The sequence below is a fragment of the Larus michahellis genome, chromosome 2, assembly GCF_964199755.1.
Source record: "Larus michahellis chromosome 2, bLarMic1.1, whole genome shotgun sequence".
Classification (NCBI taxonomy): Eukaryota; Metazoa; Chordata; class Aves; order Charadriiformes; family Laridae; genus Larus; species Larus michahellis.
In genome coordinates this window covers 127,297,897-127,408,985 of record NC_133897.1, presented here as the reverse complement: position 1 = coordinate 127,408,985, position 111,089 = coordinate 127,297,897, and the positions used below count along the sequence as shown (strand labels likewise).

At 41.3% G+C, this 111,089-nt stretch overlaps 3 protein-coding genes and 1 non-coding gene across 8 annotated transcripts; 3 read left to right on the top strand and 1 right to left on the bottom strand.

Annotated features, from left to right (window-relative positions):
• The first annotated feature begins 9,315 nt into the window (after positions 1–9,315).
• RPS20 (ribosomal protein S20) lies at positions 9,316–12,151 on the top strand. The gene is made up of 4 exons (XM_074577054.1): positions 9,316–9,474; positions 10,557–10,656; positions 11,413–11,486; positions 11,928–12,151. The coding sequence occupies exons 1-4, from the start codon at positions 9,472–9,474 to the stop codon at positions 12,108–12,110; spliced, it is 360 nt and encodes a 119-aa protein (XP_074433155.1). The 5' UTR covers positions 9,316–9,471; the 3' UTR covers positions 12,111–12,151.
• Positions 11,269–11,333, top strand: LOC141739928 (small nucleolar RNA U54). The gene has a single exon (XR_012585843.1). It is a non-coding gene; the product is annotated as a small nucleolar RNA U54 (small nucleolar RNA).
• Positions 12,152–14,755: 2,604 nt separating the features above from the next.
• Positions 14,756–39,339, top strand: LOC141738423 (kinesin-like protein KIF20A). 2 transcript variants are annotated; one of them, XM_074573622.1, is made up of 19 exons: positions 14,756–14,763; positions 15,267–15,415; positions 16,582–16,656; positions 19,373–19,492; positions 20,397–20,535; positions 20,633–20,817; positions 24,264–24,360; positions 24,823–25,020; positions 25,104–25,215; positions 26,764–26,835; positions 28,892–29,038; positions 29,672–29,837; positions 31,129–31,299; positions 31,840–31,979; positions 33,156–33,321; positions 34,968–35,085; positions 35,170–35,237; positions 37,116–37,235; positions 38,477–39,339. In XM_074573622.1, the coding sequence occupies exons 2-19, from the start codon at positions 15,284–15,286 to the stop codon at positions 38,750–38,752; spliced, it is 2,502 nt and encodes an 833-aa protein (XP_074429723.1). In that variant the 5' UTR covers positions 14,756–14,763; positions 15,267–15,283; the 3' UTR covers positions 38,753–39,339. The 2 variants fall into 2 exon arrangements, with proteins under 2 accessions (XP_074429723.1, XP_074429724.1); XM_074573623.1 differs by lacking the exon at positions 14,756–14,763 and having other exon boundaries at positions 14,899–15,415; positions 24,826–25,020.
• Positions 39,340–40,811: 1,472 nt separating this feature from the next.
• On the bottom strand, positions 40,812–95,228 carry LYN (LYN proto-oncogene, Src family tyrosine kinase). Of its 4 annotated transcripts, none has more exons than XM_074577053.1 (13): positions 95,085–95,228; positions 73,563–73,699; positions 72,333–72,381; positions 72,134–72,239; positions 71,685–71,783; positions 71,476–71,579; positions 69,823–69,972; positions 68,365–68,517; positions 60,411–60,593; positions 59,402–59,478; positions 49,593–49,746; positions 47,575–47,706; positions 40,812–42,470 (listed from the first exon to the last, which is right to left on the bottom strand). In XM_074577053.1, exons 2-13 carry the CDS (start codon positions 73,692–73,694, stop codon positions 42,268–42,270), a joined length of 1,542 nt encoding a protein of 513 aa, XP_074433154.1. In that variant the 5' UTR covers positions 73,695–73,699; positions 95,085–95,228; the 3' UTR covers positions 40,812–42,267. The 4 variants fall into 4 exon arrangements, with proteins under 4 accessions (XP_074433154.1, XP_074433151.1, XP_074433150.1 ...); XM_074577050.1 differs by having other exon boundaries at positions 73,626–73,699; positions 95,085–95,218; XM_074577049.1 differs by lacking the exon at positions 95,085–95,228 and adding an exon at positions 88,372–88,559.
• Between the last annotated feature and the right edge of the window lie 15,861 nt (positions 95,229–111,089).

The window sequence follows — 111,089 nt, the reverse complement described above, 5'->3', positions numbered from 1 at the left end:
AGTTTAGAGAGGTATCATATACTTCGTCCACATCCTTGTTACTCTCTTATCTAACAGTTCCATTAAAATGGTTTGCAGATAATGCAAAAGCCACACACAAAGCTTTTGAAGGAACATATTGTTGGACTGGCATGACAGTAGACGAATGTCAACCAGATTTCTCTTTGTAGTGACAAAGTGAAGTGACAGAACTTCTCCAGATCTCTCCTAAAGTTGTCAATCCTTATATATCTTTTGGGAGTGAAATTATTGCTATTATATGTTTTCTAATTTAAAGGGGAGAAAAAGGATATTCTTAAAATTTATTTAATCATTCCTGTCAACAGCTGACTTTCAGAGGAAATAAATTTCTTTAAATTTTTTAAAATGTTTTTACGCTTGCATAGTTCATTTAAAAAGTTGTGTATTGAATTGCAAATAGCATTTGAAAAAGCACCCTAACCACAAAAATTAGCACTACCTGACCAGTCATAGCAAGGGTGGTACGGAAGAGCCATTCGCACAGGGAGACAAGGGAGGTGGCTGCGGGAGGCAGGGAGACAAGCCAGAAACAGGCAGAGGGGAGACGCCCCCCAAAATGAACCTATTTTCTACAAGCCTTTAAATCAGTGAAGCTCTCATTGAAAAATAAGTTTATGGTGGCACGTGAACTCCCGCTAGAGCTACTTGCCCACTGGTCCACTGTCAGGACCCCGAGTGACTTAAACTAAGGGTCTTGAACTAGTGCTTAAAATGAGACAAAGCCACTGATCCAGTTCAGAGCCATCACCCATTACCACCAGGTCGTAGCAGTCTCTTGTTTAGTAAAAAGAAGCGTAGCCTTCCCCCTCGCTCCCAGCCCCCCCCCAAACCCAACTGTCCTGGCCCATCAAAATGAAAAACTGGCTCATTTTAAATGCTCTGTAAACCATCACCAGCCCCCAAACTGCCTGCGAGTTTTTTTCTTTCTTTTCTTGATGATTGCACTGTGTGCTAATTATGATGATGATTAGTTAGATTAGTTAGAAATCATTTAGCAATGTATGCTAGTACACAAGTAATGGGGAATTCATCGTTGGAATAGCGATTTCTTTCACATAGAGAAGATTTTAAGAGCAAAAAGCTCAGTTTTCTATATCAAAGATGTGTTGGGGTTTTTTTTCAGGAGGGAGGAGAATCAATCTCTAGGTATTAGCATAAGCATTTGTGCCTGCCAGAACAAAGTGATTGGCTCCACCTCCCACCAGGAACATTTCAGAGGAGCGTATGAGAAGCATTTCTTCCTCTGAACATGTAAGGGAGGACAAAAAGGAAATATACCTGCTGCAAGGGTGCGGGAAGGGGGCCGTTGATAGAACAAAGTACCTGCTGGGTGCTCTCAGAAACACCTTCTAGCAGTCATAATTATTGAAAAATTATTTTGTAATATACATATTGTGTACTTAAAATAAAAACATGAGATCATAATGCTGAAAAAATTCAAAGTATTAATATTTCTTGTCATTTTTTTCAGGGGACGTGGCTACCATACTCAAAACCACCTTCTGTGTATACCACAATAATTAATTTTATGTGCCTAAAAATTGAATGCTTGACCACAACGCTCTTAAGAGCTAATTCTATCTTTTCCTCAGTTTTAGACCAGCAGACAATACTGCTCCCCTTGATCTGCATCTGGAAAACCTGTTGCTAGAGTTTTCCCTGTGCACGGAGGTAGGAATGTCGGAAGTGCGATCGCGTGCATCTGCATATAGTTGCTCTTACAACATTTAAGTCATTATTGCAGGGGAGAAAGACTTTTCTAGTTTATATTATTTCCTGGGAGACTAACCAAACCATATTCCATATTTGTAACAATGATGTTTTACAGACTGGTGTGAAAGCTCATTTACAAGCCCCATTTTTGTTACAAGTGAAGTAGGGACTTCTGCTGTATATTTAGGTGAAAGACAAATTTAATAGAGTAGCTGTACTCTCCTGTAAGCTGTTCTCTGAAACAGAACTGCTGGGTCTTCTATGAAATGACATTACAGCCTCTACGGTTGTTGTTCCTGCCCCCCTACCGCAACCTCATAATTTCTACGTAGTAAGCTGCAGCTGCCACTTTGCCACATTAGCTTTTTTGAGAAGTTAGCAAGCCCTTTGAAACCAAAACTTCTTAATATTTGATGCTTCTTGGATCACTTTCATGTTACATTGTGGATCTGACCAGCTGTTCCGAACAATCACAGTGTAATGATTTCCTCGGTGGCTAATATTTCCTTTTTCTAAACACATCTTTAACACCACGGTATCTCCTTTAGTTCCAGGTCCTAAGTTTTATGTTATTGTTCCTGTTTCTGTCAGGTTTTGAGTAATTTAACTTGGCTAGTTCACAGAGGGTCAGGTCACAACAGGAGAAGCATTACTGAATTGGCTTCAGTCTTTCTTTACAGGTGCCAGGGTTGGGAAGGGCACCTCTTCGCAAGTCCCACAGAAGTCAATCTGACACCTGGATGTAATCTAGATAAAACTGCGAGATGCAACTAATATCCTGGTCTAATAGTCGTGTACCATCAAGATGGTGATTCCCCCTTGCTTTAAATCTCATCACCATCTGCAGCAAGCATTTGCTAAATTTTGTGCTTGTTCATCATCTGAAAACCAGTTGGATGAAGGATATAACAAAGAAGAAACTAATCTTAAAGGGATGAGGAAAAACTTCTCAAGTTAAAAAAACCACATGATGCAGTGATGCATTCTATATGAAGAGAAGTTTTTCCTCTAGTTGTAAGGCAGTGTGAGGTCAGGATCATTCCTGGAATTATCCCTGCTCCATGATAGAGAGGCAGCACAAGCACCGTGAAACAATCCCCTCCTCCTCTGTCTCGCCAAAGAATTAGTTTAGATTAAACTGCGCTTTGGAAGAAAAAAATGTCATCAGTGACTTCATAACTGGGCTCTAAAACAGTAGACAAAAATATACGTGAACTACATATATTGGTAAACATAATTGCTGAAAAATTAATCAATGTTTTCTTCCTCAAGACAGACACCCAACCATGCAGACGCCCTGCTGCTGGTAGCTTCCTACAAAGTCTGTGCCGGAGGCAGACATAAGGAGAGAAGACAACTCCGAAATCTTTATTAGCACAGTGGTGCAAGAGTTCGTACGTACAAGCATGTACCGCTAGTTCCTAAACACTCCGAGTACAAAGCGTCCATAGAGAAGCCAGTGAGTGAATGTAGCAAACCAGCCTGCGTCCTGCAAGCTATTTCCAATTCAGTTGTTAGAAGAGCTCGCTATGTTCAAAGAGTCCCATGGATATTATTTGAGCAGATGCCACTTTTCAGCATGTGCTACAAACTATTGCAGTCTTCTTGAACTGTCTGTTATTTCAAAATAAAACAGATCGTGACCAACAGTGCTGAGCGGTGCTGCCTCAAGTGGCCAAATCTGGATTGGAGAGATTTGCGTAGTTTGGGATACATCTTTTAAACTTCATTAACCTTTCCACACATGAAGTCTTCCAAGGTGATTTCCAAAATGAAATGAAAACTGGATGCAAAAATACCAGTTTTGTTTGTGTGCCCACTAGTTCTGCTTTCACTGCACTGATGCTGGGGATTTTTTGCACAGGAGTTGCGTGTCGTCCCCCCCCCGGCCTTGGTAACATGGTTTGGATAACAACAGATGATACGGTAGGAATGTGAGTGTAAATAGTGTGTGAGAATAGAATACCCAAATCGGCATGTTCTGAGAGGATGTTTGCCCAAAACTTGATAACACTGAGGAAATTAACAGTAACAAAGCTTGCTTAAAACAATGACCACCCAGATTAAACAGTAACCAGGGGATTAGATACCCTGAGAAAAGAAGTTAGCTTGAGAAGCAGCATGAGAATTTGTGATTGTTGGCAGAAACCTTGGGGTGGGAAAGCAGTACCAGAGGAGCGGGCATCATCGCTTCTAAGGCCGGACTGCATCCTCCATGTCTCACACGGTAAGTAGCTGCCACCCCACTCCCAGCATAGGCTGGGGGACTGACAGGATGCAGCGCAGCAGCAGGAACAGCCCTCTCAGGATTGCGTGTGGGAGCTCACGGGGTACGCTTTCACTGGCACATGGATTAGCTGCACGGGTACGCCTGCCCACATCTCCAACAAGAGGGATTAAGAGACAGGGGAATCTACGTTCCCAAAAGTGTGAGTCTGCATTTGTCGTCACGCTTCTTGCAAGAGAGGGGATGCGCATATAGAACCGTGTGAATACATAAGTGGGCTCAGTTGTAGAAAGGTACATAAGAAATTTGTAGGTGCTTAAGAACACTCTGTAAGCATCTAATGTTGTGATTTCTGTTGTATTGCTGACATGGATCCACAATATATAGTTCACTGATTGCTGGCAAATTACACGTGGCTAATCAATAAACCGCCTTGGTGCTGTCAAGACAATGCAAGTTGCACAGTTATTCTCTGCAAAAAGTCGTTTCACTATTACAAATTTTACAGAAGCATCACATCCACAGAGCAAGGAGTGGAGAGGCAACAAACATTCTTCTGGACAAGCAGAGAAGACATAATTAATCCATTTGAAAAAAATCATAAGATTGAACTAGAGGAGGACAAATTCAAACAATATCCTCCTGAAAGCAGCCCAGATGTACAATCCCTGTTTCAGTCCTGAGTGTTCAAAGACATACTGCAGTGATCTATCACAGATTCAGTGTCACTCTAACGTATTGGCAACTATGGATTTTTTTGTCACTGTGATTTGTGTCAGAAGAACAAGGCAAAACAGGCTGACACAGGAGAAGTTTTGCTCTGTCCAGGTCACTGATATCAGAAGCCAAGTGTATTATCTCTCAGGCGTAAAGTACATATTTAGAAGGAAAGAGCTCATAGTGATAAGTATGAAGTTCATGCTGCCCACTTGAAAAAGTCTCTTAACAATCAATATTTGCAGCAACATTTGTCAACAGTAAAGGACTCCATCAAAGCACAATTGCTCCAAGTCATGGATCTAGTTCATGTTTTCCATGCTTGCATGAGGAACTTTTAAGGTAAAGAGAGCCTAGTATTTTGAGGGGGGGGGGGTGTTGCATTTTTATATGAAGGTTTAGAAAATTTAAAATGGACAAGCCAGGTGCAATCTGAGAACTCCAGCTGCAGACTGGTGCTGATGCACTGTCCGTTCTGTCCGTCTGCCACCTGCAGAGAACATTAGTTGCCAGTTAGCAACTGCCCACCTACCCAAACCCATCTTTAAGAAGGGGATATCTTCAGTTCCAGTGGGCTTGCTGGAAGTTTCAATAGCCAAGGCACCTGGAGACATAGTAAATACAGATGTTCGAAACCTAGAGAAAACAAAGGGATTGTAACAGGTAACAGCTAACTGCTGAGCAAAGAAGTTGGAGGAGCGTTCTGAGACATGATACCACTGAGCAACTTCAAGTTAACACAAGAGGACCAGCAGATACCTAGAATTAAGACCAAGCAGATGCTGAAGTCTTTCTTAAAAGGCTTGAAAATAGCTTTTATTGGATTGCTGCTGACTGGTTTAGATACTCCAGCACCTACTGATGATTTCCTGAGAGGCCACAAGTATGATCCTGCTTCACGGGTATTTTATGACCAGAAGTTCAAACAAAATCTTTAGAACCGTGTTCAGATCTCAAAGCCCTTGGAGAAGGAAGTGATTTGCAAGTAAATAGGAATATATTTTGGCAATGTTAATCACCATTGAAAGCAAAGACCAGAGGCATCAGGCTGGCATAACCCAGGTAGCTTCCAGGGAGCTGCCCATGTCAAATAATCACTATGAAAAATGACAAAGCAGATTTAAGGAAGCTACTGCGAGCCCTGCCAAAACCATCCACAGGCCACCTGTGTGAAATAAATAGAATAAATCTACTCAAATGAATAAATGGTGTTCACAAGCCAATTTGCAAAGCCTGGGGAGTATGTCTGTCCTTTCAACCACCCAAAGGTGCATCACCAGAAGACAGAAGCAGCCTTCATTTTGAGAAGTTATTACAATATTTTAGAAGATGCTGAGTGACAGCAGGCACACGCTCATTCAGTTAACTCTTCAGTCACATAGGCAGACTCATACCAGGATCTACTCTTGAATTATGACCGCTGTGATCCTACAAGAACATTTAAGAGATCTCCTCAAAGACCCTTTTTGTCACATGAAAAAATGAAGACAGACGGTTAATTGACATCTAGACTAAATGGATTTAGATTTATAGAACATTGGGACATCTTTTCTGGATAAAAAAAACCCCTGTATAATTTAGCCTGTCACAGATGAGAAAAAAAAACAACAAACCTTCCCAGGCAAAACTTAACAAGATTAAATGCAATGGCATTAAGTAGCTAAAGAATTGGGTGACCATGCATTTAGCACAAAGTAAAGATGATCATGCTAAAATTAAACAAACGACCACAAACCTGATGAGAATCTAACTCCCTAGACATACATATTTAATTAATAGGAACCGAATTACTAATTTGGAAGCATAAATTGAATCTAACTGGTTTCACTGTAAGCTAATGGAAAAATATATGGAAGCAAAATATTCAGTTAGTTACTCAGGACTGTTTCTGAAGGACAAACTGATCAAAGAGAGGGAGGAAAAAAACCCTAGTAATCTATAAAAAACAAAATAAAGTCAGAAAGTGTCATGAATGCACATGGAACAATATTCTGTGTGATAAATAAGGAAATTAGGTATTAAGTTGTTTCTCCTACAGGCTACTACTAAGTCATGTTAAAAGCATGTCTTGCTTCTTAATCATTTATCTTTCAATTACGTGACATGAGGAAAACACTCCTGGAAACTTCATCTAAAAAGCATATGCCAACAGTGTATTAAAAGTCTGAACTCACAATCTCATAACTAAAGTTAGTAGTAGCTGGGGAGAAAAACCTACATTAAAACCAATATGTAACCACAGAAAAAGCAGGCATTGTGCAAAATACAAATCAGAAGCTAAGAATGGTAAAATATTCAGAAGGTAAGCAAAAAGTTGTATTTACAATGGATGTGAAGAACACTCATGTGAATAACACGAAAGAGTTTGTTGGGGGTTTTTTACAGCGTATTTCACAGAAAGCAGGACGTTCAGATAAATTTCTGTTCTACATTTGTGGAGAAAACCAACATATATCAGAAAATTCTAACAATAGCTAAGGAAAGCCTTAAACATAGGAACAGAAGTAAGGCGGTTTTTAAAGCAGCAGCTCCAGATAGCCTGCATCCAAGAATTTTAAGAGCTGGCAAAGGAGACTTGTGTGCTATTAATGTGGATTTTCCATAAGCTTTGAGAAATCTGGGGAAGCTCAGGAAAAAAAAAAAACCTCAAAGAAAGCTGAGGTGGTGCCAATACTAGAAAAAAAAAAGTAAGAAAGGAACAAATTCAGGAACTTAGTGTCAACCTTGCATTAATCCCAGGGGAAAAAATAACTGTATTCTTGATATAGGAACAAGAAATAAATGAGGAAATTCTACTTAAATTGCACAGCTTAAATGTAGGGAAAACGTATCTCTTCAAGATTGACCTTTTTTCCTCACACGTTCACAGCATATATTTGGTAGACAACAGGAACAGTATTGATAGAACACATTTATACATTGACTTGTTCAGTAGGACACAGATAAACTGGCATAACTGTGCACATATAGTTCATAATAAGTAAATTAAAACTAAGGTTACAGGTCTGAGTCATCAAGGAGGAGTCAGTCAGACATATTTCTAATTGAATCCCACCAGAATTAGTTCTTGGCAGCAATCTACTCAATATTTTATCTGGAAATAAAGTTCACTAAGGACATTCATAAGAGCTCTAAGTAAATAACGTAGCAAGATTGCTGATTGGGAACAATCATGATCAATGGGAGGTCATATATTTAAGAGTGATAAATATAAACCACTTATAGATGGAAAGTTTCCTCAGTAAGTAGCTGGAATAGCTGATAACAGAGTAAACATGGGTTCCTTATGCATAAGTGAGTTCAAAATTGTTAATGTAATTGTTAAATGGCTCAGAAAACAAACGACCAGAACTAAATGCTGCTTTCATTGCAGGGAGAGAGAGGCCAGAGAAACAGGACTATCATCAAAACAGATTTTTCTGTTCATCAAAACTGATCTCCACTGGCAAAAGACATTGCTGCATTTCAGGAAGCAGGAACAGGATGATAACTTCTGTATCCATGTTTGTTGGAACTGCTTTATCAGAATATAGCATCTAGTCCAAAAAAGTTATTAGTAAACCAGAGATTTCAAAGAGCAAGTGCAAACAATCCAAGTGCAAAACACATCTAAAATTGATGGAGTAACAGAATAATTGGCATAGAAAAGTTTAAGTCCATTACATGAGGCTTAAGGACTATATGAAGACCTATAAAGCCTTTGGTAGGGGAAAAGTGCAGTGTGATAGCTGAAAGTAAGTTCATATTGAAACACCAAGCGGGCTTTTTTGAATAACTGTAGTAATTACTAAGCTTTCAAAGGTGACTGTAGCTTTGCTAACATTATACGTATCTACAATTACTGTACGAAACTCCAAACTAGAATTAAAATATCTTTTTAAAAAGATAATCGCAGTGACCTTACTATAGGCCATCATTTCATAACATCATCTTCTCCAGTTCCATAAATCTGTCAAGTAGTGATGAAACTAGAGACAAGCACACTCTCAGCAAAATGCTTGTTTTGGGACTGGCAGTTATCAGCGTCCCAGCCGAATCAATGACTGTTCTCCTTAAAAAGACAAACCTCCAATGCCCAATCTCAATAAGTAAAGGGACTTCAATAAGCAAAATGAGTTTAGGTTCTTAAATTAAAAAAAATGAACTAAACCAGCATTTTTACTTCAAGTTTCTGCTCTTGCACCTCCACTTTCAGCAATGACGAAAAAGGGAAAAAAAAGGGGGGGGGGGGGGGAATAAAGGAAAAAAGGCTTAGAAGGGAACGGGCTCGCTATCCCTGATAGCCACAAGGGCTCGTTCGTACGCCAAACCCCGGCACTGCCCCCAGCAGAAAGCCGCAGCCGCCGGTGAAGGCACCGAGAGCCGAAGTGCGCTGTCCCACTGCCGGGGACGGCAGCCCCACCGACCACCCTCACCACGGAGACCGGCCCGCTCGCCACAAACCGCGGCAGACCCCGGAGCTCAGCCCTGCCGCCCCTACCCCTCACTGCCCGGGCCGGGCCACTCCCGGCCCCTTTCTCCCCGCTGTCGGGACCGCCACCACCGCCCGCCGCGCGGGAGGCCCGACCGACCCGACTTCCCCACCCCGGCACTTCCGGGCCCCGCCTCGGCGGGTGAAAGGTCCCGCAGCGCCCGGATGGAGGCGGTGCCGCCGCTCGCCGTATATAAGAGCCCCGCCACCACGCTGCCCTCCTCTACGCCGCCGCCGTCGCCTCCTGGCTCACCGCTGTTCGCTGGGCCCCGCGCCGCCCCTCGCCCGGGAATAAGTCGGTCAGGAAGGCTCCGCTGCCGCCATGGTGAGGCGGGAGGCGCCGGGGAGGGAAGGCGGGGGGGAGAGGGGCCGCTGCCGCCTCAGTGCTGGCAGGGTGGCATGGCTGCAGGCTTGGGCGGCGTGGCTGCAGGCCCGGGCGGCCGCGTGTGCCCCGCCGGTGCCGGCCGTCGCCTGGGCCTTGGCGCCGGGGAGGGAGGCTCCTGAACGATCCCCTACTGCCGGGGCTGCTCCCGGAGCCGCCGACAGCCGGGGTGCCGCAGACCGGGGCCTTGCGTCGGCTTCCCCCCACTCCCTCGCCGGCCGGCCCGCAGCAGGCCGCGGCGGTTCCTGCGCGTAGGGCGCCCCGTGGGGAGCGGAGCCTGCGGGGGGGGAGGCGAGCCCAGCCCGGCGTGAGGGGTGGCGGCGGGGCCCCCTGCCTCGTTTGCCCTAAAAATCGGCTTTTATGAGAGGAACGTGCGGCCCTTCGTACGGCAGGTGGTACCTCGTCAGTGTGAGAAACGCCGTATTTCATCCACGGCCTTTCTTTAAGGTTTTTCTGCCTCCGTATTTTCGCTTTTATCTTCTTTCGTCAGTTCACTTGGTCCATATTAACGCCCAATTTTTTGCCAGCGTTTAATTGCAAAAGCTCTTCTAATCAGTCTCCTGAGTGGCCGAATTACTCTTTCTGGCCAGATGCCTCTTGTTCTCCCCGTTTAGGTTGTTGCTGTTTTGTCGATATCTTTGTAATTTGATTCATTAAGCTGAAAGATATGTGAAATCTGAAATGTGTTTAATTTTGAGGACAAGGAGTGTTTGTGGCTGGACAGCCTGCTCTGTATAAGCAAACCAGGGAGGGATGTTCTTGCAGCTTCCCACTGTGAGATGCAGCTAGACACTAAAAAATTGCTTTTCCGCAGAGCAGTTAGGGCCTTTTGCCCTTCCTTTCTGTGCCCACCATTTCTTCGATGCCACTGTACCCTTTGGATATGTCATCCGGTCAATAAAATAAAACAGTCCCATAGCTAACTTGTTCTTTACTCTGTGGAAGTCTGTTTTTAAGAGGCTGCAGATTGCGTTAGTTGGTGTGGACTTGTAGTGTCTGATATTTGCAACTTCAACGTTTTTTAGGCGTTTAAAGATACTGGCAAAGCACCTGTGGAACAAGAGGTAGCAATTCATCGCATTAGAATTACTTTGACAAGTCGCAATGTAAAATCACTTGAGAAGGGTGAGTGATGCTTTTTTCTTTTTTAACTGGGGTAGCTTATTAAGTAATGAATGATATATATGATATAATGTATTGCAAAACCAAATGTATTGAAACCAGTTGTAATTAAAGATGTTAGCGTTTGCCGGTTTGTGACTTGGCTAACAAAGTCAACCTAAAGTGCTTCGTACACTGATGACTAGATTCTAATTTATTTTTTAATTGGAAGCTAGTGTTTGGGGTTTTTCATCATACTGAAAACTTCATGTTGTAGTGACTAACTTAAGAGAATGCAGCCTCATCCCTTTAGTTCTTGGGGGTGTTTTAGTTGTCACTATTTGAGTGTACAAGAACTGAAAGGCACCGGTTTCTTGGTTGCTATTTTGTCACTCTTTTTTTCAAGAGTTTAGTTTAGACAGTTAATATTCTCTAAGAAACTATTTAATCTTGTTTAGGAACTGGCTTTGCCAGTGTTTTAATCATATAATGTAAATGTTGTGGGATCACTGTTGGATGCAGGATCTTCAGGCTGATAACAGCTTAAATACAGCTTAAACTTGGAATAATGGATTTTGTCTACTGTTGTTACATGATTTTGCTCACCATGGCGTAACGCTTCCACTTGTATATGGTTGGCTATGAGGATAACCCATAAAATGAATGGCAATGATCACTTCATACGCTATTCTGAGCCAACATCTTGTTTCACTTGAGAAAACAAGTAAAAAAAAAAAAATACTCACAAACCTGAGCTGTTTTGTATTTTTTTTTTTTCAGTCTGTGCTGACTTGATCAGAGGTGCTAAGGAAAAAAACCTAAAGGTGAAAGGACCTGTTCGCATGCCCACCAAGGTACTTAGTGCTGTTTTCCTGTCTTAAAAATTTGTTTTTCTGCAGGTGTGCAAGTAAAACATCTCTTTAAAAAAAAAAAGTTGAGATGAAAAGCACTACTACTAAATTGAGGATGACCCAGTGTAAACAGATAATGACTTCACAAATTGCTTTGACACTTGAGGCAACTGTTCAGTGCAAAACACGTTGGACACAGAAGGGGGGGTTTGTCCTTCAATTTATTTTAATCATAATTTTTTTTTCAAATTAAATATAGGGAAGAGATACTAACATCTCAAGATGTAATACATCATAATAATAAAACAAGATGAGAATACATCTCAAGAAGTAACTTTCCAATGACATAGATGCCATACAGTATTTGTAGGTGGACTGATTTGATTGTAGATTAGTCTTCTGCGGGCATCAACTAAATACCCTGTGTTGATGATTTTTCTTCAGACTCTGCGAATCACGACCAGGAAGACGCCTTGTGGGGAAGGTTCCAAGACCTGGGATCGTTTCCAAATGCGTATCCATAAGCGGCTCATTGACTTACACAGCCCTTCTGAGATCGTGAAGCAGATCACTTCTATCAGCATTGAACCAGGTGTAGAAGTTGAAGTTACTATTGCCGATGCCTAAATGATGGTCATCGTTGAATAAAGTTGATTTACAAATTTTCATCACTGCTTGTTTTTATATGCGTGTCAAGAGTCTTGAGTAGCCCTGTGATGATTTTCATGAAGAAGGACAACAGAGATCATAATCAAAAAGCTGTGCGAGAGGATTGTATGATATTTAAGGAAGAATATGCCAGTTGTAAACGTCAGGAAGATGAAACTTGGGCTTTATGGTTTCATTGGAGGTTGGTGACTGTTTGGGTGTGCAGCACTTAAATTATTAAAAATACATTTTCTGAAAAGGATTTAACTTTCGCTGAAATCTTAGTCTATACCCAGACAAAGCAGTAGCATTAAAATGGACGTTTAGGTAAATTACCAAGTTTTCAACTCTGGCTGTGCAAGGCTGAGCTAACACTTAGCTTATTTGGCTTCCCCCACCCGTGCTTTTCACAAAGGATACTGAGGATGTTAGTTACATAATTCATAATTTGTGGTGAATATGTCGAATTTGGCAAGTTCGTTCTTTAGACTTGCATGTAGAGTCACAAAACTAAGCTGTGGAACTCTCTAGTTGTCTTTCTAGGTTTAGATTTTCATAGATTTGAATATGAAAGGCAATATTTAAGGTAAGCTTCATAGATAAAGCAATAAAACAGCCATTTTCATTGCTGCTACTTAGGCCTCTCAAGTTCGGTGGTGGCTTTTTTTTTTCTTCTGCAAACTCATGCTTAAAGGAACTATGATCAATTCTTAAACCTACAAGACATAAAGTCCTGAGTTAAATGAAAGAATACTGTTTTGTTGCATAGAATCATAGAATAGTTTGGGTTGGAAGGGACCTTTAAAGGTCATCTGCAATTCATCCATTTAAGACTGGGTTGCTGCTTCTGCTTCAAGCATAGGAGAGAACTTTAATTGGTTGTGTGGACCTTGAGGTCCCATTTGTATTTGTTAAGACCTTAAAACGGTGGCCAAAGCTTGAGCTTACTCAGGGGATTCAAGAGTTCCTCATCTGCCCACTTCTCTCAATGTCATTCAATGTAAAGCCTTAGAGGGATTCTGTCCCTCTAGTTAGCAGGCTTGAGAGCTTTGGTTGAAGGGAGAGATTGCAGAATCACAGAACTGTAGGAGTTGTGAGGGACCTTTGGAGATCATCTAGTCCAGTCCCCCTGCCAGAGAAGGTTCACCAAGAGCAGGCTGGACAGGAAAGCATCCAGGCGGGTTTTGAGTATCTCCAGAGAAGGGAGACTCCACAACCAAGATGAGAAACTTACTTGCATTTACACACATGGATTGCAACAAGCCCACTTCCTTGAGAAACGTTTCAAACTATGAGAAGGGAAAAAAAACACCCTATGTCTTCCTGAAGGTCAGTTTCTGCTACTACATTATAAGTAGGACCTGCCTGACAAATACTTCTAGCCTTAGTTCTAAAATTATTTGCATCCTATGGGGTGCTCTGAAAAGCTTGGTAAGAACTTGGCTGCGTGATGTGAGTTGGATTAAAAGGGGGTCAATGGGAGAACAAGTAACAGACTGGAAGTGTTACCAGCTGAGGACGACTGACCTTTGTATGCCATCAGCTATGAACTTTCACCCAAGGAGTCTTCCCTATGCTTAATCCAACAGCCCTCTGACCGAAAGCACTTGGGGGGACCGAGGGCAGGCTGGTGGGCTTTAGCATCACTTCTGCCTTTGGTCTTCCCTCTTGGTCAAAACCCATCGCTATGAAACAGCCTTTTACCAGCTCACAGCTGGTGGTACCCCTGGCTTAACACCCTTAAATGTACCTAAATGACCTGAAGGCCCATCTATGTTCTCTGGGCAGATGTGTCTCTTTGAAAACAAGTTTTCATTGGTCTCTTGAGCGTGTTTCTCTTTTCTGTGAGCTTTTGAGCGCGCTTCTCCCTTGTCACCTGCCTCCGACTTCAACTCCTCGGGACAAAGGCAACTTTGCCTCCGCGCCTGGGTCTTGTCCCATGCGGACACGAAGCCGCCTCCCTGCTCTGTTAAGAGACGGTTTTTCCCTCCCGGAGAGCGGATCGTTTCCTCGGCGCGGGTGTCGGACCGCAGGCTCCCGGCGTCCCGTTCCGCCACCGCCCGCCCTCCCGCCAACCCCCGGGGCACGGCGCCCGCTCCGCCCGCGTGTAACCCGCACGCTTCGTGTTGCGTTTGTTTACCACAACCCCGCCTGCTCTCGCGGCGGTTACGTAACACCCATAATAACTTTATATAACTGCTTCGATGGAAAATATTTAGGTATCCGCGTCTCCCCTTCTCCCCCCCCCCTCGCCCCAGTCAGGCAAGACACCCCTCCTCTGGCCGCTAAGCCGCCGCTGTCGGCGCCGCTGTACTTCGCCGCTCAAGCCCCTTCCTTATTAGTATTGCCTAATTAAAAACGATAAATAAATCTGCGTCACGAGCACGCGCTGCAGGCGGCCCCCCCACCAACCCCGGCCCGCTCCCCCCGTTCCCGGCCCCCCCCTACCCGGTCCCGCCGGCGGCGGCGGCGCCGCTGCCTTGCGCAGTGTGACGGCGCCCCCTGCCGGCCGGCGGGAGATACGCCACCCCACCCCCGCTCCCTCCCCTTCGGCCAATCAGCGCCCGCCTCCCCTCGCCCAAATGCCCGCGGCGGGCGGGGGGATGTTTGGCGGGCTCCCGCGCGCGGCAAGGTAGCGGCCGTTGGCGCGCGGCTGGCAGCCGCCGTTGCGCTGAGGCGGCCTTGCCCGCCCGGTTCCCCCTGCGCCGTCCCTGCCCTGTGTGCGAACGGGGCCTTGCCTGGCCGGCGGTTCGTCGAGGCAGGGCACGCTGGCCTAGGGGGCTGAGGGCGGGGAGTGCGGGCCTGGGCTTGGTGGCCGAGGCCCTGGCGCCTGGGGAGTGTTGAGCCCTTCGTGGTGGGGGCGAGGGAGGTGTTACAGGTAGTGGCCCAGTGCTTGCAGGTGGAGAGTAATGCCCAAAAGAGGCAGTTAGTATGCTTTCACTGGCACGTTTCTTAATATAACCCAACTGTCAGTGGTTTATTTCAGGTCCTTTCATACTCCCAAGCTTCTTTAGAAGCCTGTATTTTCTTCAGAACTGCATGTTTATATGCAAGCTACCCCAATCTCTATTTTGCTTTTGCCTGTTCTGTGAGAAAATGATGGATTTTTCTTTTTTTTTCTTTCCTCCTTACAAGTTCCTTTGCACACAACAATGGATGATGAGGGGAAAAGCTATGTTTCTGCAGAAGTATCTGATACGTTGGAATCAGTTTCTTTTCTGAATGTAGTGGGTAAACCCTCACCTATGGAGTCAACAGTATTGGCTAATACAGAGGAACAGGAGGTGTGAATTGGTTTTGTAATATGTTTTCTGATTATACTTTTTTTTAAGCTTTAATTCTAGCAGATATTTCTTTGGTAAGAACTGCTGTATTCCTGTGTTCCCAAAATGCATTTGATTCTTCTGCTTACTTCTCATTGCTTACAAATACATCATAGCCAGTAGCAAATGCAGATGGTCAGTGCTACATGATGCATTGTGCTAAATTTCTGAGACGTTTGGGACTTCTTTACTTTTGAGAAGTAGAGGACTTCACTAATTGCACTTTGAATGTAATCTGACTCTAGCCTTCTTTAGTAAGCTAAAAAAGGGTATAGATCCTTATGGAAAGCTTGGTAGGTGCTTGGAAGTAAAAATCTATAATCCTGTGCTGCAGTATGCTTTTGAAGATAGTGTAGCCATCTCTGCTTTTTTAGAATGCTAGGTCTCCTTACTGACTTCCCTCAGGTGACTTGATTTTGTATGATTAGTGGAGTGCTGGTCATGGGAGGGCTGTGGAAACCTAGTAAATCCATCTGCTGGATGAACAAGTTGTCAAAACAGGGACTTTGAAGCTCTGTGAGAAAGGAAGGAATGCTGGGATCCCTCTAAAAATCTCCCTGCTACTATTGCTTCACCTGGATGGGGAGACCTTTGTGTAATGGTATGGGCTGGAAAAGCCTACTGTAGCAACTGAGAACTGTTTCATGATTGTTGCTGTGAGGAAGATGAGGGGCTGGTGCTTGGATGGTGATAATGAAGCGGTCTCTTGAGGGCAAGGATGTGTCAATCTATTAACTGACCATGCTCTGTACAAAATGGAAGTGCAGTACTGCAGAGCAGCTGTTAAAAAATACAGCTTAAATTCAATACAGAGGGAGACCAGAAGGTGGAAGCAGTGCAGTTTATGCCTCCGATAGTGTGCTCTTTTAAAATCAAAATCTTGGCTTTGTCATAAAAGAACAGTAAGGGGGGGGGGGGCGGAACGGGACAAAAAAGGGGTTACTTAAGGACATTAGGAGGTAAAGAAGCAAATTAAACCTTAGGATCTGAACTTCACAAGGAAGGAGAAAGTGAGGCAGTAAGATAAAATAGGGAATATTGCATCAGGGATGTATGTTGATATGATTTGGGGGTGTTCTGTTTAAAAAGTATCCATTGTAATGCTGTATATTTTTTTTAATGAATAGGCATATCAACCTTTGAAAGTCTTCTTGAGAGTGAGGCCCTTTTCTGTAACAGATCTTGAAAACCGTGAATCTCAGGTTAGTTATAAAATTAAGAAATAAATTTTTCTTCTCCCCCAAAGGACACTAGTTTTGTAAGCTGGAACTTTATTTTTATAAAAGCCATGTGCTGCCTTCAAATAGAATTAGTGTATACCTGGATAAAGGTGATTTATTTTTTTTTCATGACAATAGTTACTGATTTGCGTAGTACACCTGTAGCTCTGCAAAATTCCACGGGGTATGTTATTTAAGAGTTGGTGTCACTCTGGACCCTACAGTGTTCAAGAAACAAAGGAGGTTCATGGCAGAGATTATACCAGCTCTAGGAGGAATTCAGGTGTCTGACCCTTGAGTTTCTTTGGAATGCCTGAATAGTCTGCCACCTGTCTTGGTGACTTGCTGCTCATCCTGTCAAACTTTTTTATAACCTTTACAGTTTATACTGTCAGATTCAGAATGCTTCACTGTTTTACACACATGTACACATGCAAAAGCACAGAAATATTCATCCTCACCCCTGCCCCCATATATTGCGAATACTGATGCAAAGAATTCATTTAGCTGTCCTTGGAGGACAAGGTCTCTGCAGTGTATCGCTCAGCCCTCACGTTTGTGGAGTCTCAAAGGCGGTCTGATAGACCTCTTGTTCCCGACCTGTTTGAAGAAGAATTCAATATTAGTTTTGGTTTGCTTCTTGCAATTTGCTTTTTTAAAACATATCCTTGCATTTAATCTTCCAGAGTTGGAACCTTTTGTATTTTTTTCACTTGGGTTATTTTTTTTTCCCCTCAACTTACATTCATCTTTCCCTAGGCAGTTCTTGTTGAGTAGTATGCACTGCCATAGTTCTAGTTTGGTATTATTCATCAATCTGAGCTGGCTGTAAGGGTAAATGGATTTACAAAATCAATTTGTTTTACAAGTTGGTTATGTTATTTCTCTTTGGAATGGGAAATTTCTGACTACCTGACCATTAGTGAAACTACTTATTTTTAAAAGCAGGGAGGGAGGAAAAAAGTTAGTGTTGAAGTTCGTACTAGATTTTTTAAAGTTCTTGTATTTATGTAGTTCATGATGAAATAGTTGATCTTCCAACTGTTAGCTGTATAACCTGTTTTACATGATATGAAGGCTTTTTCCTCAGCTTCCAACGACTATGAATGCTTGAAAGATCTTCAACTTCGATGATTTCTCTTAACTATCACCTCAATCTGTGAGGAAGATGCTTGGTAAAAAATGAAAAAAAACCCCACAAACCCAAAAAGCAAGCAACAAAAAACCCCCTTACTATCTCTGTAATCAATGAGAGATCAATTTAATTTTTAGGTCCTTTTTCCTCCCTGCCATGCATAATTTTCAGGAAAGCATCTTTGTTCCAAATATGCAACAGGAAAAGAAAAAAAAAGTGGAACCCAAGCCCTATTTCCTGTAGCTGCAAACTGATGCTTTAAACATAGACAGTCAACAGCTTAACTGATCTGTTGTTGCTTATAGAGATAATGATTTTTGCAAATAAAGCGTAAGAGCTTTGGATGAAATTCTGTACTTCTCATACAACTGCCAGTGGTTCTCAAGAGTCACCTGTGAGAGAACAGGAATTTGTGTTCTTTGGATATAAACAATGCGTACAGAGCCAGAAATGGTCCAACGCCTGCCAGCTTACCTGCGGGGTTAGTTGAGGGGAGACAACAAGAGTGACATGTTACTAGCTGGATTCCAGCTCTGCAGATCTGACTACTAGAAGGCCTCCACTCATGAGCATCTATGGGGCTGCAGATGTTGTATTCTTCTGTAGCTCTCTAGGATTTAGTATGTCTGACTTGCATTTCTGTTCCTGGCAGTGTGGGAGGAATGTTAAAGAGTATATGGGTTGAAAGCCTGGCACACTGAGCAAGTGATTGGTCTAAATTCAGTACCCAGCTTCTTAGAGCCTCTATACCAGTTGATAAACACTTGTTAATTGAGACTCCTAGAAAGAGCAGTACTTCCTATGTACATATTACACATGGATTATTAGTCTTACTGGCTCTGGCCAGTCTCTGAACACAAATGTCAGATTTATTTACAATCAATCCCTGTGGCTGATGCTTCAAGACACTGTTAAGCTATACTGGTAGTTCAGTTTGTATTTTTGGTAGCGTGTCTGGTGTAAAACAAATTTTCCTGAAACTGCATTCTACATTTATCTAGTTAGTGAGTGCTAGGTAACTGCATCTCACATCTACTTAAATGAGAAGTGGCAGTTAAAGCTAATTCCATTTTCTTCGTTACTGGTAACACCATCTATTAATCAAAGGATAGTGCTTCAAGCTTATTTTACTTGACTTACGCTGGTCATAGTTTTTTTCACACTGAAAATAATTGAAGTGGAAAATCAGTAGATAGCTTTGTTGTCATAGCTGGGATTGTGCAAGCCACAATCACAAAATACCAGGGTTTAGAAAGCGTTAAGAAAAAAAACAATGTTGCTGAAAGGAATCCTAGAAAAATTTTTTACCTCTTAAAAAGCTCCAGATAATTGCCTTAACTTTGTCTACACTCTGTCTGTCTTGTGAAGTGGGTATCTCTGTAGTTGTTACATGTGTCAAGAGTGATTGTTTGTAAACTTTGCAACTCTCTAACTCTGGTAAATAGATGAAAACACTAGGGGTTTTGGTGGTGGTGTTTGGGTTTGGTTTTTTTTTCAGATAGTTTTCTTCCGAAATTTTATGTGGTGTTTTGATTTACCTTGTCGTCTTTTTTTTTTTTTAAGAGTTGTGTAACTATTGAAGATCCCCAGACAGTAATTCTTAATGCACCCAAAGAATCTTCTACAATGAAAAACAGTGAAAGAGGGATTGGTCATTCTGTGCACAGGTTCACATTTTCTCAGGTAGGCAAGCTTTTTTCCTAATTTTTAGTTATAGTTTGTTGTTTTCCACTCTAATGGTAAAATTGAATTTTCTACTATATCATGCAATGTGATTCCTCTTCTTTGAAATACATGTGGTGGTAGTTGCCTTAAAAATGACAGACTGCTTATTATTTACTGTTAGGCTGTCAAGAAAGCTGAATTACAAGGGAGGTCCCTATTAGGTGAGACTAGGTGAAGCTTCCTTGGTAGCTCTTTTTTATTTGCTTATATGCTACAGAAGCTTCTCATAGGTGCAGACTTACAGTGGTTTGGCTGCTCCTGCAGATGCCCTCATCTGGGAAGCGTTATGGGAAATCACCTGTTTAAAGGGACTTATGTAAGCCTGTGTTTAGGGACTTAATTTTGAAAGAATAGCAGCTTAACTGCTTAAACCTTCTATACTGGAAGTAAGTTTCTTAACTCTATTACCTACTGCAAGAACTTCCATTCTTACAGTATCAAAACATAAACAGCTCCATGCATTGGGTCACTTACATAAACTGTTGTAATGCTGATCTTCTCATCTGTTATGGATGACCAGTACAGAGTGAGGAGGGAGTCACCAGCAGAGCTCTTGAAAGTGTCCACTAAGTAGTATGTTCTCAGTGGCATTCTGAGTAGTTTATTTTAAGAATAGGAAAATATTCAAAACCAAGTGCAAGCCTGAGTGCCTCTCAGAATTAAGCAGGCATCCTGTGAGAACCCAAAGGAAAACATTGACTTAGAAGGGGTTCAGTCAAGACAGAAAACTAAGCTCCCTCTGAAAAACTAGTCGCTCTTAATCAGTGCTTAATATTTTGATATATTAAACTTCTTTGTGCTGCTTATCATTCTTCTTTTTTTCTTTCCTTTCTCTTCTTCCAACCCCCACCCCTTCTCCAAGGTCTTTGGACCAGAAACTACTCAGAGTGAATTTTTTGAAGGCTCAATGAAAGACATAGTAAGAGCATACGTTAATGGAGTGAATGGACTGGTGTTTACTTACGGGGTTACAAATGCAGGCAAGACATTCACTATCCAAGGTATAAAATGTTTGCCAAAAATCATATATAACAACCAAGTCAAAATCCAATGAGAAGTTAGTATGAATGTCTACAATTATGTTTTGTTATTTTTAAGGGACTTCAAAAGATTTTGGTATTTTACCTCGCTCACTTGATGTGATTTTTAACCACATAAGGGGAAGACATTACCTGAAGATGAACTTCAAACCATATTTGAGCAATGATATTAAGAAACTAGAAGATGCACAAGTTAAGCAAGAAGAAGCCATAAAAACTGCTATTCTTGCATCACTGAAAGAGGTCAGTGACCAAATACTTCCTTGTTACTGAATGAAGCTTCTTAAAAACTTCCTAACAGACTATCTTTAATAAAATCTCTGTTTCACTATTGATTCTTTAGATTTATATAAATCTACAGTATGGATACTTGGTGAACCTTGGAATAATAAGGCAACTGGCTGTTTTTGGAGCTCAGGGTAAACTGGAAGAACTTTCTGCATCAGGCAGCACACAGTTCAAACCAAAAACCATTGCAAAGCCTGTATTTCCATAGAGGAGCAATTCTGATACTGTGGTGACACTAGCCCTTGAAAAGTCTCTGAGAGCTGACCTATCTAAAACTCGCTTCTTGTTAAGTGACTCTTCTTTTGGGTCAGGTTTCCAGGCTGGATCTCTGGGCAGTTGCTCAAATTTCAGTACTAGCTCAGGAGAGTTGATGGCAATGTCTTAGCAGGGGCATCAAAGAAGGCAGAAGAGTCCCTTTTGGTGGAAGACAGTCTTGAAGCAGATTATAAAATTGGTAAACCTGTGATTCGTGTAACTTCATAAAAAAACTTTTCTGATACAGCAAGTGAAGTGAGATGCCACAAAATGAGTTTGCTAAAAGGATTACAGCCTGCTTTAGAGGATTGTATGTATCTTTTACTTTGGTCTCTGAAGATTGTAGTTAGAATAGAGGAGTGTTTACGGTGGCAGCCTCCTGTTCTCATTATCTAGTCTTTTCTGTTTCCATTGCAAGAAATGGATCTTGCCAGAAAATGGGCACCCTTGTGTGTGTGTGACTGTTTTATACTTCTAAGCCCAGTTGCAAATTGTCACAAGATGTCTGGCTGTTTTTCCTGATGTTCAGAACACCTTTAAACTGAACTGTGAGTGTACTGCATTTTGGGATTATCATACAAAGCAGCACTGAACGAATTCTGGGAGGTATAGAAGCAATGATTAACTGGGTTTTCTTTTTTCCATGGTCTTTAATACCAATGTTGTTGAAGCTGAAATGTTGTAGCACTGAAAGAATATCCTTCTGTGAATCATATTCATATATAAAGTTCCACTCTAAATTCTATTGCTTAATTTAAACTCTGCAAATGGAACTTTGTTTAGTCTGAGTCTGGTTAACTTTTGAGGAAAGACCTCGGATGAAAAATCTAAAAGATGCTAAAGATCGCATATTTATTTTGAGAGTGTCTTAAAAAGGTCATTTGCACTGTGTGTGTGTATGCATAGGGGGTGAGGGTCTTAAAGGAAAAAGACAGGTAGATAGTAGGTAAATATTTTTAAAAACTTTATGGAACTTACAAGCTTGCAAGAAGGAACAAGCAGGAGCTCAAGGTCTAGAAAAGGAGGTCAATATCTTGTTTTGAAGATAACTCTATACTTTACAAATATTCCTTTCTGTTATATCAGTCTGACTTTATTAATAGTTTAGTTACTGAATGTTGCAGTAGGTGATCTAGATGCTGCTGCTGCACTCCACTGAAGGGCAAGCAAGACTCCACCATCAGGAAAGAAAGGCAAAAACGTATCTAGAAAATAATACATGGCAAAACCTTGCTTATGTGTTATGGTGCTTCCATAGTGATAGCTCAGCTATCACCAGTACTAGAGCTGTGCTTCGTGATAGCTTGTGAATAGCCTCACTGTTTGGATGTTCACTCAAGCTTGTAATCTGAGAGCAGATATGTTTTGGTGGGCTTGGTTTTGGTTTACACGGATTTCTGTAGGCACTTTTCCCAGGCTCAGTTTACATGTCATGCAGAAAGAGCCTGCTGTTCCTTTCATTCTGTCAGTTTAAACTGCTCTGAGTTACTGCAGTACTCTAGCGTTTAATGTTCTACTGTTTGTTTTCTATACGGTACTGCTGCAAAAACTCTTGCTTGGCATGGTTCACACCCTCTCTTTCCTTCCCTTTATTTGTTCTATTCACTGGATGAAATACTGGGTTTTACTGGATTAAAAGTAAATACTGCTTTACTTGCATTCCTATTCCCACCTGTCCTCATATTTCCTACTAAATGTCAGCTTCTGTCGCTGGCAAACAATGTCAGTTCCTGTTCCCACTTGTTTTCAGGCAGTCGTCTTCATGTTCTTTACTGTATTTGGTCTTATGATTTGAAGAACAGCATAGCAACATAGCTAATTAACTCAGTTTTGTTGAAATACCTTTACAAAAACTTACCACGTGCAAAAGTAGTGGTACTGGGTTTTTTACATTCTTTTACATTTTTGACATGCATAGATATGCCATGCACATCAGTCCCTTATTCTTCTTTGTATGTTACAAACAGAATGAACAGAAGCCATACTTGTGGTTATACTTGTAACTTCTCAAGCAACATAAATGTGTAGACAGGGCAGTCTTTGCAAAATAGTAATTTATAAAATAAATGACAACAAAATCATATGCTATTTGTCTTTAAAATGGAAGATTGGAAAGTATGGCTTCATACTTTTCTGTTAGTAAAAAATACGGTTTGGATATATCAAGTGAGTAACATAAACATCAGTAGACAATCCATGACAAACTTAGCCCTGCATTCTAATAGTTAGCATTAAGGTTTACTTCTTTGAATCTGGTTCCCTCTTCTACTCTAGGATAACCCTTCATCAGGATTGTGTTTTGGGAAATCAGAGTGAATGTTCTAATGTATAAAATATGGAGAGGGAGGTAGTATGTGGAGGTGTTGGAGTCTCTGAATAATGGGTGTTGCTACTTGATTACAACAGTTTTCCTAGCAGTAATTTGAAGCCTATGTTTTGACAAGTCTTGTCAGGTTTATAAATAATTTTGTTGATGTAAAGAAATTCAGCAAGTGTGTGTACTTAAAGAAACTGAGCTGTTATCTATACAGGATTTTTAATGGCCTTTTAATTCAGTCTGAATTAAACCAAGACAGACTGTTGGTTTATCAGATCTTTAAGTCCTTTATGAAGCTATTATTTCGCTCTGCCTGAAGTCTTAAAGTAAGTTTGACTCAAACTCTCACAGACCTGGTGCTTTGCAAAAGTGATCAGCAACAAGCAAGCAAATTAGGAATCTCTGATGCTTTAGTGTCTCTGCTGCCCACCACCCTGCCATCTGACCCTGAAAGAAACTTACTTCTCCAGTTCTTTTGGTTGACTGAAATACCATTCAGTGGTTCATAAAAACATTTTGAGCTGTCGCAATCTGACATTGTCAGTCTGATCTTGGTTCTCCCAGAACTGTAAAGTCAGTCTACTTTGTTAGCAGCAGCTGGCCTCTAAAACAGGTTGGTGGGAGTAGCAGAGAGCAATAATTCTTGTGAGGGAAGACCTTTATTGATTCTAGCTTTGTATTGTTAAAAACATTTCATTTGCAGCCAGGCTTAACACTTAATACTACTGTAATATTTAAATCTTAAATAGTGGAATTACTGTCATTTTTTTTACTTCTGCTATTCTCATAGTCTGTTCGTGTGGATGTAACGGTCTCTTATTTTCTCAAGGAGACAGAAAGCATCTCAAATACTGTTACAAATACGTGTGATGTGGAGTCGGCTGGTTCCAACTGTACTTCAAAAAGTGTTCCTTCTGATTCACTAGGTAAAATAAAGTGGAAAAATTCTGTGGGGAAAAAAATAACAGAAATTTTGGAACATAAGTGGGTAATTATTGGTGGATTAAAAAGTATCTGTACTACAAAGTAAAGGTACATAGTTTGTAACCAAATTTTAATGGTTCACCTTGGGAGACAGAGTAACAATGTAAACATATTTTGACAGCTTTTCTCCTTTTGTGGGAAGAGGGAGGGTTAGTTCTGCAAAGTTAACACAGAAGCGGCTGGAAACTTGCGGTAGAGGGGGCAATACCTTAGAACTTGGGCATGTTCTGGTTACATGTGACTGCTGAGAGGTTTGAATGTTCTTGGGTAAACTCAGAGTACTGTGTATCTCATTGTACAACACAGATATCTACAAGCCTTCTCCTTTTAGTAGGTTCTATATACTGCAATTAAAATTTATCAATGAGTTGTTTGGTCATTGAACTCTCTCTGTTTTGGGTTAGCAGAGAGCAACTTTGTTCCGCTTGATGTATATAGGACTAATATACACCAAAGAACACAAGCGTCTGTGTGGATTTCTTTTTGTGAAATTTATAATGAATATGTGTATGACCTATTAAATGTATTATCTACATCAAAAACTCAGAAGCGCAGAGTCTTAAGAATTTGTGAGGATCAAGGAGGAAATTCCTATATTAAAGGTAATAATACTGTTTTATGACCTTGGCAGTTTCACAGAATTTCTTTGACGATCAGATGTGTATGTAAAAGTTTCTTTTCACAGACTTAAAGTGGATTAACATTCAGAGCACTGAAGAAGCCTGCAAAATACTAAAAATAGGAAACAAGAACCGAAGCTTTGCTTGTACTAGAATGAATGAGCAATCAAGTAGGAGGTTTGTTCCTCTAATTATAAGCATACGCTGTCTCTTTCCTTTTAAGGGGAGGGGAAGGGAGAAGAAGACTTTAGAATATGTTTGAAATGAGCCACTCTTTTAATAATGGCTTAAGACTTTCCTTGATTATTCTGGTTTTATTATAAAATTCTTTCTGGAAGAAAGCTAGGAGAGGGTCTATGACTTTAATAGTAGCTGGACTTGGGTTGCTATTCATGGCTTTGGACAACCAAAAAGCTCAAATCCCATTAATTTTTGAGTGTCAACAGGGCACTTGACAAATGCTAATGGTGCTGAGTGGGAATGGCTGTGTGAGGATGTTGAAGGAAAAGCTGGACAGTTCTTCATCACTAGCAGTATAATTCTTGGAAACCTGGAGTCTGTCAGTAGGGGATGTAGGAAGGAGCAAGTTGTGCAGTACCTTTCAGTGCTGCTTGATTATCTAGATGCTTTTAGATTGCTGTGTTCTATCTGAGCTTACTTGGTATCTTAAGAATTAAGCCCCCATGTCTGGGAGACAGAACAGGGAGAATCTGTTGGGAGGAAATAAAGAGAAGGTGGTATACTTTCTGTTGAAAATGCCTTCTTACTTGATTTTAATGCTATCAGTAACTTGTCCTTTAAGTGTGGAAGGGCCATGTTGTATATTTAGCTAGTATAATCATAGTGTTGCTAAGCCTGCTTTTTCCTCTAAAAAGCAAGAGTTACACTGTTCTGTGTTGGCGCTAAAGACAGATGCTATTAAATTTCACACTATGATTCCACCTGAATTTCACTCAAACCTAAAGAAGTGCAGAAAAGAACTGTGTTTTTCTGGTGGAGTTTTGTGCCTAGAATGTTGTCTTTTTGCTCCAGAGAACATGCTAACTTCCACTTAGCTTGTTTCTAAATTGTGTTTTTGATTTGTTTTTCTCTTTAGAAACTTCATTCTTAACTTACGCTTCCTCATTTACTGGATAAACTGGGGACAGGGCACTCCTGGTTCTGGGATTTTCTGTTTTGTTTCAGACAGCATATGTCCACTGCCTTTGTAGCTTGATGCTACAGTAACTGGATTTTTAAGTGTTACAAATTCAGCCTTTCTAGAAAACAGAGTAATTTGAAAACTAAACAAATAACCGTGTATGTTGAGGTAGGCAATATTACAGGACCGTCAAACCTTAACTTACTCTCCTCCTCCATCGCCTCTAAGAAGTTAATTCCTCAGATTTACAGAGTTCAAATACTGTCCAAAGTTTGTATACTATGAGTACTCATCTTTTGATCAGTAGACTTAAGTGAACTGGCTTGTTCATTCTCCAAGACAGCTTGTAGGCTTCATGTGATATTTTTCCTTCTCCTGTATTGAAATAAGTGGAAAGTCACAACATGCAACTTTTATTGCTGCTTTTTGTTGCTGAATGCAAAGGTAACTAATGTAAATTAGTGAATGAATTCTTGTTCTTTCTTCAGCACTGCACTTTCTGTAGCATACAAATTTTAATTTGCTTCAGTGACTGCTTAATTTTCGTAGCTGTGGTTATTAAAAAGGACTTCTTTCTATTCCAGTCACAGTATATTTTCGATAAGGCTGCTAAGGCTAACTGATGAGCATCAGCCGTGTGTTCTTGGAGTTTCAGAGTAAGTGAATGCTTCATCTCATTACCATAATGTAAATATTTTAGAAAAGTTGATAAAGTGTAAGCATGCTAAACTGGTGAACTTTCTTTTAATAAACAAATCCTCTGAGAACTGAGGAGGAAATCAAAACTTCACTGGCTGCATAAAACTGACTGGAAACCTGATCGGGACAGGCATCGAAGCGTTTCCTTATCTCTTTTATTCTGTTAAGGTTTCACTGAAGGAACCTGTTACAACTCTGTCAGTCGTATGTAAATTGAGGGAAATATATGTATATTGTCTTAAATAAAGGGGAGGTGGGGCCAGAATAGTACTAGGTAATACCACACTGTATATTCTGGTAAGCAGAATTCAAATGGCTGGCTGATAGAAGCCAGTGTCTAAAGTTGGAGTGCTGTAGTTAGTGCTGAAGACCCAAGGTGCAAGCTATGCCAAGTGTATCTTTCTGCTTTGGGACCAGACTAGAGTTTATGGGTTGAACGTTTGTGGTACTATGTTTGATGTGCTCCTGGAATAGAAGTTTTAGTCTGTCATCAAAAAACAATGCAGGTGACATGCTCTGGGACTGCTCCATAGTACAATCTACAGTAAGAGAGGATCATCAGGTGATATGCTTAAAAAAATCTTCTTGTGATCTAAAATGCTAATGTAGGTGTACCCAGTGAAAGCAGTGCTAAGTCCTTACACCTCTCTGTTCTTTTGTGATTTAGAGGAAGTGGCTTAATCTTTTGTCTTCAAGCCATTTAGATAGCTTTTTTTAGTTTGTTTTTTTTTCCCTGATTAATTGCCTGTTTAGTTTGATATGGAAAAATGAGGACAGTCCTGTAACAGTGTTTTAATTCAGTCCTAGCTCCTACTGATTTGTTTCTTGTCTCTGCTAAGCAGAGATGGTAATAACTATACCTCATTGAGATAACACCTTTTAATATCAGATGTTATGGTGATAAATACTCTAAGGAGAGATAACTTGAGGAAATGACTGCATCTGTATTCCTTACTGTTCCCTGTCTTGGTGTATTCCCTGAGCAAAGCTTGCAGCAGCTGTTAGATGAATGAGAGAGTTTGTATGTTGCTTAAGGAAGAAAAAAAGCTCTTTGTCTTGTACTGAAAAGGATGAAGATCATAAGATCATAGCCTTTCACACAGTTGAAATATGTGCCTTTTTAATATGTATAGTGTTAATATGTACTTATTTCAGCTGTGTGAAAGGCTATAATCTTACAGAGGTGTTATTTTATGTAAATAAATGTATGTATAAGTGAGTAATAGTTGGGTTACATAAATTATATAACTTCTAGAGCTTCCTGTACTTCAAGGGTTTTCTTAATAAAAAGTCAAAGTGATTAAATTCCTTGATTATTGAGGATAGTTGTCTCTGATTGTGACCTATTGTACTACGAGGGGCAACTCGGTGACCTGAGTTTAGTAGTACATAATTGCTGTAGCCAAAGAAAGAGCTCTAAGGTGATCTGTGAAGGACTTCTGGTCTCTTATTTGCCATAGTGAACAAATGGTTCTGCATTCAAAAGGGGCAGACTGCAGTGTATTAAGCGTACTACTATCCTGCAATCCTCTGTGCTGGAACTGGTGAAGGTGACAGTCAAAGTGCTTCTGTAGCAAAGCCCCACTTATGCAAAACTGTTTCAGAAATTCCTTGTACCTTGTCTGGAAGTACTTACTTTAGGATTGCAACAAAATTTGGGTTCCTAAGCTGAATTCTTTATGTAAGAATGCCTGCAAAGCTTAAATGAATGCTACAAGCAGACTTCTTTGAATGTGCTGAATAGACTATCTTAGGAGCAGCAATCTTACTCAAGTATCTTTATATACAATGGGAAGATAGAGAGGTTAGTGCTGGTATCCTAAATACCTTGTGTAGTGCCTTTGGGACAAAACATTGATATTAAAGTAGAACTTATTCTGTGATCTAGGTAGGCTGAAATGAGTCACTCGTTTACACTTTGGACACGTAAAGAAATAAAAAGACATGCAGTTCTATTTTCATACTGTTTAGAAACAAGTTTATATGTGTGCTCTGGATAATTCTTTCCTGCAGGTTGTCTTTCTGTGACTTGGCTGGATCGGAGAGGTGTAATAAAACACAAGCCTTTGGAGACAGACTAAAAGAAGCAGGAAATATTAATAATTCTCTTCATATCCTTGGAAAATGCATTGCAGCACTGAAGCAAAATCAAAATCCAAAGTAAGTGACAACTTGTAAAAAACATGCTGAGTTTTGGGTTGAAAACCTAAGTATCCCTTTATGTTTCTGCAAGGGACTTGTGTGGTCAGAGGAAAATGGAAACCAACAAAATCTTGTAAGCCTTCTTTATTACAGATGTCACTGGAATACTCGAAATGAACATTCTTTCTCTAAAACTGTCGTTTGTGCAGAATAAAAAGGGACAATTTGCCTGAAACTACCAAGCATTTTTATTGTGTGTGTGAGCAATACTCTATGTGTACAAAGCTCCTGTTTTGTCCTCTTCCCTTCCACCTCCAAGTTATACTACTACCTCCAAGGTAGAGTCATCAGACAGGACAGGACAGATGTCCTGTACTTTAGCTTTTGGCTTGTTCCAGTATCTGCTTTGTAACACTAGGGAACTGTGAAGCAGACACTATACTACTTTTACTTTAATTACTTCAGTTTCTTGGAGAGTGTATGAGATCCAGGAAAGACCTTACTCTTTAATGTGAAATAGTGTAGGCTTAAATATGAGCATCCTACTGCATCTGTTTCCTGAAAGACAGAAACATAATTAAGCTGAGTTACAGTATCACACAATCTTACAATTTTTTTATTTCACAATTTTATTATTTTTTTCTCAATAAGGATGAAGCCAAGCTACATTCCATTCAGAGAGAGCAAATTGACTCGTCTGTTTCAGCCATTCTTTTGTGGAAAAGGCAAAGCTTGTATGATTGTAAACATTAATCAGCATGCTTCCACATATGATGAAACACTACATGTAATGAAATTTTCAGCTATAGCCAAACAGGTAAGAGTGCATCTACTTTCTCTGCTATTCTGCATTCTTTTTTACTATTGACTTGTGAAATGATTGGGTTGTATTGACTTGAGTGTGACTAGGACTTTTGATGCATCATATTAATTCTTCTGCATGTGGCTTCCTCTAAAAGGCTTACAGTAGTCTTGCCCATCCTCAAACCTGTCTTCTGTGGTAAGAAGTTAGGACAGCTGCATTTGTCTGTGGCTTGTTCAGTTTTACGCTATGGACATTCTGCATGGTAAAAAAAAAAAAAAAAAAAAAAAAAACCCAAAGTAGTCAGGGCACTTCCAGATATGACTGGTTATACCATCTGAGCAAATGCAAGATTTCGATTCAAGATTTTGAGGAATTGTTTAACCTCTGTGCAGTTAAGCATCTGTTGCACAAAATGACAATTGTTTAAAACTTCTTGGACAGCCAGTGGTGATAGACAAAGTAGCAGCCTCTTACTTTGTAGTCTGAATGAGATCTCTTGTGCCTGCATTACTCCTATTTGGCTAAGTGCAAGTAATTAATAACAGACAAAAAGGGAAGACTTTTTTTGTATGTTAATGCTTGACAGGAGTGTATTCCTCTCCTTTGAAAGCAAAACCCCTCTGCTAAATCTACCTGCTTTCATGTTTCCTGCGAGCTCTGCTTGTCAGCCTCCCTTTACATTGAGGACTTGGGGCTGATGGTACTGTGTTTCATGGCAGAAATGAAGTTCATTTCTAGTCTGGAACCATGGATTAGTTCTGACGTGTTCCAAGTCTGTAATGGCATGTCTAATATGATCTTAGAGAAAGACTCTTCTAATTCTGGTCAGATGCAACTTTCATCAGAAGATAAGAGTGTGCACTGAGGAGACAGGCTTCTATGATATGTTGTCCTATGACATACATACTTAAAAACTTTAAATAGCATGAATTGCTGAATCCTGGTCACAGTATTTCAGGAAGGAGCAAATGTTTTAGGGATTTGCTGCTTTTCATTAACTTTCCAGGAAATTACACCAAAACCCTATATTTTAGGGGGACAGAAAGCACCTTTCTAGACAAGTATACTAAGTTTGTTAGTAGATAATTTTTCCCATTTTAACTTTGTTAGAGTACTGAAGTCTTATATTTGTATTGATAGATGTTTTTGTCTATTAAGACAAGTAAAATTTTGTTAATGTTCTTGTAATCATTAAATATACTGTAAATACAACAATGCATTCATGCCACTTCTTCCTAATATTCTGATACCTGCAATATTGACAGCATTGATAAATCAGTGTGTTTAACTCTGGATTTTCCAGGTAATCCAGACAATCCTACCCAAAAGTTTTGGTTATTTTCCACCCAAGCTAGTTGGAGGTGATGGCAAACCTATCGTGTGCTTTGATGCTAACACATCTGTAGATGACTTTCCTGACAGTACTGAAACCTCCATGGAAGAGGAAGTGGACATCACCATTCTGAGTCATGAGGTAGATACACATCTACTCAAGTGGTCTAGTTCTGAGGGAACAAGTGTAGTTGTGGAAGTCTGCCTGTGGCTTTCTGGGTAGGTCAAGTGCTAAATTTGGAGTTCAACCAATTGCTCAACAAGTAGAGTAAGGAAGCAGTATGTGTGTTTAAAACAATATTATTTAGTCATTTGTGTGTGCTTTTGAGACCAGCAGGAACACGTTAAGATGCAGCATTTTAAAAACAATGCTATACAATCTAATAGCAATAAGCTGTAAAAATCAAGTAGGCTTTATGCCAGACAGTTGTACAAATTAATATTTAAATGCTAAAACATTAGTACAATTTTTGATAGCAGAAACCATCAAGATGAAGAAAGGCTGTCTTTGCTGTAGAAATTCATGTTTGAAAGTGCTTAACCCTTGGTGCAGCCCTCCCTGAAAATATAGGCTTGTAGAAATTCCCCCCGTGGATGGCTGTCTGTATCCGTATGTCATTTGACATGCATTATCAATGTGTGTTTCTAGCTTGTTTTCTGAACCGAAATATGTTAAATTTAGGATCTCTTGAAAACTGCTGAGAACTTAAAGGAGAAACTTGTTGCAGAAAGGCAAAGTAAACTGCTTCTGGAGGCGAAGATACGTAAAGAGATGGCAGAAGCAATGTTCCGACAGCTGTTGGAAACAGAGGAAGCCTGGAGGCAAGTCCTCTTCGAGACTGAAAGGATTCCACACATATAAATGCATACATATATACACACATATATGCAAGACGTGTATTCATATTATTTAAAGAAGTGAGGGCTGGACAGTTTCTGATGAAAAGGGAAGAAAAAAACATTAAAATAAACTTGTACAGATCAGCTTCTTCCTGTGTACAATGAAAAAGTAATGCTGCTTTCTTGTTGAACTTCTCTCTATTTAATTTATAAATACTGGAGGTTGTCCTGACTCATTATTAGTATTTAGCAAAGGTAGAAGACACTTACAGGTGCCCCACTGAGGCTTGTGATTGTTCCAAAACTTGAACTTGCTCATGTTAACATGCATGCATGTGCTTAAGATAGTTTGAGTTGTATCTCTGAGCTCTCCCTCTGGATTCTTGCTTCTGGATGACTTCTGAACCTTTGTCAGTTCACTGTCTTATAAATGACTATGTATGCCTGCACCGATGTTACTAACTTGGGGATTTTTTTCAAGCTAAAGCTGAATTTACTTCCTCTTAATTCTCCTCTTCTTGAAATTAGTTTCCTGATGTTTGAATTGCTAGCAGAGACTAACTCCAAGTTAAGTTGCCGGCTGAACATGCTATAGTTTAACACCTGCACTGATGTTTAAAATTGTTTGGGTACCTTTGACCAAACACATGAAACAGCAGTGATACTTTTTATCTTTTGAGGTGATGTTCTGTGTCGCTGCTGGGTCATTTTTTTTAAATTGTGACAAGAGTAATGTGTAATGTATTGAAATAATAAGGCAAATTTGGCATATATCTTTAATGGAAAAAAAAAAACCCAACAATATGAAAGACACCCCTCAGAAACATGCTTCAAATATCAGGTCTAATTTGCTGTAGTAATATCTATCACTACATGTTGGTGGATTTTTTTTAATAAAGCTTTTGTTTGCAAATCTTAAGTATGCGTTCTTCTGAAGCACCTTTCTTGGTATATGCCAAATAGAAGTTATGCCGTGTTGCAAGTCTGTAGGATCATTGAGAATAAAAAGGAGAAAAGGGAGAAAAGTAATTCTTGGTCTCTCAACTTCACAATTTATGATTAGATGAATAATTTTGATACTGCCACTTGAACACATGTAGTCAAATTGTAATAGCTGGAATGATAATATACTAAATAACACTAACGTGTTCTCCTCAGCAACCGCTTGGAAGATATGAAAGACAGTTACGAAGAAAAACTGGAGAGCAAATTTGACATGTATAAAGAGGCCCTCAAGAAACATGCATATGTGTGTGCAATGGAACAGATTGAAGACCATTATGTTCCCATAGAAGAATTTCTAGCTGAACAACAGAAAGTTGAGGTATGACTTGACTGCTGTTAAAAAAAATGTGTGCTAGTCTTTTAACTGTAAATTTTGCTTTTCCTTAACAGAACCATTCAGGAATCTTAAACGTAACACTAAACAGTCAAAATAACTAGGAATTCAGCCTAGCTTTTCTGGTTTTCCAATGCTAACCGTAAGGATAGAGATGTCTTCTGTCTAACACTACCTGTACTGTATACCTGAACTTTCTGATCTTTGAGGGGACAGTTCAGTTAAATCCAAGTCATCTTTATCTCTGTAGTGCAATGATTGGAACACCTAGAGGAACGTTGTAGACAGCAGTCTGGCTTTGTGGAGATCCTTGGGATTGTAGAGTGTCTAGTAAAAATTTAGTCTGAAAGGGCTGGTGGGGAATTCAGTACAGGGTAGTTATTTTAATTATAATGGATCTGTGCTCTGAAGGTCTAGAGGGAGGACTGTGGGATAAGAAACTGTGATAAGAAATCAAACTTTATATAGGAGATAACTTAATCTCTTGAATGTACTTATACCTACAACTGCTCAGAGTTGGCATCAGTAAGTTGCTATTCCTTTTGAAACTGAGCCATGTTAGCCATGTGCAACTCTCAGTCTTTACTTGTAGCTTCTACTTAGATAGCTAAGTGTATCCAGGCAACAAATGAGACCTGTGAGTCTGTATTTTCAGAAGGTCTTTAGTGGAAGAGTAAAACAACTGTGGTGTACACCAGAGGTGCTTTCTCACCACACTGTCCTGTCCAGGAACTGATAAGACATCTCACTCCACTGGTAGGCAGGTTTCTATCAAGACATGAGGGAAGTGGGGTTTCTGTTGTAAATTGGGATATGTAAACATTTCTGCTTTTAGAGCTCTCCATTCAGGTGCTGACAAGCAACACCGTATCGTGTCACGGCCTCTGTTTTTACAGCTCCTTTGCGCTTGTCTCTTTTCTCCCCTTAGACACTGGTTTTATGTTCGCTTAACCCCTAGCTGTAGACTATGTTGGCAAGAGGAAAAGTTTTAATAGTGCTCTCTGTATTTATAGCTGCCTCTTACACTGGCCACAAAGCTGCATAAGGGAAAATTCAAAGAACAAGATAGTCTTGGTAGCAAGTCAGATAAGAAACTGATGAAATACCTAAGGTGTAAAATTCTTAATTGACAAATGAAAGCACAACATGAAATTGAAGCGAGCAGCTTGAGAGAACCAGAATTAGATTAATAACTTTTCTTAATGGTGACACGCGTTTGCTTTCTCACTCTGAAATACCATCCTAGCAGTCTGACAGGTACTGAAAAAGAGATTGAAATTAAAATTTAGGTCTATGAAATATATTCTTCCTTATTTATCAGGCTAACTGGCAACAGTGTTTAACAGATGCACTAAAGTTTCCTTTCTGCCCTATGGTTACTTTTAATACAGTTTGGAAATTCGGAAGATTGGAAGAGTTGACTCCTGTGTAAAGGAACTTCTTCCTACAAGGTCTCATGATATGAGTGTTGCTCCTTACTGTGGTTTCTCAACCATAACCATCACAACTTCCATCTGGAATGATTTTAAAACTGCATATCTATATGTAGTATAATTGAAGGACGTGCAGTAGTGCATCAGGTTAAGCAGAAATTTAGACAAATTATACCATGTGCCCTTCTTTTTTTTCAGGATAGGGAGAGTAAAATACTGCAATTGGAAAGGCAACTTGATGAACAGTCAAGGAGGCTGTTGGCTCTGGGAAGTCCAAATTCAGATATACTGACTACTGACAATAACATGGAACTAGGTAGGAATCTAATCTGGATATTCAAAGTTCATTTTACCTTTGGTAATGCGTATAATCCCAAGCAAACCCTTCTTTTGCCTGTAGATCTTATGAACAAGACGATGAAGAGAGCCAATGAAGGACTGCAGAAACAATGCAAGGAGAAAGAAGAGGTAGCTCTTGCTTAATATTTAACAAATCTGGAGATAACGGTCCTAAACTCTGTTATGGTTCAAAGTTTAAAGATTGGCACTGTAGGCAAAAGCATGAAGATTCCTGCAAATTGGCATCAAGTTTACAAAAAAGCCCTTGCCCAATTGTGGATGACTTTTGCTAGAGATTAGCTGTGTTCTGGCTTTATTCTTTACTGAAAGAGTGGTCAGGCACTGGAACAGCCTGCCCAGGGAGGTGGTTGAGTCACCATCCCTAGAGGTATTTGAGAAACCTCTAGATTTGGCACTTCAGGGCATGTTCTAGTGGCAGAGATTGCAGGGGTTTTTTTATGTGTGTGTATGGTTGGACTCAATGATCTCAAAGGTCCTTTCCAACCATGAAGATTCAATGATTCTAGTTTGTAAAGGCATCTACTACTATAACAAGTCACATGGTGAACATGACGTGAGTTGGGAGAAGGGAAGTATAAAGCCTTGTATTGGAATTTGCTGTAAACATTGCTGTCACGGCCTCGGTGCTTTCCTTCCTGAAATGCTGCCTGCTCATGCACAGGGGAACAGTTACAGAATCTGGTAACAGTTTCGATCTAGAGCCAAAATAGTGCCTTAAACCACTCCTTTCTGTAAGGACTGAACTCCACTATCCCCTTTAAACTTAAGTAAAGGGTAATGTCTCTGTTCTTCAAACCAGCAAGATCCCTGTGCTCTGAATAGCGTGTAGAGGTGGAAATTACGAGCTTCATGCTCTGTTATGGAAAACAAATACTAATTGTTTTTAGGTATGCACTTTAGCCTATACCTTGAATAAACTTCTTGTAAGGCTGCTGTTTGTCTCTCACGTTTTAAGAGGATGGGGAGGAGGAAAGAGACAAGCCTTGCTCCTTTCGCTAATAACAAATAGGAGTAGGGGTTGGAGAAATACTTCCAGATGGTTCTAATACACCATGTAAATGGAAAGTGAACTTAAATCCTTTCTATTGAGAAAATGTAGTCCAAAAATAACTGTTTTGTTACCAAGTCTAAAGTCTCATGTTATGGCCCCTGGTGTTTGTTTTCCACTCCTGTTGTTGAGAGGTCTACATAATTTTTCATTTCCTATGTAAATTTTGATTTTTTGATGCTAGAAATTTTGGGGTTTATACGTGATATGGGGATACAGTATTGATTGTTTTGTGTGGCTAGAAAGTGTTAGAATGATGGGACTGCTGCCTGGCAATAACTGAAGTGAGTGAAGTTTAACTCAGTTGGTTCCATCAGTGCCTTTCTGTGGCTTTGCCTTGCATATCTGTACGTGTGTGATGAGTAATTCAATACTTCTTGTTTTTCCTCCCATTCAGCCATTACATATGGGCAAAGGGGTTTTTTGGCAAACTAGATATTTTCCCTCCAACCTCATATCATTAGGTTGCTTCTACAACACTAATTTTGCTGGTTCAGAGTTTCTTTTCCCTGTTAGGACTCGATCCATCAATATTCCCATCAGAAAGGTGAGGTTTTCTGTTGTAACTCTGCTCCAGTTCATTATATAAATACTGTTAATGAGATGACAGCATTCTTTTAACTACACTTACTTTAAAGGAGCAGACCGTTCCACTTAGTCTGTGCTGCAGTTCTTTGACTGACTGGTCTGTGTAAATCTGTTAGCTTCAGCACAATGGTACATTACTACTCCAGCTGTATTTTATGACCAGAAATGATGGGTTGGGACACAAGGGGTTGAGAGAAGCAGGGTTTATCTTCATTGCTTTGATCTGGGGAGTTTGCACTGTTCAATATTAATCAGAAATGCTTATAGTTTCTCTGTGAGTTCTGTTCATAAACAAAATTCATGTAAAATATGCTGTCTGGAGCTCCAGTGTCTATGGGTTTTATTTTCAGCTTATAAAATCTCTGAAGTTTAAAATACAGAAATTAAATGAGACCCTGCTAGAAGCTAATGAAGGCTACAGAAAAATGGCAGAAGAGAACAGTCAACTGAAGCATACAATTGTGCTCAAGGTTTGTCAACAATTTAAAAGCAAATTTAATATGGCTTGTATCTATAGTTGTATTGGAAGTTTCTGTGTCATTGTACATGTAAAAACACCATTCAGTCTTATTAATTTATTTTGAAGTTAGCATAATGTTTTTACTTAAGTTGGTTTTTTTGCATTCTTTTTTTCTGTCCCTAACTTCCTGAATTATGAGCTCAGAGCCCCTGTGTTTCACTCCTTCACTTTGTGTCTTGTCAGACAAGACTCATTTTTCAATTTAAATGATAGACTTGGTCAATAGAGTAACTTTGTGCTGACAATTCTTGCTAATCTAAAGATGCCACAAATTACTGTCAAGCAAAGAAAACACTACTCAGAACACTAGTCATGAAGTGTTTTGCTGAGGGCAAGCAGTCAGTACACAAATGTTACTGCAACAAGACCTAAGGATCTATGGCTTTAAAGCTATGCTGACAGTCCTGCAGAGGTGGCCATGCTGGATAAGAGATACAGGCAGGTAAACTACTTAATACTGAAACAGAAGGAAATCTTCCTTCAAAAGCAGGGACTTCATAAAGATGATAGCATCTGATCTCAGGCATCAACTAGGATCCTACATAAAAAAAGAGGGAATTTTGAACACTTGACACTTTGCATCTATGTCTCATTTGTGACCTGCAAACGAAGCAAGGCAGATATAAGACTGCTTAGTGATGTTTTCTTTGGGTAATTTAATTACCTTCTGCATGCTTTTTAGTCTAAGGCTGAGAATGAAAATTATTAATCTTGAATTTTGTTTCTTAATTGGTTCTGAGACATAGGAAGGTGACTTTTTGTTAACCACAGGGATTAGAGAGCATCTTTATGACACTGTATTCTGCCCACTCAAAGCATTTTTTCAGTCCTGGTTAGCAGACTTCAGACTATGGTAAGAGTTTAGATTTGACCAGTTTTGCTTTCAGTAATCGCAGCTTAAGACAGGGAAGCCTTCCTTATTTGGTTCCTAGAACACCAGCAATTCTTTGCAAAGTATGGCTGTGTTTTAGCATCAACTTCTTCTGTCAGACTTGGTCTCTAACTAGATCTGATAGCCCCATAGCTTGCTGTTCTCTAAATTACATAGCAGTAATTCAGAAGAAATGGGTACTAAATAGCCATTTGGCATAGTAATAACAGGGGTGTTTACTGGTATAGTAAAATAAACTGAAACAGAAAATGAACTACATGAAAAAGGCTTTGGAGTGTTCACATTCCTTATCCTCATAGGAACAAGAAATGAATAGTCTTCAGAACTGGGCTAAACGTGTTCTTGAGCTTGAAGAAACAGTCTCTTCCCTGCAAAAAGAACTTGACGAAAAGAAAAAGCATTTCTCTATAGAGGAGGCAAAACAGCCAAAACCTAAGAGAGGTTTGTTGTCTAACCTGAAATCCACAGTAGCAGCTACTGCTAGTACACCTCTTGGTAAAGGCTGGGGGAAGTATGAAGATGCTTCATCCTCTTCAAGAAAACAAGTACTGTTTGCTCATAAAGCAAAAGAATAATATTTGATGAATGAAAGTATGCAATTACTGGAGTTCTTTATCAATCTCAAACTGCTGGTATCTTTTTCTCAGTCTAGATGCCATCTTGACTGTCATGTTAACTAACAAAAATGATTAATACAGAACTCTTAATTGAATCAGGGTTGAATATAGAACTAAACCTGTGCTTTTACTGTTGGTATAGGGATGTGATTTGATATATATATATATAAAAATATATATATATAAAAACACTTTTAATTCTTGAGTAACTGCTATCATGGTCTTCTATACTGATAAATGTGTGATTCATGTGGGATGGCATGCTTGTCATTTGCTGCTCTTGTTACCTTTTTAAATTAAGTATTTTCGTTGCTGGTTCCTGGAAATCAGATGGCTTTTAGGATTAATCTCAAGTAGTTAAAATAGCTTGGTTCTTCAGTTAATATTCTGGCTTTGATCTGGAAAGTGCTATATTGGTACCAAACTGAGCAAATTGCTAAACATAAGGTCTCACAAAAGAGGCAATAAAATGAGGTCTTATCTGCCTCCTTGCTATTTTTCAGCTAACTTGGCTTTGTAAAGGAACTTGTTTTGATATCATTTGAATTTCCACTAAGATTGTGCATTGAACTTTAAAAAATCTATTTATAATAAAATTTTCCATTGCTAAATTAAGCTCTGACTGTTCATTTTATAAAGGTGAGAAAATCAGTGAAATCAAGATAAGGAAAGATCATAAACCTAGAGGCCAAATGATCATAGTAATTGACACATGACGGTCTTGAGTTGAATCTAGTAACTCAATGAAGGAAGACTGGAGCATGATAAAATTTGAAATAGCTTTCTTAGAGCCATTTCAGTCAATGAGGGTGAGAGTTTATTCTAACTACTGTGGAAGTACCATGCCTGTAAGTGCTGGAGGATTGCTTTAGAACAAGGCAGAATCCATAAGTAAATTGGATTGTTCAGTCCCTGTAATGCTGTTTCTTGTAGTGGAAGGGGACCCAGTTCAGAGCAAGAACCTCACCCTCCCTGTGGAGACACTAGGTGGTGCAGCATTCCTGTGCGCCACCAAGAGCAGACCTTCTCTGGTGTGAATGTTCTTGCCAGGTCTCTTGAGTTTTGCCTTGGTGCATGCAAATGCAGTGATAAATAATCAATCTGACATGTCTTTAACCAGGCTGGAGATGTAGCACCTGAGCCAGTGCTGGTCTCACGTTGTTTCTGTTAAATATAGGTTATCTGACTGCAGTAGTTCTACAGGCCTATAATCCCTGCAGTGCAGAATTTCTAAAATTTTATTCTACTCCCACACAAATTATTCCAGCTATTAAGAACACTTTGGGGTGTAGTGATACAATACACTGAGTGTTGATTCCTTGAATAAGAAAGCTGTTACATACAAATTGCTCTAAGAACAGCAATGCTTAAACAGAAGTTAAAAAAAATAATCTCAACAGGCTAATGCTGGAAACTTTCTATAATACCATTTCAAATGATCTAGCGCTACACCTTGACAGTCTGTCATGTGTCTGAGCGTGTATGTTAGTAATTTTATGTAACTAACTATAACCTTTTATTCTGTGAGCAACTGCTCTTTCCATGTTCCCTCCTACTTCCCAGAGCTCTGTGATTGGCTACAGAAAATGGTTTGAAAGACAAGTTTATGTTATCTTAAGCTATTTTTTTTTTTAACTTAAAATAAAATGAAGCCTGTAGTGAAGTACTGACCATTCTTAACTGTAATGTTTTCCAAAGAGTGGCAATGGACTGTGTTGCTATTACACTAAAGACTTCTGAGAAGCTGTTTTAAAGGACAGCTGAGGGCTGACTTCCTTTCCTCCTGCCCTCCAGACCACAAAGAAATGCTAACAAGGATGCAGAAAGGGCTAGTTTGGTCCTTTTCAGCTTCCTAAAGCTGAATGGATGTAGGGAAAGCAGAACCATTAATATTTACCATTGCAAAATAATCTTGTTACTGGTGATGAACAGATGTTCCCCTGTTCCACTTGAAGCTATCGCTCTGCATAGAACATCAGCCATTTGTTTTATCTCAAATTACTGCCATACGACTTGCTTCAGATTAAGTGTTTATTAAAATTAAAAATCACATTACAATAGAAACTATTTACATATTTAACTGATAGTCTGCTTAAACTGCACAGTTTGACTGAAGGAAGCCAATCGAAAAGACAAGCAATTAATATTTATGCTGCTGAACTTCAACTGCAGGCACACTGAAGCTTTATCAAAAGGGTTTTAAGCTTCTGCAAAGTACCATTTGCCTAAATAACTGGTCTGAGGGGTGGCAAAGATTTACTGGGTTTCAGTTGTAAGAACCAGTGTCACCTTGGAAAAAAAAAAAAGTAATCTATGCTGTAGTTACATTGCAAATGCACTAGCCCAGCTGTTTTGTTAAGTAATTTGATAGAACAATTCAATATGTAGATCTGAGCAAACTGCATTCACTTTTATGAATTAGATTTATATACTGAGCAACAAACCTATAGTGTCACTGCAATGTAACTTGATATCTTATTGCGTATTTCCACAAATTGTTTTTGATAGTGCTAGAGCTAGTTTTAGCTTTAAAACAGATTTGAGGTTAGTTGATTAAAGCAGCAAAAATTTAAGGAATATTCTTGAATAATCACAGAGGATTAAAAATTAAGATTAAAATATTTTCACTGGTAACAGTCTCAGGGACGGCAATGAAAGTATTAACTTCCTTCAACATCCTGTGCTTTCCCGTGGTCTTCAGATGATGACTTTGGCCTTGTGGGAAACTGAAGGTTGAATAGAGCTAGGTGTGCTGCCGCTTCTGTCATTGTGTGTGCTCATATTGCACTTTGGCATCTGTGATGGCTGTGTGATGCTTGGAAAATGATTTTAAATTCAATATGAGTAATACAGCGGTAGAACAGAATCGTCTTCAGTGTAAAGAATTACATACATAACCCTTCCTTAAAGGAAACCATGGCACCATTTAGAAAGCCTTACAAGAGGTGACAGTACTCCAGCTACTACTGTGAAATAACAAGGATATAAAAATAATTTTCACAATATGCTGTATTTGAAAAAAGATGATTTAAGAACACCACCATGTCTTAAATCTTTAAGTTCTTCATGACTTTTTCTTTTGGAAACAGCTGTTCACGCATCTTCTCGCCCCTTTTGTAAAGGTCTCCTTGTAATGTATTCCGTGACTTAGGTCCTAAGAAGGCTTTGTCAGGCTGTACCAGTGCATGATCCCTTTCCTTCCTTTTTTCCTCCCCACCCCAAAAAGCCTGTTTGGTTTGGGATGTTTCTGCAGATGCAAAACGGAACACGTAAGGAGAACTTCAATCTTTAGAGGAACTGTTTTAACCAAATAAAAACATTATTATTTCTTTGCAGAATTACTCTTTCCTTTAGCATTTCAGCTTCCACACTCGGTTAAGACATCCAAACTTGTGAAGGAATTGGTTTGAGCAGTCTGTCCAAATAATAGTCTGTGCCAATGATGCATGTCAATAGAAAAATCGTTCTTTGTTCTATGGCTGTTGTTGATACTGCCCTTCTGTTGCTGTGTAGAAATCATCAAGCACACTCTGTAGATAATCAAATGTTGGCCTCTCTTCTGCTTTGTCTTTCCAGCATGTTTTCATGATATCGTAAAGCTCGGCTGGACAAGTTTCCATGCGTGGCATTCGGTACCCACGCTGAAGAGCAACCATCACATCTGAATTGCTCATACCTTCAATAGAAAAAGAAAGTTTTGATGAAATTATTTCAATTCCTGAAGAAACGATTCTTTCTTTTTTATTTACTTCACTCTAAAGCTCTTCACCCAATAATACAAGGCTATTATGACTTATTAAAGGGAGCTACTAATATGAGTTCGATAAACAAGGCTGAGGTGTGCACCGGCACCAAGGGACTTGCTTTGAAAATCCTGGAGGAAGATTTCTGTTTCCTAAGTTGAGTGTAGCAACCTCTTTAGTGCCAAATCTAATGAGACTGTGGAAGAGATCATAATTCTTGTCTCCAGAACCAGCTTCGTCCTGTTCCTCTGACCAGTCCTGCCACCGTTTATTCTGCTTCCAGCTGGGGTGAGATTCACAGCAAAAACCCACCCTGGCATCTGCCTTTGTCTCCAGCTGCAGAGCTTTTAGCCTGCTCACTGTAGACCCTATCCATAGTGAGACAAAGGGCAGCCTACCTGTTTGACCCTGCTCTCAATCACCCTGCACAATGTAGTAACGCACTTTCAGATTTTCTTCTACATCAGCTTTTCTGTAAGTGCTGCTGATTGCGAGATACTGGACATGGTCACTCGTGATGTCATTACTTGTAACAGGCAATTTCCCCTCCTTTCTTCCTCATCCTATTCCTATTGCGCAAACCCATCTTGCCAGCTGTGCTGAGCGTTACTTTGTTTCCCCATTCCAGTTTTCTTTCAGAGGATAAGAACTCTTAACTACCAGCAGTGCATCCTGAGCCTCGTGTGCCAACTAATGTCATGTGAGACAGGCCTGCCCTGGACTCCATCCTCTGCCTCTCTTTTTTTCCCCCACCCTTACCCTCCATTTTTACATCCTTGAGAGATTGGTTCACAGATCGATTTCAACACCTGCTCTCAGAAGGTCAGCTACAGCAAGGCCAACAAAAAGGCTCAACACTTTCTACACAGAAAGCTGCCTTCCAGCTTGTCCCATCCTCTGCAAATCTTATGCAACCCAGTGGAGTAATTGTGCCAGGATTACCTTCTCCAGGACACAGATGCTAAGCTTTCTGTACTCCAGTGAACGCTATTTCTTCTGATGACTGAGCATGCAGGAAGCACCTGTGCTTCAGCCTAGATATTTGCTACCACCAGTGAAGCCTTTCCCTGTATCGAGAAGGGTATTCCAGACCCCGCAGCCGCTGGCCGCTCCTCAGGCCAAATGTTCCACATGGTGCAGTTCTGCCTAAGACTACAGTTTCTCATGGTTTTTCTCAGGGAACTCGGCCTCCGGTGGGGTGCGTGCATGGCATTCACTGCTCCCGCTTGCACCAGTTCCCTATAGGTGCAGGGAGAGCAGCTACACTCTGCCAAGAGGAGGCAGGATGGGTCCTGCCTGAAGAAAAGTCAGCAGCGGAGATGCAGATGTGCATCCAAGTACTGGGTGACCATACAGCTCTGTTGCTGCAGACGGTGCGGACCTTTGTACGTGTTACCTGACTACTAAAGCTATGACTTAAGCCACTTGGCAGGTAAGGACACCTTTGAATTACAGCCAAATGACAACTTTATCCAATATAACTACTTTGATTATCCAAGATGACTAAAGTTCATATAGTTGAGTTCAGTTCAAGCCTTTTGGCTTTAACCTATTCTGGAAATATTGTCAGCCATGAAATCTGTGTCTGGCTCAGAGTGCTTACTTTGAGTACATCTTTTGTATTTTCAGTTCCGCTTTGGAAGGAAGAGTGACATTTTCCTGAGCTAATACTGCACACGTGTGTAGAAAAACAGTATTTTGAAGGTAGCAGTGGAATGGCGTGTTGTCACAGAATAAGGAATTACTGCTATATAAAGACAAAATAAACACAGGAAGAAAGGCAATAAAGCTTTTTATAGGGAAGAGCAATCTGACTCCTTGAGCTTAAGGAAATGGATTGTATATAACGTATGCAGTAAAATAGTTATTCACATTATGCAAAGTCTTAGCTGACTGCGTGCTGCTACATGAGAACTGCTGCTACTGGAATTTTGTGCAGAACAGGACCGATTCTGTGGGTTTAAGTACTTTATAGGATTGTGCTTAGATCTAGCGTCTGCAGGACTGATTGATTGTCACATTCTGAATGCCAAGGACAAAGCCTGTGTTTCAGCTAGCCTGCAGGAAAAACTGTTAAATAATCATTTAAGTTCACAGGGCAAAAATGAAGAGACTTTTCTCAAGATTTCATAGTAAATACGTCATGAACATACTTGCATATGTTTGGGGGTTTATTTAAAACAAAAAGGCTTACCTGTCTACTACAGTCCAGGTAGTATTCTCAAAATAGCTACTTGTTTAACTTTTTTTTTGGTTATCACTTTTTTTCTTTTTTTCTGTCTAGGGAATTACCTGTCTCATCAAAACTACGTCCTAATCAGTAAAAGAAATGTATCCCACGTGCAGATTTGTGACACTTACACCCTCTTAAATGCTAGCAAAGGACATTGGCTCTAAAGGGTTGGTACATGTCTCTTAATTTACGTTGTGGTACCTCTTAAGCTTCACAGATAAAGACATATTTCCTTATGTTAGAGACCGGGAAATGATGTGACCACAATGGTATGGAGGAAGAATCCCACTGCACAGAAAATGGCATATCTTGTGAAGAGCAGCGGACGTAATTGCAATGCAAGTATAGATGTTGCCCGTATTTGACATACTATATAATGACCTGGAAATTAGTTTTAACAGCCAATTCAACTTATTTTCCCAGAGATTCAGATACTTGTTTCATATTTCTGAGGTAGTTCCTTAAACTATAGTCCCACTAATTGCTTTGAGTTTCTCAGGAAGAGAAACAGCTGTTGTAATTTAAGAACAAAGATCACAAAAGACCCAAGTTTCTTGGCTGGAAATGCTTCCTACCAAGTTGCCTGCCTAGATTTTCTTTACGGGTATTAACTACTTGCCAGTTTCAACTCAAACTGTTTCATATGCAGCTTTATGTTGAATACTGGCTAGTTGCTGGTTAATAATTGAGAACAATTATTTAATTTAAACAAGCATTCCTGTTAGAATTGAATAATCAATTTACTGTTTCTCTCCAGTGGCTGTTGGTTACAACCTACCACTAAGTTACTCTTGCCATGCTGGGGTAATTTGCCCAAACCTGTCACATCTCTTCGTGTAAAGTAAATTGGGCACTTATTTATTTTGCTGTCCTTCTGATTCCTCAGTATCAACTTTCAGTCTAATAGGCTATTTCAATGTAAACTTCTATTTAAAATAGACATATATCCCTCTTCCAGTTTAATCCAAGCAATGCCTGCAAACTATTAAAACCTTCCAGTATGCAATCAAGAGGCTTCCGTTTCTAATTGCTGGTTGACAAATGAATCCATAGTGTATGGCCTATTTATGGTGCTCATAAAAATGCTCCCACGCTTAAAAAAAACATTGCCCAGACTTCCACTAGAAGGGACATTTTCCCACAGTCTGCTCTACAGATTGGTTTTGTTTTTAAAATAAAAATATGATATGCTTTATGGAGGTGAAGAGAGAGCAGACTTAGCTGCAGAATTAAGTATTGGATTGGGGTTTGTATTTTTGTACTGCTGGTTTCCAGGTGAGCTTGTAGGTTTGCTCAGCGAAGGACAATTTTCAAGGCATCCAGAAATAACTTGGTGAGCCCAGCTCAACGTAGGCAACTGTCTGGATACATAGACATGTACTAACAGGAAAAAAAAAAGATATCCCAACTGTGGGAAGAGCCATGCATTACTCGGCAGCGTAGAACTCCCATCTGATCCTTCCTGGGAACATGAGCAGTGTTCAGAATAGCTTTGGGAGGACCTGCTACTCAGTCACATATTTTATAGCCCTTACCTAAAAACCAACCCGGAGCACATGTTTAAACGCTTAGCTGTGCAAGCAGCCCTATCACCTCTTGAAGTTTAAGGGGGTTACCCTTGAGCTTAAGTGCTTTCTTGGACTGGAACCTTACCGAGCAATGAGAGTGTCTGGTTTTGCTCTACCTCTTTTACGGGAAGTTGATATGTTCTTCCATAACGTAGCGTAAAGTTGGCTGCCCTCACCCCTTCCCTGCTACCTGTCTCCCTGTGCCCAGAGGTGTTGAGCCTACTGTCATTTCAGGTCCTGGGACTCGGGTCTCGCAGGTCTGCCCCTGTGAACATCTCCAGCAGTTCAGGATGCAGAGCTGAACTGAATTCCAGCAGCTCAGGAAGTGGTGGTGAGAATGTTTTCACTGTTTAAATAGCAAGAGCTGCTGCACTGGATGCGTTGGGAAAGCTTTGCTGGGATGAAATATCTGTCTCCCTTTACTGCCTGTAAACTGCAGGATCCTACGGGTTCTTCTCATGAGTCACTCCGTCTACGAGGTGTGCAGTACAGGTGAATACAGCTGTACTTTCCCCATTTGCCCACAAGATAAGAGAATTTAGGTTAATTTTCCATAACCTCAGTAAGCTTAAATGAATGCCGTCTGCTGCCCCGAGTTAATCAGCTATGCCTGAGATGTGACAATTTTGCGTGCGAAAATACCCTTCATACAAGTTGTTTCTGTGCGCTGGAAACATTAGTATGTATTTTGTTTAACAGAAAGTAAAATGAAACATAAAGCACGTAACCCTTTCACAGCTACTTAATGCAGCTGTGATTGATGTACTCCTATGTGGTCGTGTACCTGAGCTGTATGGAACAATGAAGAGTAAATATTCCTAGTGGTACATCAACACTGTTTTAGGGTCTGCTTTCGTATTTGTTTAGATTAGCCAACACTGACAAATTATTACAGCCTATTTGCTCGTGAAGACACACTTAGTACTTTCACATATTACGATACTAAAAAACCCCAGCAGCTTACACAGCACCATTAGAGACTGTGCTGCTGACTGTAAAGCTGGGATCTGTGACAGTTCAGCATTTGAATTCACCTTTTGAATATATACAAATGACTACATGTTTATGGTGCTTTTAGTCTGTTTGCTAAAATTCACCCCAGAGAGGTTTCAAAGCAATAACATTCCTGTAAGATGTTTTCCAAATCACTGCTGTCACTACTGTCAGATGGTATTGTCTTTGCTTTTTAACACCAAAGTATAAATACAGACTAACAGCATAAACGCACGCCCGTACCTGGATAAGGAATCTTTCCATATGTAACGATTTCATACAGGAGAATCCCAAATGACCACACATCAGATTTAATAGTGAAAGATCCATAGTTTATTGCCTCCGGTGCTGTCCATTTAATAGGGAATTTTGCACCTACAAAAAAAGTACAGTCTCAATCAGTCAAAGGCAAATTTAAACACTCGATACCAAGTCACTAAAAGGTCTCAAACAACTTGGCTACGATACCCCAAAATTAGCAAAGTTACCAGGAACTCCTTCTGTCAGAGTGTTATCAGCAGAGATGTGCTGCAAGACGCACGTTGCCACACTGCATGTCCTGTGTCAGAGGTGCAGATAAGATGCCGAAAGTTACGTAGCCCCTTTTGACTCTTACGTATAGTTAATTTTTGCTAAAATTACAGTCACCATTTTCCCTTCTGCCCAGTGTTCGGGCAACAATCTTACAATTCCCATCAGCTGGAACTTCGCACAACTTAAGCTTTTCCTATCTCAAAGAAAGTCAGTCCGGCTGCAACACACACTTTAACTCATTTCACATTCAGCCATAGATACAAAAGCAGTAGCAAGTCATATCTTAAAAAGTCATATCTTCAAATACTGTCTTTCATGTCTAATTAACTGATTCCAGAAAATCCCAGTTAAATAAGAAAAGTTCAAGTAGCCCTTGTTGGGGAATATTACATTAGCTCTTCAGACAACGAAGCGAAACACAAGCATGTATTTCTCTCTGTGCCCTTTTTAGCCTGCTCTATCATTCTGGCACAAAACACCTGGGAAGCTAGGAAACTTTTCTGAATGGCAGAAAACACATCAAAGAAACTCGGCATAAAGAATTTATAACCTGAAATGTTCGTTTAATCAACATACAATGTCCAGAGCTAGCTAAGAAACACAGATATGGGTTCTGCACCTCTGAAAACAGCTTAAGCAGGCCCTTCCCTCGGATCTATTGAATTACTGTTACCCAGTGGCTTCTGAATAGCTCATCTTCCTTTCATCTCAGCCGTAGTGCATTGTTCTCTTTCTTCTTCACACCTTAGTTCTTCCCCTCTCGTCCTACATTACCCCCGTTTCCACCCAGACTGTGTGAAAATGTGAGGTAGCGTCTTTTAAAACGAGAAGGGGAAACCCAGCCAACAAACCTGCTCCAAAAAGTCACCCTAATGCCATCTGTGCGTGGAAGCAGAAATGAAAAAAACTTTCCACTACAACGAATTGACTAGGCGCTGCCTGAAAGGAGCCTTGACAACATTAGCAAAACTCAAACAAATAGCTTCAATAGTGTCATGTCCCCTCTTGCCAGTCCTGACCCTGCTGCGACGTTACCTGCCATCCGTGTGCGGAGCCCGCCAGCGTCCCCACACCTAGCAGCAACGCTGCTGAACGCGCAAATCAACGCTGCAGCTCCTAAAGCAGCTTCAAAAGACAGCGAGTTCTTCTAAAGGTTTCCTTGTTATCAGCAACTACACCTGCTAGGGCCCCTTCCTTTCCCTAAGTGAAAGGAGGTGGATGAGGCACTTAAGGACGTGAAGGGAAAATGAGATCATATTTTCTTGGCGTTTAATTCAGTGGGATGGAAGCTGTCGGTGTGCAATTAATTTGTCCAATTTAGAAAAATTCGTGTGCAGTTCAGTCCTTTCAATTTTCTTTGTTTTTCAAATTTATTTAAAATAAATATATTTATTTAAATAAATACATTTATTTAAAATAAATACATTTATTTAAAATAAATAAAAAGCCTGGGGAGCACAGAAATTTTTTTATTTTTTATTTATAATAAATAAAATTTATTTATATTTTTATATTTATATTTTATATTTAAATATAAATTAAAAAATAATAATAAAAATAATTTTATTATTATTTTCCTTATTTATTTTAAAAGTTGTTGACATCGGAACGCTGCCTCTAGGAAGTTGTTACGGCATTTTCTGTCCTTGGTGACCATGTTATTGTTAGGTACAGCCTCGCTGCCTCCCAGAAGCTGAAGTTTTAAGGACAAAAATAAAAATACATACCTTCCCTTGCTGTATATTCGTTGTCTTCGATGACTCTCGCTAGTCCAAAATCAGCGATTTTGCACATCAGTAAGTCTGAAACCAGAACATTCGCTGCTCTCAAATCTCGATGGATATAATTTTTTCTTTCTATGTATGCCATCCCTTCTGCGATCTGTAACCAAAGAAACAACTGCTTTGATATTTCAACACCTCACACCACCATCTTTCAAGGTATCAGCAAAGCCGCATGCATTTATTCATTACCGGTATCTTCGGAGCACTTTTATAGATGGAAGCAAGGAAAGAGTGACTGCCGTGAAAAACCTATACGTAGATCCAGTCCTGCCAAGCAATACTTACAGTAGCCGCTTCAAAAGAATTGTTTGGGTGAATAACAGCTGGCAGGATTAGAGAGACGTGTATTAGAGACGTTTCCTGTACCAAAATCAAAACCTTCCTCAGATTTCTACTAAAATAGTCTCTTCCCCAAATTACTAACCAGTTTATTTTCCAAATACTAAGGAAATGGAAGGAATTAATAACTTAAACAAGATATGGATGTTCTTTAAAAGGCTGATAAAGCAACAGTGCAGAGAGAGTTAAAAAAAAACCCAACAATTTTCTGTTTACTCAGTATGGGCCTGGACAATCAGGAAACAATTACTAAGATACGGCAAACAATTTTATCTTTATTTTCTTCTACAGCACCGTGTACCTGTTCACACACGAGGAGTGTTTGGCAACAGCCAGCTCTCAGATACTATCATAAGTAAACTTAATTTGTATTTCAGCAGCCCAAATTAATTTCCAAGCCAAATTAAAGATGATTAATGTCCTCAAAATATGCACTGGGAATGATTTTTTCAGTATTTGCCCAGACTAAAGGTTTCTTTTTTTTCCCCCCCTGTAGAAAAACATTTTGCTTTTCAGTAAAAAAGAAACTGAAATAATAGTTTCTAAACTCAGAGCTTATTGCTCATTTCAACTGATGTCGAAAAGATTGAGAGGATCTAGGAAAAAAAGAGAAATAAAGCCAGTGCTGGTGAGCTGGCAGTTTTTCTCTCTGTTGTAAGACTCTGGGTCATTCCCGGGCCAGGCCCACGGTCCGACCTGTGCCGCAGGTACCTCTCCCGGCTGCCTGTGGGTGGGTGACAGGCAGCTCACTCTCGGCCGCGCACTTTGGGGAACGCACCAGCTCCCAGATTGGCTGGTGAAGCAGCAGTAAAGCAGTAGGTCTCCAGTGCCAGTCCCCAGCACACCCATAGCCGGGATCTTCCCCCTCCACCTCGGGAGAAGACAAGCGCACGCACCCCTTCTCGGCGCCAGAGGTGCTCGTTTCAGCCGTGCAGCAAAGCGGGCAGGAGCACCTGACCCAATTTTAAGACAACTTTAACATAACTTCTGCTTATCCATTTTTAAAAAGTCCCCGAGGGGTACCGCGAAGGCACACACTGCCACCGCTTACAACACAAAACCACACGGTCTTCGTTCCTCTTTTTCGGTTTAGGCAATGGAAAAATAGAGCCACTTGCCCTCCCACCTCCTCCCACTGCAAACCTCTTCTTACAAACCCATATAGTCTGCAGATGGGGCGTTACATTGCCCTTGTGTGATGCAGGGGGGTTCTCACACTAGCCCAGAAAGAAACTCGGATGATGAAGAGAATGAAGAACACCTGCATTTCACATTTTCTAGAAATAAGTAAGATGTTTCATAATGAAGGAAGCAGCTACTAGTGAATGATTGCCACAGAGAGTCTTACTAGAGACTGACAGACAAAACAGAGGAGTATTTGATTAGATCCTGCTCTGCCTCTCTCTTCAGAGAGAGAGAGAGGTTACTTCGGGGAGGACCGAGAGATGAAAGGGAAGGTTTTGCTGTAAAATCAATGCTGAGATTGGACTGGCCAGCTTGGCAGATAGGACCAAAATGCAGACAGGTCCACTAACGTCACCAAAAATACATCAACCATCACGAAGGAATCGATCTTCCTCCTAATTCCCTGCACGGATCTAATATTTGGGCAAACTGCTGGCTGAGGAATGAAGAACGACTTCATGAAAGAGACATTCGTTTACAAGCCCATCCAAGCAAAGCCATCGGAAAGACCATTTTATTTCCTTGTGTTTGTGCCAGATTCAGTGAAGTCATCATCTGAGTAGTCACAAACGAAGAATGTGACCTCAAACGATCCATTAAGTTTTCAGCAAATACAAACTGCATTTCCATGAAATTCCACAACAATAGTTTTAACTGCAGTAAACCAGAGAAATTGAAAGAAGCCAGGTATGTGCAAGCATTTGGGCACGCGAAAAATTCCCAAGTAGGAAAAGAATAATGGGCAAGGAATTTTGAATGGGAGAAGGAGGGGAAACACAGCAACTGGACAACTGAACTCACACATCTGGTCACTTTAAGCCTTTGCTTTGGAAAAGAAAAAGAAAAAAAAAAGGATTTTTTAAATCAAGGGAATGGGTGCCAAAGCCCATGTAATAATTCTTTATGATAATTGTTGGGTTTCATTGCCAAATGATATGTTAAAAGTAGAGAAATTCACAGGAACAAAAGAAGATTAAAGCCCTCTTCCCCTTCTTTTAATGATCGTTGGTACCTGCCAAGACTGTTCGGCTAGACATAACTACTACTCGGGAGCAGGATGGGAAAGCTAATTTGGGCTTCTGGAATATGTTTTGTGGCCTTTAAGAGAGGATTCTGCCTACACTGCATAAGTGTTAGTACCAAGGAGGCATCAAGTTTCCCCTTTGCCTTTAATGAACTACTGACATGCTTCTTGAATCCTTTTACAATCAACCAACAAATCTCTAAATACTAGGAACTAGGCACCCAGGGTCAGAATGGAAGAAAAGTTTTCTGGAAGGAATAAGCCACTCCACAAGACGGCCTCCGTACTGTAAAGCTTCAGCTGAAAGCCACGCCATAACTGAATGATTGGGAGCCGCGGTTCTGCAGACAGCTCTGTCACCCATTTGGGGCGTGATTTCAACTGGCGCTGCTCTTTGCTCTCTCTTTCTGCTCTTTCTACCTGTAAAGCAGGGTAATTACTTAACTTTCCAGAACACTCGTGGGTCATTTCACAGATAGGTATAAAACCCTTTCAAAATCCTGATAGAAAATGGTAGCAAAACCACGGCGCATAGGAGGATGCTTTGAAAACATTGCATTCCCTACTTTCTGACCCATTCTTTTAGCTTCTGAAGGTGTTCCGGGAAAGAGGCAAAAGCAGCAGAGGACTTTGAAGTAGGGAGGGGAGAACCTACTGTCACAGAAGAGCTACACCACCTGAAAAGCAGTCTTCCCTGGTGCAACATCACAGCTGACATTAAACGGCACAGAGAGGGATGGGCAGTTCTGTGCTTTTTTTTTTTTCCTCAAAAGGTGAAACTCCGTATTATAATTTATTATCTTTTTTTCTGCAAAACCAGAGAACTTCTGAATTCGTTCATAGCTCCGTTTTTTCAACTCAAAGACACGCTTGATTTCAACTTCCATTCCGAAGCTGTGTGACCCTCTTTTGCAAGACTAATTTCAAACCGGGTGTGTTTTACACATAGGTTGCGATGCTGTTTCTTCATGCAGAGAGCGGGTTACGGCAACGCGCGTAAGGGATTCCGCTTGCACATTTCTAGGCCGTATGTAAAAATGTGGAATACTGAAGAGGCCAGATGGGTTTGTTTAGGGCCAGCCCGATAGGATGTTTTCACATCGTGCTGAGAATGCATTATATCATGCTGAGGAGGAAAACTAAGTGACAGGGGTCGAGAAATAGAGTGGAATAAAAATGAACGGGAATGAAAGAATGGCCAAAGATTTATATTTTTTTCAGGAAAGCAAATTTTAAACCAACTGGAGGGCTGACAGGTACAGCCTCATGGGAAAAAAGTCTCAGGAGCAACTACACCATCAAAAAAACCCAGCAATTACAAGTGCAAGGGCAAATCACGCTTATTGTAAAGACAGTGCCTGATGAGAAAAATTTGGCCAAATCTTGTGTGGTCAGAAACACACAAAAATTATAAAGTCAAATTACAAAATATAAAAAATTCCCCAATACAATAAAAATCAGAAGAGACCACCCACACAAACTGGTACAAACAGTAAGTATAAGCAAGGAAACTACAGGTGCATTACTAATAGAACAAGACCAAGGAAAACACTCACATTAAATGAATGATTAAATTAAATGATGCAGAAGACTACACGCAAATGGTACAGAGAACTTTTTACATGCCCGCCTTTGCCCCATTCTCCACTGAAAGGGCCAAGGGTGCGCACATGGTTAACATGAATGACAAAGGGGTAAATAAGAAGACAGGATGGAAAAGGGAAAGAGTCGGGTTAGGACAGTTTTCATGGATACATGTGGTTTATGAGACACCTGAAAACTGTCAGTAAATCCAAACTCACACATCATCACTCAGAGAAAAAAATATAAGTGATGGATCAGTATATCAGTGATGGATCAGCTTATATTTGTTAGAAATTAAGTCAACTCCGGGAAAAAAGAAAAGCTGTGACCTACAGTTTCCAAAATATTGAGAACACTAGGCTAAGAACCTCCCCAATCCTCTCCAGTCCTATTTTAAACCAAACTTATGTAGAAATGATTACTTAGAGATGGTTTAGGTGTACTTTTAACAGATTTTGTGTTGGCAGATGTGCTTCTTACTCTTTTCAGGATCCGAACTATAAAACTACATATGAAACCGCAGGCAGTAGAAGGCAGGGATTTGTGAATAAAGGCAGCTTCGAAATTCCCTCTGTATCGCTGCTGCCTGCGAGACAAGCGGGGCTGAACTGCTGCGCTCGCTCCCTGGGGCTGGGATGCTGCCCCTGAGGGCCCAGCCGCGAACAGGACATCCCGGCAGCATCCCTCCTCCTTTGCTCGGCGGGTGAGGGATGGTGGCCTCAGAGCTGCTCTTGGCTGCCCACCAGCTCAGGTGCAGGGATGCAGGATGCTCCTGCCAAAGCAGGTAAAACAGCCCGAAAACCAGGTTGGAAATGAGTCCAAAGCCCTTAGGGTGGGAGGGAGCATCCTGCTGGTGAAGTTTAAGCAGAGGAAATAACGGAGCATGTCCTGAGGTTCACACTGCCTTAAATTTGGTAATTCTCAGCTCCTAGGGAAAGAGCCTCACTAAAAACAGTCTGCAGTTTTGAAAGGTTTGAAGCAAACAGGTGTTATTGATCTGGACAAGATTGTCTTTGGGATTAACCAAACCCAGGTTCCTTTCATAGAATAGAATCACAGAATTGCCTAGGTTGGAAGGGACCTTTCAGATCATCTAGTCCAACCATCAACCTAACTCTGACAAAAACCATCACTAAACCATATCTCCAAGCACTATGTCTTTCAATAACGTCCAGACACATAAAAAAATAAAATGTACTTCTTGATCTCAGAGTTTTCAAAAAGAGAGTTCACCTTCACGTGACTCTGTCTATGAAGGGGTGTAGACCCTTTGTATGTGGCAGTGCTAACCTAGCACCTAGTTTGGACTCGATGATCTTAAAGGTCTCTTCCAACCAAAACGATTCTATGATTCTATCCGGCAACTGAAAACTGTTGCAAAATAGTCACATTTTAATCTTCAAGTGACATATCAGTGTAACACCAATTTTCAGTTTGCAGCAGTGCTTATGCTAAAGGTGAATTCAGGAAAGGCTGCAAAAATGTATTTCACTTGCTCCATCCAGTCAAGAGCTATGCAGTCAAAGCAGACTCAGGGAAACAAAGGATTACTAAAGTAACATATATAATTATACACTGGTACATTAGAGGATATCATTAAAAATGACAGAAACCTGAAAAGGAATATAGCAAGACTGCAGCAGAAATCTCCCAATGCCAAATAAGAGTTAAATTCATTCTGATTTAGGACTTCCCCTTTTCCCCTTAAAAAAGAAAGCAGAGAGAGAGAGATTAAAGCACTGCATCAAAAATCTCTATTAATTTTATTCTAAGTGTATCATAATTTTAATTTGTAGCCTTAGAAAGCAGAAAGAAAAGGATAAGAGTTGCCAATGAAGTTGTAGATCATCAAAGAATTAATGGAAATATCAGCACTGCATGGGAAAGAGGACGGACTGTTTTTACGACAAAGCTTTGACCAGTTTGAAAGTGATGATGTGAGTATGTTCAGTAACAACTGATATCATTTTCCTGACCACAGCCACCATACATGTGTGTGCTACACGGTAGATAACGGATTTGCGTAAGAAGCAGGAAGAGCCTACACATGCAAAAGGTTCACTGAATTTGCATTGTACGTTTTTGGCAGCTCTCATCAAACAGAAGCACGTACGATGTCAAGAACCGTGAAACAAAGAATCGGGAGCTTTTTGGGTTAATTACCTCTAGGGCACGATGAAAACCAACTAGTAAGATCTAGAGTTTGCCAGTCGCTTTAGCGCTGAAGGAGCTAGGCGGTTGCCTGTAGTCAACCAAAAGGAATATGGGCAATGTCCACTCGGATTGTCTTGGCCTGCTGCGTTAGCAAGATGTGGCCGTATAGCTTGTGGACAAAGCGATGAAATTCGCTTACCCTCCAACTCGTAACTGGGAGCCACCAGCACCTTTGGGTTCCCTGAGCCCGCCGGCTGAGCTGATGGGCGGGAAGGGGAACGAAAGGAACCGCTTGCCAACCGCCTTGCCAAACGTACGGCAGTTGCGAGACCAGCCGGTGAGGTTGCCGTGCTGCTGATCCAGGCACCAGCAGTGGTCACGCAGGAAGGGAAACAGGCTCAGATTTTGCCTTCTCCGTATTCCTGGCTGTTTCTGGCATGTCTGACATATGGACAATTCTGCCAACTTCTACGGGAGATGCCGAAGCTCTGCTCGGTACTAAAGCAGGCAGTATGTGCTTGAAGATATGTTTGCAAAACTCAGCTTCCTGTAAAACACACTCCTTTCAGAGACTTCTAGCATTCATCTCTAGTGGCCAAAATCATCCTTGCCAGGGATAGTTAAGACTAGGTCTCTCCAGCCCCTACTCATACGCACTAATTAAAACACAAAAGAGAAACTTCAGCTCTTTCAGAGGGCAGACTGCTTTTAGAAACTGAGCTGGACCACCTGCCTAGCAAGCATTTTCTTGCCATGTTTTCCACAAGCCTAATTTCACAAATTGTGATTGTGAAAAAATAAGCCAATCCTCAGCTACCATTTGTTGCGTTTTCAGTCTTTCTGAGAAGCTGCGACAATCTGGTAAAGTGCCTTGCCAGAATGCTGTGGTTAGACAGTCATGAAGGGCTCAAGTGTGGGTCCACCAAGGCAAAAAAATATGCCTGATCTTATTTAAGTAGTTCACCATCAGGTTCCTACCATGCTTTTTTTTTTTTTAACCTCTTCTGAGACATAGCTCTCCAAATTTCTTTCCCCTCAGGCTGTACAGAGAGGTTTACACCACTGTTGTAAGAATAAATTAGTGTTCCATTTGTACAAACCAGAGCCATACCAAAAATACTAGGCACACTTTATGTTCTCCTTCATATACCGCCTACATTCTGGAAAAGCATGATCCACGGGTCTGCAGTAAAATTGCCATTACCTTATCAGTAGGCCAACAGAATTTGAAAATATTTTTGTCTCTCTTTTGCCCTAAAGACCATCAATTAATGTTCAGACTGTCAGAGTTGGAGAAGACCAGTGGAACATCTGCGTTGGTCAGAGGGAAATCTCCGGTCTGAGAACTACACGCAGCCTGCAAGTCTATTCCACACAGTCGTGTTACTACCCAGTGGCATTAAGGACTTTTTACAAATGTGCTCAAAACCCCTATGCATTCTTTCCATAAGAAAAATCCCGGTATCTCCGTTCCAAAGTTTTGTTTGGGCTGTGGCTAGACACCCTCAGAGAAGCCTTCCTGAACATCCCTTTAAGATCGCTCTGCAACCCAATGCATGGCTCGCGCTCAGGAATTTCTGTTGATAGTCTACGTCTCACGTGAAGAGAGGGACTTCTCATATCACCCGTGCTGCACAAGGTCCTGACCTCTGAGGCCAAGTGCAAGAACCAGCTCTGAGAGGTTGTTGTCAGGTCAGGGTGACAAGCGATCCCCATTTCAAGTGACCCGACCTTCAAAGCTTTGTAAACGACAATCACTGAGCCCTGTCATCTTAGAAGTGATTTACCCAAGTTGTACACAGAGTTGCTTTCTAGTTCATTAAGCTTTTTCAGCCTTAAATTTCTGAAAACACAATATCCCTAACTCCAATAAAAGGGTCTGCTATAAAACCACATGTGCTTTCCTCTCCGCATCCTAGGTCTCTTTTCATGCCACTGGTCATAGATGTTCTTCTCTCCCTTGAGTTTTAAACACTATTTTCAAAGCTATGTTTTGGGGTTTTTTCCCTGCCCACTGTTATTCATCTCTCCAGACAACGACCTGGGATCCAGCAGGTTTTCCACATCTACAAAGCTTTTGCCCCACTAAATTCTCAAGGACAAGTTACCCAAAGAGTTCAGAAAACTTAGAAAGCCTATAGCTACACTGGACCGATAATTATAGCAAAATCGGCTCCTGCGTTGAATCTATGTTACATAAAAATTTATATTTGATATATTGAACATCTATTTTATAATACGTGATATATAATACACCATAGAATAGAATAGTTCCAGCTGGAAAAGACCTCCAGTGATCATGTAGTCCAATTGCTTGACCACTTCATGGTCAAGCAATTAAATAACTTAAATCAAAAGTTAAAGCATGTTGTCAAGGGCATTGTCCAAATGCCTCTCAAACACTGACAGGCTTGGGGCATTGCCCACCTCTCTAGGAAGCCTGTACCGGTGTTTGACCACCCTCTCAGTAAAGAAATGATTCCTAATATCTAAACTTATATTTTAGATACCACCACTATTTATATAGTAATAGCTATATGAAACAGTTATATAATTACCTTATAGGGAATTTTTTATATAAATCACTAATGTTTTATTACATCTTTTTAAAGCTTTCTTGCCTTTCCTTCTGAATTGTAACAAATTAGTTTAACAGAGTAAAACAGTCCGCAAACTCTAATGTATCTTGAAAAGCCTGAAAGGCTGGTGAAACAATAACCTATTAGAAATGCCTTCATTGCCTATTAGTAACATCAGTTACAACTTGTGAAAGCACAATCTTTACTAATTTTCTATATGCCTCCCTGGACATCAAACGCTGGCAACTGTCCGAGGCGAAACAGTGGGCCCCAGACACCTTTGGTTCAGGCTTTGACACACAAATCACTCTGGGGTCTCTCTCAACAAATTTCGTTTATGACATGGGATAACTTGTATATTTTGAAACACTCATCTCAGTTCATCAATCAGATACTAGTACCCGAAACATCATTTGAATAGATTTCATTTATTTCTCAGTAATTTACGTAAGAATTTGAAACCAGCGATAGTCCCTTGAGGTTAAGAGAAGTCTGACCAACTGACCTAACTTGACAAGTAAAAATGACACATTTAACGCTGAAGGAATCTCGCAAGCACAAAATCACAAACCTGTAGTTATGCTTTCAACTCACAGCCGCCCGAACTGAAAGCGGCCTTTCCACAAAGGAAAGCGGCTGCGTACCGCTGCCATCTAAGCAGGCCACCAGCGGTATCGAAGAGGTAAGCCTAACTTCACATACTCCCTTTGAAACCTCTTTTATCTATTCCCTCCTTTCAAGTAACCTTATTTACTCTGACCAAAACTTATTTGAAAATTAATTTTTTTTTTTTTTTTTTTCAAAAACACCACCTTAGGATAAAGCTGCCCGGCATGAGTTTCAGACCACAAATGCCATTAATTTTCAGCATATTTCTTAAAATTTACCTGAGCAGAGAAGTCAATTAGCTTTGGAAGCAACAATTTACTTCCTTCATCGCTCTTCAGAAAATCCAGCAAGCTTCCTGTGACAACAGAGAAAACATTAAGTCAGTGCAGTTTATTACCAAAATAAAGGTCGCGCCAGATCCCCACTTTTCTGGACCACAAAATTTTTGCAGTGAAGTGTTTTGATGTATTTTCAAGTTGACTAAAGTAAGGCAGTCTCTTTACATGATTTAACAGTAACATCCAAATCAGCATGTTGGGCATCCGAGTTTTGACGTTTTCCTGGGCGTAGAAAACTCCCATCAGACCATACCTTAGGTCAGTGGTGGTGAGTTTGGTAAACACCCTAATCTACAGAATATCAGGAAAGCTGCCTTAGGAGAACCACACATATCAATCCTTTCCAAGTCATAAAGAATAAGTGGCTCAACACTTGTTTACGAAGTCATCAGCAGAATTGCTTGAAAAGAGAACAAACCAAGAAAAAATACCACCCAAGACAACCTGAGAAGGAAACCTCACCTATTTTTGTAGTAACGCTCTAATAAAGGTTGTCCTTTTCTAGGAGGGCAGCCGTCCTTGCAGGACCACTCATCGCTCACCTTATTACGCACGTATTTATCAATTCAAGGGCCACATAAGGCCATTTCTAAGGTTTGTTTTAATTGCCTTGCTATTACACCAGACACAAAAGTTAGGTAGGGACCCCAAAGGAACCAAAGCTATTTGGGGGGTTATGCTCTGCATCTTTAACAATTAAAAATGCTGCATTTAAGACAACTGTAAAAATAGCTTATTTCCCAAATGCAGCAATGAATCATAAAATTAAAGCTTCAGCCCTCCTCTAGGATAGGGGCTCCTTCACTTTATATCAGAGCATTCAAAAGAAGAACACCAAAATCCCAAGTCTGCCTTTTTTTATTCCTTCCTTTATAAAGAAAGGGGACTGATTTATGAGGAGCAGAAAAGTTCACTAAAACATTGCTTGCAGATCCAATGTTATTCTCACCTTTAGCCATGAATTCTGTTATAATATAAATAGGCTCTTCTTTGGTCACTACAGCATAAAGCCTAACGAGCTTATCATGCTGAAGTGTTTTCATGAGGTTGGCTTCCTCCAGGAAGGCTTGCACAGACATCGTTCCAGGCTTCAGAGTCTTCACAGCCACTTTCGTACTATTATGATAGTAACCTAAAAGGAGGGAATACGATCAGTGCCCTTGAAGTCACCGTGCCACACAGTGCCCCAACTAGTAGGCATTTGTAAAGCAGGTGAGGGTGGATTCCAGTAATAGCTGAGAGTCTGAGAGCAAGTGCCAGATGTAGCGCAAATATTTACACTAAAATTCCTTTTTGTTTTGCAACTGATACAACACTGCGGCGAACAACAATCCATTCCCTATTTTCAGAAATCAGATATCTGAAAAGAAATATAAAGCAAGCAAACTATCTTCCTTCATACTGAGTTTTCATTTACAAGTAGTGCATAAAACATTCAAACAGTCAGAAGATGTTTTAATGAATGTCCACATAAATTGTCGCAGAATCTAATGGATTGCTTTCAAGATTCTGGAGCATCTTTAAATACGATGATTATAACCATTTTATGCATGCCAGTCTCGTGCTTATAATCCTTTCTGTAACCTTCAGTACTCAGAGCATTACGGGAAAGCGCAGTCGAATGAGCGCTCCCATGACCAACAAACATACGCCGCCAGGACTGCAGTCCTGCAGTCTTCAGAGCAAGACTTAAAATGTGATAACTCCTTATGGCATAGCCCATGCCCAGAGTGGAAGAGACTGTAGCTGTTTCACTTCTCTGTTTATCAAACCTTCTAAAGGTAATATTCTCATTCTATAAAAAGCAACCATCAGTGAAGAGAAAAGCAGTGAATTATTACCTGCTTTAATGGTTTGCAAACATTAAATAAATGTTAAAATAGCATTAAAAAACCAATAGAGTAGCAAGCACTGTTCCTAAAGTTTATCTTGTGAAGTCATTTAATTTGAAAAAGAAAGGAGGGAGGGAGAGAGAGAGAGAAAGAAGGATATAAGCACACCTTCTTCATATCATTTCAGGTTTACAGAATGCGTCAGTAATATCAATCCCCAGCCTTTTGTCCCCAACCGTACCCATGTCAACATTGCAAAAATATTTCTCGGAAGAGGTAAGACTTCAATGACTCAAGGAAATAGCCTCACTTCCTTATTCAGCAACAATCCAGACAGTATTACCACGACGGCTACACCGTTAAATTGGAGTCCACAATTTCCTTGTACCTAAGATTTATCATCTAAACTTAAGAAATCAGTGGCAAAGCAAGAAACTAATTTCTGGATCGTAAGTGATTGCTCTAACCACTGCGTCTTCCATCACCTGTCTTAAAGAAGGATCATTGCCTGAGAAAAGCCACTGTATCTATCACAAATTATTCACCTCCATGATTATTAAATATATTTTTCCAACGACAGTCAGGTCAAAACATAACAACGATATGCTTCTGGATGATCTAATAATAAGAAATGACAACTACGGGTCAAATTCTGCTGTTATAGCTCAGGTATACAATTTATATCCACCAGAAAAGATGTTAAATACATGTCTTTCTGCTTAAGAAGAAGACAGCTTATTTGCACCGTTTCTACTATTCCATCACATACCATAAAGCAGGGCACTAGTACCACTAACAATTTGTTGAATACTCTACTGAACATACTAATTAATATCACTATTTCTGTGAAGCAATCGTGACCAACACGCTTAACATGAACTATGTAACAGCACTTCACATTCACTGAAGTGATCCATCAAACTAGGGTTCTACTTGCAGAAAGTTTATGTTACTACGACACCTGAGCGATACTGATATTTTCTGCCAAAAGAGTCTCCCCTGACCTTCTGGTGGTAACACACAAAGCAAATTAGCTGATGAGAGCAGTAGAGAGATTTGATCCTGATCTCTCTCAAGTTCACTTATTTCATCAGGTATTGGGAAGGATGGGACACCAAAACAGTGAGGAAAGGTTGTCGTGAACTCTATGAGCACACACAATGGTGCCTGTAAGAAATGGACAGTCTGGCAAAACTGGAATTTGTTACCTCATTCCCTCACCCATTACAAGAAAAACCAGTGTTAGCTTGATATGGGCTGAGGACCACACCAGACCTGAACCCTCACAGAACACAAGTCCCTGTCTTGCAGCTAAGCAGGTGCCACCTTGCCATTTGGGAGAAAGCTCCTGTCATCTGTGAGTCCAAAGTAGCAGAGTAAGAACATGGGGGAGGATTATATTAGGATAGGAGGCTAGACAGACCTGGAGGAGGCAGCAACTTTTTAGTATGCATCTGTACCACCCCATTTTAACAAAGTCTCAGTCCTCATGGCAGGGCACTTAACATTACCATGAGAACCTCCATGCTAGTTTCCGTAAAGATTGTCTGCTTTTGCAGGCGCACTCTTACTGTACAGGTAAGAAACCGCAGCCCTTGTGCAGGCGGAGGGAAAACTGGTGACGTCCAAGTGTTTCAGCGAGTGACAGCAAATTTAATGTTCAATCTGCATCACAGAAGTATTCCAGTGACACGCAGGGAGCTGTGGGAAGGGGTGGCTACAGCACTGCATCGCCCCTGCTTCGAACAGTGCCTGGGGCTCCGAACCCTTCACCAACGTCTGCCTTGGCTGAACTGAACCTGACTCCAGGTGTAAACCCACCACTTGCTGTGTCATGGTGTTCCTTGCCATGTGATATGAATGGACTTATGGTCAGTTTGCTGCCTAAACATTAATTAAAAAAGATAGGTAAGCAATGAAGTTCTTGCCTACATCTAGAACACCTGACATAACGTTCAGAGTCTTTGCAACTGACATTCAGGTCATGGATGTGCTGTAAAAAAGTATTTGCCATACCGATGAGATGAGTTTTCTTGGTTCATTTTAGATGTCTCTGATTTTTCTAACAGCTGCATAAGAAAATACACCTCCAAAACGGGCATTATGTATATTCTAATTTGGGAGTTACCGAATGAGAGAGTCTTTTACACCTGAGATGCAAGCAAAATGTGCCTCATTAATAAAATACACCATAATGGCTCCATTTGGCTTGTTAACTTTTCTCTTAGCCCTGCTTGAGAATTCCTTTCATGGATTATTAATGCCCCAGAGCATTATGGTTCACATCGTATCAGTGCACACTAGAAACAAAAATGCATAAAACATAGACCCTGCTCTGGCAGTGCTACGCTGGTTCATCACATCACTAAAGAAGCTGCCCAGATGCACTGAACTCCACGGTCAAGAACCCTTTCGTACCACCACAGGAAGCAAATCTCTCTGCAGTTTAAGCTTCTGTTAAAATTTGAACATGCTGCAAGCAATAATATATGCAAGTCTGAGGAATGTCGTGATGTCTTACACAGAGAGATGTCTTACACAGTTCTTCCCTATATCACAGAATCACACAATGGTAGGGGTTGGAAGGGACCTCTGGAGATCATCTGGTCCAACCCCCCTGCCAGAGCAGGGTCACCTACAGCAGGTTGCACAGGAACGCGTCCAGGTGGGTTTTGAATGTCTCCAGAGTTGGAGACTCCACCACCTCTCTGGGCAGCCTGTTCCAGTGCCCTGCCACCCTCAGGGTAAAGAAGTTCCTCCTCATGTTTAGGTGGAACTTCCCATGTTCAAGTTTGTGCCCGTTAGAATCCTCAAAAAATTGCTGGTGTTTCAGGTATTTATTTTGGAGTTGATTGTGATTATTTTGACAGAGTAGTAACCTGGACAGCCAGGTTGCCACTAAACTCGCATTGGCTTAATCAGGTCAAGCTGTGACATGAATTTATAACAGACAATAATGAGGATGAGCATACCATTCCAAGTCCTATGAGGAGAGGCTGAGGGAGCTGGGCATGTTTAGCTTGGAGAAGAGGAGGCTGAGGGGAGACCTCATTGCCCTCTGCAACTACCTGAAAGGAGGTCATAGAGAGGTGGGTGTTGGCCTCTTCTCCCAGGTGAATAATGACAGGACCAGAGGAAATGGTCTGAAGTTGCGGCAGGGGAGGTTTAGATTAGACATTAGGAAGAATTACTTTACTGAAAGAGTGGTCAGGCACTGGAACAGCCTGCCCAGGGAGGTGGTTGAGTCACCATCCCTAGAGGTGTTAAAGAAACGTCTAGATTTGGCACTTTAGGGCATGCTCTAGTGGCAGAGATTGTAGGGTTTGGGTTTTTGTGTGTGTGTATGGTTGGACTCGATGATCTCAAAGGTCCTTTCCAACCATGAAGATTCTAGGATTCTATGATTTCTGACCACAGCTCCAGGCCTGAAGATGAAACAACTTTGTGAACAAGCCTACAAGAGGCAGCTTTCTACTTCCTCTGCTTTCACAGTATTTCCCTGCAAGGTTATACTGGGAACAACCTGTTTGAGCTACAGAGGTATGGCACTGTTAGAAGCCAGATAATGTCTCAGGCTGTTATGACTGCAGGAGGTACAGTATTTCCGAGATGCTCACTGGGGAAGAGACTGAGGAACAGCAGCTTCTCCGCATCCTATTGTATGTCAGCACATCACTCCTCCTTCACCAACTACAGCTGTCACTCAGCTGAAGAGCAGAGGAATGCAACAGTAGCTCCACCTCTAGCTCATCTCCATACAGCCCATTAAATGTGAAGGCAAAAAAGCACAGGCTGCAGCTTTCTAACTGCTTCCGTGGTGCAGGGCATAAAATGTGAACACCACTCTGCCATGCTGGTTTTTTTTCATCTATCATGTCAGCACAGCTGATGCCCAAAACACACACATAAACACTGACTTGGTATACTAAAACCAGAAAGTCTTTATAAAATGTATAAAATTACACATTGCTGTAACGAAGAGAGAAATGAAATGCACTTGGAAGCGATACACAAAACACACAAAACTGAGAAATCGATGATCCTTCATAGCAAGTTTTCTCTCTGTAGAAGAAACTCTTCACAGAGCTGGAGGAGAGTCACCTGCCCACTTTGTAAGTAAGTGACACAGATTCTCTGCATAGGTCACACAGGAGCACAGCCGAGAGCTTGGGGGACATGGGGGTCTGCTTTTTGTTCCTTAGTCCTCCCATAATATAAGCTGACTCCCTCCAAAATGTGCAAGAGGAAGATGTCAACTTGGAAACCCAAAGGGTACTTATGGACAAACCGGAAAGAAAAGACCATAAAAGATATGCTGGCATATCTTCATGATGCAGTAACAGTATTCTCTCTGTCTTCCCATATATCACAGAATCACAGAAGGGTTGAGGTTGAAAGGGGCCTCTGCAGGGCATCTGGTCCAACCCCCCTGATCAAGCAGGGCCACCTAGAGCTGGTTGTCCAGGACTGTGTCCAGTTGGCTTTTGAATATCTCCAAGGATGTTCCAAGGATATCCAAGACTCCACAACCTCTCTGGGCAATCTCTGCCAGCACTTGGTCACTCACACAGTGAAAATGGTTTTCCTGATCTTCAGAGGGAACCTCATGTGCTTCAGTTTGTGCCCATTGCCTCTGGTCCCATCACTGGGCACCACTAAAAAGAGCCGGGCTCCATCCTCTTTGCACCCTCCCTTCAGGTATTTACATACATTGATAAGACCCCCCTGAGCCTTCTCTCCAGGCTGAACAGTCCCAGGTCTCTCGGCCTTTCTTCACAGGAGAGGTGCTCCTCCCTTCATCGTCTTTGTGGCCCTTCACTGGACTCTCTCCAGTAGCTGTTTCTCTACTGGGGAGCCCAGTTCCTCCAAATGGGACAATGTTCCCTCTGAAACCACAATTCCAAGTACCCTTTATCAAGAAGAAACGTAGGTAGTAATTAAACCATGGAACGCTATTTCTCTCTAATTCACACTATGGCTGAAAAATCATTTTGCTCTGTATGAGGAGAGACGTTAACAACCCGCTCTCTAATCAGGAGAGAAACGACGAGGTTATTTCTCCGTACCCCTACACAGCTCCTGATGCCCCTGGTTGATCATTACAACACACAGTGTTTGCTGACGCCCGCCGCTGCACAGCTGACCTAATACGTCTTTTCCAGCTTCAGCTTCCTTGGTTCTAAGATTAACCAGGCTCCTGATTCGAGAGGGCCCGCGCCATGCAAATCAGCCTCTCTCGCTTCAGAAAGAAAGCGGAGAAGAGGAAACACAGCCATCGCTTTCACAGTACATTAATTTTTCTCACAGTGCGGCAATTCAGATGCAGGGGTTAGGCCCAATTTAGATGTTAAAAGAATGACACAAACAAGAGGAAACATCTTGAACCAGAAACACCCTTTTAAAGTTTTACGCCTCTGTGTGGGCATGTGCAGAAGTAGTCACTTCCCAAAATGATTTACATTTTTCAAGCAGGCAATAAACTTCTGCCACTAAGTCTTTCATAGTGTTTCAGTGTCAGTTAAACATTTCTTGGCCTGTTTTATTAGACAGAAAAAACCTGCACAGTGGCTGACGCTTGTCTTAACTAGTATGTAAATTGTCACTCGTGTATCATAGCTAGAAGGTTTCTTAAACCTTTTCTTGTGAAGGCAGATAAAAGGTTGAATTTGGCTATATTATATTACAGAGATGCGTTGCTTGCATTTTTAACATGATTTATGTCAAAAGATTGCACCTATGACTGGAGTAGAGCTTTCTGATTGACGCTATAGCTGTGTGTGGAATTTGCTACTCAAACAACACTCCTCTGTGCTCTGCTTTTCTAAAGGAGAGCGTCTCTCCAACGCAATGACATTCCTGTTAGCCTGCTGCACTCCCGAGCATCATCAGAGACCCCTTCATAATTTTACATCTTCTAGTAAGTTTTGGGATATGCTATTAAGTTGCTCAGAAATGTCTTGCCTATAGCATCTTGTTTAAAAAATAAAGCAAAACAAAACAAAAAAAGCAACTAAAAAACCCCATTCCATTAATAATTTTATAACTATTTTAATATAACCTCCAAAAAGGAGTTCAGGGAAGGGTTGAGACAACCATCTAGCCTGAAAAAAACACCATCATGAAGACTCTGGGAGAAAGGTATAGTTTACCTCAAATAAGATGGTAACCATTAACAAGCGTGTAAGTAATGAATAGCACACAAAACCTGCAATATGGAACCCAAAAGAATACTCAGATCCCTGAATAGACAGCATTTCAAAAGCAAGAGGATTAAATATCTTTGCAGACATGTGATTAGAAAGCGGTCATAGCCCCTTGCCGCAGGAGCTCACTGAGGCTGAGAAAATAAGATTGTTTATAAGCAAAGCTAATTATGGTTATAATAATCAGTGCTATCGTTGTTTGCTGGGTATATATCAACATTTTCAACTTGTAAGTCTTACAACACTTTCATTACTGGGGACCTGCATGATAGTTCAAGGCAGAGGGTGATCAATTTCTAATCTTCTTACTACATAAGTCGCCTACTTTCTCAGCAGCATTCTGGCGGGTAATAATCTTGGATTAAGTGTCCCCGTTTTTCACCCAGTGTGGCAGTCCCATGCATTATATTGCAGCCTCTTCTTTACCAAGAGACAACGAAAACTCTATACATAATTCACCAAAAGACATGATTTCTTTCTATTTCCAGTTCTTTTCCACTTTCTGATTTGAAACAAAGTTCTGAGATGCCCACTGATTTTGAGAGTCAGGAGTCACATCTTAATATAACCTTCTACTTCCCCCACAAAACACAACCAAAAAAAACCCTGTTGTCTTCAACCCTCTAAATTACAGTGCTTACTCAGTCATTATTTTTTCCTTTAAAAGACACCAAAGGATTTCTTCCATGACGTCAGATATCTTCCCCCTCCCAAACCCCCTCTCCTCACAAGAAGGTATATTCTGGCCTTGACTTTGCGGATTTACAAGGTTATCGGACCAAGTTCACATCCACTCCTATTGTGAATGACTCCGAAATGACACTTCTTTCAGCAGATTTAAATGCTCTTTCCAAAGGAACGAACTTACCCATCCAGACTTCTCCAAACTGACCAGCTCCCAGTTTCTTCACTAATTTAATTGATTCCCGTGGAATTTCCCATGCATCTTTATCCCATGGTTTTTGAGGCTTGGGACTAATACAAGCTTTCTCCAACTTTCTGCATAAGCCATCTGATTGCTCTGTTTTTCAAAGGAAAAACAAAATAGGAAGTCTGTTACACTTCTGTTCCTCGTGACTTGAGACAAACATTACTTAATTGCAGGTGTGCACTGCACAAAATAATTTTCAAAATAATCAGGTGTTTTGATGAAAATGTAACCTTTCTGGTGCTCTCACTTAACTTTAAGCATCTCTGAACTGAAATTTGGTATTCCGATACAAATTTAATAAAGAAGTGTCACGTGCATCTGGTTACTATCAGATTATTAAGGGTTTTTTAGTACAATTCGTACCAACTAAATAAAATATAAGATACGTTTACTGTCAGTATGTTGATGATGATGTACACTGGAGTCAGGCTTGGAACCTGTATTCTGAATTTGTCATTAAATTTTCGTACAGCATTGTTTCAGACGCATGTGCATGCAAGCATAAGTAGGTCACAATTAGTTTTTCTCTCCAGACACAGAGCAGCTACAACTTTAATACAAATGTAGAATAATTCTCAGGTTTTCCAGCTGTGCCAAAGAATTACCACACATGTCTGACAATTCAGAGAAATCTCATAGCCAAGTCTCAATGCGGCTTTGAAAAATCACTACGTGATTTTCTGTCCTACATTTTTCATCTCTGTCTTCCCAGTTACAAGACTAAAACCACATATTTTGGAGCTACCCAACAGGAGGTTTTGCAGAATGAAAAGTCACTTTCGTAGCTAAAACATAGGTAGAAACTTGTCCCTTCCTCCCCCGGGCCTTTTTTTTTTTTTTTTTTTTTTTAAAATAATGAATGTATACATTCTATGTGGGTACAATTTTCTTTCTTTGAAGTCAATGGACTTTTACTTCCTTCAAAATGCCTTTCACAATAAATAAACAAACAAACAAATAAAAAAAATACAGGAAAAATAAAAACAATTCCACATCCAACACCGCAAGAAGATATTCACAAGTCTATGCATATTTCTGCTAATTGTGAATGCTAATTTACTTTCAAATACAGAATTTATTTATTTACAATGCAGTCAATTCTTACTGTAGTTTCACATCATCATAACTTTGATGAAGTGTTTTAAAAAGCTATTCTTTACTTCACAGTGGTATGCTGCAGAGCAAGCAGTGTTAGGTCTGATTATGATAACAACGTTACTTGGGTTCCAAGCAGTTTTACTTTATCTTTGATAATATGCATGCCTGCGTTATTTAGGAAAAAAAAAAAAAAAAAAAGATGAAAAGCTTTGAAACAAAACAAGAAAGCATTTCTTTTCCTTTACAGGAAATAATGGCTGTATTCTATTAAGTAATCCACAAACTCATTCAACTTACTTTGATAATGTTTGATCATATCGTTGATGTTGGGAAAAGTTATTCTAGGAGAGATGTAAAATCCTCCATTGTCTAGACTCCTAATTTTGTAGTGCTTAATAACGTCGCCGTGCTGTGGGTCATAGTCTCTTATGGAGAGAGAATAGCTGCCTGCGGAGAAAGAAAGAACGATCATTAAGAGATAGCAAAAGTCTACAGCGTCCACATATATACAGTTGAGCCTAACAAAATCACCTTTTTGTCTGTTTTTCTTTTTACTCCCTCATTTCCTCAAAAAGCATTTTGCAATCAACAGGAGGAAGTTGGCCAATAGCCGGTTGTGAACTGGTCACCAAAATGCTTACAGTCACACTTTTCAATCTTATTCAACAAAGCTAGGAGTTCCATAAGCCCGACAGCTCCACGTCCAAAGCCCACTTCTGCAGCAGGTCCCCCCAGCTAGAGTGGGAAAACAAGGCCAGGGCTGTCACACTCCTCAGGCAGAAGCTGGAATTCAGAGACCAGCATTTCGGAAAAGGAAGACGCTGGATGTCACAGACCAAACAAAAGGGTACCTTGGAGGTGGCTTGAGGCACAGAGGAGGGAGGGCAGATCTCTTAGTCCTAGGGAGCCTAACCTCCGCTGACATTTAAGATGTGGCAGCAGAGCATCTACCCTCAACTACAGAGCTCTTCGTTTCTTCTACTTGTACAATTCTTGTCCATTTTCAACTGACAAGAAACCACCTCAGCACCTTCCCTCTCCCCACACACAGATCCAGTGACAGAAGGGGATAGGAAGAAATGTTTTGGGGGTACTTTGTCTTACTTTCAGCAGCCAATGTTGAATTTAGGAGTCTTCCATTGAGAACTTCATTTAGGAGTCTTCATGTGAGAGCACAGAAACAACTATATGGGCCCATTACAGAGAGGTACCTAATCAATGTTAGGGCCAGAAAACCAATGCCTGTGGAGGCGATAGACATTCAATTTGATGAAGGGATTCATGCATCTTTCTCTGGAGGACACAGTGTTAGAGTACCCAGCTGGCGAATCCAGTCAGGCTGTTGTCAGAGTCCAGACACAGAACCTCCTATTCTTTTCTGAAAATCTCAGCCAAAGAGTCTGGAGACTTCACTAAGCTTTACAGTACAAAGAGCTCTGTCTATAGCAGAAACCTTTACCAAAAAGCTTTTGGAAAAAAAAAATCACACCAATCACATGACAGTGCAGAAGTATAAACCCCTTATTATGCACTAAGTACATTTTAAAACTTGTAGCAATGGATACAGACCCAATAATGGAAGACTATAAAATGCAGCATCTGCTGTTTACAATGAAAAATGTCCTTTAGTAAAGGAATCACAAATGTTAGGAAGGGAAAAGATCTCTGCATTCATTCCTGCTACTTGTCAGTGTAACCACACATGCAGACATACACACACACATTTTTTTTTTTTTCCTAACTCAACTTTGGGTGTGAATCTGAAGCTCTCTCTCTTGTCTCTTTTCCTGGTGATTTTCTTATCCTTCTCACTCCTACAGAACTGGAGAAAAGTCACGCAATAGGACACATGAGGACTACGCCACACCCAGTGCCACTTCATGCCAATTTTTGTGAAGACTGACTGTATGTTTTTAATTCAATTCCAAAGTAACCCACCCCAAAGCCTACCTTTTAATGTTTCACTTTCCCTGATAAGGAAAGCTCCAGGACCATTTCCAGGAGCCAGGAGTTGTCTTTCGGCATCTTTTCGGGTTATGTCTTTGAAGAACCATCTGAAAAAAATTTCAGAGAGTTAGAACCATTTCTTTCCCCCACAAAGGATACACCACCAGGGTGAAGAAGTAATTTGCCAGGATTTAGTGCTTGGGAGAACTCACTCTTCTGTTTCCAAGGTGTTTACTTTTGCTACGTAGTTGCTGGGAATGAAGCCTTCTTTCCTCGTTGTGAGAGATTTTGCTCTCCACCATTCTCCCAGCCTGAAAAACAGAAACAACACTAGTATTCACAGGAAAGGAAAATTATAAAGTGTTATTTGGCTTCTACTGTGCTGAGAGCTTCACCCGCGCTGCAGAGAGAAACAGCATCTTTTCTCTGAACTCAAGCCCCCTTCGAAGCCATTGGCTCCACCACATCAATGTTTGGTCGCTGTTGCCAAGGGCAGCTGCCAAGTCCTACCAACAGCTCCACATGCATTTGTGTTTGCACATATAAGGGAGCTCCCTTACCATTAATACACTCATGTTTTGACTAGGATACCAAAAAATTATAAAGGTAATTAGATGAGTCCAAAGAAAAACTACAATACAATCAGTACAGTCATACTTACTCCTCAATAACTTTCAATTTTTCTCCTTTTTTGAAGGACAAGTCATCTTCATGAATGCCATCATAGGGATACAAAGCTACCACAATGACTCCATGCTCCTCTGTTTCTACAAAGGCAGAAAGCCAAAGGCGCGTTTGCATTATTTCGCAGGCTGACATGGGCACAGCACACAGCAGTTAAGATTCCTACGAAAACATACCTTCGGTGATGAACCGCTGTCCTGGTAAGAGCTGTGCTTCTTGATTTGCCTACAATAAAATATGTCTTTAATTAAGCAGTTTTAGATCTTTGCGACAATCTTACATTACAATTACAATTACGTATTATTCAGTTGCTTTGGTATCATCTTACACGCCTTAAATTAAAAGGAAATGCTCCAATCTCTTCCCACCATTCTTCCAAAGATAAAAATACAGTAAGTCCCCACTAGATTTTGAATTGAGCAGCTCAGACCTCGGGAAGTTGTGACACAAGATGTGGGGAGGAAGTTCGCAGCTTTGTGTCATCTGCTGATGAGGATTTATGCAGGGCGCTTTAACAGGACAGTTACTAACACGTAGCTGTCATGCTAAAGAATTAAAAGCACTGTTATGCTGCTAAGATCATGCAAGACAAAAGAAGTAATTAAAAAGAAAAAAAAGTAAATGGTAGTTTGTGATGTGTGTACGTTGACTGAGAGCACGGTGAGAGCACGGTGAGCCCACCGCATCAGCTGGTGAGAGGGGAGAGAAGGGCGGCCCTCACTCGCGGAGGCACAGAACAAAAGGTATCAGTCAATCCACAAAATACCAAACCCACTTGGTAGCCGCCAGGATTCCCCTTCCTTTCTAACGCCAGGCAGCACACACGGAACCACCATGAGGCTGTTCCTCCTGCAGCAGAGTGCTGCTCCCTGTGCCCTCCGCTCCCCTCCCGTCCTTACCTATGTCCCTCGTGCCACGTTGAGTAGTGGCCTTCAGGGAATAAAAGGAAAGTTGACCAGAGCTGGTGAAGAACCGCCCGTGATTATCTCAGCCTTTTTAAACAGCCCTTTTAAACAGAACAATTAACACCTGGATCCCACAGCTATTAGAAATGCAACAGCGATGCTTTTAAAAATGGTTCTAAACTACTTCAGGTTTTCTAAAGTCACCTAGCATTCTTCTACAGACGTAGCTATATCTAGACCAAGCATCTCCAAGGATTACGGTTTTCATGCAGAAAACTATCACAAACATAACAAAGTAATTAAGCAACAAACCACTGATTTTTATTTTTTAGTTCTTTAAGTACTTATTCGTTGAGGGTGAACTGCACAACACTAAGAGCCCAATTGTGTACTAATGATCGTTTGAATTTCCTCATGCACGTGCTTTGGATTGAAATTTAAGTTATGCCAGTCATGCTTTGATCTTGCTACTGGAATTCTCCCCTGAGACTATCTACTTACTGGCCTTTGCTGTTTATTGGACGTTGGATCCCTCACATAAATAGTTCGTTCAGTTTTACGTACTGGTTGATTCTTCAAATCTAGCCCATCTCCATGCTGATTCTCTTTCCTTTTTGATTTTATACATCCCATATTTCCTGTTGGAATAAAAAAGGTGTTAAACAAAAAACATTATGCCATAAACCAAGCCGTTTGCCATGCAATCATCTGGGCTATGCAGCAAAAACCTGCTTCCTTTTAATACACAATAGTCCACGGGGAGAACAACTGAAGGTTAGGAACACACACTGAAAGCTCTTTTCTGCTGCAAAGGGAAGAAATGACTTCTTGTCTCGATCCACAGATGAAGTAAATATTTCAAAATAGTTATTTACCATTTCGGTATTTTCAGATTTATCATCTTTTCTCCCCAATGGCCCCTCTCACCCCCCTGAAACCCCTTACATCTTTATGATACTTCTGTGAGCTTCAGAATAGATATAAGAAAAATGGAATTACTGTAGCGACAACTTATTTCTGTACGTTTTAGAGAAAAGGCTGCTTTGGAAGACGTAGAAAAAAACTCCAGTCCGAATGATGAGAAGTGCAGCTGGATTTAGCGACACCTGTATCTCCCCACTTCATTTTGCCTATGCCAGGCTAGCAGGGAGCTCCCGGTGATTCAAATCCCCATCTTGCATGAGGCTGATGACTTGTGCAGTCCCAGCTCCATGGCAGATACGCTGCTACTGTGACCTTCGGTAATGAATCTCTTTGTTCAAACAGGCCTGTTACGGCAGCCTAAAACAGCCGATGTGTGTATCAGTGACGGCAAATCACCACGCAAGTATTTCTTCTTCAATACAATTTAGAAGGATAATCCTTCTCAGGGTGTGCATCCGTGCTAAATCAGATGAGATACAGCTGTTAGCATCTACATGACTGGAACCTGACTGCTAATCCCCTGATGTAATTACATAGCACTTCAGCAAGCACATATACAACATTATCTCCATATTCCTCCCTCAGAGGACAGCAATCATACTTACTCTTCAAAGAATCCACCATGAATGCTTTTCAAACCTCCCCTTCCTTCCTCTCTCCCTCCTTTCAGGTCAGTGCTCTAATGCTAGGTTCACAGCCACACTTTCCCTTGCAGGCACACACTCTCACTCCCCCCCCGCCCTAATTAATCTTTAAAGCCAGTTCTTTGAAGAACAATGTAAAACCTAGAATGAGAGCTCAGTGAACGTCCGGGCTCAAGTAAACCAGCACTGACTAAAACACAGCTGGAAAAGATAAAGCAGATCCTACCACCCTATACTGCACCCCACCTATACCTTCATCTCTGGGTTAGAAAAGGTCATCATAGTAAACAGTTAAAGTTGTAGAGGTGTCCACCCGCAGACACAACTGTTTCAATGGGACGGTGCCTTACACACCTGTAGGTAGGAAAATTAGCCGGATCGCTCTGGGTTCATATTAAGACTTATACTTTTGTAACAACACTGATAATAATCATAATCCTAACTAAGTATAACAATAAGCCAAGGCCACAAACACTCCCTTGTGGCAGGTCTCAACTTCCCACATCACCTTCATTTAATTTCCCATCCTGCCCTCGAGGAAGCACCACATAACGACAGACGCACTGTCCTATCCATGGGCTGAACGCTGCCTTCTAAAAATGAGAGGAGGGTACCTCCTCACCTACCATTTCTGCAAATTATTTCTCCCCCATTGCTAACAAATCTGGGCTGTCTGTGAGATTTCAGCAGCGATGCAGCGAACTGTGATACGAGCTTAAAAGCAGCATGAGAACTCACTGCTCCCCTTGTTGTCTTCTCTTGAAATAAAAATAAAAGGAATCATACAGAAAATCAATAGGCACTGACCAGGCATCATCATCCCACAGAGGCAGAGAATACAGTTTCCTCTTCTTGTGTGTCAACATTTCAGCGTTCCCATACTCGTTTGAAGGCACTGGGGGGCACCTTCAACCAGGATCTTCCCTTAGAAGCAAACACCTTTAATGCTTAATTTCAGCTTGTGAAAACACCCACTGGAAGATTTTTTTCCAAATTCTCCACTCTACATGGGTTACATACTAGGTGTTTTGAAATACCGAGAAGGATTTTATTTATTCTTTTATTTACAATTGCGGATATATAGAAGAGTCTTGTCCTGCAGTTAATGGTTCACAGGGAATTTCTGCACACTCACAGCCACGCTGGTGTTGGCACGCCCCCCCTAGACATCAGGAAGCCCAGTGTTTAATTACCTGCTGCATCTGCAAGATCAGGTATTGAGCCACCTCATTGCTAACCTTTTTGCTCTTGAATAGTTCTGCTTCTACAGGACAAACAGCTAAAGTCGAGGACATAAGGTAATTTGATCTAAGTTGTCAGCCAAAAATCCCTTTCCCTATCGCTGTAAGAAAGCTGAAGATATCTTTAGAGACTGCAGCTTGCCCAGTGCTGGTGTAAACTCAGGGAAAAGCATTTTTACTCAGATTTTTTTTTTTTTCCTGCAGCTTAAAGCACATGAACAGCTGTAACATAAGCCCGCTGTGAGGTTGTGCCGGTAAGCTCAAGGTTAGCATTTGTTGGTGACAGTATCAACAAGGGATCAGTAATACCACTGTGCAGGTGCCCTGTAGCCCCACAGAAGCCCACTCGGTGCCACGTGAAATCACACAAATGCAGCATGCGAGATAACACATGCGGTGGCACCAAACACAGAGAAGATTCTGAGTCTCATCGTGAAGCACAGGTTTTTGGTTTTTTCCTCATGGAGACGACAGCCCGGGATCCTCACAGGACTTACCTTGGTCTAGATTAGCAAAAAGCCCCAACAGTTGGTGCTGAAGCCCATAGCTGCTTCAAGGGGGGGTTATTGCCCTGTTCACTCCAGTATAGCCCCAAGGACTGAACATTCAGTAGGAGCAAGACCACAGTAAGGGTTTATTTAACGGTAATCCTCACACTGAGACAAGGTCTCAGTCTTGCACTCCGAGTCTGCTCCACAACATGAACAGCCTAGCAAGTGGGGACAACTGCTTCAGGAGTAGGATCCTGATCTAACTAAAATGCTGATGTAGACACATCCTGAGAGTATCAGCTTCTTTATGAAACAAGCTTCTTAAATCTTGCAAAAGAAACATATGAAAAATATGCAGTAATGTAAAACGAATGTTTAGCACTTTATAAATATCAATATAGTTAAGTTTATGACATGTAATTTAACATTTAATTTTCTGACCTTATGTATTTCTAAACAAGTATAGGCAGACAACGGAGACACAGCATAAACAAAGTTGAAAAATAGTTTTTAAGCAGTAGAAACTGGATCAATGAGCACATGTTCTTTTGATACTGTGAAACGAAAGATTTTTGAACTCTTCAAAGAGGCCACAGGATCTTAAATTTGTACATGCTAGCTCTCTGTAAAGCTGTGTGCACTGCATTCCGGACGGCACATTTAAAATTCCATAAGATCAGTCCTATGCCCAAGGCAAACGTAACTCTCTTGGTTTCAAAAGCTTCTGCTCGGTGATTGCTCAGTTCATCTGCAATGCCAGATTTATTAGTTTCCAGTGCAGTATTATACATTTTTACTGCAGTCTAATCTGGGTCTTTCCCACGGTTTTGAACACGGTATCAACGTAAAGATTCATAGGGCCAGTATAAACAGCAAGTACCGATGGGAGAGTTTCAATCAACACCCATTGTAATGGATTTCAAAATACCAAATGCCATATGATTACCAAAGTTAACTTCACAAACATTCAACCATACAAAAAAGAAACTCTGAAGTATAAAAGGTGTATGCAGTGCACACCTTTCTGAGTTTATAGAGTAGTCATAAGGAAAATTTGAAGGGGGGAAGTTCATTCAGGCATAAATAAAATATTTCACTTGGTGTAAAATGTTTATTTGCATAGCTCTCTGTTGCCGTATCACAATGAGCATCACGGACGCGTATTGCGCAGGTATACAGAGAAAAAGAATATGGTAAGCAAAGAGCAATCCAGAGAGGGCAGCAGTGTTAGAAAAGAAGCTATGTTATTGTTTGGCAGAGATAAAAATAATTTAGATATCAGAAGAAATGCTGCCAGTCCCTACTCAGCCGTTTCCCATTCCAACAGATTCGCAACACAGGAGGTATTTCTTTTCATCCATGCTTCTCATTGACTGTCCTGTCCGCACCTCCAGACATGAAATTAATTAAAAGAAACTCTGTATAACACAGCTGCTAACTTTTATAAACAGATAACTAAAAAAGTATCAGCTCCTCTTTTAACAAAGAGCATATTGTATTTCATGGCTAAAAGGCAAGGACAGGTACTTGAGTTGACATTTCCAGCATGGTGATAAGAATCTGAGCTCAGGCAGCCTTTGAAAAGCCAGAGGAGTATCCTAAGAACCATCACACGGAGCCTCTGGAGCAGGTTGTTCCACAGACACCGATTTTGATGCCTACAGAGGCATTTGCCTTGAATTTCCCCTCTGAATCCCCCATTTCATCTTGGGTCTTAATTTCAAAGCAGATTACGGGGGGGGGCTTGTGCAACATTTTTCCAGGGTTAAAAGCTGCTGTCTATCCCCAAAACACTGTTGCTTTTTCTGCCTTTTGCTGTTATTACCAGCCAAGCAATGTGTCTAAAGCCACAATACTTCCCACTGCGAGCAGTCAAGTTTCGTGTGACCGTCGCCCATCCATCCACCACCAGCAGCGTGCGAGGTTTCATTTCCTCCCAGCGCTTATCTTCTGCATCATCTACAAAGCCAATCTCGTTTTTCTTTTTGCTCATGGTCACGACTGTTCTCCTCCCTGTGATTCTCTTACATACAATATTTACCGCGCACATTAGTTAACCATTTTCTAAAAATCCACCTGACGTGTCCGGGATTTTCTTCATCTAAGTTATGTCTTCATGACAATGACTCTGAAATCCTCGCAGATTTTTCAACAGTTTAGCGTGGCTTCATTCTAATCTTTGCAGAAAATGCAAACTTTTAAAAAAACAACTAACATACATAGATTATACTTTGCCTTTTCCAATAATAAAGTAACTTTAAAAAGAATTAGAACAACAACACTGAGTACACAAGCAACTCTATTTTATCAAATAAATATCTGTTGTTCAAAAGGTCAGTAATTGGGTACAGAAACACCAATTCTGTGGGTGGCTTAGACTTTTAACAGATACAGACATATATATTTTAACAGATACATAAAAAAATAATTTGTATTCAATTGCAATGTTTATAAGCAGTAAACTCTTCATTTAAGCCACAACACTTCTTACGCATACATATATAAAAGTTTTTCCTTAGCAGTACAAATAAGAGAGAGAATGCACATTAAGATGTACAAAGAAAAAAAAAATTTAAAAAAAATCAAGACCCCCCAAATCATTCTGAGTCTTGAACATCGTTCTGTGTTTAAGCTTCTGAATCAAAGAACAGGAAGCAATTGTTTACACCTACATATAAAAAAAACAACTGGTTTTAAATCTGGAGCTTTAAAGCAGCTTAGAGAGCAGTGCAGTAAATAATTTTATTTTTTAACACCTCTTTCAAAAATTCAAAAGAATACCTTTTCCCTCCTCCGTTTTAGACTTTTCATTCTGGACTTTAATGTCAGCTGGTACGCTGCTACTTCACAAGTTACAAAGCCCGAGGTAACAGAGTGATGCCTTCACCAGATCTCCTGAATAATTGAGAATGTGAGACTTCTCCGCATCACCCTCAAGGTCAAGGCAGAAGTGTCTCAAAACCCAAACAAACTCAGATGATCAACTTAGATCTAAAACTGCTGGGGAGGAAGAATCGTAAGCCCACTCTGCCCAAGGACACAAGGCTTTTTCAGTACCTTCACTCAACTTTCTACATCACTTCAATCAACTGCTCGAGTTTCCCATTCCATGAAAAAAATGGGAAAAATATGAAATTTAAGGAATTCATTTATCTTAACCTTTACTGCTGACTCTCTCTCTATGTTGACCTGCTTCCACATCATCTGCAAAACCTGAGTGTTGCACTGATCTTCTATACCTCTGTTACTGGGACTGTGAGGAGGGGCATCTCCGAGGGGCCTCGGAAACCTGGGTTCATTTCTGACCCATCATCACACGGTGCAGAACGGCAAAGCAACCTCCAAGGAACCCGGAGGAGAAGTTTAATTTGAGGTGGCAGAGCTCAGCAAAGCCTCATCAGCACTGTTCTATACGTATTTGTGCCAGTGAAGATGTGGTTACCAGACCAGAGTGCGAATAAGAGTGACAAAAATAAATTTTCTGTGGTTGGGACTAATGTGAAAGAATTAAACTGGAGAGCAACTGAACAGAAGTGGATTCCTGATCCTTGGTTGTCTCACAAATGACCACTTTTTATGTTGTTCAGCCTTGTACCTGCAATTCATCACATATATATACAATATGTATTTATATATTTAATAATATAATATACTATATATATACACCGTGAGTCCTGACTTCCTGGTAACTTTCATCGAATTAGATTCTTGCAAACACAGAAATCCTGGGTCAGCTTTCATCTTGGGCTTGTTTCACTTCCTACATCTTGTTTTTGCACTGGAGACCAACTAGGGGAACTTAAGCAGTTTGTCCTTCCCTCGCCTTTCTGCTGAAAATGCTATGGATGTCTCGGTCACTCCCCGTCTCATGTACTTTAATCTATGTTTTTTAAATTTAACTTATTTCTATAGGTCCAGATTACATCATCCATATGCCTCCCAAACTGAATTTATCCCTCATATGATACGCATATACATGGGCGTATAAAATTCCTGCCACGTGAGAAGCAGTAGTCCTTCTGACAGCATTTTTTAAAAAGGAGAAAATTTGAGGAATTCTTTAGCTGCTTTGATCTTTTGGGGGGAAAAGGTGAGACAAAGCTGAAACAATATTTTGACATACATATAAACAGGCAAAGAAGAGAAACAAGTTAATCCCTAGTGTAACCATCAAAACCCAAATAGTAGTGTTGTGGAAAAGTTTGCAACAAGAATGTTACTGTGAGATTTCCTCAAACTTACTCTCATTTAAGTCAAACCCTCAAATTTTCCAAGGGTGCACTTCTATCAGAGCAAGGTAACAGTGATATCTTGTTTATCACAATCGCATCGTACAAGCTCAGAAACGAGTTTGCCAAGCTCCATTTTTACAGAGGTTAATGGGTGGTGGTAAGAACAAAATATTATTGCTCACTCCACTTGGCTTAGAAGCTGTGTCCTAATTCCCAGTAAGCACGTTTTGGGGACAATAATGGCATTTAGCCCTTCATCCTCTTAGGCGATTAGGAAGAAGTCACATCTCTTTCAGTCTCTTTTCTAGGCTTTAAAGACCAAACCCTCTCAGTCTTTTCCATTTCCACTGGTTATCCTCGGAGCCCTTCTCCACATCTGTTTCAGTTTGAACTCACCCCTCTAAAGGGCAGGAGGCTGGAGTTGGTCGGGTGTTCCAAGACGACATTCAACAATGCTTTGCAAGAAATAATATTTCTATTTCTTCCATCTACAGAAATACATCACCCAATAAATTTCAGCAATTAATTTATTATCTTCACACTTCCATCAATCATGCTAGCCTTTATAATCCCCTCGTGATCAGTTAAGGCACTCAAGTTTGTTTCATTTTTCATAATGACAAACTGTTGTCACAGCAGATTTTCCTCTCCTGTCTCCAGTAGCATGACCTGGCACCCTGATATTAAATTTCTCCCCATTATTTTGCCAGACCGTTCTTTCTGCATGATGCTTTCAGATGCCCGTGTGTTTGTAATACTTCCTAATATCACAAGGGGACTCCTTATTTTTTCACTGCAAATGACGGTGTTAAAAGAAAAAAAAAAAGGTCTTAATGTAATGCTAATGCAACATTAGGCAACAGAGAGTGGTATTGCCAAGAGTTTGGGGAAGTGCAGCAGACAGGCACCGCCACCCTGTTCAGCTTCTTTCACGGTTCCTTCCTCAGCAATTGTGACCAAGACAAATTCTATTTTGTCCATGCTACCTCAGATTATTTTTTAGGGTCTTCCTGTATCAGTTACAGAAGGTACCACGCTGTCACCTTCATGCTCTCCAACACTTACATCCTACTGCAGTTATAAATCAGTCATGTTTCTATTTTCTCCGCAACACTGGGTTTTAAGCCCTGCACCAGTATTTCTATTCCTTCTCTTTAGAGCCGAGATTTCCAACGTTAGCACACAAATATCTCAGTCTGACCAAACCAATCTGGGTTGGTAGAAACCTTTCTTGAACTCATTACCTAGCTGACTGCTGTTCTCGATGACGTTCCTGACACTCATTCTTCCACCCTTTGGCGTCCTGTTTTCCTTTCTCGCATTGGCCTGCATATTGAAATCAGGGGTAGACCTATGCAACATTAATAATTCAACTCCATTTCCTAATTTAAAGATTTTTTCAATCAAAATTCGAGTTAGAACAGGGGAAAAAAGGTGTGCTGCCATCTGACTACAGTGGAAGTGGTCCGTGTATTACATCATACAGCAAAGATCCCCCAACAGCTGACACTGGACCAGGAAACTTCTGGCGAGATAAAATACCTGGTGGTGTCGTATTAATGATGTATTGATGTGTTTCATTGCACACATGGGAGAAACCCGTTATCCTGTACCCCCTCCTTTTTTTTTTTTTTTAACTTATTAGTCCAGGCCTTTTAGCTGTGTAATAACCAACATTAATTAATGCATTGCTATACTAAATAGAAAATAAGTGACTCAAGTTATCACACCTCAAACTCCCAAGCATGAACTGATCCGATACAGTTATATGGAAACCAGGTGTGGTCAGGTGGGGTTTGAGGATTATGTACTTTCCTCCGCAGCCTTTGAAATAGGAGTGCTTTGGTAAGACGAACTGTATCGGTTCAGGTAAACAGTTTTGTATATTCAAATGATACTAATCCACAGTCCAACCTTTGTGTGTCTGTCCTTTAAGTCTTGGAGGCGAGAATAAGTCTATTCCATGCTCAGGTAAATGATACATGATCTTTGTTGGAACTCATAAATGATAGCATAACATGTATTTACTTTACTGTGGGGGTGGTGAGGCACTGGAACAGGTTGCCCAGGGAAGCTGTGGATGCCCCATCCCTGGAAGTGTTCAAGGCCAGGCTGGATGGGGCTTTGAGCAGCCTGGTCTAGTGGGAGGTGTCCCTGCCCGTGGCAGGGGGGTTGGAACTAGGTGATCTTTAAGGTCCTGTCCAACCTGAACCATTCTATGATTCTATGATATATAATAAATAACATCATCGCTGATGACATGAAAGGTAGCTCTAGCAGGCGTGGGGGGCCTTGACCAAGAAAGAAGCATCTTATATTTTTCTATAAATCCACCACAGTTTTTGTCTAGATTTCTTAAAAGCTTCGTTTCATGCAGGAACTTTGGCAACAGAAAAAAAAAATTAGAATAAAAAAATAAAGAAGAAATACTGAAAATAACTCATGTAATCATGATAGTATAATAACCTTATAATATCTGTAAAAGGATGGAAATAAAATTCTGAAACAAAACAGTACATTGACATGAAGCAGGTCATAATTTATACAAACTACTGATCCTTTTCCTTGTTTATGCAATTGAAGAAAAATACCAAAAGATAAGAAAGTTAATCCACACAAGATTGTGATTTTATTAACATTGCATAAAAGACTTTATATATTATGCCAATGTTCCAGATTCACGTAGTCAGTGGTTTTGGCACTGATTTTAAACCAAGTCTTACATTAAGGTAACATCTGTTTTATGACCTTATAGCACTTGCGTCATTTTATTACAATCATTTGCCTCAACTGCATCCTCTAGAATTTTGAATCAATATCAACAGTGAATTAATTCACTTTGCCAGCCCTCAGGCAACTGCATCTTCCATTTCCTCAACTTTTTTCCACTGTACTGTATGTTTTGAGGATAGGGAAAAAGGTCAAATAACACCTGAATTTGTCAAAACAGAATAAACTTCTATCAAGTTCTTCAAAAGGATCATATGAAATGGAACAGAGAAAAACTGTACCAACACGTTAACCAACTTAAAGGGAAGGTTCCCAAAATACTTTACAGACCTAAAAGTGTTACGCAAACTATTAGTAAAAATATCATTTTCTTTACAAGTAAAAAACTTCACTCTGTGAACTTCAGTAATGACAAAGAACCATATAACCAAATCTCCATTTCCAGATGAAAATTTGGCCAACTACATTGAAGAGGAAAGTAATTTTTCCTAAGGATTAGGAAGTGTCCCACTCCAGCTAGCAAACCCCAAGGACTACGTCTACATTCCAAGCTGAGTGTATCTATGACTTGCATACAATTTTTTCAGCTTTAAATTGATGACTTTGGCCAACAATGGCAGTATGCTAAAGGTTCAGTAGTCTAATGTTTGCCCTGAGCTTTATAGATGTCCATGTCTACCGGTAGTACAAAGATCCTTCTCCTGTCCCTTTTTAATGACTAGAGCAATGATTGTGGCATAGGAAAATGAGAAACTACCTACAAAACCAGCAAGGTTTTGGACCGAGGTCCAGGAGTAGCCCAAATTACATCATCCTTATAAAAAGTGACATGACAGAAGGACAGAAGGACAAGCTTCACACTGTTCCTTTGGAGAACACAGGTCTGGGACCTATCCTTCTTCACTCCCAACAGGACTTACCTAGCTCCTCTCTCTCCTCCTCTTCTTCACAGACACGCAGTTAGCCTCCCAAAATAAGGTGTAGTTGAGAGGCATGGAACAAGGGTTCCTTCATCAGTAGAACAGTCCAAAATGCCTACTTTATACACATGGTGGTTTTACTCAGGTGTTGAGTTCAACCTACCCATCAATGTACTTGAAGCCAAAGGCACAGCCACACAAACAAATTACACTGAGTAACAAGCGGCCCTGCATGAGCTACTTTGCAGTACCTAATGTCTACATTTACTACGTGATACATGCAAGAGAAATCAGAGTTAGCTTGTCCTGGTTTCATTGAGCCTCAGAAAACGGAGTGAGCAGCTTGCTAATGTTTAATGAGTTTGGGGAAAATTAAGGTTTCTCTTTAATATCATCATCAGGCTGCACCCCAGCTAGCTCTTCAACTGAAATTTGTTGCTCTGTCCACCCCCTCCAGAAGACACATAGGAAGGTATATTTGCAGGTAGCAGCTCATACTTGAAACCTTCGTCTCATTCAAGAAAGGCAGCCTAATGCTTAACCTCCACATGCCTGGACAGAGGTATTGACAGCATGTTTGTTAGGGAAAATCATTAATAGCTACTATGACTAAGGGGAGAAGATGGTTACTTATGAACATGGCCTTCAACTAGTTAAAGTTGTTGTTGGCAATAAAGAGTCTTTTGCAGATGTGATGTCTTGCTTTGACATGTGCCTGTAATTCAAACCCATTGCTATACTGAGTAAACAGCACTCAAAAATTATGAAATTATCACAACGTGTCAAGGAAAACATGATGGAGGACAGCAAATTCACAGCCAACAAATCCTGATGAAGGTTTCGAGGGTGGCCTCATAGAAAGTATACCACTTCTCCTTTGGGTTTATCTTCTGTTTTCAGTGTGTTTAATAAAAGGGGGAAAGAGGGAGCAGATCATTAGTGCATGTTAGCTTTTGCTCACTCAAATTCAGGTAACCATATCCCCATGGAATAAATCGGCTTACCTGGTTTTACGCACTCTACAATCTACTTTCAACATGGGTTAAGATAGTTATGACTGAATTAATGCAGAATGACTTCTGCGTCCATGGATCCTAACTCGGTGCTAGCCTGGTTACACTGTCACTCACATTACCTTGCACCACGCTGCATTTACCATCCTGCTCCATTGCTCAGAGGGCTTCTTCATCTGCTGTCACCTCCACGTTTAAATGCTGACACATCCTCACGACCAAACTTGCAACTTAAACATAGGATTCTTGTTATAATCACATCGTATTGTGCCTTGGGCACTTGTCTAAAGCACTGAATTTCCCAAATAACTCACAAAAGAAAAACAGATTTTTCTTTCACCCTCTTCAAACGCCAGTATATAGCTGGGTTGCAAAAAAAGGTTACTTCTCCAGCAGACTGTTTTGTGTTTCATTAGCTATACAGCACTAGATGTACACAGAGGAACTCTCCTGAAACACAGGGCGTTGTACTGGGGTACCTAATATGGTTTTAAGAATGAACTCTAGGCTCAGATGAAAATTTAGGGTTAAATCATTCATGCTGATGTGGGCTAACACTCTTAGTCAGAGTCCAGTTCCTCCTGGAAGTTTGCAAACCTTGGACAAGTTTTCTTAAGTCGCAAGAGGAAGTTGCAAGAGTTCTCAAAAAAAAACAACCAGACACTGTCAAATCCGGTGCCAGTAAATTACACTAGCAAAAAATGAAATTTTGTGCTATTTAATCTTTACAGGGATAACAGAAGAACATTCAGCACTAATTGTGTAAGTATTCCTGTGAGGAACCACTTTGTCGTGTTCTCACTGGCGTTAAGCAGCAGAACCTCCCTTAACTTCAAGGGTGTACTCCAGGTTCCGGCACTTCAAAGAGGTGTATTTATAAATCATTTATTTTACTTAATTTTAAACTCTGTGTTAATTATATTCATTTGACAGGCATGTTCCAGTTGATTTCTCACCCAGCTTAGTAAACCGTTCTAAGCAACTGTTGCAAAATACATGCAGGGGCACCAAAGGATATTGTCTGACCCAACAGTTTGCTGCAAACATGATAAATAGAACTTGAAGAGCTATACCATGACAATTTTTGGAGCTTTTCAGATTAAGTCCTTGAGAACAGTTTGGTTTTTTCGATAACTTTTTTTTTTTTTAAAACACTCTGCATAAGCCTACTAAAGATATCCCGAAGGACTGCAAATTTCCACCAATTCAAGTCTGAAAGCCTGACATATAAACAAAAAAGCACACTTTAACTCAAGTCTCGTGAAACTACATGCTTAAGCTGGAGTGACAGTAAGAGTGTAAAAGGAAAAACGTCACTGAACGAACATGGAGTAGGACTTCACATCCAAGTTTCTAAGCTTGCTTTTCACGTTTGTTGCACACAACGAGCATGAATATGAAGTTTCTCTAAAGTTAATAAGAATTAAAAATATTTTACATACTTTCTATTTTCAGAGAGGAGTGAGAGTGGGAATGTGGAAACTCGCTTTTGAGGAAGGGTTGTGAATGGCTGGTGTGACGGTTCACTTCATTGTTCCTGCTTCAAACGTTTAAAGGAAGAACTGGAGACCTTGGGTTTTAAACGCATGTATGTCTTTGCAGATGATCTTTCTCAAGGGCAAGAATGAACACAGAGCTCCCAACATCAGCGGGACAGCAGCTATGCGAGAATATCATGTTGATTAAAGTTCTTTTAAATTTGAGAGAAGCTATTCTACTCCTAATAGAAGTTCTGAGTGGAGGACTGACTTGAAGAAGCATTCTGCATTTGCTCAATATGTTAATTTATTTCATTTTCAGAAACTGATGAATACTTTGACTGCTGCTACTATTTTGACTTTGCCTTCATGTTTCTTGTTTTGTCTCTCTAAAAACAATCAACATGGCTGTATTCACAACCTATCGTTACTGGATTGCACAGCATTTAGTATTTTGTGTTGTTTCTAGCCCTGCTTAACGGTCAAGAGCCTTGCAATTGGTAGCAGACGAAAACCTAGCAGTAACAACCACAGTAAGTTCCACTCAACCAGGTTCTGAGCCTGTAAGTGACTGCACACAACTTGCAGGAGCTCTGCAGACTTTGAGAGACTCAGGCCAGGGCTTTCTAAACAAAGTGCAGAACACGGACCCTAGTGAGTATGATGCACGATAATTATGTCAGATTTTGACTCACTGGAGGTCCCTGACACACATTCATGCCACAGACTGCAAGAATTTCACGGTACTATTATTACGACCATACTGGCTGCTCATTTAAGTTTATAACCTTTGTAACTTAAAATATCAAATATATAGCTCATAGGCAGGCCACGTGATTGCACTGTACCTAATAAAAACATCTTAAGGCTGTGCACAAGCCCCATGGTTTATACGCGACTTTAGCACTCGTAGACCATGCAGCTCCCTTTCCAAGGAAGAACAAAGAATAAATCAGTGTTCACAATGTCTGTTTCAAGAGAACTGTAATGAGTCCACAAGGAAATTACGTTTGAATTACAGAGAATTAAATGTTGTGCAAAAAAGTCACTTTAAAAACAAGTAAGACTGCTTGATTGTTGGGCACATGTGGGAAGTTCTCAGGACAACACAAACTATATGAGAAAAGGTGTAGGAGAGGAGGCTGAAATCCCTGAGAGGTCAGAACTGGGGTCGATGCTGAGAAATAAATAGAAAGAAGACTGTAGAAGCAGAGAGATAAAAGGAGAAAAAACAACTACGTAAGAATGCAAAGGATGATAACTAATGGGGTAGAGACAAGTATAGTCCCTAGGAAAGCACATAATCTCAATCAGCATGACAAGATACAGAACATGTAATAACAAAATATAGTCACGTCACTGAAACTGTTCTGTGCTCAAAAGAGAAATGACTTTTCTGTGTCATACCACACCAAGCATCTTGCTTTCATTGCGGGAGCAAGGAAAAGGACTTTTCACCCACCTAAACCTAGCAGAAGACTGCCATTGTACATAGTCAAATATATTACAGAAGATAATACTGTTCTGATCTCTGATTTAAATAAGCTATTCAAATGCTGAATTTTGCATTTTATGACACTTGTATCTAATGCCCTCAGACTTGCTCAAATGTTCCATCAAAAGCAGAAACGTCTCACCTGAAGCACCTTTTTCCCCACTTGTTCACTCCATCAGCCAAATCTCCTTTCTGCTGGTGCTGGCTCTGCTGAAGTTGGTTCTTCAAAACTTGCAATGCCTTCCCAAAGCTAAATTTCTTAAGTTTCATTTTCTGTGTGGACAGAGCATATGGGGCATGTCGACACCGAGGAGCACAGCACGGAAATCCTGGAACACGAGCTGTTGCCTTAGCACCACACCCACACAATACCAAACTTTGGTTTCTTCTTCACAAGCCAGCACGCATGCCGATAAGACCACGCTCTGCTTCACCCAACCAGGTGGATTTACAAGGAGGGCCAATGCTGGCTCAAAAACCTTTCACATGTGCCACTAGACGGCACAGATAAACCTCCTGCATAAAACAGAAATAAAACTTGACCAGAAAAGGTCACAGAACAGCAGACAAAGGGGTAGAAGACAATCCACGCTGACCATTTTCAAGATAGAAAATAACCTGTTCCAAGAAAGGTTGAGGTCACCATTTTAAATCAGATGTGGCAAACAGTGGTAGTTGGCTCTAAAGTTAGATCACATCTATATATAATACATGCTCTAGACAGAAAAGTCATCTTGGCGATCTGTAGAAGTACAAAGCTGCCCTGTAAGGAGGCACAGGCTTCTTAAAACACCGTGAAGACCATGCTGGTACTGTCAGGTTGGTACTCCATTGGACTTCACACCTCTTCGAGAGGCTGGGGGGACGTATTTCTGGCCACATATTCCCTGATAGGGTAGCACAAGTAGATTACAAATTATAATTAGATTATGAAAGGTACTGGGACTTATTTTTCTGGAAGGGGAAGAAGTTGCTGCACAGAGATCTAAATCAAGAGATGAACTAAACGGCTTATACCAGTGACAGTCCTGAAGACAAAGCTGGAGAGAAAGAAACGACAGAATGGTGTTGGGGAAATTAACGACTGGAGAAGAGAAAAGGAAACAGCGGTAGGAAGGGAGTACTGCTAAGGCAGGATAAAGACTAAAACATGTTGTTTTCCAGGAAACTGGGGAGAAAAACCCCCAAACACAGCACATTATTAGTAACGAAGACACTTGAAGCAGTGTGGCTCTGAGACTTTTTCAGACTCACCGGTAAGTGTCATGGCAGACGGATGGGAACTGCCTACAAGGAAATTTAGTGGAAACTTTTCAGAAGACGCAAGCTCTCCTGGTCAGGCCTAGTGGCAATACTGCTCTCCACCACCTGCCTAGCAGAAACCATCAATGAGGCTGTCTACATCCCTAGAGAAACTGGCTTAGCATTCACCTCGATATGGCCCGGTGCTTCTCCGCCGGCGCCTGGAGAGCTGCTGCAATCTCTCTCGCAACCAGTGCAAGTGCAGCTGGAAACCAGCGACAGACCAAAGGCCTCGCAAGACAGAAAAAGGAAGACAAAGTGCCATGCCAGCAACACAGCCAGAGAGCTGCTTCAAAGGCAAGTTTTCCTACACCCCTCACAGGCTGCGACGCTTCCCTCGAGCCTTTGCATAGCTTAGCACATCTTTTGCAACGGTAGGTCTGTAGTTACAAAAATGTACTTTGACTCCCATTTGCATGCTCTGCTACGCCGTAACGGCGCATTCAAATGACTCTTGCAATGTATTCTGAACAAGTAGAACCCAGAACATCCAACGGAGGATTTCCTCTTTCTCCTGCCCAGCCCCTTCCTGTGTGTTTACCCAAAGCTTTCAGTTCCTCAGTGGCGCTGACACCAGCTCTGGCGATCCCTTAACCCTGTTCTCCAGCTCTCGCCCGCTCACACCTGAATCCCAGCCACCCCGGGGCATTCAGCACTCAAGGAAGGTTTTAGAAATCCCGTAGGGGACACATGGTAAGGCTGGGGTTGCCCTGAAAAAAAACATGTTCTGTCCACTGGATCTAATGAATGTAAGCCTCATCATGCCAGCAAAGGCATACTCACGCGGGCAATTTCGATAAATGCAATAGAGGCACTACTACCCAGGTCTTATCCGACTCCATTGATACTACTGGGAAATAATTTCTTTTTCTGAATAGAGTAAAACTTAGTCATAGGTCAGACCTACCGATTTATAAATACGTTATCATTATGTAGGAATTCACTCAAACATACTCTTTACCTTTCAATATTAATTTTGTTCTAAGCCCCAAGTCTTACACGGAAAAAACGAACCCTCTTAGCAGCCAAATATACTTCTGCGCTAACTCCTGTAGTAGCATATTGTTTCAGTTTCTGCCCAAGAAAAAGCCTGAACAAGACTTCATCAAAAAATTGATCAAACAGGTTTGTGTACACCGATCTGTACAAACTAATGAAGGAAACATGAAAAGCACAGCAATATCTTACAGAAGCCACATCAGAAAGCCCACTTGACAGACATATGTTTTTGTCGACAAGCTTCCTGAAACGGCTTTCTGTTAAACCAACAAAGGAGTAGTTAAGAACACGTCCCAGAAGAAGCCCGCTCCCTCCAAACTTTTGTCATGTCCTGACTTCTAGTAGCCCTCTAAAATAGAGAAAACTGCAGTGAAGATCATTCCAGAAGAGGAGCTGCATCCCGTACATCAACCCCTGTGGTGAGCTATCGCATTGTGCAGTTTAAGATCACACAATGTGCTATCACAGGCACTTTCCAAGAAATGGCTTGGTCACAAGAACGTGCATAGTAAAGAGCAGGCCTTTGCAAGTTAAAGCAGCAAATTCTACAACATATCAGCCACAACTTAGACAGGAAAAAGTAGCCTCACGCTATACACAGCAGAGACCGTAGAGGAAGAAGGACACACTGTTCAGACTGTTTATCATTTGATCCCTTTGAACTGACGAAGTAAGATAGTACGCTGCGCAAACACAGGAACCAATTGTAGATACTTAAGATGCCAGCAGTTTGAAGAGGATAGATGATGCTGACCTAAAGGACGGCAAATACTGGCCTGCATGGTGCCAGCCTCCCCTTTTCCCCCCAGAGAAATGAGGTTTACCCATTCTCCCCTTCACCCTTCCCTGGTCTCCTCCTCCTTCTGTCCCCAGCAAAGTGCTGTCAAAATACCATCTCTCTTCTGACGTTCAGCTGACAAAAATAACTAAACTATTTACCTCTGTGAGTACTTCTTCAGGGCACACAACAAATACAAGTATCTCATAAATATTTGGAGGAAATGTTTCCAATGCAAGATGAATCCTGCCTTTACATTTTGTTCCATGAATTCACATTTTCAGGAAAGATGCCGAACACGACTGCCAATGATTTCAGCCTCGGAAATTACAGCATTTAATGACAATGTCAACAGGAAACGTATTTGAATCAGGCAAAAATAAATATGAAAGCACAGACCTCTCCATCCTTCCCTGAAGGACAATTAAGTTTAAACTAGGAAGAGTCACACTAAGGACAATTACATTGTATTTATTTGCCTTTTATTAGTAGAAGCTGATTTCTTTGCGACGCTACCATTGCTGTTTACAGTATGGCAGTCTCCTTCTCCTTGTATGCCTCACTAAAGACTGTTTTCATACGAATGTAATTTTACATTTTTTATCAACATAGGTTCCTGTGGCATGGCTTGGCAAGTCTGGAAGCCATTCTCCCTATACATACTTGCATAGATATAGATATAGATGATATAGATATAGATACGGATATATCGAGGGGACACAAATAAATGGCAGAAATAGGAAGCAGGGATATGAGCAGCAGGAGAAAAATCCTAATTCTCAGCTGGGCAACTGGTTCTTCTCCAAAATTAAGCTGTTCTTCTCAGAGACAGAAATCCCGTAGGGGTAAAATAACAATAAATACTACTTAACAGAGTCACGTGGTTTGGTGGAATTCTTTACACACCCAGCTTCATAGCTTCAGAAGGAAGTATCACCTACTGCACACAAAGCTCACACAACCCTCAGGATTCCCGGCCAGCGGATTCTCCTCCCATCCCTTGCATTAGCACGTGACAGCTCACATCCTTCAGGGATCACTGGTGCTACAGAAACACATCTCTGCGTGCAGCCGTGCTACCAGAGCAGAGGGCTAGGAGTCCTAGCCTACACCTAATGCCCAACCCATGCCTTTTTAAAATTTATTTATTAAATATTATAATTATTTATTCCGCATCTGGTTGTTTTCTGTGTTCATTCAGTTTTGCAAAGGGATCCCTGAACCCTGAAAGTAAAACTGGCTCTACAGTTCCCCAAACACAAGAAATAAAGTTGCTCAGTCATTACGAATATGCACGTATGGAAAGAAGGAAAGACCTCGCCCCCTCCCCAGATCACCTAGCCCTTTGAGAAAAATAAAAATTGGTTCATGGTCAACATCTTTCCACACAAAAACCTTGAAGATGCCCATTAAGATTCCAAATAACATGTGAAGTACAGACAGGAAAACATCTCCTTTTTGTGACAGAAATGGAATCACATCTGAGATCAAATACCTCAGTTCTTCAACTTTCCTGAACAGCTACAGAGAGGACAAACGCTGCTCTCTGATGTGCAGCACAAGAACGGCCAGAGGTAGCGTCTCTGGTCTTCTGAGCTGCCGCGCTAACTCTCAGCTGAGAGTTGAGAGAGCTGAGCCAGGAGGACCTGGGACCTTTTTCATTGCCCATTTTATGAATTGCTTCCCGCAACACCTGACCTTCCGTGATGCCATTTATCTTACAAGACCCAACAAGGCCATAGGAAGATGGCTCACTTCAATTACGTCGATAAAATGGGGGGGGGGGGGTGGAAGTATTGTGAAAGAGTTGCTTATGCATTCATAAAGACACGCAGGAAAGAATTTCGCAGTTATGGAAATACTCTTGAAAGGGTAGCATTAAAAACCGGAATATTAAACGTCTTAAAGGCAATGGGGTTTAACTTCGTATGCGAAAGTTTCATAATTCGTTGCATTGTCAGAAAAAATCATTGCACAACTCCACTGGTCAAGGAACTTACGAAGAAAGGCCTAAGCCTTACCTTGTCCTCTGTATAATTATATACTCAAAAAAAACCTCCAGGAGAAAAGCAGAACAACTTCAAGCCAGCTACTGTACAAAGATGATCGTTCTACACCACTACAGTTAAATATAGATAGATCTCAACAGCACACAATTAAAATAGACCTTTATGTTATTTAATCAAGAATTCTTTTCTAACTAGTCTGCAGCTCACGAAGCTGAAATGGATAAAGAAAAAGAGCTATAAATCTCAGAAGAGATCTATAGAATGAGACATCTGTTGATCTCAGAGTTCATTAATTTTAACCCTCACACAAGATTTCATAAATCTAACTGATTTCTAGCCTGTTGCTACGTTCTTAGAGAAAATGATTTGATTTTTTCTCATCCATGCTTTCCGCCTTGCTGATGGTACCTATTATAAAGATACAAAGTCACAACACATAAAAGATAAGTAACACCTACTCTGCATTCAGTACTGGGTTGGAAACAATTCACACAAACACAATTTGACTATCCTTTCGGTAAAACTGAGCTACACTTTCCCAACATAGCTTTGCAATTTCCCAACAAAAATCTTCCTCTTTTTTTTTTTTTTTTTTTTTTAATAACCCTTTAGCAATACTACGATAAGCGCAGACTTATCTACCTGGAACTCACACTTTACAGATACTTGCAACTAACATCAAGATACCTAAATTACATAAGTATTACAGGTACTCTATGGGATCAAGCTAAAAAAATGTAATTTCCCATTTGTATTAGAATGTGCTAAAATACGTTAAGATTGGTCAGACTGTTTCTTTTTTTGTTTCAAAGGTGGAAATGAAAGGCAAGAGATGAGATATTGATTTGGGGTTTCAGATGTTTCGGATGAAATAACAGAATGAGAGCTCACCCTTTGTGCTCCCTATGTATACCCACAATACAGATCTGGCTAAACAAGTTCTAAGTGTTAATCTCTTAGGTCAGGTCTTCGGTGCCAACAGAGGTCAACGAGGCAGCGAGATGAGTTCCTGCAAACCCATTCACTGCAAACACATAAAAGATGCCATTTCAACAGAAACTCCAACTGCTTTACTGAAGGTACAGCATCAACTAGAGAGATCTAGCTTGACTTTCAGATCCTAAATTAAAATTGGAAGAAAACCCCTCAAGACCATTCCTTAGGCATACAGTACCGTTACAGGCATAGTCAGCAAGAAACACCATGCAGCAAACATCACAATACCATTTTCTCGTCTTTCTTTTAAGCTAAGGCACATTTGAACATACAGTTAAGAGGAAGCAGCTGTAACTTGGAAGACGCTCCCGGAATGACCCTCCTAGAGAAAAAGCGGTGTAAGAAGGAATATCCAGAGGCCAGATTGTCTCCACTAAGTCAAAGCTCTCGCCTTGGCTTGAGACACGGGCTGCAGGCTTTGATCAGATAATTTTACACGCTTGCCGGCACGAAACAGCCAGAAGGCACCCGAGCACTCAGAAGCAAGCGGCAAGAAGTAAATCGCCCTTTTGAAATTGTCTTGTTTTGTTTTGTTTTTTCCTTACAAATGCCGTATTTCCTTCAAGACCCCATCCGCTCCTACCGGGAAGGTGAGGCGGCAGCGGCACCTCCTCCGGCAGGCAGAAGGGAAGGCAAACCGCCCCGCAAAGCGCCGTCTACCCGCCGTGCCGCGCCGGGGACACGGAGGCAGCCCGGCCACCCCCCCGCCCGCTGCGCCCCCGCGGGAGAAGCCGGGGCTGCCTCCCCCCGCCCCTTCACGCCAGCACTTACTTTCCCGGGTGCGAAAGTTGCGCGGCAGCCAGTGAACTCCACGGTGACGGGCGGCAGAGCAGGGTGTCCCGGGGCTGGTGTGGGAGCGGAGCGGAGCGGAGCCGGGGCGCGGTGCTGCTCCCCGCCGGCCGGGAGAGGGGCGGGGGGGGCGGGAGGGGGGGGGGGTTGTTCGGCCGGCGGAGGAACCGCGCAGGGCGGCCGGCGGTTGGCTCGCATCCTCTGCGGGCTTGAACTTCCTGCTGCCGGCTTCGATTTGCATGCGGGGCTGCCAGGGGAGAGCGGGGCCGCGGGGGGGGGCAAAGGCGGGCGACGGGGAGGCGCAGCTCCGCCGGCTGGGGCGCGGAGCGGAGCGGAGGCAGTGATGGGAGAGAGGGGGGACAGGAGATGTGGAAGGGAGAGAGGGAGGGAGGGAGCGAGGCAGTGATGGGGGAGAGTGGGGGGGACAAGAGATGTGGAAGGGGGGTCGTGCCGGGGGTAGGATTCTGCCGGGCTGCGTCGAGGTTGGAGCCCCCCTCTGCCCCACAGCAAACTTCATGCGGTGGGTTAGGGTTAGCCTCCGGGAAAAGCTACAACTGCGTAAACCGGCGTTAGTCCGAGAGGCAAAACAGAAAAAAAAAAAAAAAAAAAAGCTGTCTTGTTCCACCAACAGCCTAAAAAAAACCCATCGTGAACATCTCCAAAACTCAACTATAGCAACTTCTAACGTTCGTTGGAAGCTGGGTTGGAAGAAAACAAAGAACAAGTAAAGTTATCTTTTAATTTTTCTTTTCTTTCTTTTTTTTTTTTTTAAAGAATGATTTCCTAGCCCGTTGAAAAGTGAAAGAAAATCTCATAGGTCAGCAAAACAGGAAATATGAATGTGTGGACATAACACCCAGAGGATGCAGCTGAAAAGCTCTACGAGAAGTGGAGTCACAGTGTCGTACGTGTACTGCCAGACCACCTGGACGAGGTCGAGTCGTGGAGATTTCAAAGGCAGAATTTCAAAAGAAAAGCATTTAATCTTTCCATATAAAGTGTTGAAGACAGTGGAACAAGTTTGGGGGACAATCAAAGTGGTACTAGGTACAAGATCATAGAATCATAGAATTGTCTAGGTTGGAAGGGACCTTTAAGATCACTGAGTCCAACCATCAACCTAACACTGCCAAAAACACCACTAAACCATGTCCCTCAGCACCACGTCTACCCAACTTTTAAATACCTCCAGGGATGGTGATTCCACCACTTCCTGGGCAGCCTGTTCCAATCTCTCTACCCTTTCTTGAAGTCCACCAATAGGGCCTAACTATGAGTTTCAGCAGACTGGGGAGCTGGTGAGGACTTCCAGCAGGGCAACCAAATAGCTGAAAATGGCTCAATGCAGCTCACACCCAGGGGTTTAAGAACCTGAATCATGTCCAGGAAAACAAACTCTGATATCAGGACTTACAGGTCTTTGGCACTGATGTAAAGGGCTGCCGCACACGGCCATGTGCAACTGGCACAATCACTGTAGTATGTCTGCAGTCCCATCTCGAGGCTGTGACTCCAGCACACACGCCACTGCCTTGATCCACTCGAAGACTCAGTCCGTAGAAGCAGTCAGAATATCATCTGTCATATTTCTAAATGAGTCCCAGATGTCCCTGAGCTCTGAAAAGTGGAGGGCAATAGGTGCTTGTCTTCATTGAATTAGATCATCAATGGTTAAAATAATGCCATGTAGATACTCATACTAAGACCAGCCTCTAAAAATATTGTAGGGTAAGACAGTACGGAATTCCTTCAAGTTCTATTAAAAAGTTGGTGAATGTTTTCTCCCTTCCCCCATCTTATTTAAAGGTGTTTTAAAAAGAAAAAAGAAAAAAGAAAAGAAAAAAAACAAACCACAAAACAACATTTTTCCCCATTAAAAGTTTATACAAAAATGAAAGATCTGATTTAATTTATGTTGTCTTGGGTTTGGGGATTTTTTTTATTTTTTTTTTGTTGGGAATTTGGATTACAAAATGTTATGCAAAATGAGCTATTTCTATTTGGAAGTGCTATCACAGAGGCTCAAGAAAATTTTCTGTTAGTGCCTCATCTAGTACCTTGATCTTCAATCTTTCTTCTTCAAGAGGAGAAATGGTGCACAGAACCCACATCTGTCTTGGCCTCCCTCTTTTCCTCCTTATTTCTTCTTTTCATTATCAAGCACTCTGATGGGCTTAAAATTCATCTTCTCCTCTCAAAGCATTAGTGTAAATAAAATAAAATTTAATTTTATAAATGTGTAATAGAGTCCATCAGTCTAGTAAATACAATCTTACTTATAACATGAATCATTCGGAAAAATAAAAAAAGTGCTGAATTACCCTCAATAGGCTGCTGTGCAATATGAGATTCAGAAGGCATAGCACAAACTCATCAGTCCTGCCCCAAAAGAACTAAGATGAAGAAGGGATGGGGTATAGTAAATATACTGTGCTTTATAAGAAGAAAAAAACAAAGACAGGTTGTTAGTATCATTTGAAAGAAGTCATGACTTTATGTATCCTCGTTCCTGAAGGTAAGAGTAATATGTACACAATGCACCTTGGAAAGCGTAAGCAGGAAAGAAAGTCTCTCTCTTATTATATATTTGCCAAGGGATTAAAAAAAAGCTGGTTCCAGCCTCACTACGTTTGTAGGTCTGCTGTTAGTCACATGTTTTAAAATGTCTTTGTGTATAGATCAAGAAAGTTGGTGGGTGGTGTAAAATGGGGCAAGAAAGAAACTTCAACCCTGCCACTGAAGTGGAAGTCCTTGTATGTGAGTCACATTAGCCAGCTAGCCTTCATGCTCAGCAATTGATTTTCCGCTTTGGGCCAGCTTGACTCCCAGACTTTGTCCCTGCTGCTGAATTAAGCACGGCTGCAAGACATTGCTCCAGTACAGCGGCCAGCTGGCGCTGTAAGAGTCCATGTCCCTGCTCTTGGCATTCAGAACACAAGGACTACACCAAACTGGTGTCTGAACATTCCCTGGCCCAGGTTAACTTCCAGATGAGCTCTGGACATTTTTTGAGTGTGGTAAGTGGCCAGGGCCCGGGATCAATCCAGCAATTTGGCAGTAGACTCAGGAATGTCCAGGCAAGTTTCCTTGGGCATCGTTAATTCCTGGCCTATAGGTAGTCCTATAGACTCCAGACCAACCCAGCTACTCACCCATGTAGGTAGCTGCTGGTCGTTGTTTGGGTTGCGTCCGTGAGTATGTAGTGGCACAAACTGGAGGGGATAGTGGCTCTGGGCAGTAAATTAAACCTTGTCACGGACAATGAAAACAGACAGCAGACTTCGCTCCGTGTTTTCAAATGTTCCTTAAACTCATCGCTGCACACTTTCTACAGTCTGCTTGAATGCAAGAGCAGAGCAGTAATAGAAGAATACTAGTTAGTTATGCAAGCATAGGTGGCCCAGCCAGAGCGGTAATTTGAGAGAGATCCCAAGGAACACCTGGGTTCATTCAATTAAAAAAAAAGCAGGGAAAAGATCACTTTGTTCAAAAATAGATTTACAAGGATTTAAATTCTTCTCAGAAGAACAGGGAAAGAGAGAGCAAAGACACACATAAAACTAAAACATTGAGACATCTGGCCTTTTTGAATGAGCTAGAGTTTTGGAAACTCATTCCCAATTGGTTGACACAGTAAAATGTCTTTTCTTAAGAAATTCCAGCATTTACATGGTCACCGCCTGCATTGTTTTTCTGTATTTTATTTCTTCCTCAAGGGATTATCATTAAGTAGTTAAAGTCCAAATTGTTAACCTGCTTTGTAAAAACTGTAGCAATTTTTAAACAAGTAGTGAAGAGTGGATTATAAAAAATGAGATCCAAGTCACATGCTTGTTCTTCACACAATGTTGTTGGAGAAAAAAAAAAAACTAACAAAAAAACCCCAGAAAAGAAAAGCAGTATGTTTTGGCATTCCTTTTGCATTGCTTCCTTTCTTCTTGTAACCTAAAATTTTAGAGAAAGCCATATTGACCTAGGTATGAAGAATATTTACAAATTTTATTCTAAGAAATGCACTTGTCTTGTGATAAAGGTGGTTTGCTTCTGTTTGTTTGTTCAAAGAAAAAAAATATAGGAAATAAATGTTACTTTCAAGTATGAAGCAACCAGTTAATGCACCCTTATGTGTGGATATTCATCAGTTCCTGTTCTTGTTTCCAGTTTGGAGCATGGGAAAATAAGTTTTGTGACATTAAAGAGAAATGAAAGCAAACAAAAAAAAAAATCTTAGTTTTTAAGGGTAGTTCCATTGTGATTCTTTGAAATTCATCACACACTAATTTACGATCTTGACTAATTTTATGGCTAAAAGTTTTGACATAATTTAAAAAGGCTTTGGGGAATAATACACAGATCCCTATACTGACTGAGCCTGCATTTGGCCTGTTGTTCAGACTAACGCTACACATACTCAGTAGGTCAAAGTAGGGAAAGCTGCCATCTTTCGTGTAGACAGTGGTCTGCCTAATGCACAGCCACTTACATTTTATTACACTGGCATTTTCTGGCCATAAATCCTCAATTCACTTTTTTTTTTTATTTCATCTTATTAATTCCCATGAATGAGCCATAATAATACAGCATATAGAAGCATTTGCCTTGAGATACTCTAATTCTGAAAGTTAAGAAAAAGCTGTTTCTTCTGTGTCTTATGCTAATTTTAAATATTTTTTTTTTCACCTGCCATTACCCTTTTTTATACACAGGAATCTTTCCCATTTTGCTTCCACTCGTTTCGTGGCTGCGAGCAGAAAAATTGCTCGTTTGCGAATCAAAACATGTCCAACACTGGAAGCCAGTTTGAGACACGGCTGCAACGAGCTAGGTTGTGCTGGACTGGTGCCTATCCTGATGGAGACTGAAAATGGCCTACGTGCGCTCTACAGAACATCCCAATTGCCTTTTCTGTAGAAATGACAGCTCAAATAAAAGGTCGTCTTGGTTCTCAAGAATATCATTTTACTCACAGAGCCAAGAAAAGCAGCTGAACCAATGAGTTCTTCGCAGCTCATTCAGGTAGGCAATAGTAAGGGTGAGCTGACAAACAAGTGGTTCCAGGAGCCCTTTGCTTTCAAAGATTTGGGGGCATTTGCAGAAATTCTTCTTGGTCTGAAGATGCTGCCCACAGCATTAAAGAATGTGTTGAATTTATTCTTAATCTAGTACACAGATCTGTGATATTTATTTACCCGGAAGAACAGATTTGAGCTAATTCAGGAGCAGGTGTATGATCATTTCAAATTAGCAGGATTACACAGTGGTGATATATTTGTTTGGTTTTTTTGTTGGCTGCCTTGTACTCCAAGTGTTACGCCTGGTATCACCAGCCTGGACGGGTGTCTAGCCTGCATCTGGCCTGTCCTGTACCACATGAATTCATAGAATCACAGCATGGTTTAGGTTGGAAGGGACCTTAAAGATCATCCAGTTCCAACCCCCCTGCCACGGGCAGGGACACCTCCCACTAGACCAGGCTGCTCAAAGCCCCATCCAGCCTGGCCTTGAACACTTCCAGGGATGGGGCATCCACAGCCTCCCTGGGCAACATGTTCCAGTGTCTCACCACCCTCAGAGTGAAAAATTTCTTCCTAATAGCTAATCTAAGTCTACCCTCTTCCAGTTTAAAACTGTTACTCTTCATCCTTTTGCTCCACTCCCTGGTAAGTCCCTCCCCATCTCTCCTGTAGGCCCCCTTTAGGTACTGGAAGGCTGCTATAAGGTCTCCCTGGGGCCTTCTCTTCTGCAGGCTGAACAACCCCAACTCTCTCAGTCTGTCTTTATAGGAGAGATGCTCCAGCCCTCTGATCATCTTTGTGGCCCTAATTGACTTGTTAGTTCACAAGCAACATGGTGTTTCTGGAGGCAGCTTCCAGAGTGGGATGCTGTCAACGTGTAGCTTTCCCTTTCCAACATTAGCCAGTTGCTATGGAAAATTGCCTTACAGAGAGACAGCGGACCATCGTTAGCATCTCTGCTGTGCAAGAGTAACGCAGTGTTCAAGCTGCTCCTGAACAGCTGCAGTAGCAGTAGGAAGACAGTCCTGTTCCTGGTCACAGCCACGACAGCAGTATGAGGCATCCCTGCACCAAGCACAGCTTTCATTTTCCTCCAGGACAGTGCAGAGCATCAGGCAACACTTGTGCACATTGACTTAATGAAGTCAGAGCTGGTAGCATTGATGAAAACATTTGGTACCAATCAGAGTTACCAACCCCCTCCCCTTGTTGCACAGGGTTTGTGAGAAGTAGCTCTTACCTGGGATAAGATAGTTATCAGTGGAGTGCCGCTGAGCATCAAGAAGAAGGTTGCCTTGGTTATAGGAAACCTGGGAGCACATAACTTTTGCTGGGGCATTACCCATCAGCCTGGGCTTGGGAAGGTGACAACTACCTGTGTGAGTTAGGAGGTAACACCTGCCACCCATAAAGTTCTCAGCATGCACCCTTTGATGGACATGAGGACGTGTTGGAAGGCTGTGCTACCTCTAACAGCAAAATGGTAGGGTGATCTCTTTATTCCCTGTCTCCTTATCTAGCACAATTTTCGATCAGCAGGAATCCCAAGAGGAGCCATCACGGACCATTACAGATACGTTACTGCTGTCAAGCTCAGGCTGGCTGGTCTGGCAATGCATATGGCACTCATATCTTTCCTGTCTCCTGCCCGTCCTGTGTTGTGCAGCCATGCCAAGTGCAAATGGGCTGCTGAGCCCATTTGGAGTGATGGAGTTACTGAATCACTCTAATACTGGATGAGCTTGCTTACCTCATCTTGCATTTAGCAGCAACCTACATGTTGCTAGAACCTCTTGCGTCGCCACCTCAGGTAAGGCTTCAGAACGGCTATGCAACATGCCTAAAAGGATGCTGGAGGTCTACTAAACTGTCTTCTGGACCAACCTCCTGTTTGCATGCTGTGTCCCTCACAAAAACCCAGGGAGCCAAAAGAGCAGATGGTGGCAGGGTAGGAGTACGAGTGGAACTACAGCCAGTCCCTCCACCAGCTGCAGCTCACTCGTTTCCCGTGAAAACTGGGAGGGTCACATTGTCAGGGACAACCTGACTAATTGTTTTCTGCCGAGTGGTTGACAGCTGTTTGCTGTAACTTGAAATCACGCATATGTCGGACATGAGCAGTAAATCAGCTTTTCTCTGACTTTCCTGTTCCCAGTTGCCGTTTCCCCCTGAAGCCCTTTGTATCCCGTTCTTGGAGCCAGGCCCGACTGGCTTTGAAATCCCAGCTGTGCCGGCCCATCCATTGCAGCTCTGCAGCTCTTTGCCCCAGGCTTTGAAATGCTTGAAATTTCAGCCCTTAACATCTCTGCTGCCATCCAGCCCTGCCGTGCGAGACCCCAAATAATACTCTCAGCTGGAAGCAAATGAAAAGTAGAAAGTAATTGAAAAACAAAGGCAAAAAAGAAAACCAAATTTTGAATAAAATGACACAGCAGCTATTTCCAGACATACTTGAAGTGTGGCAGACGGGCACTGCCCAAGTTCTTGTCTGGGATGAGGTTGTAGCAAGAATCTCATGCAGTGTCTCCTGCAGGTAATGCCTGCTCTATTAGCAGTTGTTCGTTAGCAGCCGCTGAGCCTTGGGTAAGTCATTTGGTGTGGAGGTGTTTAGGATGGGATATGAAGTGCTGAGGAAGGCTACGTCTGAGGTGCTAGGAGCTTCTGAGGGAACAGGAATTGCTGGCGCTCATTATGGCCGATACCAACCTCCTCTGAGTCTATAGTAGCACTTGTGATCTCAACAGCACCTGTGTTTGTCACCTGGCTCCACTTTTTGGATGTCCTAGGATACTTTATTTAGTCTGTTCTTTCTTATCATCACAACTACCTCTTTCCTGTAGCCACACATTTGCTGCCAGAGAACTGCCCAGCCTCTTGATTGTCATGCACACCCTGTACTTGCTGTTCTGTGTTCTGCCACAGTCAGCAGAGTTCGTTTAGTAAGAGAATAAAAGTAATCCTTGTTCTTTCCTTAGCTAGACAGGTTTTTAACATTTCCAAAGGTTATTTGAAGGTCTACACCAGCAGCTTGTGCCCTGACTGGATCAACTCAACCACTGGCAGCTTCCATGTGCATATTCTTCGGATAGGTTGCTCCTAAGCCATGAAGGGCTGTGGATTGGAGTCAGTGAGGGATTGCAAACCTCTGTTAGTGTTAGACCTGGGGGGAAGGAGACCTCCTAGGATGAGTGGAAGCGTATACATTTCTGAAGGATGCATGGCATGATCTACTGCCTTTGAGACAGAAAATACATGGACTTGCAACAAGGTAGAGGGCAACGAAGGTAGATTTCTCCACTGATGAAACCTCTTCTTCTTTATAGATAAGCCTATCTCTTGATAATGTGGCAAGTGGCTGTTTCCAAAGGAGTGAACTACTGGGGATGAGAGAACAATACTGGGACATACTGGGCTCACAGACCTGGAAGGCTTGCAAGAGTATGACATGCAATTCAACCTGACACAAAGTATGGCGGTGAGGGATCAGAGGGACACTTGAGTTGGTAATGGGGAGGTACAATATGGCGCAAGCCTGGGACAAACCAAGGCAGAAGCCTCTGGCACAAACTTAGGTGCATGCAAGGGTTAGGGAACAGCATTCCTCGGGTACTAGTTAGTTTGTTAGTAAAGCACTTGAGACCACAATGAATGCCTAAAAAATGCTGAGATAACCCAGGGGAAACAAAACAAAAAAGCCTCCTTGGAGCATTTGGGATAGATGGTGCTTTTGGCTACCAAGAGCATTTAATTTCTCCTTGGCTGTCTTTTCCACGTGGCCAGGTTTGGTTTTGTGCTCAAACTTATCCTCTACCTTAAAAGGAGTGACCTCATGTACAACAGAGGGAAATCCTAGATTCTTTGCCATGGAGTTTCTTTTCTTCTCTGAAAGTACGTGTGTGCTCCCTCTCAGAATATGGTCCACCACCGTAATGACAGTAAACCTGTCAGCACCTGTCCTTTGCTTTCCACTGCTGCACCTAACCACCTCGCAGAACTTCTCAGACACGTCTTTTGCCCTTAACTTTCCCAAGTCCCTTTGATGTCCATCCCCACTGAAGCATCTGTGGAAAATGGCAAACTGTATCTTGATGTGTATTGCCCACAAAGGCCTACAGCGTGGTGCAGTGTAAGGGGTGGTTCCAGAGGAACATCAGCTATATTTATGGCTTGCGTGGATTTATGGCTTGACTTCAGTTAGGATGGCTGTGAGTCAGTGACAGTGCTGTATTGGCAAACTGGTTGTGTGAACGCCGAGGCCAAGGCAAGGGTTGAGGAAAAGATCTGATGAAGAGATCTGATGCAAGGCAGGAATCTAGGGTAAGATCTATGACAAAGAAGCCAACTGGTGAGTGTCCATTAGAGGTGGCCAACACATGTAAGATTGCAAGCTTGCAGGTGACATTCAAGGATCATTATCTTTGAACAGAATGAGCTGGGCAGAGGCAAGAGGCCATCGGGGCAGACTTTTGGGATGGCACTAGCTGGGAGAGCACCACTGAATTTATACTACAGCAAAGCCAGTTTAAAATTCGTTGATACGAGTTTAATCCATCAAAGCTTTCTCCTGTGTGTATCAGGGCAGTGCTTTGCATTAGATGACCACCGCAATTTTGGTCCAGTAATATTTAAAATAAGGTTTACCGTTGTAATAGACCACAGCCTTAGAGGCAAGGGTGGCACTATAAATACAACTCAAATGTCAAAAGCAATTTTAGACTGAGCTCTGGGGAGATTAGGCTAATCTTGTAGATGGCATGCATGCTAAGAGGTGTTTGATTAACTAAATTAATTGTCATCCTGATGAAGTAAAATGGCAAGCATATGGACATTTTTTTTTTGTGGTCTGTACTGTAACATGAACCTTTATTAAACGGCTGCCATGAACAAGTCAAACAGTTCACGCTACTAAGATGAGGTTATTAGCGCAAACTGCAACTAGGCTCCGCACATGTGCACACAGTGCTGTCACTAAGGCAGCCCTCTTGTTCATAAAGTGAAATTTAAGTGAGCTGGGACTCAGAAATAAATCATTTGCCCACAAAAAGAAACACAGAGGTGCACTGTATAGTCCCCCAATATGTACAAACGCATACATTACATTAGGTATGCAAATTCCCTAATGATAAGTGTGCCTAATTTGCTATTTGTGTGTATATGTCAACATTTCTTCAGGTGCAGCTGTGAGGGTGCTTGTGAAATGTGCGAGCCCAGAGATAAACTGAACGAACCCCATCTTTAACGTTCTTAACTAAAACATGTGATATGCAGTAGATTCTAATCTAATTCTAATCTACTATCTATATTACTGTAGAAACAGTTTTTCCAACCTTATGATTTGTGCTAAATAAAGCTGGTGAAATTAGATAGATAGAAAAAAAATTGGGTCCTGAGAAATCAAAACGATGATACATCTCTTCCAAGTCTTTCACCTCCCAGGAAGGCCACCAAATAGGGTGCTACAGGGAGAGCAGAGGGTATCAGAACCATGCAGAAGAAGTGTAGATGCTAAGGGACTCCCAGCACCTTGGATATTGTCACCAAAAGAGCTCAACTTGATTGCATCTCTTTCAGGATCTTAAATGGGCTCAAATGGGTTACAGCCGACCATATCTGACTCTGCACGAGTCTGACGCCTACTTCTATGAGTCTCTACTTCTCTAACTTCTGATTTCCTCTTCAGTTGGCATTTAGACTTAATAAGATTATACAGAGCTATGAAGATTTTAGCTCTTCCTGTACATTTTCTAATGCTTTTTATTGATAACATTATTATCTCAGTATAGATAACAGTTTTGGATAATTGTTGACATTTATTTAGATGATTAAGCAGATCAATTAGTCATAAAAAGATTTAAAAAGTGGAAAAAAACACACTCACAGAAGAGATAGGTATATGATTCATAATTTGCAGGTATAGCTGAAAACGTAAAATATCTACTTGACCAAGTAATACGCTAAATGAGAAAAAAACCCCAAACTATCAGACAGTCCCTAATGCTATACACCAGATTAGATTTGTAGATAAATACACCAATATTTTCTCTTTAAAAAGGCAAATGTGCTTTTTTTCGAATGAATAATATGCACATATTCTAAAACATGGTAGCTGTTGTCCCATTGCTCGGTGACATTACTCAAGATGCCGCTCTGCTTTGCCATCATCTCTGCACGAATGTAGCGCCTTGTCAGGGACTGACATTACCAGGCCTCCAAAGGAGCTGCCCGCCCTGATGTGTCAAATCAATGTCTGCCAACTATGGTGATGGGGTCATTGAGCAACAGCCGGTGGATCTGTCAAGCTCATGATCAGAGGAATGGTTCACAGCAGTCCCAAAGCAGTAGAAGACATTTCTACTGGTGACAGCTACAGCCCTGACGACCATTTTGAGCAAAAACTGCCAAGCGACTTTTATGCCACTAAACTTGAAAGCGGTTTCCAGAAGATGAGGATGCTTCAAAACAAATGGGAATGGGACTGCACAGCAAGATCATGGCCATGACTGCTACAATAAAGAAAATCAAAGAATGAGAGCCTGAGCATCACTGTCTGCCACCCGTGCGTCTCTGTCTCAGAGTTGTCTTACTTAGACATCTGTGTTCATGGGAGACTAAGTCTAATGCAAAACCTAGTATCACTCACTTTTCTTGGTAACTATCTCATGTGAATAACGTCCTGTTTCGTCATCTCCATAATTTATGCACACTACTGCAAAATTAATTTGATTTTCAGTACGACATTTTGGAAAAAATCCATGTCAACACTAACCTTTAAAATGAATCAGAGGAACAACAGCTCTCAGATAAAAGCTTTTTGGGCCAACTTCTTGAGCTGTTCTAGTGACAACTACTACAGGGCACAGCTGGAACTGTGTGGCCACTTTCTTTGTGCTATTCTTTTGCCTTCCCACCTTCCATTTTCTTTTGGATACAGTGTCCTAATTGCTCTTGCCTTTGCTTTTTTGAAGGTTTTCCTCCACTTTCTCCTTTGCCTCCTACCTTTTTTCCTATCATATTATCTTTTACCTGTTCCCCATCAGCGATCAATTTGCATATTGGAGCGGGTTCAGCAAAGAGCCACAAAGATGATTGGAAAAATGGATCACATGATGTATGAGGAGAAGCTGAGACCCGTGTTTGTCATGGAGAAGAGGTGGGTTGGTGAAGGTCTAATCATACTCTTCAGCTACTTGAAGATGTGTAATAGAGAAGATGACAGATTCTTGGAGGTGCAGAGTGAAATTACAAGAGGCAATGCTCAAAGTTACAGCAATAAAAATTCCAGATGGATCTAAGGAAAAATATTTTCTCCATGAGAGTGGTTAAACCTGCAACAGGTGCCTAGAGAGCCTGTAGGATCTCCATGCTTGGAGATACTCAAAACTACTAGTCAGGGCCCTCAGCAACCTGACCTAACTTTGAAGCTAGCCCTGACTTGAGTGGGAAGTTGAATTCCAACGAAAACTATTCTGTGATTCTGTCTTCAAATCTCTTTAGTCTGCTAATCTCCATTTTCTTAAGGCCTTCTTCTCAAGTAAGCTTCCCTTTAATCCATGCCGCTCAAGCCTCCTGTCCTACCTGGTCAGCCATCAGCAACACTGACCCAAAAGTGCGTTTGATTCATGTGCACACTTTCCTCTCTGCAATTTTTCATCATGCTCTCCCATATCCGGTTGTCTTTGGACTGGAAGAAGTTACTTTAGCTCTGAGCCGCTCTGCAGGTAACGGCTGGAAGAAATCTGTTGAACAATAAGAAAACTGAGAGTCACATTCAGTTTGTTGCGTACGAGGTTGAGCCCACCCATCCCAGTTGCATCCAGATGCTGTATCCAGTGTTTGCTTAGGACAGCGCTGTCTTACACTGTGTGCAGCTATTTCACTGCTTGATATTTGAAAGCCAGATTTAGAAAAGTGACCCTTAACGTCCAATTTAGTGTAATGAATAGAACAGCAAAAACATGATGAAAAAACATAAAACCGCAACAAAGATATTAAGACACATTTGTTCTCATCCACATATATCACCAAGGCAAAGTGTATGAAAGAAAAAAGACTATTAATTGCATTGGCTTAACCTCGCCTGCCAAAGCAAAACTTCCATACTCACTTAAAGACTGAATGGCATTTAAAAATCAAAGTAGTAAATATCTGAGAACTGCATGGTAGCTGTACTCAGTAGAATGTTGTTTCTTGAAAGGCAAATTATGAATAGCAGTTTTGGCAAGAGTCTGGGTTTGACTACCAACAACAATATTAACTTACTATTATGGCATGCAGGGCAAAGTTTAGGCTACTTGCTAATTATAAGTACAGACAGAGACCCAACAAGATGATGCTTCCTGAAAGAACTAGCCCAGAATAGAGACTGCCTAGGATTATAAAAATATTAAATTATAGCACTTAGAAATGTTGTTGGCCAGACAGATCCCTCAGGCATGGCAGTTAAAGTCTTCAAGGACTAAGTAGTCCATGTGCTTTTGATCTCGTGGCTTCCCCATCATCTATGCAGTGGAGAATATGAACAAAGATAAACAGGAACCAGTGTGGGCTACTTCTTTAAAAAGAGAAAGACTGAAAATCTCTGTGAAGGAGTCCCACGAGATTCCCACTGCTCAAAGAAACCGCCAGGTTGAATGAGACAGCCAGAAGAAAGAGGGACTCAGAGGGGCGTTGAGGACTTCTCCACTGAGCAGCCACACTTTGGTGGTATGTGCCAGGAGGGAGCAGACAACGATCTCCCAAGACTTTGTGGACCCTCAGATGAGGAGCATGTGAATGTGATGAGGTTTGGAGGGATGCCAGAGCCCCCGGTCATGGGGGGAAGCTTCAGCCAGATTCCCAGGACCACTTTCCTGGGTGTCATACTTGTGAGGGGGAGTATGTCTGCCACACTGTACTGTGGCAGGACGTGAATGCAAAGAAAGGCAGAGGCAGATGTTCGCAAGGCACAAAGAGGTCTGTAGGACAGTCTGATGATTATCATTCAGCCAGCTGCTGCGGGGAACGGAAGGTGATGCAGAGTAGGGGTGTTCAACCCAGCCTTGGCTCCAAGGCGGTGAGGAAGCACCTGCACAGGACAGCCACAGTGTGCACCTACCTCTGCCAACAGCTGCCTACAGCCTTCTGAGGCTGAGCGCATCAGCCAGGATCAAACTCCTGTGCAGAGGAGTCCTTCAGTGGCTGACGGAGCCTTGTGCAGGCACAGGCCATGGCTGCTGGGAGGCAACACCATGTCACCTCCTTAAATGCTGCCGCTCTGCAGCTCCAGGCTCCCTCACTGGGACTGTCCAGCCCCAGGAGACCGGGGAGAAGCCGAACCATGAAAGACCAGTCTCCTTTGTTTCCTTATCATTCTCCTGCACTGCCTGTAAACAACGATGTGAACCCTGAGGATGGTTTGCATTGTATTTAAGGATGGGGACAGTGGTGAGCTCCATATAAGTCATCCATGAGTTCTTGGATGGTGATGCATTTTGGCTAGACTGAAGGAAGATAGATATGGACAGTAGGTGGAGAATTACGCACTCTCGATAAATGTAAAAACTAACAGCAGCATAACACAAACTCTGTTTCCCTTCCCAGCGTCACTATTTATTTTCTGTGCCAATTTAAAAAAAAAAAACTTTTCAATTGACGACTCAGAAAATGCTCAGTATTTGTGTTAATTGGCTCAACTGTGTCAGTCGTCAAAGGTAAAGGAAACAGGTACAACCCTATCCTGGTGTATTAGTTGCGCCTGAAGGACAAAGAGAAGTAGAGGATTACAGTGATTACACCAGACTGGGTGACGGGAACGTAACAGAAAATTGATACCACAGTCACCACCAACAAACACTGAAAGCAGGTTAGTAGGTAAACTAAAGAGAGTTCCCAGCTATTACAGAAACACAAATACCATCTGGAACAAAGCAACACTTTCCTGTGGCATTTTTCATAGCATATTTTACTAAGCCGGCTAAATCAAAGGTTTTGGAGAACAATTGCGTGAGAACAATTAGGACACAGCGATAAGGTTCAGGTAATATTCGAAGGAAAGCAAGGAAAACCCAAGTTATTCTAGAAGGCAATCGCTATTTACAGGGAGAAAAAGGAAAGGCTGGATGCTACTAGTCTCAAACAGCCTCAAGAGAGGCTGCAGAGCCTGAAGCTGGATGAAAGAAGAGCTCAAGGGTTAGAAGGGCCATGAAGAAATTGATAGTAACCTTTATCTTTTGGCCAAGGCTAGAAAGTAGCGTTTCAACTGGTTCCTGGAATTAATAGGTTAAAGCTTTTTCACCCACACCAGCATTAACTAACTGTAATAGGACTTTGAGGTTTGGAGCTGGGGCTTTTTGAGGATAAGTAAACATACATACGTGTCAATCCGGAGACAGTCCCTGCCCCAGAGACTTCCTAGTCTAGACGTCCATGCCGATGTGGAAAGTAGATAGGGAGCAGAAGATGTGCTGTTGACAAAAACAGTTGTGAAACAGATGGCACTGGGAGAGAGCAGGAGAACTGGTGATTGAAAAGTGGGGAAAAAAAGTTGGCCAATATAAAGAGAAACAAGATGCCTGCTGCCAATATACCTGTGACCAGATCAGGAAAAGACTCAAAGAATGAGGGAGTGGGAGAAGTGTGCATGAGAGGTATGTAAAAGAACTACAGGAAACTTCTCACCCTGGAGAGAACGTTGATGTAAATAGCGAACGAAACCACAGAGCCTCATCTTTATTGTTCTGCCTGCTGAGGCTGTATCTGTATGGCAGAGAGAGGAAGAACAGTGCCAGAATTAAACACGCATGATAGCAGTTAGACACTGACTTTTCCTCGTTTCACTGTCAGATCAGATCATGAAGTTATGAGACTTATTTATTGACAGATTTGGTTCCTGGTAATTATTAATGGGGTTTATTGAAACCACCACAACTGAAGTGCTACGTACTGTGTAAACACAGAAAGGCATTTCCTAACACTAAGTAAAGGGCAAAAATAA

Coding starts and splice junctions, on each gene's coding strand:
- RPS20 (XM_074577054.1), top strand. Junction 10,657..11,412: donor TGTAAAATCACTTGAGAAGG/GTGAGTGATGCT, acceptor TTTTTTTTTCAG/TCTGTGCTGACTTGATCAGA. Junction 11,487..11,927: donor CTGTTCGCATGCCCACCAAG/GTACTTAGTGCT, acceptor ATTTTTCTTCAG/ACTCTGCGAATCACGACCAG.
- LOC141738423 (XM_074573622.1), top strand. CDS start 15,284: ATGGATGATGAGGGGAAAAGCTATGTTTCTGCAGAAGTATCTGATACG. Junction 29,838..31,128: donor TTTCAGCTATAGCCAAACAG/GTAAGAGTGCAT, acceptor TGGATTTTCCAG/GTAATCCAGACAATCCTACC. Junction 31,300..31,839: donor TCACCATTCTGAGTCATGAG/GTAGATACACAT, acceptor TGTTAAATTTAG/GATCTCTTGAAAACTGCTGA.
- LYN (XM_074577053.1), bottom strand. CDS start 73,694: ATGGGATGTATAAAATCAAAAAGGAAAGAGAATCAGCATGGAGATGGG. Junction 71,580..71,684: donor AACACCTTGGAAACAGAAGA/GTGAGTTCTCCC, acceptor AATTTTTTTCAG/ATGGTTCTTCAAAGACATAA. Junction 68,518..69,822: donor TATGATCAAACATTATCAAA/GTAAGTTGAATG, acceptor TTTGAAAAACAG/AGCAATCAGATGGCTTATGC.